The 144,179-nt window shown below is 35.6% G+C and overlaps 3 protein-coding genes and 3 long non-coding RNA genes across 9 annotated transcripts; 3 read left to right on the top strand and 3 right to left on the bottom strand.

Moving 5' to 3' along the window:
• Positions 1-3,707: 3,707 nt before the first annotated feature.
• On the top strand, positions 3,708-7,528 carry LOC133524156 (uncharacterized). Its single transcript, XR_009800334.1, has 4 exons — positions 3,708-3,719; positions 4,488-4,565; positions 6,523-6,612; positions 7,338-7,528. It is a non-coding gene; the product is annotated as an uncharacterized LOC133524156 (long non-coding RNA).
• Positions 7,529-27,056: 19,528 nt separating this feature from the next.
• LOC133524146 (uncharacterized) lies at positions 27,057-33,804 on the top strand. Its single transcript, XR_009800332.1, has 7 exons — positions 27,057-27,154; positions 28,251-28,319; positions 29,106-29,134; positions 30,055-30,099; positions 30,936-30,997; positions 32,714-32,753; positions 33,725-33,804. It is a non-coding gene; the product is annotated as an uncharacterized LOC133524146 (long non-coding RNA).
• A 12,694-nt stretch (positions 33,805-46,498) lies between these two features.
• On the bottom strand, positions 46,499-53,554 carry LOC133524144 (uncharacterized). Of its 2 annotated transcripts, XM_061860000.1 has the most exons (16): positions 53,447-53,553; positions 52,836-52,901; positions 52,507-52,547; positions 52,353-52,421; positions 51,712-51,783; positions 51,399-51,473; positions 51,064-51,141; positions 50,739-50,819; positions 50,212-50,289; positions 49,424-49,504; positions 48,806-48,883; positions 48,272-48,379; positions 47,785-47,841; positions 47,426-47,527; positions 46,878-46,937; positions 46,499-46,591 (listed from the first exon to the last, which is right to left on the bottom strand). In XM_061860000.1, the coding sequence occupies exons 2-14, from the start codon at positions 52,893-52,895 to the stop codon at positions 47,428-47,430; spliced, it is 978 nt and encodes a 325-aa protein (XP_061715984.1). In that variant the 5' UTR covers positions 52,896-52,901; positions 53,447-53,553; the 3' UTR covers positions 46,499-46,591; positions 46,878-46,937; positions 47,426-47,427. The 2 variants fall into 2 exon arrangements, with proteins under 2 accessions (XP_061715984.1, XP_061715985.1); XM_061860001.1 differs by lacking the exon at positions 47,785-47,841 and having other exon boundaries at positions 53,447-53,554.
• Positions 53,555-66,237: 12,683 nt separating this feature from the next.
• LOC133524147 (uncharacterized) lies at positions 66,238-68,942 on the top strand. The gene is made up of 2 exons (XR_009800333.1): positions 66,238-66,333; positions 67,655-68,942. It is a non-coding gene; the product is annotated as an uncharacterized LOC133524147 (long non-coding RNA).
• Positions 68,943-78,065: 9,123 nt separating this feature from the next.
• LOC133524141 (orcokinin peptides-like) lies at positions 78,066-98,769 on the bottom strand. 2 transcript variants are annotated; one of them, XM_061859998.1, is made up of 7 exons: positions 98,577-98,701; positions 91,432-91,515; positions 89,241-89,289; positions 87,579-87,675; positions 83,824-83,913; positions 81,395-81,514; positions 78,066-78,769 (listed from the first exon to the last, which is right to left on the bottom strand). In XM_061859998.1, exons 2-7 carry the CDS (start codon positions 91,513-91,515, stop codon positions 78,643-78,645), a joined length of 567 nt encoding a protein of 188 aa, XP_061715982.1. In that variant the 5' UTR covers positions 98,577-98,701; the 3' UTR covers positions 78,066-78,642. The 2 variants fall into 2 exon arrangements, with proteins under 2 accessions (XP_061715982.1, XP_061715981.1); XM_061859997.1 differs by lacking the exons at positions 78,066-78,769; positions 81,395-81,514; positions 83,824-83,913; positions 87,579-87,675 and adding an exon at positions 87,850-88,572 and having other exon boundaries at positions 98,577-98,769.
• A 28,294-nt stretch (positions 98,770-127,063) lies between these two features.
• On the bottom strand, positions 127,064-143,658 carry LOC133524140 (gustatory and odorant receptor 22-like). 2 transcript variants are annotated; one of them, XM_061859996.1, is made up of 10 exons: positions 143,227-143,658; positions 142,900-143,020; positions 141,944-142,082; positions 140,912-141,162; positions 139,308-139,568; positions 137,754-137,881; positions 137,097-137,256; positions 135,222-135,293; positions 134,584-134,673; positions 127,064-128,347 (listed from the first exon to the last, which is right to left on the bottom strand). In XM_061859996.1, exons 2-10 carry the CDS (start codon positions 143,008-143,010, stop codon positions 128,273-128,275), a joined length of 1,287 nt encoding a protein of 428 aa, XP_061715980.1. In that variant the 5' UTR covers positions 143,011-143,020; positions 143,227-143,658; the 3' UTR covers positions 127,064-128,272. The 2 variants fall into 2 exon arrangements, with proteins under 2 accessions (XP_061715980.1, XP_061715979.1); XM_061859995.1 differs by having other exon boundaries at positions 142,900-143,069; positions 143,227-143,655.
• Between the last annotated feature and the right edge of the window lie 521 nt (positions 143,659-144,179).

The following is a 144,179-nucleotide window of genomic DNA, read 5'->3' as shown; positions in this document are numbered from 1 at the left end:
AGGATTATGAGTGAAAAATCGGTGGAATAAAAACGTCGTTTTGAGCAAGTGTGTTGAAAAATTTCTTAAAACGCGAAAGTTTTAAATGTTAAGGTTATACCTTAAGTCTCCTACAAAGAGTTTCTAATTTATTCTGAGCACAATTCTACTTTGTTATTTGTTATCTTCAATTATAAATAATAAAATAAATAGATTTCGTAACTTATTTACAGGCCGATTTCCAATTATTTCTTGACGTAGGTATTTGTTGTACGATTTTGTGCTAATTCTAGTGGAGACTGCGGGACCCTGAGGAACGACTGTTAAAAAAATTGTAAAGGAACTTGGTTGCCGGCTTAGAGATAGGGGCGATGGAATGCTCCGGATCGTATCTGGTGCAGGGAATTTCGTTGGCTATACAGCGTGATAAGGCTGCTAGTGCGTTGAGAACTTTTGGGCCGGATTAAATTCGGTTTTGTCTTTTTTTAATGATGTCGTGTCAGAATAATTAGCATAAGGGACAATGACGAAGCTTGTCGCGGATAGCTTTATTTTTTGTGTGTAGGTAATGATGACACCTGTTGCTGATTTATGGTTGTACCCACCTGACGAAGTCTACCTACGTTGCGGATTCAAATTTGTCAACCTATTGTAATGTAACCTATTGTACTTGTAATGTTGTCATAAACTTAATAAAATTCATTTCTGAGTTACATGATAATATCTTACTCGTACTCTTTATGTGTGTAGAATTAATTGTAGTTAAAGGCGATTATCACATGTTTGTTAAGTGGTCTTATACCTACGCGCCAGACACTATCACGAATGACATTACTATTAAGAAAGACTTTACTAGTGACAATCATTCTAGACTTCTACATAAGCTGAAATTATACGATGTGAGAGGAATAATACTTACCTACCTGGATCAAAAGCTACTTGGAAAACAGAAGGCAATGCACAGTAAGCTGCGAAATTGCATGGAGAAATCAAATTTACGGCTGATGGTACAGAAAAAAGCCAAATAAAAGAGACTAGACATACAATACAAAAGCAATCATAGAGGTCACATTTCAAAACCGTTAATAAAAGTATTTCGCAAGGTACTATTCTTAGGCCTTTGCTATTCGTTCTCTACATCAATTATCTACCGAAAGCCACTCTGAATAAAAGTATGTTTGCTGACGACACTTCTTTGATACTAAAATGTGATAAAAAAAATTGTACTTGACATAAATAATTCATTTAAGGACATAATTTACTTAGTGCAAGTAAATTAATATTAGGAATACTAAATTCATGCTATTTTCTTTATGTAACTCAAGCAATATTAATATACGTTTAATCAATAATAATGAAGAAGTTGAGAAAGTTGGCGGATTTTTTTTTTAGGCATAGACGAGCACAGGAACTGGAAAAAACATATTGAACAAGATTGTAAAAACCTTGATTACTGTATCAGTTGAAACTGTGCTTACAGCCTATTACAGATATGTATCGTCGTTCTTCTTTACGGACGGATAGTGTGGGGAAATGAATGGGGATAGAGCCTTCAGATTCTAGAAAAAGTGTATCAGGGCTATGTGCAACACATTGACGACTATTGCGTCCCACTATTAAAAATCTGCATATTTTACCCTTGCCCTGCCTCTAGGTATATACGCGAAGTAAGTGTGTCACCTGAAATCCACATTACTTTAAAATGAAAGGGCATGGAAAGGAAAACAAGAGTGAAAGTATTAAATGGACTAGTTAAAAGTATAAGTTAAAGTATTGGAGTAATGAAAAAGTAATGACACAGTCTTGATTTGCAGTATTGACAGCTGTGAAATGATTGCAACGGTAGAATGACGAATGAGAGAAAGAGTGACGGAAGATGATGAATATATTAAATGGATAATTTCAATAATTTGCAATTCCAGTAAAAATAAAACCAAGACCAGCATGCATCCGGCTTGCCCTTAAGCAATACGCATTAAAATAAGTAGCATTCGACGTGCTGTCGTGTTCACTGTGGTGCCACTTTGTATATAAAACGCACGTGGAAATATTATTGCCATTTTGCTGCAAGCCACGTACTACGCCACGGCTCTGGGTATATATATATATATATATTTAAAGTTTTATTTGAATGACAGTGAAACGTTTTACAAGCTTTTATTTAACTTGCCCTGTTAGTTAGTGTGGGTCAAATATTGGAAGCTAAATTTGACCCACTTCCAAATTTTGCATGCATATGTAAATCGGATGACAAGTCAATATTATGATAACGTCCATGTTATCATCACATCATGTTCAGCTCCAGCTGTACTGATGATGGAGACAGGAGGTAGCTATGGGATCTCTGTGATAAAACAACACAAACTAATTTTGTTTGGAGTACGAGTAGTTAGAATTGTCTCGATGAGTATTAGTTGCCTGCGAAAAGAAAAGTACAGTCAGCGATAAAAGCTTGTACCATTTTTTTTCCAAAAACTTTTGTTTTACAGTAGAATTTTAAGAAGGCGAGTAAACCTAGGAAATTACAAAGGAACAAAAATTATGGCGCGCCACGCGAAACTTGTGACGAAAAATTTACAGTCGCGCGGGTTTTGACGTTTTTCCTCAATAACTCTGAAAGCGATTACGACCTACTTCTGATCAAAATTTCGTTAGTCAAATCCCTCGGCTATACCACCAGGTATTTTATACTAAAATTAGTCTGCTATGGTATGCAGGGTAACGGTATACAATTGACAATAAATGAAAATTAGATATGTTTACGTTATTATTTTCTATTGAGATAACTTTAACCTTTTAAGGTTTTTCTTCAAGTTTGCCCTCGGAAATATAGCTTAGTTTCCGTGTGTATCATTAAAAATACGTTTGCCTTTCAACTTTTCTTAAAAACTGCAATTTTGCGGGAGCCGTGTAACGCGCGTAGCATGGTGGAATAATGTATAGCCGAAAAATTATCGTAGTAATTTTGGTTTATCGGCCATTATTTAGATATTTGTGAATTTGTACACGTATAATTTTATCATCACTTTTTTGTTTAAAAATACATGATCCTCATGGGAGCCTGGGGTCCGCTTGGCAACTAATCCCAAGAATTGGCGTAGGCACTAGTTTTTACGAAAGCGACTGCCATCTGACCTTCCAATTCAGTGGGTAAACTAGGCGGTATTGGGAGCCTATCAATCAATCAATCATAATTTATTCACAAGAACATATGGTACATGGGATGTTACAATAAAGATATAGAACCTTAATACGTTCGGCCGTTAGGCATGTGAAAATTAGTTTATCCTGTCTATAGTTTATGTCATCCACGATAAAGCGCAGATTTGTCAAATCTAACCTTTAATAACATTACATTACGAGTCAAGGCACGCGTATTCGTGAATGACACGATCTATATAATATGTATTCAACCGGCAACCCCTTACTTCCCGGCCTCTGTAGTAATGTACTATTTTGACTAGGTGACAATGGTTCGAGTAACGCTGGTCGTGATCGTTGTGGTGCTGATGGCTGCCTTCGCCAGTGTACAAGTATGTTTATTTAAAAAAAATACTGGTAATGCCACTATATTCATATTTTTATTGTAATTTCACTCTTGGCAAAAAACTGTCATTAATTCAGCATTTAGCTTTCTTGGGGTCTATATATTTTTTATATTAAAGGAGGTTTTTTTCCAAGGCTTGTTTTCATTGGATTGCTATTGATGAATAAAAATTTTATTCTCAGTGTGATGACTGGTAAGTATAAATTAAAATACTTATACAAATAAAATTTTATTATACTTATTTTATATATTTGGCAGTAAAGTCAACCTGCCTGTCTGCCCTAGTGGGTAGTGAGCCTGCCTATGAAGCCGATGGTTCCGGGTTCAAATCCTGGTAAGGGCATTTATTTGTGTGATGAGCATGATTATTTGTTCCTGAGTCATGGATGTTTTCTATATATTTAAGTATTTATATATTATATATGTTGTTGTCTAAGGACCCACAACACAAGCCTTATTGAACTTACTGTGGGATTTAGTCAATTTGTGTAAGAATATCCTATAATATTTATTTATCATAATTATTGTTGCTACAGAAATGCGGATTCAATAATACACTTTATTTATTTAAAGTAAGTAATGTCTCAGATCACATGTTTCTCGATTACATGCTATCTTGTTTATTTTTGGGCCGAGGTATGTATATTTTTCTGCTCGACGGATACGAAAAGTAGCAACTTCGTTTAGCGCAGCTGGCAGAAAACATTAAGACGGGTCACTCACGGTTTTTAAATTAATTTTCGACTTGAAAAACGTGAGTGTAATCGACGTCAATATATTCAATATCCCTGAGCCTCGCGGAAGTTTTCCCATGTGAGCAATTTTTAAATTAGAAACCACAATATTTAGTTTGATACTACTATCGATAAGGCAAAATTTAAGAGATTTTCTCGACTAATGTATTTGTATTTAGGTAAACTAGCATTGAGATGAATATTATGCTTATATATTCGGTTCACAGGCCACACCGGGTGATAGACTTATTATCAAAGGATGAGGCCGGAAAGGATTATATTTCTCGTTCCAAAGATGATGTACAGTAAGTTATCTATCTTAATCATAAATACATATCAAGTAAGGATGCTAAGCACGAAGAATATCGTACATTGACACACCATTTCCTATCTGTGTCGCACGCGCACAGTTCTGTCTCGATTGCACAGCGGCATCGGCATGCTTGTAGTTCTGTCCCTGTCCCGATTGATCGGCGACCCTGTGCGAGCGGGACAGCAATTTAATTATGCGCGTTACCGTATGAAATTCTTCGTGCTTTAGCTAAAATATCTTGCTGACTTAGCAGCAATAGTAGACGAAAACTTTTTTTTATCCTTTTTTAGGGTGCCTAATAATAAATACGTAATAAAAAGATAGCCGGATCCTCTCTAACTATGCTCCAGTGAAAATTACCTCGATTTAGTCACAGATTTTTCTATTTAAGATTTGTATGACGGAGCTGTTCGGCCGAATCGTCATCGCCTTACTCATAAAAACAGGTTAGGAGGAAGCCGGCTTGTAAACAATGACGATAAAGTGTCGTACGTACAGAAAGTGGAGTTTTGAAAAATCGTACCGCTTTTTAGGGTTCCGTAGCCAAATGGCAAAAAACGGAACCCTTATAGATTCGTCATGTCCGTCTGTCTGTCCGATTCTGTCACAGCCACTTTTTTTCCGAAACTATAAAAGCTATACTGTTCAAACTTGGTAAGTAGATGTATTCTATGAACCGCATTATTATATTTACACAAAAATAGAAAAAAAAAAACAATAAATTTTGGGGGTTCCCCATACTTAGAACTGAAACTCAAAAAATCTTTTTTCATCAAACCCATACGCGTGGGGTATCTATGGATAGGTCTTTTAAATCATATTTAAGTTTCTAATATCATTTTTTTCTAAACTGAATAGTTTGCGCGAGAGACACTTCCAAAGTGAAAAAATGTGTCCCCCCCCCCTTTGTAATTTCTAAAATAACAGAATGAAAAATCTAAAAAAAATATATGATATACATTACCATGCAAACTTCCACCGAAAATTGGTTTGAACCAGATCTAGTAAGTAGTTTTTTTAATACGTCATAAATGGTACGGAACCCTTCATGGGCGAGTCCGACTCGCACTTGGCCGCTTTTTAGATTACAATACGGTTGCCAAAAATTTAATTAGTAATCATGAGCATTTTTTTCTAGGGACTAGGACTAGGGGCTTCAGTGACTCGAATCCTGATTTTTGACTTTGAAAAAAACCACGAACATAGGTCTAAAACGTACTTTGAAAATTTGTAACAATTTATGCACAAAAGCTAAAAATATGAAAAGTACTACTAAAAACGCGTAATTTTATATATGAGGGAACTCAGCGTTTACTTCTTTCTTTTTTTAAACTTACATTAAAATTTAAAACATGATATCCGCGGTTCTGAGCACGCACATCCGTCTCGCTCACGCTTAAAACTCTCAGTAAGAGTGAGAGAAAAACATGCACCTACTAGGCCATAACTAAATAAATATGCACTACGAAACAGAATAATACTCTTCTTTTATTGACATTCAATTTAAACTTGATCCCTGATCCCCGCTCTGGGTCTTGGTTGGTCCGGCAAGTTTCCATCGCCATACAGCGTGGGAATGCTGCCGGCATAATGGGAACTTTCGGGCCGGGCTAGTTGCAAGGTGGGGATGGGCGTTAGATTATAGATAATTTGGACGAAGCTTGTTGCAGAAATGATGGGATGTTTTATTATATTAATGTAGATTTCAACTTTACTCTTAATTTTAAGAGCCTTCATGGTATTTTAATAGATATCAAAACTACTAAAGTTAATCATACCCTATTAAATAGGCATTATAAATCCACTTGAAGATGACTCCCGCTAGAACGACGCGGGCGAGGGGTCCGACACTGTTACTCGGATCGGACCCGAACCGTTCTAGTGAGTCATCTTTAACTCGGGCTTCGGTTCTTTCTATTTTGTTTCACTCACAGATTACTTCTGCACAGTTTGAATGACGGAGCTGCTCGCCCGAGTCATCATCGCCTTTCTCATGAAAATAGCAAGTTGGGAAGCTGGCTTGTTATCAATGATAGGCGGTAAATATATCATTTTTTTTTCATTACATATTATGCAGATAAACCTAGTCCCAAACTAAGCAAAGCTTGTATTATGGTTACTAGACGACGATATACATTCTAGTATAAATAAATACATACTTATAGACATAGAAAACACACATCACTCAGGAACAAATCTCTGTGTTCATCACACAAATAAATGCCCTTACCGGGATTCGAACCCAGGACCATCGGGTCACTACCCACTAGGCTAGGCCAGACTAGGCTAGGCTAGGTCGTCAAATATTCACTATGACTACCAACGCGATTGAAGTGAGAGTGTGAAGCGTCAGTCAGTGTGTCAGCATATGAGCTGTTATTTTATTACTCTTATTTTATGGATAAAAATTTGGGTGCACACATCTTACTCCAAAATATGTCCCATAGCTCCTTTGTTGGCGAATTAAGAATTATGGGACATATTTTTAAGTAGGTAAGTTGTATGCACCCATATTTTTACACTTGCCTGTACCCTTTAAGTATTTTAAACCTACCTGTCCCAGCCTAAGAACGTTCATGGTATTCGTTTCGGATGGACACCTTTAGTATTGGTAATGTTGGTATCCATTCAAATCGAACAAAAAATCGAGCAAACTTAATCTTACTCTATTAGCTCCTTTAGTAGGCATCAAACCCATCTACTAAATAACCCTGGATTCCGTTCTTTCTATTTGGCTTATCTAATAGATGATTTCTATTCACAGTGGCTCTGAATACGACGGAGTTGCCCGCTCGAGTCATCATCGCCTTTCTCATAAGACCAAGTTGCGAGGCTGGCTTGTAATCAATGATCGATAAGCTATTAATAAACATGGCGACGTGATTTAGGTTCTCACCTACCACTCACGTGTGTGCTTCACTCTCGTGTGAAGCGTTAGCCAGTGAATCAGCGTAATAGATGTTGTTTTATTTTCATACTATGGCTCCTAACCCCATTGAGCAATGCGGAAGCAGATCAGTGTGAAATCTTCGCTTAGATGCATGCAGATGTTAGGATATAAAAGATAAGTTTTCTAAGTAGGGACATAGTGCTTATCCCAGGAAAAATGCTTCCCTTTGTTATCTTGGAGTCAAAAAGGCGTAGAGGACTTATTTAAACAAAAAAAGGTTTTGGGTAGTATTTATAGTAAGAACGTTTCCATAATACCATAAACTTCTTTGACTTTTCTATTTCTGTGACTTAATATAACATTTTTGTACCATAGAATACTTTTCCTTAAAATCAAATAATGTAAAAAGGTGGAGCCCAAAATTTTGCTGAGACTCATGCAAGGTGCACCTGGAGGGTTCCTTACTCAAAACTAGACGACCACGAGGCCAATTTTTGGGTTAAATCTAAGGGGAGTTTTATTCATCATCCTATGTGGGGAAGTCACAGCCCAAGTGCTTAAGAAAATCGATGGTCTCCTTTAGGGATGGATGTCATACAGGTATATTATATAGGTACCTGTATAATATAGTTATGAATTATCGCAGTCATAAAAAGGAAAATTCAATATTATCTTCTTCCTGTAATAATATTTCCAATCTCTAACTTCACAAACTCTACACCATAGTCAAAACGGCCAAGCCACATATTTTGACTATAGTGTAGAGTTTGTGAAGCTGGGGCTTATAGAGTTAGAAGTTTGGCTCTACAAGAGATCTGATAACTTTTTGTCAGTGCGAATCTTATGGTTTCGTCTTAGCAATATTTTACATGAAAATGTTTTTGATGGGATTTCACTTCTCTTTGTGAGTTGCTTATGTCAGTCTTCCATCCCCTCATATAAAGGGTCAGGGGTGATTTCTATTAAAAATGCCGAAATACGTATCTCGGGGCATCTTTTATACAACCTGCTTTTTTTACTAATTCCCCATACAAACTTCAACCCCTTTTTCCCCCTAAGAACTTTTTCCTCCTCGTTTTCATCCTTACGGGGTGAATTTGGGATTGATAATTATTCTAAATCCATCCCCATTACAAAAAGTATGTACATACCAAATTTCAACTCAATCGGTTCAGCGGTTATTGATTTTCCATACAAAATTTCACCCCCTTACGGGCTACCAATTTTAAGGTTTTTTTTTTTGTTGTTTGTGTACTAATACTATCCTACATACCAAATTTCAGCTTCCTAGGACTTCAGGAAGTACCCTAAGGGTTTTGATGATCATCACTGAGTGAGTGAGTCAATGAAGTATCGGTTTTTTTAGATATGAATAAAATCTAAAGTATGAGAGCTATGCAATTGATTTTTTTATGCTTAATAAATCCACTATTGACACTATATATATCCCGATAATTTTGTTTATCTGGTTGCTTCATTGTTTGTGTGTAGGTAATGATGACCCCTGTTGCTGATTTATGGTTGTACTCATCTGACGAAGCCTACCTACGTTGCGGATTTAAATTTGTCAACCTATTGAATTAATTGTTATGTTGTCATATACTTGATAAAATGTATGCATCTGTCCGAGTAGGGCCACCAAGCACGTAGAATTTCGTACCAAGATACCGGCGGACAATGTCACTGTGCCGAGTAAGACAGCTATATAATTATGCGCGTGCGATAGATATACGAATAGGTGGGTCAATGTACAAAATTCTTCGTGTTTAGCGTCCTTATTTTAAAATTGTTTTAATCTTATTAAACTTACGAATTTACAAGTGGGTACGATATTATATATTATGTTTTCACTATCTACATGTGTTACAAAACCGCCTGTTGTGCCCCATGGAGAAGGATTGAAACCGGCCTTCCCTTTTCAGTTTTCATTTTACAAGCTTTTATTTAACTTGCCCTGTTAGTATGTAATGTAGGGATGTATGTTTGTGTGGGCCAAATGTTGGAAGCTAAATTTGACCCACTTCCCTGTTTCCGATTGAGCTAAAGTTTTGATACATATGTAAGTCGGGTGACAATGCAATATTATGGTACCATCAAGCTAATCTGATGATGGAGACAGCAGGTAGCCATAGGAACTATTTGATAAAACAGAGCGACCTAATTGTGTTTGGGGTTTTAGAATTGTCTCGATGAGTATTAGTTGCCTGTGGGGAAAAAAGTACAGTCAGCGATAAAAGCTTGTACCAAAAATGAAATTTGTGCCAAAAAATATTTATCCATATCCATAGAACTTGATTTATTTCGGCATACTTAGGGGAGACGGAGGAATTGGAGCCTACTAAGGAAAAAGTTAAATTAAAGGCAAATTTATGGATACTTCAGAAACTTTTTATTAGAAACTAAACCTTTACTTATTTGAGTATCATTTAATCACAGCGTCAACGTTATATTATTAGGCTTTTGGCCACAAATAAACTTTCTTCAAAAAAACAGAATCTCTCCCATTACCCGACTTTGCGGGAAATGAGAGCCTATAAATTCCCATATGTGTAATGGGAGCTTATACCTTGTATATGAATGTACCGCCATGTCGAAGTTTTTTGACAGCATTTTCCAAGGTTTCATAGTCCAAGACGCTTTTGTAGTAGTGCGTTCTCTTTTTCTTGGCATTTTATCTATCTTAGGTATCTAAAAATATACATATTAAAATGCATATGGGGTAATTGGAGCTACAAGGGGTAATCAGAGCCTAATAGGCTCTGATTACCCGAATACCACCATCTTGACATTAAATTTAGATTTAGATTTATAAAATGGTATCCTGAATTTAGCTTGTCATTTAATTATACTCACAGATTATTGAAATTTCGTATAATTTCAATTTCGGAGCGAAAAATGGACAAGCATCCTTGGTCACATAATGCGTGGCACTGGCGAGCCGAGCGCGGCAGGGGAACATGGCCGCAGTATGCCCAAAGCGCCCGAGTCGCAACCGAGCGAATACGAGCTATAGTTTTGTCTCTAGTCGCACCGCTCCCATTACCCGCTGGCTCCCATTACCCCCCGCTCCCCTATTTTGAACCAACTTAGAGCCGTACAAAGAAAAGTAAGCCTAATCAGCTGATGTGGCACCCCGTTATTGATATTTTATCACATTTTATGCTTGAGCAGTGAGGGTATTAAAGAGTATGTATTCGTACCTCGGAAATATATTTGTGCCTAGACCAGGCACTTGGACATCTCACTATACTCAGAATTCCACGATAGGATCCTTCGTTGCGTTTAGGATGCTATTTAGGAGTCATTTACGAAAAATTGCGTTTTGCTTCTTTGCAACGGAAATTAATTTTTAAGTTGATCGATAAACATTTTTAGTATCGCAAATTTAATTAGTCACAGTCACAGATGAAGTACTTATTATCCATTATTGGTACAGATTTGAAACATTATCACAACATAATTTTATGGCGTTACCAAAAGGACAATAATTAAATACAAGTCATCTAACTGTTCTCATTATCTAATTAACTATGCAGCTTGTAAAATTAATTTCAATTTCAGAAAACTTGTTCAACATAAATTTGCACTTGATGTGGCATGAAATTGTCTTGTCCCTTTATTTATAGGCAAGTTTGGGAACTTCGATATCATTCTTCTGCTAGTTGCTACAACTTACAGGTCTGTATAAAGAAGAGACGACCCAAAAAACGCTGGTGGCCTAGCGGTAAGAGCATGCGACTTGCAATCCAGAGGCCGCGGGTTCAAATCCCGGCTCGTACCAATGAATTTTTAGGAGCTTATGTATGAAATATCATTTGATATTTCCCAGTCACTTTTCGGTGAAGGGAAACATCGTGAGGAAACCGGACTAATCCCAATAAGGCCTAGTTTACCCTTTGGGTTTAAAGGTCAGATGGCACTCGTTTAATAAACACCAGTGCATACGCCAATTTACGGGAATAGTTGTAAAGCGGACCTAGCCTAGGCTCCCATCAGCCGTGGCAAAATGCCGCGATAAAGGAAGAAAAAAAGAAAAAAGAAGAGACGCTTAGCACAAGGAATATCGTACATTGACCCGCCTGTTCCTGTCTCTATCGCACGCGTATAATTATATTGCTGTCCCGCTCTTGATGCCGACTGTCAATGTCACTGTGGGATCGTGCTAACCGTTTCTTCTTTAGTAAGATTTTTTTGGATTTTTAATTGTAGGATTATAAAGACGTTTTTATAAACTAGGTCAAAATGGTTCGCGGAGTGCTGATCATAATCGGCGTGATGATGGTAGCCGCCGTCACAACAGTACAGGTATGTTTAGAAATTAGAATTGTACAAAAACAATACTAAAACATTATAATATAGACACATTTCTCTTGATACATTTTTTATTCAATTCTCATGTGTTCTTTGCAGTGTGACAAAATTGACTCACTACTCAGAGCCAATCAGTAAGCATAAATCAATGTACATATGTATTTTAATTGTGTATTTGGTACGATTATTTTTCACCAGTTCACCACACCTGCTCTCGTACTAGCAATCGGAGGCTTTATATGTCTGATGATAAATAATCCCTAGCGAAAATCATTTAGATTGCAATATTTTGATTGTGAGGTGTGATTTAGATTGTGTATTTTCACATATATTAGCAAACTGGGAATCATAAAATGATTTGTTCATTAAAAGTGTACGTATGAATATTAAATCAGGGGGATTGCCTCTTATTTTTTTCATTCTAAAACTGCCAATAGTGAACGCAATTTTCACTTATATTTTATTTTATTTACACGAATAGTGTCAAATAACTATAAAAACTTATTTAATGTTTAAAAAAGTTTAAGTGTGGCTGTCTAAGATTCTGCCATTGCTTACTTAAGTACTTAAAAAAACCTTTTTGGTGTATTCCTTTTGATTCCCGCTTTATGAAATCTCATGCAATCTAACGTACATACAATTTTTTTTTATTTGTTTTACAAGGGGGCAAAGTTGTTGTTTAACCGCGCGTGCTAATATTGGTAACCGGGCAAGCGAAATATTCCAGAATTGAACCACGACCGTAGCGAGTGGTTCGAATAGTGGAACTTGAGCATTGCGAGGGTTTCAAAGATCGAGCTTCGAGGATTAAACACCAAAACAAAAAATTTCACCATACCAACCCGAAGAAAATATTAACTGTAAGCTTTCAAACTGAATCAAATCCAAATGAACGTCATTAAATATGTATCATTCAACATCATAATTTAAGTGTCAATTCCTCCAGCTAACGCTAGGAAACAACTCAAAATTTGCATCCGATTACTTTGCCCACATGTGGATAAAATGCAACTTCTTATCAATTTTTAAACAATCAAGAGAGCCTTTAGAGCCGAGAGAACCAGTTGGTATGATGGAAAAAATTTTATTTGAACAATTTACTTAAGTACATCACTTGGATAAAAAAAAATTAGTAGTATTTTTGTCTATTTTCTGTCAGGAGGGTAATGGACTTATTGTCGAGGCTTAACGAGCATGTGGCAGATTCCCGTGCCCGTACCTTAGCAGATGGGTAAGTTTTTTTATTATTCTTCAAGAATGTGTATCGTCTTAAGCTCTGATTGTGGTTAGAATGATCTCTGTGATATTGTCCCCAAAATAGTTTATATAAACCTATCTTAGAAGCCGTAAAGGTTTCTGGTTAGGTTAAGCTAGTTCTCGATTATGTTTTGATATTTACAATGAAAATGTACTTAATAATACTGTGGTTCTCAGTTGTACCTTTTTAGAGGTTTTGTAATAGGTATAACAGGTACCTGTGTACTTATTATTATATTTATTGACCCGCGTGGCATGAGTAGGTACCTATATCAGGCCATGTACTTTTCACTATATATTAAGTCAGGGTATTTACAAAAAGTGTAATGTAGCTTTGCTTCTCTGTGCAACTTCCCTTCCCGCAACCTAGGTGATGAACAGGGGTCGGACAAAAAGTGCGGATGACGTAAAAATGACGTAATCTTGCACACAGAATGATGTTTGAGTTTGTATTTAAACTTCCGTGTGACATGTAGTAACAAAGTAGTATTAATGAAGTAACAAAATAATCGTAAATAAATCCACAGGTGGTAGGGTGATGTAGTGAATAAAATAAATTTCACGAAACTTGTTACCATAAGGTATAATTATTTGAAATTAGTTAGAACAAGTCTGTGGGATTGCCACAATATTCGAGTAAAGATGACATTTTAGAGCGTTTTCGTATACATTAGTAAATATAAATTTTAGCTAAATATAATCGTGAAGATACAATAGCTAAACAATAACGAAGTCAATTTATTGTTCATCTGATTGACAATGTGTCAGTCAAAAACGTACTTACTCATTTCAAGTGGCGATATCGTTTAATAAAGAGGTTGATAAATGATAAGTGATAATTATTTATGAAAATCAAAAATACTATTTGAAATCATCCTATAAGTGGTTTGACGTCATCCGCACTTTTTGTGCGTCCGACCCCTGGTGATGAATTATGTTACACACCGTGGGCTGGACTAACCCGATAGATTTTAAAGGTTTTAGATTTTAACCGCATTTAGATACTGAAATGTGTGTATGACTCTAACATTTCTGAAATCGGTCTTATTTTAGAGATAATGATAATTCTAGTGAAAATTTGTTTCTGTAATTACTCAATGAAAAACGCCTTTTTGGCTGGAACGCTGCCTCTACATTAAACTTAAATTATTCATTGCAATGTTCTTTTTTCGCCAAGACGTTAAAAGAAATGACGTGTCGTGTGCAGAAAACACACACACATAAAAGTTTTTTCACGTCAGCAGCTCGAACAAGGGTAATTTGCTACTTAAAAACAGTGAGCAAAAATAACATTCAAGTGACCTTTATATTTAAATGTCATTTCAACGTGCGAGACCTAATACAAGCTCGAAGTATTTGGATTCTAATGTCTTTGTTCCTTTCACGTCATTAGCAAAAAGAAAGAGACAAAGAAGTGCATACGTAATTCAACGGTATATTGACGGTTTATAATAAACCCCCGAAATAAGTCAGACCGCATCGGTCCAATAATAATTACTTAATGAAATAAAAGTTTAAAATTTTATAAAAAACACCATATTTTACGTATTTTATTATAAAATCAAAACAATGAAGTTCTACAAATTTACGCAATTGTTACGCAGTAAATAATTCTACTTAACTATTTTTAACGATCTCTACTATAGTTGACAAATAGTATTCGTAGCATCCGCAATTCGGACCGTATCTTACAAAGTTTTTTTTACAAAAAAAAAGTTGTCGATTGAACTGTCAATTGATGTTCGTTAATTCATTATTTTCGGATTATTTTATTGAAATTTCTTTCGCAAAACATGAGTGAAATAGTGATGAAGACGGATTACATTTTTTCAGGTTGTATTTTTTGATGGCTGACTGACGTGAAAATTTTTGTGTACTATACGAGATCAAAGTTATTTACATCTCGTGCGCTTTTGAGTCCCTTACTACGCTCAAGATTCTAAATTAGATTCACAAGCGTAGCGAGTATTATAGAATATTTCGCTTGCACGGGACTCAAAACAAACACTCGAAGAAATATCAAACTTTGCTCTCTTGTTGTACAAATAACTATTTTTTGCCTGTTTTGTTCCTTTTGACCTCAGGAATACGTGGTTAAAATCTGTCACGTTACTCGAACCCACGGTGTATAAAAAATACTAGTGTCCAAATTGTCTAGCTTTGAAGGTATTTATAGAGAGAAAAACAATATTAGCATAGAAGCGTTACCTATTACATTAGTACTGCCGGCCTAGCGAAGGTGACAGTCGCTGTCGCTACGACAACGAAACGCTTTGTGTCTCTCTATAGGGCCCTCCACACTCGTGCGCGAAGCCGCGAACGCGAGTGTGGATGGACCTCGCGTCGATTTCGCAAATTGTTCACGCCTTCGCGCCTTATTCCCCGTTTTTTGTCGGTATTTGGCCCGCGTCTTGGGTGCGAACTTGATCAACGAAAAATCAATTTGACAGTTCCCAGTTTGAATCAGTGCCTTGCCGCAAACTAAATCCGATCAGCTGACGCTTCGGCGCCATCTTGCCGCGAACCAAACTGCGAAATCGCCGTGAAGTTGTGCGAGTGTGGAGTCTACGTCAACGTCGCGGTATGTTTGCTCCGCGAAGTCGCACCGCGATTTACGCGCATCGTCTGGAGGGGGCTTATCACTCTTCGACAGTGATAGTTGCGTTTCGATCGCTACGGAGCATAAGCGATTTGCATGTTGGATACGCGGCCTGATTCCTCTTTTCTTTTTATCAACAGGCTATTAACAGAAGAGCAAGCCGATGTTCACGATGTATCTCCCACTGGTCATAAACCAAGCTTGAGGTGGCTTGTACTTAACAACGATGGACGCGGATAAACCAATAACAAACTTGGTAAATAAATATGCACTCAATGGCGAGGAAGGAGAGGTGTGGTGGTGAAGCAGGGGAACCGCCGCGTCAGCCATAGTGTCAGCATACCACTGTTGTTTTATTGCCATTTACTCAACCTTATTAAGTTATTACCCACGGACAGTGGGGCGACACTCCTGACGGCTTTTCTCGGCTCAGTTCGGCTCAGCATTGTTCCGAGCAATTATTTGGTTTGGTACAACGTGACGTCCCTATGACAACCCTAAATGGCCGAAAGGGATAGTGCCATACATTAAAAAGGACAGCATAATTCATCTCTGAATCGCTGTCAAACTTCGGTTTTGTAGGCAGTGACATTTCTGTACGGTAGTACTTATTTATTCTGTTCCACTATTTAGCTTTTTATTCGGCAAGGCAGGTGTTATGGCGGACGCTGACAAAGCAACCTTCACACTTTCGAGTAAGGTTTACATTAGCTCACTTGCGCCCGGGAGCTTGGCGTTGGAGTGAAGTTTGTGTTTATGACAAAGCGTTCCAAGGGGTAACGAAAAACATTTTTATATAGCTAACATCTGATAGAACAAATTATTTATGGCCAACGATGCCATGGAGGCAGAACATCTTCGTCAAATATAATATAATATTATAATAACGTATTTATTGTACTAATTACGTCATAAATTGAAACAAAAAACTGTTTTACAATGTTAAAAGAAACAGTTCTCATACGCTATCCATCACAGTCGCTGAGAACTAAAAGACCCAGTAATTTCGTGTTCTTCTCTCACTCTCACTGAGCGTAAGCGTGAGCGAGATGGAAGCGCATACCCGGGAGCGCGGATGTCGTCTTTTTAATTTTAATTTATTGTGTGTTTTAAAATAGTACATTGTGCAACGGGGGGTAAGTGAAATTTTGGATACGAGGGTGATTATTCCCGACAGCCGCAAGGAATTACAGACCCGAGTTTGCAATATTCTTACCCCCAGAGTTACACACAATGTTTTTCATCACACTTGCAAAGAAAAAACTAAATTTTAAACAAAATAATTCTTAAATACGGTGACATATCAAACATTCCTCCGCCATTTTGTAATTTCTTGACAGGTTAGCATCGAGGGCACAGTTCAAGGCCTGTCGACTTCCTTAGAAAGATATGACGCTTCATAATTGCGCATGTGTGGTCTGACGCTCTGGAAATAGATACCAGTTATTAATATAAAAATATTTTGCTACAGCAACATTGCTCCTATCTGACTTTGTCTATTCAACTTTGGGAACAAATAAAATCATTTTTATCAAATATTTTGATTTATGTCACACTACCATATGTAAATTATTATTATTTTATATAAATTATTACCTATTTCAGTTTGTCTTTGTCTATGTTCATAAAATCTATGGAGGTCAGAGGCACATATACCCTCCATAAAGCCTTGCACTTGGGTCTGGCCGGTTAGAACATAGACAAAAGTCTGCAATGTCAATGCTGTCAAAGTCATTGACGCAAAACTATTTTCATTTTCAAAACTATCAGTTTTTATATAAAATGATTAAATAACGATTTATGTTGTTGAAATAGATTTATTGATTAATTTTTAAAATTAAAAATCCACCGCACAGTATCTCCGCTCAAACTCGGTTAAAGTTTAATCCATTGTACTAAACTAAGAAACAACAATTATTTCAAGGTAAGAAATATTTTAATCTATAAATAAAATAAGTGTACTATTGCCAAATTCAAATATATAAATTTAATCTTACCACCCTCTTAAGTCGCACGGCCGCCCTATTGCGTCCAAAATTACAATCTAAATTCATCATAGATGTAAATTCTAACATTGCTTTAGCTGGCAATTTAGAACTCTGGTAGCTATTAGCAAGGTTAGTAATTAGGGACATAGGTTATAGCAGGGGTACCCAAAGTGTGCGCCGCGGCGCCCTGGTGCGCCGTAGAAAGTAAAGAGGGGCGCCGTGAGTTCTATCATTATCCGAAACCACAAATATTCGCGGGTACCTATTTGAGCGCTCGCATCGGTAAATAATATAGCGTCGTGTCACTCTTTTTCGACCGTGATTTTAAATTTACAAGGGCGCCGTTGCAAAATACTAAACTTGTAACTGCGCCGCATGGTGAAAAAGATTGGGAACCCCTGGGTTATAGTATTGTTTAAAATGTGACTGTTTTGTTTTAGAGGGTGAACGTGAACAAAAAATCCTTGGGCGTCATATCCATCATTTCCTTGGAAAGGCTCAAAATCAAAAGGCACGGATCCGCCACATAATTGTGACTAGTTGTAGTTTCCCGGTGACCATCAACAAGACCGCTGCACTGAGCTGTGGAGCAGAAAGTGTCCGACAATCGGATAGATGTAATAACAACTTTGTCTGTCATATATTCATGTAATTTTTAGTTTTTTGGGCTGATATATGTGATAGGATTACAAGTTACACTAATTGCAATTGTGGAGTAAAATCAGATGTGCCAAAGATCATGTTTTAGATATATAAAAATCTATATTAAATGCAATAAATAGTATATGTATATATATAAAATTGTTTTTATCATGAAAATTTTAATGACTTCTATTTATTGTTATGAAGGTGATCTGGGAATTAAAACATGCGCTAAAAATAGACGACCTAAACAAAAATAACTCCTTAAAAAAATCAAAAGATAATCACACGCACAGGATAGGTTAACTATTTGGTACCCACATCAATAATGAACCGAAATTACCGACCTGTGGTCTCATTGAATAAAATTCATATAGGTATGTAGATATTATATGGAAGTGTCACAGTTAGTTCAACAAGCCCCGTCCGATACATAAATTTGTATAAAAAATGACTTTTTTCCTGCCTATTGTATGTTTTTCGAACGAATTAAGCTCTTTTGATCCTAATATATAGGAATAAAAATATTTATAACTTGATAATAAACTGTATTGTTACCTTTTATATTGAATAAACTTTAAAATATAGATATCATTATCTCTTAGGACAAAAGATGCCTGTGATTTTGATTAATATGTAACATAATATTTTTTTATTTGATAAATACTAATTTAAAAACCTCACCCCAACAAAAACAAAAAATGAAAAAAATACAAAAAGAAATTCCGTCGCCGGGATTCGAACCCAGAACCACTAGCTAGAACTGGATCACTCCTACCTACCAAAACCCGCCAGGCTAAACCGGTTGTCAATTTTAGTACTGAGATACAAAGAGAGCGCCACTAGTATAAACGAACTTATGAAAGGGGCATTTTTTTGTATGGAGTTAGCGTTCTTCTCCTAGTGAGTATTATATTCTTTGGCACAGTTCTATTCGGCATTCAGCCACGATTGAAAATTATGTAAAAATATATTAAACAGCTGTTAAATCAATCAAATTATTTAATTTTAAACATAAACAATAATATTAAATTATAAACGTCAGTATTTTAAAAGTAAAAGTCATTTATGCTACTTGGTTTGTATGAATAAGTGATATAATTTTAAGTAAAAGCTGTAACTCCCTAGGGAGTTTGTTATGAAAAAAGTGTTTTTTTAGACAATGTTTAAAAAAATAAGTACTCATTTCTATCAAAATCCGGCAGACAAGAATGGAGATAAAAGATTGAAGAACTGATCGCCGTTTGTATTATAATTCTATCTATACTGCAATTGTAAGAGTAACGGCTCAAAACTTGACAAAAATCAATGAAAACCGCGGGGAGCCCCTTAAGAGAATATTACAACTGTGGTAAACAGCCCTGTAATGGCCGGGTATCAAAAATTAGACGTAAATGCAAAATCTTGTAAAATAAGTATAACATCAGTTTTTAAACACTGGTAACATTTTACCATAAACAAGAGTGACAAAATTGTATCAGTTTGACGTTTCTCTTATTATTTTAAAACAAATGATGCCATACTGAGTCCATGATTAATTAATTCATGTTGAAACCGATTGCAGTATCTTTCATTAAGCACAATTGGAAGAGTAAAAACGAATAGAACATTCAACTTCAATTGAATATGAAAAGCGGTAGAATGTTAGGGGTATCAGTGAAATATCAATAATGCTCAAAATGTTCTCTTAATTGTCTCATGATTGGTGCCGTTACTATACGTACTTGTTTCTCATTTCAATGAGTGCATTTGATTCGCATTTTGTTACAAGGTGACATTAATAAATACAAGTTTTCACTTGATTGTGTCAGATTTATAGCTTGTTTATTTTATTAATAATTTCAATAAACGTGTTCTCAGTTTGACAAAAAGCTATTAAAGTTTTTACTATATAAGGAAGGGTTAAAATGTTACGCCATTACATTGTCTGTCTGTTCAGGATTCGTAACAAATTTAGGTAATTTGTGTAACATAAATACGTAAAAATTAAAGCTAACTTTTAGTGTAAAATTTCGTGTCTCTTCTCATTTAGTTTAAAGTAATAGCATAATTGACTTACTTTTCCCTTTATTTTTATAATAGAAGTTCTTTTTAGGTGTAGCAAAGTACGTACACTTTTTATCCCAATCATCATCATCATAAAAATAATAACTACGGTTGGACAACGATTCTAGAACCATTTTCTTAATGCAATTCCCGTGCCCCCACCTAACAATTTCATGCGAGTTTAAATCTCAGGTTACCTCTTAATTGATTTCCGATGATTCATAGGTTTTTGATTTAAGGTACCTAAGGCAAGAAGTAGAAGAAGAAAGAGCTTCAGGAATTGTCCGTTTTTAAAGCAATGTGCTTCAATTGATTGTTGACATAGTCGTCTTTGCTCTCTGATTCGCTCCCAATTGGAGCAGTTCAAACTTATATTTACCGTTCCTATGCTTAGCCCTGATTTAATATTATTTAGATTTAGGTGTATTATCTCTGAATAGTTTATTGATAAAGGTAAGCTTGTAACTCTTGTACAGGCCTACTGAATAAATATATTAATTTTACTTGACTAGTTAGAAGGATGGTTCGCGCCGCACTGGTCATGTTCGCTATGGTGCTGACAGTCGCTGTTACAAAAGTACAGGTACGTTACAGTTATATTAAATATTTAGGAACATTTTACACATAATATGTACCTGTACAACAATTATGTTAGGTTGATTAGAAGCGCTGGTGGCCTAGCGGTAAGAGCGTGTGACTTTCAATCCGGAGATCGCGAGTTCAAACCCCGGCTCGTACCAATGAGTTTTTAAAGGAACGAAATATCATTGATATTTACCAGTCTCTTTTCGGTGAAGGAAAGCATCATGAGGAAACCGGACTAATTCCAATAAGGCCTAGTTTACCCTCTGGGTTGGAAGGTCAGATGGCAGCCGCTTTAGTAAAAACTAGTGCCTACGCTAATTCTGGGGATTAGTTGTCAAGTGGACCCCAGGCTCCCATGAAAAAATGCCGGGACAACGCGAGGAAGAAGAAGAAGAGACTACCAGGTTGATTCTGTTGTGACAATTTGATATACTTTTCATCTCATTTTGACACAATTTTGATAGTGAGCACCAATTGCAATAGCGGCTCATGCTAATTGGTGATTATGAAGTCATCTCATCAGACATCCCGCTCGCACTTATTGCGATATACATATATTAAACAGCACAACATGCAAACATAAAATAGATATTTGAGTACCTAATAATCCTAATTAAACTAGGTACCTAATAATACTTATCTAATTCCACGTTCGTTTTGCAGTGTCAAATGCATTCAGATGCAGGCGTTCTTCCTGAAGTTAGTCAGTAAGCATGTGTCCCTAGTGATTATCTGGGATATTTTTTTATATCTACTTATGTATTTAAGGAACAAAGTTTTATTATGTTAACGTTCGTATTAGCTATCCGCCCTGACTTCGCGCGGGTTAACCTTCCTCAAAAATCACACTACTTATTGATCTTATTGATATTGATAAGTTTAGTAGTAGTAGGGAGTTTTTGAGTTTATCGCGAACATACATCCATACAAATATACAGACGCGGCGAGGGTTTTGTTTTATAAAGTGTTTGTTTACACTGTGTTGGGTTATGATCGTACAAATATAGTTCGTGTCATCCACGATGACATGCGGATTTGTCAAATCTAACCTTTAATGAAATGACAATACGAGTCAAGGCACGTGTTTCGTGAATGACACGATCTATAATGATAATTTTCTGAATAGATGATAAAAATCGTCCTATAATGCTAGGTAGAGAGTAGTATACGTATTTTTTTTAAAATTAAAAGCACTAAAAATATTACCTATGTTAAATCCTTTTTGTCTAAAATGTGATTTTATCTATGTTTCAAAAGGCAGGCAGTCGACGCACTATCGAGAGCGCATGGGAGTTTGCCGAGTGTCTTCGGCCCTAACGAGTAAGATTTAAGAGGACCCGTTAATTATTTCGTCAAGTCCGTCTGTTCGGCCATATTTCACAGGCATTTTACTCCAACACTAATGTACAATTTCTTTTAAAATAATTGGTATACCCAGAAAGCGAGAGAAATGGGATTATTTGACCATATAAATAGTGATGAAGAAATCAAATTATGTGATTATTTATTCAGCTTAATGTTAATCGCACAAAACATTTAGACAAACTATCATTTCTATATACTCCTTGCTACATGCCTCAACTCTCTGAACGCCACACCTACAGTGTTTGAAGCGTCATCGTGAACCTAGTCGAAATGCACGAAGCCTTACTTGGGCTGTAGCCGAGCGTGTTTTTATTTTTATATCACCGTTCCATCTGCAGAACTATCTTCCTTGTTTCATTGATCACTTCACATTGGTCACTTAGGTACTTATCAAATTATTAGCGGCTTATTTTTGTTTACAGTGCCGTTCCAGAAACTCACTACTACCATCGGTTAGCTGGTCATAAAACTCGTCTGGCTGGAAAGGATCCTAAAAAGAAGCTCTTCGGGTTTAAAGACGATTTATATTATCATATTAAAAACAATTAAAACTTTCAAGTTTTGAAAACTAAACATGTGACAGGTCCTCTAAAATAGACTAGGGTAGACCGGGGACAATTGAAACAATTTGCCTTTAACCGCCTGTGATCGTTATATTTTGATGAGTAGAAAGATCGACGCTCAAAATATTTCAAGGTTAGTTATCTGGTTCCTAAATAAAATGTATTTGGATGGTCTATAATCCATAGTTTTTTGACAATAATGTAATAAAGAAAATGGGGCAGTATGGTTCAATTGACCTCACATGAGTGTCAATTGAAACACTATGTGAGGTCAATTGAAACACTCAAATATCTTCGGCACAATGAAAGTACTTATATCTGTTTTAATTTTTTTCATCACTACCTCGGCATACAATGAGCTCATCAAAAGTCCGCAAGCATAACATAAAAATTTCTCAGTTTATGAGCATCTGAACATCTCGACTAAAAAACTTGAGAAAAAAAAAGAAAATACGACTTTTAGTTGTCTTTGTCGCTGCTACCTTTTAAATTTACCTTAACCAAAGTAGTTTCAATGCAATTATAAGATATAACGATATAGAATCGCAGAAAACAAGCATAATTATGTTTCATACAAAAGTGCTTGTTTCAACTATAACAATGTTTCAATCATAACCATTCCCACACACTCTGTGACAACGAGTGTTGCAGACATCGGGATGTAAAATGAAATAATAGACGCAATAAAATAATCAGTATAAATTGTTTTATTACGTAAACAAAAACATGGCGATATGCCTATCAAAAAAAAATCCTTAACTCTCTCTGATATAAATTTTAGCAGTGGCCGACCTGTTTAATCAGCCGGTTGGCAGCAGTCGGTTGTTGCTAAAATGGCAAACATGCTTTTTGAGGTTCTCTCCGTAACATGCTTCCGTTTTCGGGGCATCTAAAAAAAACAGTTAAATAAATGTATTGTACAGAAATAGGATGTAGTAGTATAGTATTATATTTTTAATTAGCATTATTTGCAATATTTTAGTTTAATTTAGATCGCGGAGCTTGTTGGATAAAAAAAAATTACGTAAGGTTTGTCACCGACTTTAAAAGGTGATTCAAATGTAATCTGTATCTACATGGACCCGTTCATTTATTTTTGATTTTATCTAAGTTTCATTCTTTTTTTTTAGTTAAAAAATTTAATCTTTTGCTTTTATCATCAGCTTATCGTCACAATCACTAATTTTTTTTTTCACAAATCAAAATCAAATATTATGTATAAAAAAGACTCGAACGCTGATCAACGACCATTAAAAACATTCGTTTATTCCTAACTTTTATAACTAAATAATTTGATTAGTCAAAATACAAGAGTAAAAGAAGTTATAAGAAAATATACGAGAGCACAAATACTTACTTTTTACCGCGAAAAACTGGTTTGGCTCGTGGACACTCCCGTCTCGCACCGGCGCTCGAGCGCTACTGGCCAAGGATTCAAACATGGCCGACCGCGTGTTCCGAGTGTTACGTCAGACGCGTAGGTATTATAGTTTTCGAGAAATTTGACTTGTTTCAATCATGACGTGTTTCTATTGTCCCCGGTCTACCCTACCTACCTACTGACGTCGCATCAAACGTCAATATCAACACAGATGAACGGATGAATTTTTTCAACTGCCCTAAAAATAAAGGAAAAATATATGGGAAAGACATTTATTTTAAATAAATAAACAGATTCTATTTCGGACTTGTGTATTTGGTCATGTTCTTTCATCCTCTCTTGGCAAATGTAGGTAATACTTACAGCCTGTATTTTTGATACCACCGCCGGTTTTTACCACCGGATAATTAAAGGGTAATTGGTTAAGACTTTAATGAACACACTTTCATAGGTTTTATAAAAAATGACCGACTTTTATTTTTTCCATACAAAATAATTCAGCAAGCAATGTATTTAGCAAACTTTGTTTTAACACATAACGTCGCATTTAATGACGCGACGTCACACCTGTCACAAGTGACCATGATGTACGAAATACATCTAAAATTAATTATGCTCTGGTAGTTAAGACTAAATTTAAAAAAATCTTTAAAAATTGTTTTATAGCACTTAAACCTACGTCTAGTTTACATGCCAGGGGCTGTCTCAATTCAATCATAGACAGAGAGAACTATACCTACTGTATTTCTCTTACGCTAGTACTAGCACCCAAAGAGGGATAAGTTTTGTATTTTTTGTTCTTATTTACTGACAAATTTGGTTTGCCAGACTATATTTTTCATTCAAGCATGAGGAATTTTATAAAAAAGTTTCTTAATCACATAGATCAGATTAGGAAGATAATAAGATTAATAAGCAAGTATTACTTACCTACCTAGTTGGAATACTGGAATAGTTCGAATACTGTTTGTCTACACTGTGATTGATTATCCGTCTCGCTAACGGAAGCGGCTCCTAAAACAAGTGCGATAAGGACAACGCTAGGTTAGGCGAATAATCCTTCGTAAAAATCTCATAAAACGATGTTTCGTACTCGACTGTTTCCTCCTATAAAACTTGATCAAATGTAACGAAATATTGAGATCTGAATTGTAATTAAATTATCTGTATCAGACTGTTTTGCTTTTTAGGCTAATTGATGTCTGTTTTGAATACCATGCTTCTCTTTGCGGCCTAGTAAATTAGACCGTTTTGCGAATATTTGTACTGTACCTTAAGAAATAAAAATATCAAAAAAAGCAAAACAGTCCGACAAAGATATTAATACCTAACAATAATCTGTGTTGAAAAAGTAATTGCTCTAGCTTTAACAACCACGTTTGTATGGAGAAATGACCACTCCTGTTGCCTCTTAATATGTAAATTATAAAGGAACCGTTATATTTTCATCACGTCCGTCTGTCCATCCGTATTTCACAGGAATTTTACTCCGAAACTAAGATATTCCTAATGATGAAAAAGTAGGTGTATTATGTATAGTTTAGTTCATAAAATTCCGAAAATAACAGAGATCCTGATGTCAACATTATCTTTTTTCGATTTTGCACTTTCTATTAAAATAATTTAGCAACATAATCTCATTAAGACTCCCATATAGAGAAATAGGATTATTTGTTCACATAATAATGGAGAAACCAAATGACTTAATTAATATTCACCCTATCTTTACCCCACAAAGCATTTAGTCAAGCTTCATCATTTCTACATGTACCTACATGCCTAATTCAATCAAAGTCGTTTCAGTATTTGGGCAAAGGAAATGTAACCGACGGTTCCTTTCACAATATAATAATTTTAGTCAGTTAAATAATAAACCCTTTCCACATGCGCTGCCTACGTACGATTATCGGAGTCACCTAGAAGGATTGTATGACAAATGGAAGGGTTCTCGACCTTGTCGACTGTTGCAGCATCACTGCCACCCTAAAACATCGAAGGTTCCGGTGACTCGGCCATGTTCTACGAATGGACCCAGATAGACTTCCCCGGGCAGTGATGCTGAGTGAAATTACATACACCAAAAAAGACCAGTCGGGCGCCCTATGCTTCGCTTTAAGGATTCCTGTAAGCGGGACATGTTGTCCTTTGGCGTCGACCCGAACACCTGGGAAACGGAAGCCCTTAATAGAGCGGAATGACGTAACCTTTTACATGATGGCATAGCAAAGCATGACGAAGTCAGGCTCGATGATATAAGCAAAAAGAATTCGGACTTCACAGGAACCATCAACAGGTTCGCGCTTCACCTGCGATCATTGCGGCATGAAGTGCCGTGCTGCGATTGGACTTTACAGCCACAGGAAAAGATGAATAAGTTAGAATACAGGGGGTATTTTGTAGACGCCCGAATCCTGGTACGGATTAGATCCGTTACATATTATTTACTTATTTATCATTGAAAATTTCATATATATATATATATATATCATTCAAAAACCTTTGACTTATTTTATCAAACTCGTTACCAACCTGTAAGAGCATTCTTACGTGTTAACGCAAAGAAAAAATAATTAAAAAAAATCGATAAAACTCTTTTGCACTCTTACGGATAAAACGCGAATTTGCCGTTTTTCAATAATAAAGAGAGCCTTTCCGAGCTGGTGTGGTAATAAAATATTTACCGCAAACTCTGTTATATGGTTGTGTGTTTCGTGTCATTTTATATTTCGCGCACGTGTTTTATTTGCATTTAGCTGCTTAATTGAAAAGTAGAAAGTGACTTTAATTGAATACAAGCCATACAATTATCCACGATGTTGTGTTAACCGCCCAGCATGTTTAATTTGTTTTTAATTCTAAAAATCGTGTACTACTTCCTCATTATAAAAAGATATCACATTATAAGTGAGCGCGCAATTTTACCGCCATTTTATTGCACGGAGCTATAACTACAGGTTCGTAGATAAATAATATCTTGAATCCTAATTGAAAACATTTAAATCTTATAAGCATACAATGATCATAAGTACATACAGTGATATAATCAAGCTTTTCAATCTCTTACCTAACTTAGGCCACTCAGCTTTGTAAAATATTATTTGTATATTACTTCTATATATCTTAACATTATAGTAGATGACCAAGGGATGAAATGGTGACTTTCACTTCAATTAAACACTACTTTTCATTTCGAATACGAGGAAAGTAAAATACGTGTGTATAAACTTTTATAGTATTTCTTAAGGACCCACTTTCAAATAAAAATTGAGTACGTGAGTTATGGAACGGGGAGTTAAATTATAGAATGGGAATTGTAGAACAGTTCCATTTAATATCAAATTTTAAATGCTTATCTTATACCTTTAAACGAGCAATTCTTGTATATATATATATTTCCGGGATCTCGGAAACGGCTCTAACGATTTTGCTGAAATTTGGTATATGGGGGTTTTTGGGGGTAAACAATCGATCTAGATTAGTCTTATGTTTGGGAAAACGCGTGTTTTCGAGTTTTCATGCGTTATTCTTTCGACGCAGAATATGGTCGCTAATTTCGTGTAGCCGGCCACTGTCCGTCTGGTCCAGCGGGTTAAGACGCAGAAGGTTAAGGCTAGAAACGAGTGTTACGGGTTCGAATCTCGCCCGGTGACTGACTTTTGTTTTTTTTTATATGTTCAAGTTTATATATAATTTTTTAATTTTTATTGTTTTTAGACAAGTTTAAAAAAATGTAGTTAATGTTTGAGATAACAATATATACTCCTCAAAAGAAAATAAGGGCCACTGAGTTTTTTGGCTGTATTAAAACATACTTACTTATTTTATGTGATATATTTTTGTACAAAAAAAATGGCATTCTTTTTTTACAATTTAAGTGGATTTCTATCCGAGCTTTGCTCGGTCGCCCAGGTACTAGTAATATAAATGAAAAAAATGTACTGGGAAAGTAAAATGCTTTAGTGCAGAAACGTATCATTTTCTGCACACTTTTTAGAACAACAACTACCCATTTTCACAGCATGAGAAATGAAAATGCATTTTACTTTCCAGGTGATGATGGTTCGCGGAGCGCTTGTCATGGTCGCCTTGGTGCTGTTGATTGGCATCACTGTAGTACAGGTGCGCTCATTTTACACATCTGCAAACTATTCATGCATAAACACCATTAAATTCTACTGTATTATAAACAAAACATCTTTGAAAGTGTAGTTATGTACCGTGGACCTAGAATACTAAGGACGTAGTTTCGCTTAAACACAACTAGGATTCAATCATCCACCAATTTCCTAGTATATTCCTAGTATTTACGCGTAACACACACACATTGACAGTTATCTCTATGTCCTCATCCACCAACCTGCCGCCAGTCAAATTGAGACGTCAGTGCATTAATTGTACGAAGAAAAAAAAATACGCCGGCATGCGTGGTCAAATGTTCCAAAAATTATACCGATCGAAATAAAAAAAGGAGACAGGATACATTTTCATTGATAAGTTAATCAATTACCACGTTACCTAAAGTGGAGGGTGCTCTCACTTTTTTGCCATACTAAATTGAACCTTATCACCGAGCTGGAAGGGTGTTCGTACCAAATTATAGAAAATGTACTTAATCCGCCTAGATCGTGACACGCACACATTGAAACCGTCCGCAATTGCAGTGTCACAGTTGATCATCAGTGGCGCTGGCGCGGCCTCTGTCAAATTGTTCAGAGGAACGGTATGAACGGTGTGGTTGTTAGAGGAATAGTATGTACGAGGTTTGCTACAAAATTGTTAGAATGTTATTCATACCATATGCTGGGGATATAGTATATGTATGTATTGATATAAGTACCTACATGATCATCATTACTAGATTTGGCCTACTTAATGTCCTGGTTTGAATTCCTTTTTTTTCTGCAGTGTGTCGATAACGAAGACGAAGACTATCGGTAAGTATAAATAACCAAGACGAATATGGCATAATTCTTTACTTCACCATTTTTTCATTAATATTAAACCGGGTATGTGTGGCTGGGCTTCACATTGGGGCTGCTTACACATTGATTAGGTACGCAGTGGCTAACGTGAGCGAATAACTCGCGATGCGATGCGGCGCGGCGCGGCGTGGCGCGGCGGCCCAACGAGTTAAATTTGTTAAATATCAAACAATGGCGCCATCTTACCGGTCATCGGCTAAAGGTTGTGGCGCCATCGCTCGACACGATGCTACCATACCTGTGGCCTTTGATCTATGAGATGGCGCCACTTTATTATATTTAACAAATTTAACACATATCAGTGAAATAATAAGGATAAAAGTCAAATGGCGTTCTAAAAGTTTTAATCATGTGTCGAAAGATGGCAGTAAATTTACTGTGGGGACAAAGTTTTCTTTGACAATCCACCTCTATTTCAAATTATCTTTGGTTAAGGGTTCCACAGACCTTGCAATAAATCGGACGTGGTTTTCGATCCTTTGCCAACTAAGTATAGGTGCGTTCAATTGATCTATCTTTTTGGCGAACCGCGAGTTCTAAGTTCAGAGCGAACTACTAGTTAATAAGTTAACGCGTAAATAAATGAAGTGGAATCATTCGACTTACACCTAGAGTCAGACCAAGACAAGTCTGCAGCGATTTTGATAGCTCATGGAGTGCGAGTGATATTTCTACGTCATAATTTCATAGAAGTTTGATGTTTAAAATAACACTTGCACTGCGTGTGCTATCAAAATCGCTGCAGACTTGTCTTGGTCTGAATCTACCTATTTCAGCTATTAAATGTGCAGAAAAGCCTAGAAAATGTTTAAATTCTTGGTTTTAAACGTTGGTTTAGTAATACCTATGTAATGTACATATTTGGTTCACAGCAAATACATATCGCATGGTGCTGATGACATCATCATGAAACCCAGGTTGGTAACTTCTTTTTTTTTGATTGATTGAATTTATATATATACAGATTAGTCCCATTTTTGTCAAAATTCAGTTCTGATGATGGGATCTATGAGGAATCGAGGCAACTCTTCAAATGTGAAAGGCATACGTACAGTGATTTCTGTACTGCGTACATTTAAAAAAGTGACATTTGATGAAGTGGAACTTTTCATCAGAATGCAACTTTTTAACGACGCATAGTTCCCGCTTGGCTATTTTTCGTCTTCGTTATGTTTGTTAGGCAAATTAGGTTTTGAAGACACATTTTTGTCAAGTTCGAGATCTGATGGTAGAATCTATGAGGAATCGAGGAAACTCCTCAAATGTTAAAGGCATACATATAGTGATTTTGTATTGTCTTTAACATATCAAGCATTTACTCTTTAAAAAGTGACATTTTATAAAGTGGAACTGCTGATGATGATGAGAATGGAAATCTTCAACGACGCATAGTTCACGTTTGGCGATTTGACCTCTTCGCTGTGTTTGCTAAGCAAATTAGATTTTGAAGTTTTTTTTTATTTATTTCATTGTATAAAACCCAAAATCAACAATAATCTTACTTTTATTCATTGAAGTCGGTTTTTCTTTCTTAAAAATGATTTATTCTACTTTCATGAACTGGAATGAAAGTAGTGATAAAGATATCATGGTTATCCATTAAATGATAATTATTGATGCTTTAATAGCCTCGTTTAAATTGACTCAAGCATATTGCGTCTAACTATTTACAGTACACAGGCACATTATTTCCTATGATTATAAATTTTTGCCGTAGAGCTCAAAGAAAAATTCAAACACATTGATTCCCCAGTTACCTGTCAGGAAAAAGTCATCGGCATAATGCAAAGAAAAAACTGGGCATCATATTTCTGAGTAAGTCACACCTTTACGCTTCTCCTTGTGATAGTAACTGATGACTGAGGCCATAAAGTGCGCGGTTGTTATAAACGCAGCGTTAAACGGAATGCGTTTGCCGCACACCCATTTTGCATCAGATAATGACCGTAGGTATGTTGTTTTACGTGGTAAACGCAGCGGTAAGCGCATTCTCATTGACGCAGGCGTTCAACGCTGCATTTATCGCATAAAACATCCGCATGCTTAAAATATGTAAAGCTCAGTAAGATCATGGAAAGTACGAAAGACGTATTACTATGCCTTGCGGCTAGATTCGAACTGATACGTCAAACATTTGCTAAATATACGATATGAATTAGGTATGTCAGTGTCAAAAGTGACGTTTCTTCAAACAAAAACTTCACTGACACTGACATATCAGTAGGAAATTTTTGACTTATCTTAAAGTTCGGAACGTGCTTGCTGTTGGTTTAATTAATTCTCAAGCCGAAAGTGGACGACCGCCCCGAAACCGCGTTTCCTTACAAATGTAACAATCCGCATTTTCCTCTCTGGATATCAACATTATTGCAAATATTGTGACATAATTTGATGTACATATATTAACCACAGCTAGGTCCCTTCGTTTGATTTTTCTCGATTTGTTAATTATTATAAGAGTAAGAGTCAGACCAAGACAAGTCTGCAACGATTCTGATATTCTATCATGGTCGCATTTTTATCGCATCTCGCGATATCTGTCACGTTCTAACAAGTGATTAAGTACGAAAGTGACGCATGACGCGACAAGCGATAAAAAGCCAATCATGCTACCGCCCCTGATTATTTACAGATCATGGCACCCATTTCGATTTCTATTATTTTGTCGTTAAAGTTTCAAAATGTATATTCTTAATATATGTTGAACTTGGCTCATTTTTTTATTGACCGAGCGTTAGCAAAGGGCTCCGTTTCAGCTTGGCCAAAAATGCTTTAGTATGTTCAGTTCAGTTCAAATAAACTTTATTCATGTAGGCCTAGCAACAAGCACTTATAAATGGTAATACAGTATTACATAATATTATTATTTATTAGTATTTCTTTCCCATCACGGAACAATGGTGTTCCGGACCTTTGGGAGGCGTGCGCGGAGCCGAAGCCAACACGTAGAGGCCCTTTTGACACTTTAATGAAATGTATATTATTATTATTATTATCTTAAGCTAATTATCAGAGCAATTTATTGATGTAAATGTATATATTCCATATATAATACTAATTAATATAATTCATAGATCAAATTTAATACTAAGAATTTCACAAAATATCGTCAAACAAATAAATAAAAAAATTGTTTAAAAAAAAACTGGTTTAGAATGTTTCTAGAATAAATTATAAATGTCATACAAATAAAATAAAAAAAAACAACAAAGGAAGTACATACATTGGAATATCCATTTTATCATCATTATTCAAATATAGGAAATAATTAATTTCGAATCACAATGAATCCCACGTTGTTTTATCATTATTAGTTTCATTATCAGTTTTATGTCGGGATGTTCACCTCTACAGGTCGCAATTCTCAACCGATTGTAGTGAACATTTGTAAGCAGGTTCGAGGATTAAATAGTTTTTTGTCGATTTATTTTTCAATTTTAAAATGCAGTTTTATGTTACACACAGCCACTATTAGTATATAGTTTGGTCATTATTACATACTTGTACAAAAATGTATTGTATTTTTTACAGATTTCGACTGATAACATTGGAAAATAACTAATTAGAAAAGGTTTGTTCCACGAAACAATAGTATAGAACTTAGATCTGTGGGCCTAGCCAAGATGACAATCGTTTGCGCTACGACTGCCGTCGTGCTACGTGCATCGTGTGCTACGTGGCGTTAACGAATGCCATCTTGGCTACACGTACATTGTACAGTAGAATAAATTAAAACCACAAGGCTTTTTTAATTGTGTGTAATTTTCCTATTACTGTCGCGACATTATTGCTGTTTGGACATCGGCATTGTCACTGTCAATTGTCTAGATAAAATGAGTGACAGATTGAACGTTCGAATCGCGACAGTAATGTGCCGGCATACTTACGTTACTCATTGGTGCAGGCTATGGAAGGCAGAGGCAAGGAATAGAATCTCCATAGGCAGAACTGTTGCAAAAGTGTCCGCCTGTCAGTTATAAATAATAGTTCCAAACCTCTCCAGAGTAGCGCTAGAGTAGCTAAGAACCTAGGCGTTATTGACGGAGTGAAGTGCGCTGTCGAAGATTAGATTTTTTTCTCAAGTATTCTAGGTATTGTAGCGCCACCTATTTATGGTTTGTTTGTCGGACATTTTTTGGTATATGGAGATTCTATTCCTTAACTCTACCTTCCATAGGTGCCGGCGAAGGTAATTGACAGTTACAACGCGGGTGTTCTATTATGGAGTGACATTAGTGAACATCATAGTCACAGCAGTTATGCGACGGCGAACGTGGCTCATTTTATCAAGCAAAGTGACAGATGAAGCGGTGGTATCAACGACTCCGCAACAATGCAGCATCTAAATGTCACCTATAGTCGATTTGACACTTGTCAACGAGAATAGCCATTGTGTCATAATACTGTATAAATAAAACAGCGGCTATAGCACGGTCGCGTTTTTATCACTTGTCACGTTCTAACAAGTATGTAAGTGCGAAAGTAACAGGCATAATGATAACAGCTTGTATTTTACTCTAGTAAACAAATTTATATTTTCAGATATTCATCACCACAGCAGATATTTCCTACTAACTGAAAATCTCATGTTATAATTCCTGCAATATAAATGTTTTCATGGATGTTCTTTGAGTTTTTATTTAAATTGAGATGTTTTAGTGAAACAGATAGGCGTCCCTTGACCAACTAGGATTTAGCATTAAACCAGGTGTAGAATTTATCCGTGTAATCATTAATAAAAAAGTTTTTTCAATTTACACTTTATTATGATCCGTAATAATTTCTTGAAAATTTAACGAGCAGCAATGTACTGCAAATATTACGAGATATAACATGACATAACATTACGAGATACAAGATAATACAAGCTTTTTTTGACAGTTACTTTAAAAAACTCGTATCTCATTACTTGTGCATTTCTTTATATTGCGGGCCGAATTATTTTGTATGGTTAATAATTTCATTGTATTTCTAAGCAAAATATATCTCAATATTACTTCTTAGGTCCTATGCTAACCACCATTTAAATTCGCCCGTATTGAATTTACACACTGTATAAGTACTTACTTATGTAACTATACATATTATCAAACGCGTCTAGAATGAAATTGACGACATATGCCAATTATTGAGTAATTAGGCTTACGTAGTCTTCGTATTTAAGTCCTTTCGTCTATTGGTACCCACCCACCAACCAATGTCCGCGGCTTATGTACCTGTTACATAAATTACTATTGACGACCGGTCTGGCCTAGTAGGTAGTGACTCTGACTATGAAGCCGATGGTCCTGGATTTGAATCCCGGTACGGACTTTTCTTTGTGTGATGAGCGCAGATATTTGTTCCTGAGTCATGGTTGTTTTCTATGTATTTAAGTATTCTTTGTGAACATAACTAGAAGTTTAAGTATTTATATATTAAATATATCGTTGTCTGAGTACCCACAACACAAGCCTTCTTGAGCTTACCGTGGGGCTTAGTCAATTTGCGTAAAATGACCTATAATATTTATTAATTAAATACACTCAAGGAAATCCAAAAGAACGCAAAGGGACACCGATTAGGAGGTCGATTCTGACAATGAGTCAAAGATTTTTATTAAATAGGTTACAGGTTACATAAATATTTCAGTATCAGTATGGCGTGCTTATTGGCATACACATTAAATAAAATACACACTCCTATCAATCTTATCATAGACAAACAATAATAGTTAAAACAGGGTTATATCATGCAGTAAACCTTAATTAGGTAATTAAAAAAATCTTTATATAATATGATATAATAGTGGTTACATTCTAATTAAACAATGTTGTTTTGGTTTAATTTAAACACGACGTTGACCATCGTCTTGGTGATTGTGGCGCGCATCTCCCTCACAACTTTCCATTCATTTCACATGCACCAATATCAGTGCGAGCGATCTTTAATGGTGCTCCCACATTGGCTGTTATAAAATGTTATATAACATCGTGAGACAGAGACATCATTATAAATTACTATCAGTACTATCATGATGTCCCTGTGACAGACGTTGTATAACATTTTATAATAGTCAATGTGGGAGCACCATAAGGTCGTATCAAAATAAAATCAAACCCGAAACAAATTATTAAATCTGGATCGGACTCCAGGTACCTTTTAAATTACGAATTTTATTTCAGTAAGTTACTCCTTGGTGTCCTATTAGGTAATAAGGAAAATTTATGTACGCTATGATTTCGTATATCTTTGTAACCTTTTACTAGTAGGTAGGTAAATGGTGGAGAGAAAAAAATTAAACTAGATATTTCTAATTAATTGTGTAAATCTACAAACTATGACTGTATGAGTGGTATATGGGGAATAGGTATCGATTGATGACGTTTACTTTAAATAAAGTTACAAATTCCATTCAAAAGGAATGCGGTTTAAAGTATTCATAATAAGGTATACGTCACCATTATTCTTACATACCATACCATGCTCTTTATTGCACACCTCACATAGTTTACAATAAATGCAAAGAAACATAAACAAAAACAATTGGATAGAAGTAACAACATGCAGTCTTATCGCTTAAGGGCCTACTAAAGCCGCGAATACCGGTTCGTAAGCCACGCCCGCTAGCTTCCTCACTCCCCGCTAGCACGCACACATGGAAGCGCTCCGCGGAGTCCGCGGCGCACGTGTAGGTGAAAGCTCCATCTAGCGTTACAAAAGTTAACTACGATTATACGTGGTCGGCCAGAAACTTAATTCTTAGAAAATAAAAAAGATGGCGTTATTACTTGCTACTAGAAAATAAAAAAATATATTGTTGTAAATTGTAATAAATCTGAGACTACAATATAGCCAATTTTTATTGTTGATTTTTGGAAGATGTTAATAGTATAGTTAATTGTAAGTATAACACTACCTATCTTTTTAAATTCGGTATCTTACATTGTTAGTTATCATATTTTATTTAGTAATATATTGTTGAGGCAGGAAATACAGGGTGCCGTTTTCCGACGACCAATTTTTCGGATGATAGTGAATCACAGTTGTCAGTGGGAACTACCTACATATAAAAAAAGAAAAAAGTAAGTAATATGGTAACAACGAAAACTACCAAAAAAAAGTGAAGTAAGTATTTTTATTACGCTGAAATATGTAATATTCAACTAATAACTTTTAAACAATTACTCAAACAATCAGGGTGATTCTTAAATTGTGTCCAGAAAAATATTTTTTCATAAAAGCTTTTTATTTTTCACATATTGTTACGTATAAAAAGCATTTTTTGATGCATATGGTCAAGCTTAATACCCTCAGGAAAGGTAAATAAAATGAGTACATAATCACGGTTGTCACAAAGTGTCCCTCAGTCGTGATGTTTCAGCATTTTGGCGGCCAACTCCACTATTTTGAATTATACAATATTTTTAATATAGCCTAAGTATAACTACGACACATCGAATGACAGCTCATACGTTGAAATTCGTCAAACTAGCGCTGTAGAGCGTGACAAAGAACCGGATACACATCATACATCCACATACACGCGGAAACCATTTTTCTGCTTTGGCAGTTGGGCAATAATAACAAATGAACGTATCTAATAAAATCCATTTCTAAAGAGTGACTATGCCTCTAAATTAATCAAACGAATTGAGAATGTCACGACCACGTGTCTATATGTCACGAACATGGATTCAAAAGTCCGTGGTGGGGACAGAATTTTGAGGCCACTGTCGTGACAATTTGAAACATGTTCGGTATTACCTAAAAATTACCTTTGACTTTGCAAATATTAAATAATTAGCTCAATCTCGAATGTAGTAGGTATATCTTATGTTACAAACAATAACGTGAAATGAGTACTGACTTTTAAAACTCAAACACGGCGGTGACGCGTTAAGGTTGACCTTTGTTTTTTCTTTAATTAACACAAATAAATAATTTTCGACAACACTTCTCCCTTCAGCCATTTGCAAATATGACACCAACACAGTATTGCTGTTCTAAAAAAATAGCGTTAAAAAGGCTGCCAGACGTAAAGGTAACTTTCTACCGAGTACTGCATGTTTATGTTACCACGCGCGGCGGTGACACGAAAACTGATCTCGTATGTTATTAAATTTTTTATAAAGTCGTTATATATCCATACAATTTTTAAACCGTATTGTGGAATAGGTGTAAGTGTTAACATTTGATATAAAATTCTTCCAAAATCACTTTCAAAGAAAAATAAGATATCATAAAATCCGAGGAAGTCACACTACACGTTTCGTGACATTTCGAACTTCTTAATATGTTTCTAATAAATGCTCTTAGGATATTAGGTTGACATAAAATACTAAGTATATTGATATTCAGTTAACTTATTTTCTTAAAAATATATGCTGTTCTTACTGTTTTTTTTATTATTTTGTTTGTTATTTTGACTGTTTTTAATTTAAGTTAATTTGTATTGTATTTTCGTTTGTTTGTGATGTAATTATGGGTCTTTCACCTGAAATAAACGATTTCATAATATCGTTCCCCTGGCTTTGGTTCACTGTGATTTTCATTCCCGTGTGTTTTGATATAAAATGTATTCTTCATGGGCATGTACAATGTTAAATCATATGTCAAGTAAATGATTATTTACTTTCATGGATTAAGTAAAATTATCGTAATCATAACAGTTGATCAAAGACATACTTATTTCTTTTCCCCTGGTTCTCATTCCATCCCTTTGGACTGGGGTTTCAACTAAAATCAACGCTTGGCACTTCGTTCTATAGATCTTAAAAATAACATTAAGTTGCTAAGAGCGTTCTATGATTCAGTGTATTATTTTGGAACTAATTGTTCCGAAATTCATTGTCATTATGTCATTCCTTGTCATTCCCTTATCGGTTTTTTTCATTCCCTCGTCGCTTTTAGATTGATGGGCTTATATTGAAATTATATTTAATAATCTGATTTCAAAGAACGACCCTTCAATGCCCGCCATAAGCTAATTGGTTGGCTAATGGTTTCAAGATCATGGACAAATAAAGTATAGACTAACATTATCAACACAGAATCGCGTTCCTCTGAAATGAAAACTTTGATCGGGATATCCATAATTGCACAAAGCCGTCTATTAGGAACTACTTTAATTATCAGACAGTTAGACAAGAGGTTGAAGCAACTGTTAAATGGTGGTATCTACTATAGCAGTTGCCTAAACGTACAGGAGAGCGATTTTGTAAAGACATTGTTAGTAAGCGATTTTGCTAAGTATAAAACTTTAATCGTCTTTGTCAAGACTAAGATATATTAATAAGGTATAAAAGTAGAGCGGTATAATTTTAAAATCTGAAAAAAAAAAGAAATTAAAAACAGTTTAAGTTCTAAGATGTACATTATCAAAAACCATCCTGTATATGTTAACATTTATAGTATTTTTCAAACTCGATGGGTAGGGTGACAGGTGTTATCTCTATATAATTTTAACCTAAAAACGCCAAATCTCGCAAAATCGTATTGAAACAACAGCTGTCAGCATACCCATATAAAAAAAAACTATAGATAGCACCACACACGAGCTGAATTTTCTTTGAATGGCAATTTTAAGAAAAGGACGATTCGGTACGTTTTTCTTATTGCTCCTTGTCAAGTAAAATCAAACTGAAAAGCATACTTACTTTACTCTTTGCTGAAAAGTCATATTAGTCATTGACGTTTTGACAGTATCCTGTTAAATAAATTATGTGAATTTTGTTCTTAAGGCATGCGGATTACAAATCAGAGGTCGCTGGTTCAAACCCCGGCCCGTGCAAACGAGTTTTTTTTTTTCTAATAAATGTGTTGATTTTTTCGTTTTTTTATATAATAAGTAGGTATATTTGTTTTACATAAAGATTACCTAGGCTATACAAAAATTGGTATGAATAAAATAAAATTATTCGTGTCATTAAAATATGTTTTTTATACACATATTTAAAAGAATAACTTTATTTCTGTATAAGACAGACAAGATTTACTTTTACAATAAAATAGAAAATAAGGAATAAAGATATTATATAGGAACAAAAAAAGAAAACGAAAAGTTGCGATTAGATTGGTCTATAGATGTCTCGCATTTTTTCTTTGGTGTCTACACGACCACACAGCTACCGATACATTACAGAAGCTGTCGAAATTTCCTTACCCGTTGTAATTGTTCAAAGAGTATTAGACTTTGACGTAGCTAAGCAAACACGCACACATGCGTAACGTATAGGCCTGTAAAGATAGCTCCATTCGTAGTAGACCTCCGATTCCGTTACTAGTTAATAGAGCTACGACTCAACGTTTATTGGATATGTCGATTTTACGTAATTTGGAGCGCTGCGCGATTTGACATAGGTCTTACCTCTTTGAGGCACCACGGCCATCTAACATTACTGGCATAAAGGACGCATTTATGACTTTGACGCATGACAGAAAGAGAAACCGAACTGCGTAAAATGGGCGTTTTCTGTTGAATTCATAAAATCAAAAACGAGAATAAATCCGTTTGTATAAGATAATAAGTTAATATTTAGTTGAATGATGTTTAAGACGAGATGAAAACCTTTACTTTAAAGTGGATTATGCTGGATGAAGATGTGTTTTCTAGTTGCACTGAGGTAAACACTAAACATGTAGATGTAACTTTGGATTTATATTCTATCGAGAAAATTTTAAGCCTTTTTGTTTCGACTAGTATCATACCTCTTATCATATAGTCAAGATACATATATCCGAAAATCACGCCAGTTTGTTTCCGGGGCTAGCCCCTGCCACGCTTCAAAGATCCCGTTATTTTTCGATGCAGGGCCTTAAGAGCAATCTCTTCCAGACAACCTTAACATAATTAATATTGTACTGTTTGGATTCAAATATCAGAACAAAATAAGATAGTGCAGAATAAAAGGATGTTTAATTGGCAGGATTTAGTTGTTTATGGTTGCTTCGCTGCGGCGGTCGGTGCTATCTCGATCTGTAAGTAATTTAAATGTCAAATAACTAATAATAAACTTAATTTTTATATTCATATTATAATATATAGATCTTTAAAAGATCGATAACTAAACGACATGTCAAAATTGACGTTTATATCGATTCCGCTTTGATCCCAATAAGATCTATCTACGATATTTCTAACGTCAAAGTGGCCTTGGTTGCCTGATTCGAGCTGATTCAGTCAATTATACGACATACAAACGATGTCTAAATGAGAACTTATCTAAACCAGAACTTATTGTTATCGTATTTCATTCTTCGAATCGGGCCGTAACAATAAAACCACTAGCTGAAAATGACAATCTTGCTTTTTAATTATTACGAAATTACTGTCGTGAAATACAATATTAAACCAGTTCTTTCGGGCATTAAGGTGCAGTAGGTTCACAAACAGGATTTTTCATAATTGGATCGCTTTTGTGGCTGCCGTAAATAATATATGTAATATCATGTTTGAGGGATCGTATCAATAACTTTTCAATGTATAAAAAAATAATATTAAAACCATGACATCTGCGCTCCCGGGCACTCACGCTTACGCTTAGTGAGAGTGAGAGAAGAGCACGAACTTACTGCACCTTAAATAAATAATAGGTATTCTTTTAAGCCTATACTTAGTAAATTTTCAACGGTTCTCAATAGGGAGTTTAATGCCGTTAGAATGTTATTAGAAATTATCAATCGCAACGTAGCACGTAGGTATAGTTATAGTTACTTAGGTAAGTACGCAATACTAATCGGCGTGTAATATTTAAAATATTGCCTTTGTGTCTTAATATTACATTTACTCGTAATGATGAGACTTACCTATGTTGATGTCCTAGCCCGTCGACCTATCCTGTAAGCATAAATCAAACAAAAAATAAAAATTTGATTCATCTTTACGATTTTAATGCGATGCGATGCGATTTTAATACTATTTTTAAATACATTATTAATAGTAATATATGGTGAAACCTAAAACACGTTTCTAATTACGATCATGCTCGTTATTTAAAAAGTGCATTATTAAAGAATTAAATATAAAAATCAGGTGGGTATTGAATTGAACCATGATATAAGGATGGTAACTAACGTGGAACGAGACTTAACTGCTATACCGTCTTAAATATTTATTTTTATTTTAAATTAATAAAAATCACATTATATATAAATATACATATACGTAATTAAATTACCTCTTCTTGTAGAAGACCTCTGTGGAACAAATAAAAAGATTTTGAAAACACATTCGCCGCTGAACTACGCTCGTAGCGCTACGTCGTAGACGATAACCTGAGTTTCCCGGTATGTAGCAGAGATGCTTCGTAGAGGCAGAACGTGTCGTGATTAATATGTAGTGTAGCGCTGAATGGGTTAACGACTATATACTAGGAGCTGATTAAATTATTATCCTGTACGAGTAAGGTAAGCGAAGGTATTTATAGCTACTTTTTACAGTTTCCTCATTTAGGAAATTCTACTTTTATTCTACCTACTGCTAAATAGTTTATTTCGTTAATATAAATTTATTATTTAACACACTTTGGAATATTAATAGAATAAAAAAAGTTGTATTGGTATTATTGATTTAATTCACTAGTCTCTCTCTATCTACTTAGATATACTCAGCCACCAAGTATCACGCCGCAACACATTATTTTACTTTATTCGAGATTGAGTATTTAACTTGGCATAAGTTAGTTTCCAAAACTATTTTTTATCTAGCAGATACGTCTTCAACAGTTTTGAATGATTCACGGTTAGTTTCACTAGACTTAAATCGACCGGGATATGAACCGTGATTACATATTTAACACCCACCCGCTATTTCCAGTTACCCGTGAACAAGATGCATGTAACTGCGTCGAAATATCGGGAGCTTCTAAACAATATAAAAGGCAATCACGGTTCATATCATTAAATAGTTTGAATTTGATTTTATCTTAGGGTGATATCAAAAATCGCAGGTCTATACTCGTACTTTGAGGTCCCTTGAGATGACACTTGGACAATGACGTAAGTTTGTTTAGCTTTTTCCGGTGAAGTCAGAATCAGATCTTAAATAAACAACATTGTATGTTTTATTTCTAAAACTTACTTCATCACTTGTTGCGCGCGTTTGTGGATAACTCCATCAGTCTTCTAATAAAAAACACATACAAAAATAAGTTTTTGTCTAACATTTAAATTTTGCCACAAGATTGGCACAGACTTCAAAAATATCAATTGATAGTGCATATATTTTTTTAATGGCTTTATTTACTAAAACTATTAAAAAAATATATGCGCTAAACTTTGATCTTAGCCCGGTAATGTCTTCTTCTTCGAGGCGTGCCCTGTAAATAGATACAAATACTTATCCTTAAATGCTAATTAATGCGTAAATGCCACTGTTTCTCTCTTCTTATTTATACAATTGAGCAAATTTACTTTGAAGAAATTTGGTTTTGAAAATATCTCGAGCCCATATAGGGCCAAAGCAAAAAGCCTTTTAATTTTATTCTTTTAGTGATTCGCATTGATAAACACAGGAAACATTTTCGGGCATGTTCAAGAAAAAACTTTTTTTTAAACCACCATCAGAAAGTACCTACAACAGCAATGTACCATTTTGTACTAAAATATTAGGTTTAAAATATGTAAATAAGTGGACTGGTAAATTAGGGATTCTAACGTTTTTACATAAAAACAACACACACGTACATTTATAATCACACCTATTTCCCGGAGAGGTATTTCCCTTGGATTTTGATTTCCTACGATCCTGACATACCTCTTTCGCTTCCTTCACTTTCATAAAACAACACAAATTATTATTAATTACACAGGTACGTATAAATTCAATAAAACCACAACATGCTTGATGTGAAACCACGTATCTATCTATGTAAATAAACAGAGTGTTTAAGTTTTAGAGCAGGAAGAATGTTACTGCCATACATCAATTTAGGAGTATGGAATGTTCTAAATTAATATCAATTAATTAGTTGATTAAATATATTAAATTATCTACGGCAGAATTACGCATAAATATTAAACGCATTACAAAAACGAAAAAAAAACTAAGCAAGTTTTGAATCGTAGTTCTTACATGCGACACGTAAACGGATCACATAAAAAAAAAACAAAACACATGGAAGTTACTTTTTTCTTGCTTACTCAATCAATCAATCAATCAATCAAATATTTATTGATAAAATATAAGTATTTTACATGTCAACACTTTTCAGCTAATACTCACTTCAGCAACTGGCGCAATAGGCTATGAATCTTTCCGCGCCCGGTCTGTTAACAAAAAATAACATTCTTATTGTGTATTACATTTCCACGTTGTTACATACATATAAAGGTATTACAATATTTATGTTTCAGTACAGTGACATCGACCCTGCATGAGCACAGCAATTCTAATTCTAAAATTATAAATTAATTCTGCATGTTAAAATAACTAAAATAGGCCAAAACTGTAATACAATCTAAATATTTACACACACTATCAAAATTTAAATTTAATTTACAATTTACACGTATCATATCCTTGGATTTCACGGGCATATAAATCCCGATCTTTTGATAGGCTTGCGTGGGGATATAGATACAACGTAGAGGCCCCTTGGAGAGCTTTAATGTCAGGTAGAAACGTCTGCTGGAATCCGTACAGAGGCGCAACAATAGACACCCATGAACCGGTCGCAGCAGGCATTCTATTGTAGAAAAAGTGAACAGTTTAAAGGTCTATGTATGTGTCGTTAAAAAAGTGCTGATCACTTCGAAACGTAACTATATTACAAAAACATTAACAAAAACGAAAAATAATTCGAAAGCTGTTTGGAAATGAATCAAGGAGAATGATTTTTATGATGAGATCAAATTTATAACCTATTGTTACAAACAGAATACGCCTCTAGGCTAGTATAGCAAACTAACTGCCCGGTTCATTGTTCTCGAATTCGAGAACCTTTTTCTGAGGCTGTATAGTTCTCCTTTAAATATTGTGTTCGGTTACCACGATAGTTACTCATGAAATAAAACTATATTAAACGGATTTTATTATAATTAATTAAAAATATTCAACAGTAATGAAACAAAACTATAAATTGTAAGGTTCGTTTTGTTTTTAGTGTTCCATCTATTAGTGAATATATTTTTATTTACCTTGGGCACTAGTTGATCGACAAAAGCACTGTCGACAGCATTCTGTTAGGAAAAAAAAACAAATCATATTATCTTTTGTTACTTACATTTTCCTGAATGTTAAAAGTTAGGGATTTGATAGTCCAGCGTGTTAGTGTTAAGTAAACGTCAGGTAAGGTTGACATTTAAAATACTACTTGCACTATCTGTGCTGTCAAAACCGCTGCCAACTTATCTTGGTCTGACTCTAATTACGAAGATCTTTATAATTTTTAAAATTATCCCGATCCAAAGTTACCCCAATAAAGGAGTATCAGGGTAACTTGGAAAGCTGGATACATACTCACGTTACACTACAGGACAGGTACTTACGTTTTTATTGTGGTCGTCATCCAGTTGAGATCTTAATCAAGCAAAGTTTAAGATTATAAAAACCAGTATTGGTAAATTGAGTATATCTATATATTTAAGTATGAGATTATGACTATAGGTATTAGGTATATTATAAGCTTATGTTAATTTGAACTATTTGCTGATTTATTTACTGCTAATCGGAAGCCGATTCTGATTTACGGTTTTGATCTTATTACAAGTTTTTAAATATTTAGCTTGCAATATATGTATCTAAATTGTACCTATGTAATTATGTTTGTACGGGTTAAATCTTGCATGTTACATTTGACTCACTACCTAGTTTTCAAAGAAACTGAGAACACACATCTGTAAGTTGGGTGACAATACAATATTATGGTACCATGATCTAAAAAGCGGTTCGGTACTCCAAAAACTCCGCTCTCTGTACCTATGGCACCTTAATATCTACAGGGTTTAACAAAAATAGTGAAGAAATTTAATTAAAATACAAGAATAGCAATTTCAAAGTTTTTGAAAAAGAGCTGAAAATAGGGTGGAAAGTTTGAATCAGAAAAAAAAAACAAACTCTTTGAGCGAGGACACTGAAATTCGTAGAAGGTTGCAATAGAATACAATAGAATAACAACAAAAGTGAATTTAGTGTTATTCTAAAATGTGTCCCATAAGATGGTTAAAATGGGTTATGTTTGTATCGAGCACATACTTTTTTTTAGTGAGAGACTTGAAACTATTTAAAGATATTGTGACAGTCGAATATTATGCGTTGTCAAAACAACTGCTATTGCTGCATAATATTGTAAAACATCCACTATAAAAATTCTCTTGAACTAAACCGCTATTTAGTACCTATATATGTATAATCTATCGTTATTTCTTGACGTACTTCTACCTATTACTTGACGTACTTAAAATAATTTACATTGTTATTTTTATTATTATGAAACAAGTAAATATATAAAGGATATTAATTAAACCTAGATATAAACACACGTACTTACTCGTAGCAATGTATCTATCTCATAGTATTAACGTTAATGGTGAGTGTTTGAACTGTTTTACATTATTACGAGTAGTCATTTCAGTTATGTCCTTATAAGTACTCTTAATATTTGTCGCTCTAGTTCCAAAATAGGCATCCTGCTTATCCCTCCCAACTATTGCTGAATATAAAGTGAAGGCGCCAACGAATGGGATAAGGAAATGCTTAGCTCTGGGACATTTAGCTAATAGCGAGGGTGTATAAGGTCGATTATAAGTTTTAAATTGTAACTTGATTTGTTATTGTTATGAGCATGAGACAACTTTGACGCGACTCGCAGTGTACTCTACGCGCACCATCGTAGCACCGCGAGATATCGTATCATATCAATATGAAAACCATGACAGACTTTAAAACCTGAATACCGTTCTAGGTTGTACTGCTGTTTGTCAGTCCTGCAATATTACTATATGAATAGACTGAAGGTGCCAACTTATGGTACAGTCACGCTCACGTCTGAAAATATCGATACGATAAATGTGCCAAAAAAGGTTTCTTTTATTATTATTAATACCACGTCGGTGGCAAACAAGCATACGGCGCGCCCGATGGTAAGCAGTCACCGTAGCCTATGGACGCCTGCAACTCCTAAGGTGCTACATGCGCGTTGCCGACCCTTTAAAAACCTGTACACTCCTTTTTTGAAGAGTATAAGTACACTACCTTAATATATGGGCAATAAAGTCGTGTATACATAATTTTGGCACTTTTTTCGTATCGATATTTTCAGACGTGACCGTACAAAGTCTAGCACTGGGATATTTCCCAAAGTGGATACAGGTTGTGCAGCCAATAAAATAACGTAGTTTGAATTTAGAAAAACGTATAATTTATAAATATCAATAACTAATTGTGATTCGCTCATTCCAGTTGTGGCTACAACACGTCGCAGCACTGATCTGTAAATTAAAGTACACAATTGTATGTAATCATTCGACATTTTAGCAAAATACAATATCAACAAAATGGCTTCGAACATATTATGATTTGAAAATATCCTGTTTTTATTTTATCAACTTTTTTTCATCAGAAAACTCAAAAACGAAACTGCGGACAAACAATACATTATGACTTCAACCTTTATGGGAAGCAATAGAGACCCTAAAATTAAAAAGGTTTCTAGTTGGCTACGGAACCCTTAAAATGTATCTCATCTTATTTCCAAAATATTAATGTAATACTTACTGACAAATAATAAAGCTACATCACGTCTAGTTGCCTTGGTATTGTTTTTGTCAGGGGAACCTGTAACAGACAAATAAAGGCTTATTTAGAAGTAGATACAAAGAATAATATAATATAACGACTCAATTATGAAATAATTTTGAATTTTATTTACTTAAATCAGAATGGCCGATACAGAGGCCGCTGCCTTTGCCTTTGCATGTAATGTAGAAAAGAGTTAAGAAAATGTATGTATATATTTTGTTAATTTGCTATTTTTGATTTAGGCTACAAGGTGGCAGAACATCTAGTGCGTTCGGTGTGCTTGATGTATGCATTTACTGACATACTCGTATTATTTGATGCAATATGATTTAAGGACAAAGGGGCGTGTATCGACCCTCATGTTCACAACTACACTGACAGGTCACAAGAGTATACTGATGTTGAATAACACTTGATGAATCCATTAGTTTGATGGCTGGAGGACGTTGGCTGAGTTAGCTAAGCCACCAGCCGCAAACGTATTTGCATATGTAATAACTTGTTAAAAATATGTAAAAGTTAACCTCTAAATTTGATCGGCCATCGAACGGGACATTGAGGACATTCCAGAGATCGAGGACATTCCAGACGTTCCGGTACGCTGGTCTTGGTCATCTATGTAGTTTCTGTAAATCGGGTATAACATTTATTTTTGTACCATAAATCCCGGTTAATGGAATGTATTCAGTATTTTTTTTTCTTATCGCTTCAGACACCAATTGCAAATAGGGTGAAGTATTTAATGATTGACTCAATATAGCAGAAAAGTCGCCACTGCATTCTTAGCCCTTAATATAAGTTTGAAAGGTCATTAGAAGCAACATGCCCTTATAAAACCAGTTTAAAAATTCAATTTCCCCTACATCATTAGAAAGAAATGTACCTCATAACTTTATCAGCCATAGACAGACCATAGCGTTGTTGATTATCCATCATGGATCTATAAAGAGAACACAATTGTTATAGATAATCTATATAACCTACGTTTTCAAATAATTAACTCTAGAGAAGTTTAGATTTACAATAGTTATTTGTTTTACAAGCCTAGAGAGATATTTGAGAAGTGGAATCTTGCGTTGCGAGGGTTTTAAGGTACGAGGGTTAAACAAACTTTGCCTCCGAGTGAAACAGAAAAATTTTCATCACACCAACGCGAGGAAAGTACTAACTATGAAATACCAAAAAAAAACAAATTAAATCCAAATGTAATAAAAAAAAACATTCAAAATCATCATTTAAAAGTCAATTCTACTATCTACTCGTAACACAAGGAAACAAGTCAGTTGGTGTATTAAATTATAATATTTATCTTGTAACTTCGCGAGTGAAATATTCATCAAATCTTGACTTTGCCTTATTATTAAAACTACCTCAAAAGCTGATCAGTCACGGATTTGTCTACACCAGAGTTTACAGCAGAGTCCATATCGGAACCACTTCTCCATCCACTCGTCCATTTCTTATTATCCAGAGCGCTCCTGTAAAAAAAGAAATCGAACATGGTCATTATGTTTATAGACCAAAAATGTAAATTCTTCTGCGAGCCATATGTCTTTAATAAGGGATGAGAGGACATTCGCAACATAACATTACTTTTGAGAACTCTAAGACTGATCAGATATGTATAGATATTTGTATACAACATCTAGGTAAAATTCTACACCCGTCAAACTTGTAGTAACATTCACAGACACTTGCTCAGCTCATCAATCCAAAACACTCGAATAGAAAGACAATAAGTAGGATATCTGTAGATACGAGTCTAACAACATACCATTGATAATCCTTTGTCCCTTTCTGCCATTTTGACGTTTGTGTTTGTTAGAAAGAAGATAATTTAACAGAGGTTTGCAAAGTTTTAAAGTGAATAAGAGAGATAGTCTGTAAAATAAAATGGTATTTACCTCAAAACCTGATCAGTAACGGTACGGGCAGCAGCAGAAGACATACCGGTGCGTTGTAGCTGGTCTCCCATTGAGGCTCTGTTAACCGAATAAAATCACTAAAATACTGACCGGCAATACTTTAAAATGTACTGTTTGACGTCTGCAAACATATAAGGTGCAGAAAAGTATGTTGCAAATATTTTGTCAGTATATGCATCAATATCTATGATAAAACGAGACGAACTATATTCAACGAAAGTCCCCGATATTGTCCGCTTTCATTAATGTGTTAACCAAAGTATACCCAGATGCAAACGCGTATGGCCATTTCATGAATGAGTTCTATTCATAATGTGTCCAGGCAATATTGCTGTTCGCTGTGCATTATTTGAATAATAAAATAAAAATTACGTTAAATAAATAAAAACCCCGTTGAGTATGATCATTTTTTCGGTTTTCATTTGATCGGATTTTGTATTATGTAAAAAAATACCTAAACTACCAATGATTGGGACTAAAAATTACCATCAGTCATTTTTCACAAATACAGAAAAACCACAGCCTTGAATAAATGAACAATGAAATAGTTCACCCTAAATTAATAAACAACGTCTTAAAACTTAATTGAAAGCTTACCTTAAGACCTGATCAGCGACAGAACGGGATGAAGCGGAAGGCATGCCGATACGCTGTTGCTGGTCATCCATGCTGGCCGTCCTGTGAACCAAACATTGTACCTACATATTAATACCTAACAAACCATGAATTATTCAATTAGTTGCCCATGTAACTTAACTAGTGAGTGATTTATGCAATAACTAATGAACAAAACCATGACGAAACGGTGACGTTGATTAGCAAAACTGAGAGTATTCTTTGATGCACTAAATAATTAATTTACTTGTTAATTTTAATTATTATATAGTATAAAACGCTTTATTATAGCTCTGATAAATGGGTACGTAACGTGGTCGTAGAACCCACCTATTTTTCGAAACGATTTGCCAGTGAATTATGAGTTCTTCATCATCTTTTTCGCGTTGTCCTGGCATTTTTGCCACGGCTAATGGGAGCCTGGGATCTGCTTGGCAACTAATCCCAAGAATTGGTACAGGCACTAGTATTTACGAAAGCGACTGCCTTTTGACCTTCTAACCCAGAGGGTAAACCAGGCCTTATTGTGATTAGTCGTCTCTGTTTTCCTTCACCGAAAAGCGGCTGATAAATATCAAATGATATTTCGTACATAAGTTCCGAAAAACTTATGTACGAAATATCATTTGAAGCCGCGACTTTCGGATTGAGAGTCGCGCGCTCTTACCGCTAGGCCACCAGCGCGCTATCAAACAAGACGTTTTTTCTGTATAAAGAAAAGTTCAACTACAAGAAAGCATGCGTAATGTGTTAAGAAATATAAAAATAACCTCAAAACCTGATCAGCAACAGAACGGGCAGAAGAGTAAGGCATTCCAGAACGCTGCAGGTGGTCTTCAACAGAGGACCTGTAAAATAGAACAATTAAGTATGCAATATGCAATAATGAATCTAGTTTTGCCAAGAATTGATCACCTTTCTGACACCTACTAAATACAATTAGTGTCAAATTTGAAAATTTATATTTACTTATTAAATATAATTACATTGTAGTGTGGACTATATGCCTACTTTACCAAACATAAAACTTGCACAAGAGATCAGACGTGTACAATGAAAGTAGGTCAGAGCCAATCTACCAGAACTAGAACTACAGTAACAGAAATACTAAGGGTCTGATTGCTCCAAACCTCTGGAACCGTAAAATAACGGTCACAAAATTTTAATATATGGGAATGTTCACATTTATTTAATAGGTTATGTTGATCATTCCGTCAGTGGTGGGGGGTACGACCGACTCTTATTTCGCAATTTTTTAGTTATTTTATTTTTATGTCTAATAAAAAGGCATGTTCACCTCAAAACCTGGTCAGCAACAGAGCGGGCGGCAGAGGAAGACATGCCAGTGCGCTGCATTTGGTCTTCAATGGACGCAGCCCTGTAAACAGAACTAAATGTGTATGCCTATAGGTACTGTTGGAGATGAGTTTTCTGATATCGTCTATATTCCATGTACATTTCTCGGTAAATAAAAAATAATTATTCTGTAACTTACCTATAAGGTTATATTATTCGATAAAGATTTATCCTGGTATAGAATTTAAGTAGCTACTCTGTTAGCCACGTAGATATGCTCTCGTAACGAGTAATGGTATTCAAGTTAAGAAACAAAAGCAATTAACCTTAGAACCTGATCGGCGACAGAGCGAGCTATTTGTGAAGGCATGCCAGAATGCTGTAGGTGGTCTTCCACGGAGGCCCTGTTAAAAGAAAAAATAAGGCTTAAATAATACTAAACAGACACTTTAAGACAGTATATAGATACCCTGTGGCTAACAGTAGATAAATATGCGTAGCTGTCATCCTACAGAGAACTGTAAACTGCTCACACAAGCAAATTTTAGTGAACAACGTGGTCGGTGACAGATGGTAAACTTCGACCAAAATGTCTCATGAAACACTGAAGCGTACTGCGTACTGAAGTTATGTATGTCTCATAAAAATAAAGAAAGCTTACTTCAAAACCTGATCAACCATGGAACGGGTCGCAGCAGATGCGACGCCGGAACGCTGTAGGTCTTCCGCTGAGGTCCTAAAACAAAATAAGTCATCTCAGAATCGAACTGATTATGCTTAGTTTTTTAAGAATACTGGTTAACTGTATAAACTCTAAAATAATCGTAGGCAGTTTATATATAATATACTTAGTATCTAACTAGATTGCTAGATGCTCATTATTGTTAGATATTTGAGGAACATGGTCGAATAGTTGGAATAAGAACTTTAGGTATGATATGACAGGACAACATTTAAAAAGAAAGGAAATTTACCTCAAAACCTGATCGGCCATAGCACGGGCTGCGGCAGAAGAGATACCAGAGCGTTGTTGGTCTTCCAGCATCCTGAAAACCCAAAACAGATTACATTTTAAAACCAATTATGCAGAGACTTAAAAAAAATTCTATGACCCAGAAAAACATAATACTATCTCCATTAAAATACGTGTAAGTAGAACAGTATACCTATAGTAGGTGTAAGAAGAACAGGTACAATTAAAATTATACAGGAAAACCTGTAATTACATATATATATATATATATATATATATATAGCAGAAATATATTTGTGATGCAAGCACGATGATATTTCGGTTGAATGCATCAACGAAATATGCGTAACATTTACATCGCACGTATTCGGAAAATAAATTAGCAAAATACGAAAAGTGATACTTCAATTTTAATTGTCTACCGTATTCTCGTGCAATTATTTTTAACTGAAAATTATTTTCCATTCGCTATTATGCGGGATGGGGCAGTAATATAAATAAATAAATAAATATTATAGGACATTATTACACAAATTGACTAAGTCCCACAGTAAGCTCAATAAGGCTTGTGTTGAGGGTACTTAGACAAAAAAAACGTCTATTAACGTCGTTATTAACGTCTTGATAAAAGTTACAACTAACTTTAACTGCACGTCCTTGGAAGAACGAGCGTAAGGACTATCAGCTCGCATTTGATCCTCCATTTGGGATCTGTGAATAAACAAACAGTTTTTAACTTTAGATTCACCAAGGATTTTGACACAATCAAAGTAGAAAACATTTTTTTTTAACTTACCTTAACATATCGCGCATCATTTTTCGCGCTAAATCGCCACGCTGTTAAGTAATATAATTGATCGTTAGTTTTTTTTATATAAGTCAAATTGCTTGGACAGGTATTTTAGCCCTTAATTAAACACAGAAAAGGGAAGATTATGTAGTAGGTAAGTTTAAACTTCCTTGGGACTTTTGATCTTCTTCGGTCGTAATTATTCCAGTTACTTGACTTCAGAATGTACTTTGTACGTTGTCAAATTAAGAATTAAACGTAAAACCAGTAAATGACAGAACAGCAGATAATTTGAAAAATCTCAGATCACATAGGTAGTTTCAGTTTTCACTTACTTGTGCACTGGCACTCGAGAGCACCATGGCGGCGATTATGAAGACAGCTTGGCGGATCATTGTCACCTAGTCAAGCAAAATAAATGTGTAAAACGTTTGTTACTCAGTCTCAACAAACACACCAAAATAATTTAAGTCGTGCAATTTTAACACTCTTTAAGTATCCATCAAAATTTACTAAAAATATGTAATCACAACCACTGGAAAACATCCTCATATCTTCTCTATGTAGTAGGGTAAAAATACATAAAAGGTACCTGCTGACAAATTAAACTCGGCATTTATTGAGCACCCTCTGGGTAAGTAATGTACCCACGTACTAGCTACCTACTAATGCTAATGTTTTCAATATTGTTTATTTATTTTAGACACACGCTCTTATTGCAAACTATAGTTTTCTGAAGGCAGTCATTTAGTAGAACTAGATACAGCAAATATTAAACTTTAACAAAACAAATTTTTAAACAAATGCTGTTAAGCTAAGTAGGTTTGAATAATTAACAAACAAAAAAATTAAAATGAGGTTTTTGCAGGTGATTACAAGTATAGGTGAGGTCTAATTTTTTTTTTACAGATAAAATAATTACTTATAATAACAATATGTAACAAACCTGAATTTGCTGTGAGGTACTCGTATGTGTAAGGATTGGAGCACTGGAGGAATGTAACTTTGAAGTTTTTACATCCGTTTATATACCCATACACTGCACGGTGGATGCGATAATGTTTTGACACATTAATTGCTTTTATTTACACTAAAGGAAATTGATTATTATCGAGCCGTATCGTTTTCTGAGTGACAGATCAGAGTTGAATAACTGAAGTTAAAGAAATTTCATATATACATGTTAACGGCACCAATCATGGAACATTTAAGAGAAAATTTGAAGTGTTTTTGATATTTTACCGACACCTGTAAAATTTCTACCGCTTTACGCTTTAAAAGTCGAATGCCCAATTCGTCCTTTAGTTATGTTTTCTATGTATTTAATGAAAGTTAATGCAATTGGTTTCAATATTAACCAATTAAAACTGTGGTTTTTTGCTTCAGTCATGGAATGTATGGCGCCATTCATTTTCAAAATAACAAATATCAATGAAAAATTAAACTTAAGCAGCTCTTTGGCTCTTGTTTATGGTAAAATGATGCCAGCGATTAAAAACTGATGATAAATACTTGTTTTACAGCATTTGTCTATACCTTTCCATTACTAGTGCCTGTTCCATTATTGGGGTATTAATGCGCTAAAATAACGAAAGAAGTGATCCCAAATATTAAGTATTTTATTCTTCAAGATTGGTATCTATCCCACTATTCCCACTTATCATGAGTCTAAGCATCGACAAGAGGATTTGTCTATCATCCCAACGGTGACTCAATAGGTACCGATTGGGGAATTTCACCACACTTTGTTGGCAGCAGAGTTTCGAAATTCTTGTAAGAAATTTAGTTTGGATGCCGCACGATGCACGATATCCCACGCCAGGGCCACGTAGTAAACAATTTGTATAAATGCAGTTATCAGCACAAAAACAAGTTAACCCTAGTGCACCTACTGCGTACTGGTAATATTTGGATAATATTTCGTTTGGTACGAATGAGGATTGGAACCCACGATCCCCAGATAGAAAATTTCGGAAATCAATCGAGTATCGCCCGCTTAAATATTTGCGCCTAAATCTATACATATTAAGGGACCTCATAAATCATATTCCAAGAATTCTTTAACTCATCACGGTGACACGAAAAATAATCGGTAACCAAAGGATACATAAATCGAAATTTTGCATTCTTTATCGAAATTATTGAACCTAAATAAAAAAAAAAACATATAATAAGTATTTAACGGCTGTCATTTTGATTTAAAGTATATTGCGATTAATCAATTTTAAACAAGTTTCTAATATTTTAATATCGTATAAGTCTATTGTGATGCATTGCGAATTAATTAGGCGTACTTTGAATTGACCTTGAGTCCTAACCTTACTTAATTGCCAACGGAAGAAGTTATTCCACTTGCTTTATGACTTATGACAAATAGTTCGCTATAGACTACGAATTAAGGCATGCGTCTTCGTGAATAACACGATCTACATGAAAAACTGTTATGTCATCAGGAAACAGTCACGAGATTTGAATGAAATATCATTAGGTACTTTTATGATTCTGTACCTGCCTATTTCATAAACACTGCGAGTAAAATCTCATTACTTAATGTGGTGCCCGGTTGTCTTGAATTTGATGTAATGAAATGATAATTCGAAAGCAGACATAATATTTAATAGGTATATTTCTAGATTTGTTAACAATACTGTTTTCAGGGGTCGGTAGTCGACTAGGAACATGTTGTAATAATTTCGCGCTATTCTGTCATGTAAAGAAAGTTTTAATGACAAATTGGACACCGAGCAAGAGGAAATTAATATTTCGTAAAATGATCAATCATTCCTTCTCAATTTGATATTATTTTTCTCTTATATATGAAGATAAACTGGACATAGACAAACGACACCTACGAGTATGTGCTGTCATTGTTAACTGCATCTGCGGGCTAGAAGTGGTGTGCAAACGATCAAGCATAGATACTTGACAAGTACATGAACCTGACAATTTCAAGCCAAGTATCAATATTTTGGCCTCGGCCTAGCCGAAACAAGAAGAGTAGCTTGTCAAGGATATAGCAAAATGATCAATCGATTGCCATCAATCTAAATTTTGTCAAGCGCCTCCAGTCCTCAATAGTTGCACATTGTCTAAATGTTTATAGGTAGGTACTCCGGATATTGGATATTCATCAATTGGGCCTAATTTCACACTTCAGAAACTAAATATGTCCGTCCTTTATAGCCGTCATGTATTATGTCTGTCGGCGGCCGATAGTAAGATCAAGCAGATTGTGAAATTTCTAGTCATATCGTGAAACGTGAAAAACTTTGTCTCGTTCCCTGACAGCTTGCCCTTCGGGCATCTGAAGCAACCTAACGAACCTATCCTACCTATCTATTGGTTTAATGCGACTACCGTCAAACCATTACGATCTGCCTGTTCTTAAGATCGGTCGTCGACATGTCCACGATTTCAAATTGGACAAGTTTACCCTCCAGGACAAATTGATGACTTAAAGGTCATAAGGTTATAGGTTTTTATCAAGGTCAATTAAAAGATATACTCACAGAATATTAAAAGGTACGAGTATATATTTTAATTAACGAATGAATTCATGCAAATACATACATTTTCGCAATATCATAACAATATTTTTTTTCATCACACTGGCTCGTAAACGGTGTTATTGTATGCCAGCATAATGAGATGGAATGAGCTATATTACGCCCACGAGCGGTAATACATTTTTTATTATTTAATTACGCCCATGGGCACATTTTTTAACAATGTCACTAATTCGTACCAACCAAGTAGATATAAATGAGTTATACTTTTAAAATATTGACGTTTTTAATTTAATATTTTTTTATGTTTTAAAATATTCAATTTGTTTAATTTAATGGCCATTAAAAATATTTTTACACAATTTTCTATCGTGGCTGAATGCCAGATGGATCCGTGCCTTCGATGCCTAACCTGTCAAAAATTACTATATGTTTGAAATGACACCGTTTTTAAGAATTACTCCGCTTAAAATTTAGTTTTTTACTCACAAGTATGATGAAAAATATTGTGTGCCACGCCTGCCACGGGCGGTACAAGAAATACGAACTCGTGTTAATTCTTCTTTACCGCCCTTAACACACTATGTAGGTACCACTACTGTTACTTGTAACAAAATTATAATTACTTATAAAATAAAACTACTAAAACTAAACCTACCTAGAATAAACAAAAAATCCTACAACAAACCCAGGCCTCTTGACGAGATGCTCATCACGCAGGCAGCATTCCCGCGATTCATTCAGCACCATTCATATTACAGTAACGATTTACCGGTTGTACAAAAACTAATAAATATTCCAGATAAGTGATTATCACAATCATGTATTTATTGTTTGGTCATGTGTGTCTAATCAATTCAATTGCAAGGTTTATTAATCATATAAATCAGTTACTTACACATAGTAACAGTAAGAGTAACGAATCGATTTTATGACGTTTACTAACCGCTAGTTAAAGATATTAATTTTATACTAGCCATATCGTTTACATTCTTAATTATACCTGCCTACTTTATCTGAAATCCGTCGCGGATGTGCTAAAACAACCTCAATAGTTCGCGTCGGGGCTACAAACTACTCGCAGTTATGGAAACAAATTAAGCTTGTCGCAATCGATGCTTGGCAATACTTAGCCCATGAAGAAGTCGGAGCTCCATACACGAATTGAATTCGGAAGGACTTCAAAAATCAATTTTTAGGTTACAATACAGGTCAAAGAACATAAGTACAGACTTACAGAAATTATGTCAGCTGGATATCACGCTATAGAATCACAAGATGCACATTAGACAAGACAGTCACGCAAATTCGAAATTACCTCCAACATTTCGAATATTCGGATTTTGTTGTGTCTAACGTTTCGGAGAACCGTATTCCGTCTAGATAATGATGTCTCGGCTTTAATGAGCTGCAACGTTAAGCTGCGTAGATACCCCTGTCACTATCCTAATGACTGAGCATGTCCTTCAGCCATGTTTCTATGTCGAATGAGCTGTATTGTCGGATATAATACAAAAGTATTGTAGTCTACTCAAGGCTGGATCTTGGTCCTTCTTAATAGTGAGTCTATATCTTGTAACAACAAAATGTAATTTTTCTTCTTCATTATTAAAAAAGTAAGGCTCGCGTTAGTTCCGAACTCCTACAGCCATCTAGCTAAGGATTAGCGTACTAGCTAACGCGCGATCGAACACTATGGGTCGGAATTGCCAGCTTCAAATCCGGAAGAAACATTGCGTTTCCCCGCTTTCCTGTGTTTTATTCGTAGAACATATTTAATTATAGTGGTTTTTCTTTAACATTATGTTATTTCTGCGCAGTTGTTTAGTTCTTTTTAAATAAAACCGAAGGAACCATAAACGATCGTTTTGTCTGTGGAGTCATGTAGTGTTTGCACGAGCCTAATTCGGACTTGGCAACCCCGTCGGCCTATCTGTCACTCAAGATGTCGGAAAGGAAGGGAGATCTTCTTTTTGTTCGATTCGAGCCGGGATCGGCTATACCCTTTGAGATCGGGCTCCATCGCCCATTTGAGTAAGTGTTATAGTGGTTGCGTGGTTTATTTTGTAAGAATAAAGTGCCTTTTTTAATGTAGGTTGCGTATTTTCAGCCCCGGCATAACATGCTAACCTTAAATTTGTTGCTGCGTTGAAGAGCGATACATCGCGTGCCCCGGGTGTTGACATAAGCTGCATAATTTCCATGCAAGCCTTTTATCCACCAACGGGTAAGTTTTGCATTTTTTTTTAACCTTTAGGTAAGGTTTCGTGTAAATCGAAATTCGTGTCGGGCATTGTTGAATCGTGTTAGTGTTCCAAACTTGAAATCAAGGCGATCTCCGCCCTACAGTATTAATTGGGATTCAATCCCAGCCGTAATCAGGTGACTTGCCCTAACGAGTATACAATAATTTCAGGGTTCACGGCGGGGCGCTAACTACCTGGCTAACTCGCGCGGTCTCCGACCACCTGCCTCATGCACCGGTAACCCCAAATAATACCAGCGGTAGTGAGCTGTCGCTGACCCTTTTGTAACCATCCGTCCAGGCCTACACAGAACGTGGCGGCTGGGGTACAATTCCCGATGTTGGAGGTTAGACCCATCCTTTATTAACTATATGACATTTGGACCAGATCGACTGGCCCTGGCGCCCATATACATCTCCTGTATTTTCTAAATTTAGTTCCTCGGATCGCTGTTTCTACCAAAATCTAAATAAAAGAGTTCGTTAACCCCGATTTGTTCCCTGAAGCTTTAGTTTAAAAAAGAATTAATAAGTACTGTAGAGTCTGTGCAATCTATGCTAGCCGGTTATTATTAAGAAACTTGTCTTACTATTAAGAAACCTTTAGATAGATATATATATAAATATAGGATTACCTCAACTGTGACCTCTTGCAGTATTGATGACGGGTTCTTCCAACCTCAGTGATTTCAATAAAAGCTTAGTTACTGACTATTGTAGTTTACATTTTATATTATTCCTTTAGTTTTTTTTTTACCCCAAAATATTACTTGTAACAGTGGCAGCCCACGTGGGGCATTATTAGCGAACCTCTTTGGTCACATTGTGTTAGCTAAAGGGAGTTTTGGTAGAAACAGTGCAGCTTGTATCCTCATAAATTAATTACATACGTTTTTTAAATTTAAATTTAAAATATTAGTGCATAACTGTGTTAGGTTATACTGTTGACCACATGTGGTATGATTATAGGTTAAGTTATATACATGTGTGGGTTTATTATTGCTTATGTTGTAATGTTTAGCACAGGGTGTTAAAATCCTTAATTAATTTGTTGCTCTGGATATTACATTAATAATATAATTAATTAACAGTTTGCAGTTACTGTATTACTTAAGTTATTTTATAATAGACTAAGTCTATGTAGCATATAAAAATTATTATTGTGGTTACCGGGTTTCAAGTGTATGAGTGTTGAACTAGTTTCAGCGTAACTTAATTACAATTTAAAAATTAAATTGCATGCTTACAGAGTATCACCAACCAAGGTATTTTAATGATAAGGGACAGTCGTGTACCAAAGTGTTAAGACTTGTTTTTTTAAATTTTTATTTAATTTTGCTTTCCTCTGTGGGAGGTTACTGTACCTTTTAGTAGTAAACAATTGTAACATTGTTCATAATGGAGGACCGTCCTATTAATTATAATTTGTTACACAAAGATGAGTTGGAATATGAAGTGTCAGTAAGGGATGTCACTCCCGCTGAAGATGTGAAGGGTTTGAGGGAACAAATTAGGAAGCTAGCAAAAGAGTTACCGTCAGATGATATTGAGGAATTTGTTGGGCAGATCGCCCAGGAACTTACCATTATCCAGGATAAATTGGGCGAACTGGAGAAATTAACCACAGCCGCCAAGACCCCCATAACTTTGAAATCTCTTAACCGGGTACAGGCTTTAGGGCATCATTTGTACCATCGATTAACTCGGATTCATCCAGAGGGGTCCACAGATGTTACCTTACATTCAGGGTTAATGGAGAGACTTATGAGAATCCTTTCTAAATTAGATAATATGTTATCAGTATTTGTGTCGACTCATTCCAATGTTGGCTTTGATGATGCTGTTGAGGGGTCGGTGAACCCTGTTCAACCTGAGACTTCATCGATGGCTTCTGCAACTTCGTGCTTTAATAAATATCAGACCGTTAGCTCTTTAAATCTTAAATTTAATGGTCGGACGTGTGTGAAGGCTTTTTTGCAGCGGGTCGAGGAGTTAGCAGCTTCGCGTCGTATTACGGAAGTTAGGCTTTTCGCTTCAGCGGTAGAATTATTTGATGGCGACGCACTAATGTGGTACCGCGGTATACGCGCAGAGGTGTCTACGTGGGAGCAATTGAAGACCGCCATGATTGATGAATTTTTGCCATTCGATTATGACAGGCGCTTACTTAAAGAAATTAGGAATCGTACTCAGGGTTCTAATGAGAACATTTCTACATACATTAGCATTATGCAGAACTATTTTAGCCGTTTGAATAGTGAATTGTCGGATCAGGAGAAATTTGACATAGTTTCGATTAATGTTCGTCCGGAGTATACGGTACCTTTGGCCATCCAGTCGGTTACTACCTTAAAGGATTTGAAGAGGGTGTGTCGCGTGCTGGAGGACAGCTGGCAGCGGGCCAATGCTTTTGTGGAGCCTCCCAGACCCTCGTCGTCTACCTTGGCCGCAGACTTGAGTTGTAAAACCTCTTCGCGTCCTAAAGTTGAGGCAGCTAATCCTCTGGAGAAGCCGTTCTGTGTTCGTTGTCGTGTAGATACGCACAGTCTAAGGGAGTGTAAGTCTAAACGTGTAGTTTGTTTCAAATGTGGTAGGGCGGGGGTGTCTTACCCGGATTGTCCCAATTGTTTCCCTCGGGCTTCTACTTCTACCTCGCCAGATACAGGCACGATGCCTGGGGTTTCAAAAAACTAATTGTTCCGGACCGCCGTATATCGAGTCCCTACGATTGGGAGCGTGGGAACTCATGTAATCTTGTCGATTTTGGTGAAGATAATCTTGGGGTTAATCCAGACTGTCCTGATTACCCCCTTATAGTAAGTACTTTGATGTCTCTTCCCGTTTCGGTGGTTCGGAGTCGGTATATTATAAATAAAGACGAGCGACCGCACATGTCGGTAGGAATTTTAGGTCGTTCTTTTCGTGGCCTCCTGGATACGGGGGCAGGGATCAGTATCATAGGTTCGAATTCGCATAAGGACTTTTTGTCATTGGGAGCTCAGTTGGTTTCTGCCACGGATAATACCCATATTATAGCTGCGAATAAAACTCGTTCAAGAATAATCGGGTGTATGTACTTGATTGTTAAAGCTAAAAATTTAACACGCGAAATTAAATTTTATGTGATACCGGACGTCGGTGCGCGCATGATTTTCGGTGTTAACTTCTTTAAGGCGTTTAACATCGCACCGGAATTGTTTCGCCGGTATGGGAACCAAACTTCGGACCCTACCGTAGATGAGGTCGTACCCGAAAAACACCTTTGCTCCTTTCAGGAGTTGACCCATGATCAACGTGCTATCGCGGACGGGATTATTCGTAGTTTCGAGGGTATTTCGTTTGAGAGGAAAGGTTTGGGGCGTACGCACTTACTCACCCATACCATAGATACCGGTAATAGTCCTCCAATTAAACAACGTTATTATCCAATCTCGCCACATCGTCTGGTAGAGCTTAACCGTCAATTGGATGAGATGCTAGAGCAGGACGTAGTTGAACCTAGTACTAGTGCTTGGAATAATCCTACCCTTTTTACAGCTAAGTCTAATGGGGAGTTACGCTTTTGCTTGGATAGTCGCAAGTTAAATTCTGTAAGTAAACGCGATGCGTATCCGTTACCGTATATATCACGTATTCTGGATCAGTTGAGGGACGCGAAGTTTCTGTCCTCAATCGACTTAAAGAGCGCGTTTTGGCAAATTCCTTTAGATGAGGCCTCGCGCGAACGAACGGCCTTCACGGTGCCTAAACGCGGCTTGTTTCAATTTAAGGTTATGTGTTTCGGGTTGACTGGAGCACCTGGTACCCAACAGCGTCTAATGGATAAGTTGTTTGGACCCGAATTTAATGATAGGCTTTTTGTGTACTTGGATGACATCATCATTGTTAGTCAGACGTTTGAGGAACATATTTCGTTATTAACTCGTGTATTGGACCGTTTGTCAGCCGCTAACTTAACTATTAATTTTGGCAAGTCCCAGTTCTTCCGGAAGGAACTTAAATACCTCGGCTATGTAGTGGACGAGCGTGGACTACATACCGATCCTTCCAAAATCCAAGCTATCATAGATTACCCGGTTCCTACCAACCGTAAAGAAGTGAAAATGTTTGTAAGTACCGCGTCCTATTATCGTAGATTCATTAAAAATTTCAGTGACCTCGCGGCCCCCTTAAATGCTTTAACAAGTACTCGGAAGAATGCGCCTCCTTTCGCGTGGACGAAGGAAGCTCAATATTCCTTTCAAAAACTCAAGTCGGCCTTAGTTACGGCACCGATATTATCGTGCCCGGATTTTTCGAAGCCTTTCCTTCTACATTGTGATGCGTCTGGGTACGGCGTGGCCGGAACCTTGACCCAACTAATGTCGGACGGGCTGGAGCATCCAATAGCTTACGCGAGCCGCTCGTTAAACCGCGCCGAACGTAATTATTCCGCAACCGAGCGCGAGGCACTAGCCGTCGTTTTCAGCATAGAGCATTTTCGGCCATATCTGGAAGGCGGACCCCGGTTTAAGGTGATTACCGATCATTCCAGTTTAAAGTGGTTCTTTAATTTAACTAATCCGACGGGCAGATTAGCACGTTGGGGTTGTAGGTTATCCCCTTATGACTTTGAAATCATACATCGTAAAGGTAAAGAACATGTAGTACCAGACGCTTTATCCCGTAGTGTACCCGTGATGGAAATTCATACGTGTGAGTGGTATAATAGGATCTTTAAGCGATGTCAGGTTTTCCCAGGCTCTTGTCCGAATTACGCGATTCAAAACAATAAACTTATGCGTTACTGTAAAAGTAAATTTAATCTTTCGGGGGAGTTCGACTGGAAGGTGGTCGTACCATCGAGTCAACGTCAAGATTTAATTAGAACATGTCACAACGAGGAGCTTTCCCATTTGGGAGTTTTTAAAACATACAAGCGATTAACGCTACTCTATTATTGGCCTTCAATGTACCAGGATGTAGCTAAATTCATTCGAGGGTGCGAGGTTTGTGCTACGTATAAAAACTCACAACAGCCTCCTATAGGCACCATGGGACATCCTAAGAACTGTTCGCGTCCATTCGACACACTTAGTATCGATTTAGTGGGTCCACTACCTCGTTCCCGGGCAGGCTATACTTACATTCTGTCGGTATTATGTTGCTTTTCGAAATACGTGATGTTTTTCCCCCTTAGGCGTGCGGTAGGGAAGACTATTGCCCAGCGTCTAGAGGATGAGGTGTTTCTCAAGCACGGCGTGCCGCGCACAGTGATTGCGGATAATGCTACGCAATTCACTGGCAGCGAGCTTAAAGCTTTGTTTCAGAAATATTTTATTCCCCAAATTCACTACACCCCGCGTTATTGCCCTCAGGTTAACGCCGTAGAACGCTACCATAAAACCCTGATGACGTCCGTCTCTATCATGGTCCAGAATGATCATCGAGCTTGGGATGTAGCTTTGCCGAAGGTTCAGTTTGCCATGAATTCCACCACTAGTGAAACAGTTCGTTATCCCCCCTTCTTTCTGGTTCATGGTAGGGAGGCTGTTGCTTGCGGTAAAGTCTATGGAGATTGCCAAACTTCGAAGTTAAACCTATCAATGGACTCTCCAGACCGGTACGCGGAATCTTTAGGCGGCTTGAGAGAAGTTTTCGATCGGGTTAAGTTATTGTTAATTAAAGCTCATGATAGAGGGGCGCGTTATTATAATAGGGGTCGTCAGTCGGTTGAATTTAGTGAGGGTGAGGTTGTTATGAAAAGAACTTTTCCTTTGAGTGACGCTGGTAAATTCTTTATGGCTAAGCTTGCTCCTAAGTATGCGAAGTGCCGAGTAATTCGTAAACTCTCGAATTTAGTATACGAGTTAGAAGATTTTTATACGGGTAAAAATTTGGGGTCCTGGCATGCCCGGAATCTTAAAAAGTTTGTTCCGTGATCAATTTAACTGGCTATAAGCTGTCTATCCACAGCGTGTGTTGGCAGTGCAGGGCGAAGTCCCTGATTTCGCTCTGCAGGGACAGCATTCCTGTGAAGAGTGTCAACCGGTAGTTCTGTGGCTCCTAAGCCGAACTATCGGACACTACTATTAATTATTTTCCCTGGTGATAGACTGTTACCTCACAGTTATTACCGTAGGTTATTCATTTAACCTAACTGGCTATATGCCATATTCCGTCGTATACCCTGGACGCGCAGCCCGCAACTCAGGTCGCTCACTGCGCCGCCAAGATATATAGCGATGCGACGCATTAGGAAGGAAGCTTCGAGCTTCTCCTACCTGCGTTAAGTTTTACTTAGGTTAAGCTCCCTCTTAAGGGAGAGTAGGAGTAATTGTTATAGTTTGTATTTGATAACTGGTTTACAGCCAACTGTGTTTATCATTTTATAGTTTAGTGCGTGGGTTCGATTATGATGGTTGTTTTTCCTTCTGCCTTACATTGTGTAACTGTTCATTTGGGAGCTGTTGAAACCTGCGGTTTGTTTTGCGAGCTGGGGACCAGCTCAAAATTTTGCCGGACTCAAAATTTTCTTCGGGAAGGGGAGCACTGTAACAACAAAATGTAATTTTTCTTCTTCATTATTAAAAAAGTAAGGCTCGCGTTAGTTCCGAACTCCTACAGCCATCTAGCTAAGGATTAGCGTACTAGCTAACGCGCGATCGAACACTATGGGTCGGAATTGCCAGCTTCAAATCCGGAAGAAACATTGCGTTTCCCCGCTTTCCTGTGTTTTATTCGTAGAACATATTTAATTATAGTGGTTTTTCTTTAACATTATGTTATTTCTGCGCAGTTGTTTAGTTCTTTTTAAATAAAACCGAAGGAACCATAAACGATCGTTTTGTCTGTGGAGTCATGTAGTGTTTGCACGAGCCTAATTCGGACTTGGCAACCCCGTCGGCCTATCTGTCACTCAAGATGTCGGAAAGGAAGGGAGATCTTCTTTTTGTTCGATTCGAGCCGGGATCGGCTATACCCTTTGAGATCGGGCTCCATCGCCCATTTGAGTAAGTGTTATAGTGGTTGCGTGGTTTATTTTGTAAGAATAAAGTGCCTTTTTTAATGTAGGTTGCGTATTTTCAGCCCCGGCATAACATGCTAACCTTAAATTTGTTGCTGCGTTGAAGAGCGATACATCGCGTGCCCCGGGTGTTGACATAAGCTGCATAATTTCCATGCAAGCCTTTTATCCACCAACGGGTAAGTTTTGCATTTTTTTTAACCTTTAGGTAAGGTTTCGTGTAAATCGAAATTCGTGTCGGGCATTGTTGAATCGTGTTAGTGTTCCAAACTTGAAATCAAGGCGATCTCCGCCCTACAGTATTAATTGGGATTCAATCCCAGCCGTAATCAGGTGACTTGCCCTAACGAGTATACAATAATTTCAGGGTTCACGGCGGGGCGCTAACTACCTGGCTAACTCGCGCGGTCTCCGACCACCTGCCTCATGCACCGGTAACCCCAAATAATACCAGCGGTAGTGAGCTGTCGCTGACCCTTTTGTAACCATCCGTCCAGGCCTACACAGAACGTGGCGGCTGGGGTACAATTCCCGATGTTGGAGGTTAGACCCATCCTTTATTAACTATATGACATTTGGACCAGATCGACTGGCCCTGGCGCCCATATACATCTCCTGTATTTTCTAAATTTAGTTCCTCGGATCGCTGTTTCTACCAAAATCTAAATAAAAGAGTTCGTTAACCCCGATTTGTTCCCTGAAGCTTTAGTTTAAAAAAGAATTAATAAGTACTGTAGAGTCTGTGCAATCTATGCTAGCCGGTTATTATTAAGAAACTTGTCTTACTATTAAGAAACCTTTAGATAGATATATATATAAATATAGGATTACCTCAACTGTGACCTCTTGCAGTATTGATGACGGGTTCTTCCAACCTCAGTGATTTCAATAAAAGCTTAGTTACTGACTATTGTAGTTTACATTTTATATTATTCCTTTAGTTTTTTTTTTACCCCAAAATATTACTTGTAACAATCTATAACTAAATCAAATCAAAAGTTTCTACACTTCGATCACGCTAAGTTTAGCAGTCAAATGGCATGCATATCCCATAGGAGCACCATACTGACATGAAGGTGTGTAAATGTTTTGTAATAAAATGTATATTGTATACCTTCTAATAAAAATTACCTGACTGACCTGTGTCTTCACATTTATGAGAATAATCATTTATTATTATTTCTTATAAACGTGAAAATTATCTTTTAACAATGGTGATACCTTTATTTGGGTACTATTTGTGAGAAACTTAATGCGACCTTACGTGCTGTCAGGCTTTCAGCCCTCGATTCTTACCGTCCCGTGAGAGTGGAAAGGTAAAGATGTGGATTGGGGACTGACGCCTTATGAATGAATTCCCAGACTTACGCATATTTTCCTTCACAGAAGATTTGGTTCTGGTAATGTGTACCTTTATCGGGAAAATATGTACAAACCGTACATTTCCTCCTATACAGAGTAGAACAATCCAAATGGATGAGTAGATATCCAAATTCCAGTTACTTCTTGTTTAAAAGTAAGATTAAAACATTTACTTACTTAAAGCCTATCTAATTATTCTATTTGGCCTTGGCCATATTGCGTATTTTCAGTGGTAGTAATTTAAAAGTACTGGCAAAAAGTAGTTTTTTTAACAACCGACGTTGAGAGTCATCGAATGTACCGATGTAAGCAAGAAATAGAGTTATCGCAATTATAATCTACCAGCCCCAAATTCGCACGGCACGAAAATATACACCTAAACCTTTCTCAAGAATCATTATACTGATAAGTGAAAACCGCATGAAAATCCGTTCAGTAATTTTCGGCTTTATTGCAAACATACATACACAGAGGCACTCGCGGCGGAGGACTTTGTTTTATAAGGTGTAGTTTTTGTTGCTTTGAAATCAACAATGTTTTGAAATTGGTCGTTCTTATGACCGGTCCTGACACTTTATTTGACTATGCAGTTTTTTGTAGCACTCTCTCATTTACTCAGGATGGGTACTCGTATAGGTTTATGAGTGCAAAATGCGTGCTATTATGTACTTATATTAAACATAAAAAAAATATTTAGTTTGTTCTTAAATTAAAAGTATTAAGTATTTGGAAAGTTTTGTACTTTTATATATAAGACCCCAATACGTCCCGTCGTGAGTTTCAATGGTATTATGTTTTTTTATCATTATTCATGTTTCCCGGTACAGATTATGCTTTCTTTTACATGTTCGGTTCTTTTTTAATCCTATAAATAAATATTGGTTGTCAATGCTTGCCACGTAATCGCCCACATACCGTCCACTTTACGACGTTGCAGTGCAGTTCCGTCGCCGCGGGGGGCGCTCGTACAATCTGCGTCATAAGCATCTGCACACTTTAGTACCTAGTCGCTTTTCAATACGATATCATTTTTAGGATAAAAAAACCGACTTCAACGAGGGAGACCGGTGAAAGAAAGATTATTATTTTATATTAAAATATGTCTTGAAAATCTAATTTACTTAACAAACACAGCAAAGAGGACAAATCGCCAATAGTGAACTATGCGTCGTTGAAGAGTTCTATTCTGATTATCATCAGCAGTCCCATTTCATCAAATGTCACTTTTTTAAATGTAAATGCTTGATTTGTAAAAGAAAATACAAAAATCACTATATGCCTTTAACATTTGAGGAGTTTTTTTCGATTCCTCATGGATTCTACCATCAGATCTCGAGCTTGGCAAAAATGGATCTCGAAAACCTAATTTGCCTAACAAACATAAAGAGGATGACAAGTCGCCAAGCGGGAACTATGCGTCGTTGAAGAGTTCCATTCTGATCAGCATCAGCAGTTCCACTTCATCGAATGTCACTTTTTAAATGTAAATGCTTGATTTGGTGATGAAAATATAAAAATTACAATATCTCAACTCGATTCCTCATGGATCCCATCATCAGAACTAAGTTTTGACAAAAACGCGACCAATCTGTATATAGATTATAATATATAGATTCAATGAAAAAAATAATTTTCGAAATCGGTCCAGAAATGACGGAGTTATGAAGTAACAAACATTAAAAACAAAAAATAAAACATACCTACACCCGAATTGATAACCTCCTCCTTTTGAAATCTTGAAGTCGGTTAAAAATACAAATAGTTTATTAAAAAATATATACTGTTCTATATTTTAATGTGACTCGCTGCCACTGCCTGCCTTTGAATTTTGTATTTTGAATATATTAACGCATCCACTGCCAACATTTTCGTAGCGCTACACGCGTAGATGATTCTAGCGTTTTTCCGCTTTGTAGACGAAAGCGACTACGAACAGAGCGCCCGCCGAGCGGGTTCTCGGCACTCAATGTGTTAATAAATAAATAATTTACAAATACCTTTTGTAGGACATCCATACATAAATTGACTACGACCCACAGTATACTCAAGGTTTGTGTTGTGGGTATTCAGACAACGCTTTATATATTATATAGATACTTAAAATATACCTACAGAAACACCCATGACACAGAAACGAATATATGTGCTCATCACACAAATAAATGCCCTTACCGGAGTTCGAATCCGGGACCATCGGCTTCATTGGCAGGTCATTACCGTCTAAGACATTTCTTAATATACATAGTTGTGTTTATAACTTGCAATTGGTTTATTGTATCCAATATAATTATCATGTGTGGAATAAATGTTATTTTGTATTAATCTTGGTTGTTTATTTATTACAGTATAATTTTGTTACAAAGTGTTGTTAAGTTTACAAATAAATGTTGGTGTAATGAAAATACTGATACCTATTCATAAAATAAAACATTCAAGTGGGAAGTCAAGTTTTACATAATATAAAGATTATGGATAAAATATATTATTTTGATATGTCCTTTAAGTAGGTAGGTAAATTGTATTATATGAATAAATAAATTAAGAATAAATGTACCTATTAAGAAGTATCATCAAAATTTTACAATTTTTAGGATACAAGTTGATTCAACGTAGAATTGTATGTTAGTTACTAAAACATTTTAAATGAATCAAATAATTGTAATTCAACTTCAACTTCAACTTCAACATTTATTCAGCAAATAGGCCACAAGGGCACTTTTACACGTCAACATGGAATTTACATACAAACAAAAACAAGCACATCAACAATTAAGTATAAAATACACTTACAAAAAAATAACTAAAATAATAATAATAAAAAAAAAAAAATCTAAAAATTCAAATTGTTATACCATACTTTTTTTACCCTACTTCGCGTTAACTGTACCGCGTACTGTGGTGCAAGTCGCGTTGTCCCGGCATTTTGCCACGGCTCATGGGAGCCTGGGGTCTTGGAGGGGGATGTTTTCCTTCACCGAAAAGCGACTGGTAAATATCAAATGATATTTCGTACATTAAGTTACGAAAAACTCATTGGTACGAGCCGGGGTTTGAACCCGCGACCTCCGGATTGCAAGTCGCACGCACTTACCGTTGAGCCACCAGCGCTTCCCTCAGTATAAAATGTTCGAGTATAGTGACCGTGCGCGTTGGAAGGTCTGCCGTCTTGTGGCCTGAATCGGAACAATAAACATGTATATGTACACGTCACGTGTTTTCTTGTACATAGTAGGTTCTGCCATCTTGTGGGCTACATCAGAACAAAAAACATCACATTTACGCCTCGCGCCCAAAATCTGACGGCTTCTGTGCTGCCTCCTACAGTTCATGCACGCTCCCTATATAAAATGATGTTAGTTACATTCTTATGACGTTACTTTATTTCCAAAACTAATACGAAATTCAGCATGAAAATTCAATTAAAGGTATAAAACTATATGTATTTTAAAAACCGTAAAATCATAAAATTGTCACTTGCCTCAGTATACTTGGAGGTATCGAAATGTTCTTTATCAAAATATTTCAAAAAAGGTAAGTATCTGGAAACGTGACCAAACCCGGGAACGTGACCAACTACCGTGAGTTGCGATTCCTATTTCACTGTTTACTTTTCTTTAAACACCAAAGTACTTCTGAAATTTTAAACTTTATTTCTGATCAAGACCAAAGCTGTAGGTATACTTACTGTAGATTTAAAATACTGAGATGTTATACTGAAAGTTCCTATAATCTCAAAAACTGTAGTAGGTATGCACCATTTTTTTTAATCGCTTTTCTGAAGTCTTTCTTACAATGCGTACAAATTTTCTTTACAATAAGATTAACCTGAAAATACACACCTCATTTTTACTCAGGCACTCTTTGTATGAAAATTTGGATCCTCAATGGTTTTGTACAGTATATTTGTATATGTAAGTAAGTATGTATAAAATACCGATACGAAAAATTTCTCGGGTTAAAAGGGTTAAAATTATAAAAAGGTTCGACATAAAATTTTCAAACAGTCTGCATTCCTAAAATCTCAAGTCACTTTCTTTCATTTTCCCGTGTCGAACACGGTCCCTATTTCGGATAATGCATTTCCATTTCCATTAAAACTATGTACTCGATTTAATTTTGTAGGTAAAACTATTCCTATTGTGTAACATGTGGTAAATCATGTGCCCTTATGTCCCATAGCCAAAGCGTTAAAGTGTCATGTGATAATGATAGTACCTACCCGCATCTAACTGATAAGACTGCTGATTAGGGTAGTGTTGCCCCGCCGCCAACGTGGCGGAGGTGGCATCGTTTCGTCGTATATGCTTGTTTATTGTCGGATTGGTATTCTCTACATCTAACCGGTCCTGGCTAGGGTCCTAGAGGATCCCAGCTTGACGTTGGCGAAATCATCAACAGAATCGATGGAGCCATTATACTCAAACTTTGATTGATTGATTCATCTTTTGTAGTGTTAGAAACTAAATTTACAATGTTTATTTTAAATAAATAGGTACTTGGTTAATTTTCTTTACGTAATGTAGAATAGACGTGTAATTTCAACTCAGTGTATTCTGATAGATTTTGGCGTCCACAAAAGGGTCGACTTTGTGAAACAATTCGAATGTACCGATCTAATTAGACAATTTAGCAGATGACAGTTATATCCACTTTCAATATGCAAATGCTGTATAGGTAAGTCTATTTTAAAATGCTAGTTGGTACGTCACTCAGCTTACGGTCAGGGTATGGAACAGTGATCGTAGTAAAGATAATAGGCTAGATGACAAGTTTTTATAAATGGTATCAGTTGTACTGTTCAACAACTTTGACAATCGTACTCTACTCACAAAACTACTAAGCGGTACGTGAAATTGACGTCACGATCACTGAAAAACCGTCATAATTCCTATTTTAATTGTGATACCCAGCTAAGAGTAACGCTTAGATTGATTACATTCTTTATTTCGTTTCATTGGGCTCGCTGTTGCACGATCTCGATATACTACATGATCTTATTAAAATTATCTGTTTTTAACTTCTGACACATTTTTAAAGATGACTCACATTAGAGAGAGCTTCCGGTGCTTACTTTTCTATGACAGATGACCGGTGATCACGTGACGCTTTCCATAGAAAACGAAGCGCCGGCCCGCACTCGGCCCGGTCTAACGTTAGTCATCCTTTAGTGTATTTTCTTTTATCAGCCAATTATTATTTTTTTATCAAAAAAATAAGCTTCCCAATAAAAAAATTCATTTTTAATTCAAAAATCGGTAACCCGATTCAGGATTAATGTAGGTATTTAGTTGGTTTAAGCATTTCCGGCAAATCGACAACCTTTGTGCTTATTTTGCGTGATACTACGTACTTACTAAGTTAAGCTAATTACGGTTTACTCATTTATTATAAGTCACTTGTGCAACATGTGAAACAAATTTCATTGAAAGACTTCAGCTTATATTACTTAAAATAATTTAATTCTCGTCCAATATGTATCGATACATTAAACATGAAAATTCGACAATCAATAGTGAAAATCATCAGCGCAACTTTTTTAAAACATCGAAATTGGCGCCAAAGCAAACCTTTAAAAGAAACTAAAGGAGTTCTCGCTGGCAAATAAATTGCCTAAATAAATAACAAACTTATAATAAAATTTAAATCTTCTGTAATAATATTATTAACAATATTTTGAACATTCTGATATTTATATCAATCTTATTTATATCAATCAATTAAATATTTTCCATTGTAACTTTTTAAAAATAAACCATCATTTACCTATGCCAGGATATTGAGATTTGGCTAAGAAAACATTGATCTCTATTTCTATGACATTAAGGTTGTTTTCACATTGGTAACAATAATGCTGTAATAAGTTGGTTGTTACTCGAATATAATATTAGTAATATACAATTGATTTACAAAACATGCAAGATTCATACTTTTAGACAAGAAATTCCACGAACTTTTAACAATGAATCTTACACATGTGTCGGAGAGCCTAGGTCTCCAATTTCAAGTAACTAACAGAGCATGAGTAACGTTCACGATAGCCGCACGCCGCGTACTTATAGTATTTTTTCAAACAGGAAGGGTAGGCTGATAGATCTCATCTCAGGACATTTTTGGCGTGATTTGGCATTTTAAAGTTATACATTATATGAAGATGGCACGTGTCTGTACCCTTCATGTTTAAAAAATGCTATACAAGGCATTTAAACAAGTCGTGAAGTAATTACATTATGAAGTTCTAGTTCGTTCAAAGTGATGGAAAGATGTCCTTATAAAAGACAAATTGTTTCCAGATAAAGTGATGTTTAAGCTTTGGAAGGGGCCTATTTATGTTGTTAAATTGGCCGGTGTGGCCCACGGCGACTCATTACGCGCCCAAATGTCACTCCTTACACTTCCTTCGCAATAATTTTTAAAGAAAGATAAACGATGAAACATAATATTCAATTTCATCTTACACACCTACTCGCTGTGGCGACGTGCTTTAGAAATAATTATGAATTTAAACTTTAACGAGTTTTGGACATCACTAATATAATTTTTAACTTTTTTAGGGCAAAATGCAGCTAGCTGTGTTGTTAGTTGTTAGCTCAGATTATAGTTGTTAGTCAATCTTCTTACGAAGCTATAAATTTCGAAGAAGTAGACCAAGCATTTATTAAAGTTACATAGGTATAGTAGGCGTAACAATTCTAATATTATTTAAATTTACAATAAATGCCACGCTGGTTGTAAATGCAACATTGTGCTTCATTCATTCCATGTGTATGAGATAGTTTTATATTACGAGTACAATACTTTACGAGAATTTGCATAGACCACAAGCTTTATTGCTATGTCTCTCAAGACGAACAAAAACGGCCCGTTTAAATTGCACTAGAGCATATTCATTCTACACAAAATTTCATGGCGTTTCGTAATCGTAGGTGATTGTGGGAATGTGGATTAAAAATTTTAACCGCGAGGGCGCGACACTTTTAATGGTAGGTACTTTTATTTAGCCTACTTATGTTTTTGTTTTAATTTATACCCTTTTTAATTTTTACTCAAACTGATATAAACAAATACTCATACAGAGGCAAAATTCGCAACGCCCAAAATTCTACTTCTCGAACCACTCGCTACGCTCTTAGTTAAATTTTGGAATCTTTTGCCTGCTTGAGTATAACTATTAGCACGAGCAGGTAAACAACAACTTTGCTCTCTTGTAAAACATATAACTATTTCACGTCAGCAGCTCGAAGAAGGGTAATTTGCTGCTTAAAAACAGTGAGAAAAATCGCATTTTTCTCACTGAGTGAGACAAAATAACATTCAAATTACCTTTAGATCACAAAGTATTTCAACGTGCGGGGCCTAATACAAGTTCGAAATATTTGAGTTCTATCTTTGTCCCTTTCACGTCATTAGCAAAAAGAAAGAGACAAAAAAAGTGCATACGTAATTCAACGGTATATTGACGGTTTTTCAATTCAATTCAAAATATACTTTATTCATGTAGGCCTAGCAACAAGCACTTATGAATAGTAACACAGTATTACATATAATTATCTTAATCTAATTATCAGAGCAATTTATTGATGTTGTAAATATTATTCCATATATAATACTAATGAATATAATTCATAGATCAAATTTAATACTAAAACTTTCACAAAATATAGTCATACAAAAAAAATGTATAAAAAATACTAGTCTAGATTGTTTCTAGAATAAATTCTAAATGTCAAACAAATATAATAAAAACAACAAAGGAAATACATGCATTGGAATATCCATTTCATCATCATTATTCAAATATAATAAATAATTAATCATTTCGAATCACAATTAATCCCACGTTGTTTTATCATTCATGTAGTCTTGTGTGGTATAATAAGCTTTAGAAATAAGTTTACGCTTTACATGATTCTTAAATTTATTAATTGGTAACTCAGTAATATGGTTTGGAAGTTTATTATAAAATCTCACACAATTACCCATGAATGATTTTTTAATTTTATGGAGCCGAGTGAAGGGCACGGCGAGCTTATGTTTATTTCTAGTATTAATATTATGAATGTCACAATTTTTCTTAAAATCGGCAATATTTTTATGCACATACAGAATATTCTCATAAATGTATTGACAGTGCACTGTCATGATGTCAATTTCCTTAAATTTATCTCTCAGTGAGTCTCTATGGTTCATTTTATATATTGCTCGAATAGCCCTCTTCTGCAGAACAAAAATGGTATTTATCTCTGAAGCACCACCCCACAGTAAAATACCATACGACATAATGCTATGGAAGTAACTAAAATATACTAATCGAGCTGTTTTGACATCAGTTAACTGACGGATTTTGCTTACTGCAAAAGCTGCAGAACTCAGTCTATTCGAAAGAGTAGCAATATGGGGACCCCACTGGAGTTTAGAATCTAAAGTTATACCAAGAAAAACTGTACTATCAACTAATTCCAATTCCTCATCCTTCACAATGACACTTGTTTGTACATGCCTTACATTACTAGTGACAAACTTAATACATTTAGTCTTATTCTCATTTAACAATAAATTATTAACATTGAACCAATTTACTACTTTAGAAATAGCATCGTTTACATCATTGTAAGCTTGTTGCTGTCGTTTGACTTTGAAAATAAGTGAAGTGTCGTCTGCAAACAGTACTATATCATGGTGGGTCTTTACAAGGAATGGCAAGTCATTTATGTAGATAAGGAACAGGAAAGGTCCCAATATTGACCCCTGTGGTACACCCATAGAGACCAATGACCCCGGTGATCGCTGTCCATTCACATCGACCCTTTGTATTCTACCATTTAAGTAGGACTTAAGTAAATCCAGTGCCGCTCCTCTAACTCCATAATAGTGTAGTTTCCTGATTAATGTTTCATGAGAAACGCAGTCGAAGGCCTTAGACAAATCACAGAAGATACCTATAGCATCTCGTGACTCCTCCCAGGCATCGAAGATATGCTTAATTAGCTCAACACCAGCATCGGTTGTCGAGCGACCCCGTGTAAAACCAAACTGCTTATTATGCATTAAATTATTGACGTTAAAATGTCGTACTAATTGAGAAAGAATTAATTTTTCAAAAATCTTACTGAACGTTGGTAGCACAGATATCGGTCTAAAGTTAGTGGGGTCAGAGTTGCTACCCGATTTAAATAAAGGAGTTATTTTACTATGTTTCATTAAATCAGGAAACTCGCCGCAATCAACACTGTTGTTAAATATAATTACTAAGTCAGGCGCTATAATTTCTACTAAGGATTTGACAGCATGGACAGAGACTCCCCAGAGGTCATTCGTTTTTTTGACATTAACCGAATTAAACGCCTTTACTACATCGGAGGTACAAACACGTTCAAAATGAAAATCTCCACAACACTCTGGAGCGTTATCTTTTAATAGAGTAACAGCAGATGAGGGTGATGAATTTAAATCCTTAGTTGTGAAAACTGGTACGTCAGTGAAAAAAAATTCAAATTCTGTAGCTACTTCTAAATTGGAATCTATAATTTTGTTATCAATATTTAGTTTAAAATCATTCACTGTGTGTTTCGAGCGACCAGTCTCCACATTGATTACTTTCCAGGTTGCTTTAATAATGTTGGGACTATTTTTTATTCTTTGACTTAGATAATTTCGCTTAGCTATATGACAATCTTAGATATAGACAATTTATAATAGACCCCCGAAATAAGTCAGACCGCATCGTTCCAAAACACCCTACGAATCTTCATTCGTAATAATTAATTAATGAAATAAAAGTTTATAATTTCATAAAAACACCATATTTACGTATTTTATTATACAATCAAAACAATGAACTTATACAAATTTACGCCAAAGTCAAAGTCAAAATATTCTTTATTCAAATAGGCCTAGCAATAAGCACTTTTAAATCGTCAAATTTTACAAATATCATCTTAATCTAAATATCAGAGCAATTTATTGATGCAGTTATTATTGTTCTAAAAAAACATTGAACTATTATAGATATGGTAAACTTAATATAAAGAATTTCACAAAAGGATCGTCAAACATCAAAATTGTATAAAAAGACTAGTCTAGAACCTTTCTAGAATAAAATCTAAATGTCAATAAATACGGTATATATATACATTGAATTATCAATTTCATCATTAATAACAACAATAAATAATTCATTCTTTACACTCACACTTAATCCCACGGTCTTGTGTGCTATAATAGGCTTTAGAGATAAGATTACGTTTTACATAATTTTTAAATTTACTAACAGACAATTCAGTTATAATATTAGGAAGTTTATTGTAAAATCTTACACAATTACCCATGAATGATTTCTTAATTTTATGGAGCCTAGTGAAGGGCACTGCGAGCTTATGCTTATTTCTAGTATTAATATTATGTATTTCACAGTTTTTCTTAAAACTGGCAATGTTTTTATGTACATACAGAATATTCTCATAAATATATTGACAGTGCACTGTCATTATGTTAATGTCCTTAAACTTATCTCTAAGTGTGTCTCTATGGTACATTTTATATATTGCACGAATAGCCCTCTTCTGCAGAACAAAACTGGTATTTATCTCTGAAGCACTGCCCCATATTAAAATACCATATGACATAATGCTATGAAAGTAACTAAAGTAAACTAATCGAGCTGTTTTCACGTCTGTTAACTGACGGATCTTGCTCACTGCAAAAGCTGCAGAACTCAGTCTATTCGAGAGATTAGCAATATGGGGGAAATTTATACCAAGAAAAACTGTACTATCTACTAGTTCCAATTCCTCATCCTTGACAATGACACTTGTTTGCTCATTCCTTATGTGACTTGTAACAAACTTAATGCACTTAGTCTTTTTCTCATTTAACAATAAATTATTAACATTAAACCAATTTACTACTTTAGAAATTTTGTGTACTACACGAGATCAAAGTTATTTACATCTCGTGCGCTTTTGAGTCCCTTACTACGCTCAAGATACTAAATTAGATTCACGAGCGTAGCGATTATAGAATCTTTCGCTTGCACGGGACTCAAAACAAGCACTCGAAGAAATATCAAACTTTGCTCTCTTGTTGTACAAATAACTATTCTTCCACTCCGTCTCGGTTTTCTCTGCTATAGATGTGGTGGCAAATTAATATCACAAAATATATCTATGTTTAGCAGACTTCGGGTATGCAGGGATTTGTTAAAAAGCTGATGTAATGGGACAATTATACTAGTTCTGCTACCGCGTGCAAACAATATTGACTGTCTGACAACCTCATAATTAGCATTCGGCGACCGCCTTAGGTGGACGACCAGTCTAATTAAACCTGTTTTGCTACATAGTGTGAAGAGTGTAGGAACCTATATGTGTCCGTGGCAGTGCTGCTGTTCTTTTTAATTCTCGCCTTGTAAATGTTGTATTGAAAGGATTAATATAATTAAAACATAAGAGACTTTTCAATCAATATATTTATAGTAAAAATAAATTAATTAAAAGTATTACATGCCATGCATCTTACGTAAACATGAGAAAAATAATTTACAGGTACATCTTTTAGGTATTCATAATAATAATCTTTGCATAATATCGATATAACATCTAGAGAATTGAAACCTCCCTCTCCTTAACAATAGTTAAAGTTATTTATGATAATTTAATAATTTTGTAACTAACGTCCATTTAAACACTTGAATTTTTATTACATTTATCTTAGTTCTATTTAATAAGTTCACAAATTTATTGGTACGCTATGTTTTCTTTGCTATATATATAATAACTAGTAGGGATACTAAATGATAAAACTAAGACAGTATGTATTCTATGGATGGACGTAACATTAATAAAAGGATATCAAAGGCTCAGCTCAGTCCAAAACGTAAGCGACATGCATCGGAATATTACTTAACATAGGTTAACTCCAGGAAGTGAATTTCAAACTTCAGTTTAAGTATTCCTTAATTACAATTCCCGTTCGATGGAGGGTGAAAAAAATGCACATCACAGAATAAGGGCAAAGTGTTCGTCAGTTTAGCGCCGGGCGCGGGGGGAGAGGGGAAAGGAGTCCATAGAGCGCTTGGAGCCGATGGGGAAGTGGGAGAGGTCGATCTCGTCCATGGGGTAGTCCGGTCGGTTCCTCTTCTTGTCGTAGATCGAGCTGCAATATGATACAAACATTAGCAGAGCTTCAAGGCCCAATATGACACTTCAAGGCTCAACAAGGCATTAATATGAAAAGTAGCACGAACATTAGCATTTGGGGTGCGTAGAATTCAACATGCCATTCTTATATGGTCCGTAGCGAACGAAACGCAACTCTCACTGTCGTACTAATAATTATGAAAGAGAGATAGAGATTTAATTATTCTATGTTTAACTTAAACTTAACCTGGGTTAATACTAAATAGGCACTGAAGGATACCATAAGTATAGTCACTTTGATATATACCTACCTACCTACTTAGCTGAGATATTTAACTAGGGATTTTGAAGTACATAAATCAATATCAGTGAAATAGAAAAAGTTCATACAAGTTTTTTTTTTGTAAAACAATCTAACGTATTCCTATTCGTAGTTTTGTTTACCAACGTTAGAGGAACGTTATACGTTAAACGATGAAACCACCGGGCAGAAAACGAAATTGAGGAAACCAAGTTAAACAAAAAGTGACTGAGTAGTTGAATCAAACATTTACTTTACTAGCGGCGTACGGCCAAATAGTTTTATCAAAGTACTGGTTCTTTGGCTAAAAAATATGTAAAATTTAATACGTTTTTAGCAAAAAAATAATTATTGGTACAAGCAATTAAAACTCATAGAAACAAATCTAAAAACCCCAAATACAATTAGGCTGCGTTGTTTCATCACAGAGTTCCTATAGCCACCTCCTGTCATCAGATCAGCTCGATAGTACCATAATATTGGATTGTCACCCAACTTATATATGCAAAGGTTTAACTCAATCGGAAATCTGGAAGTGGGTGAAATTTAGATTTCAAGATTTGACCCACACAAACAAACTTAAATACTAACAGGGCAAGTTAAATAAAATACTAACAGGGCAAGTTAAATAAAAGCTTGTGAAAAACACGTGTCAATATTCGACTGAACTTTACCCTTAAAGTTTTGGAATTGTTGGAACGAATATAAGTCCAGGTTTTACTAGTAGCTACTGAAATATTCTACTATAAACCTTAGTTCGATAGAACCAAATTGAAATGTCATCTGGAATATTTATACCTATGTATAAATATGTATCTTTTTTTCTAAGGTTCAGTCCTACTAAGTAAAAAAATTGGCAATTAGTACAATTAGGTAAACATTAAATATAAATTAAAGCGAGAAAACATAATAAACATGGTACTTTGATGCATTTAGTAGTCTCTTTGACTTGCACGAGGAAAATAATATGTCTAACGAGCGAAAGTTGGGAGATTTTCAATTGCCATTTTGGGTTCACTGAAGCAAGTAATGCGCTAGTTTCAGTTATATGGTGCACCTGCGTTCTATTAAGGTTTATTACTGCTACTAAAAGGTATCAAATAGGTAATAAGGTTTCAAGTTATTTAACATACAAATGGCAGATATTCTAGAAACGGGCCGTGTTTCCATTGACTGTGCGAGAGGGACAGGAGCTTTGGGAGAGCCAATTAGGGTGTGCTCCCAGTACTAGTTTTCTATACGAACTCAGTCCCGGCACCGGGAATTCCCGGTTCTCGCCATACAGATTTAGTCCCGGGAGCATTTCTTAGAGTCAATATAACGAGACCTCGAGGTTTAAACTTATACTGGTTGACCTGCTTGCGTCCGTGCATGGTTAACAAATGGTATATTACTCAAGATCATATAGATAAAGCAATTAAAATGAATCGCGCTCACCCACTTTGGTGCTCTTAAATGAACTTTACTTTTGTAATGAACACGTTTACGAATTGTAATTTTTTTTATTATTAGAAATTGCAATATTGAGTTTCAGGGGTTAACATGGCTTGTTTTAGTATAACTGTTTAGTAGCACTGTTTTACAAGTAAAAACTTTTTCAAACGGACTTTCTATGCGGTAGTCTAAAATTACTTCAAAATGGTATAAAATGCAAATATGTTTAAAATTTGTCAAGCGTTTAAAGATTTTAACGAAGATTCCCATGTACGATGCGTACAAGAAAAGCCAGACAATGCAGGGTAATGGTTGCGTTAACACCATAAGGAATGCACTCGTATCTTCGTGACTAGTATTAATGAATAGAATACGCTTTTTGCATGCGAGAGTGATACTGATAGATGTTTTGTCGTCATTATATACAATAAATGTAGGTATGAACATGCAATTTGAATGTGAATTAAATCTAAATCAAATCGTATCCAAACAAATTGCATGAGCCCCGCGAACCTAAGGCGCAGCAACACACAACGTTGAAATGACTCATTCAACGCACTTCACTTCTACGGCGTAGGCTCGTAGCGCATATACTTCGGCTATAGGTAGGTAGGTGATTGTATTTTTACCTAGTATGAAGGGGTAACATGGGATTAATGACCTCTCAGGTACTTTGGCCCAAAACGGAGTACCGGAAGACGCAGCTAGGGAAGTTTCCAAATCTCTTAATAAAGTTAACTGTCGATTTCCTTAAGATCAGAGAAAACTGTTGGATGAGCGCAGTGTTGTGGAAATCCTGGGGCTCTTAATTCCATCGTTATCCCATACAAAATAGGTTTTTTTTAATGGTTTGATACTTTTGGCTGATGTGATAGTAAATGATGATATTAAGTTGTAGTAACTTACACAGGTGTGTCGAGGTAGTTGGGGCCGAACATGTGGTAGAACCGCTTGGCGTAGGGGAAGGGCATCGACGTCTGGTCGATTTCGTCGAAGTTGCGCTTCCTCATGAAACCCAGCTCGGATCTGTCGAGAAAAGACGATTCATGACCATGAAAGTAGCATAATATATATAGATCGTGTCATTCACGACGACGCGTGCCGTAACTCGTATTGGCATGGTATTAAAGTTTATATTTGACAAATCTGCGCATCATCGTGGATGACACGAACTATGTACCTATAATAAAATAAATAAAAGTAAAAAGACAAATGTTAAATTAATAGGAAAGTTACAGATCTGTAATTTCTAGATAAAATATACATAGAGTCCGCCTTAGTTTGTCATACAAACGTAATATTTTCATAGAATTTTGATATCTATGGCATTCCATACTTATCATTGCTAATGTCATGTTATTTTTAACAAATGACATAATTTTAAAACAGACCCAATTGAAAAAAAAATGAATGCTGAAACTCGCGGAACATGAATGCGCACCTGCAAGGCCCGTGATCGTAATAATCACCGTATCCTTATGTATTTATCAACCGAACACCCGATCGTTAAGGCTCGCCTTATGAAACGTGAGATAATAAGGTAAAAATGGCAGGTACAAATCAGGCACTTTGACGGGAAAATCGGCGTTGTGATATTTATGTTCATACTAAGGACGTATGAAAAATCTTGCTGGTGAAGAGAGGTATTACATTATTGGTCTTGGAATCATTGATGCCGAGACACAGATTGAATTGCACATATTTGTTTTTACGCGTGAAAATATTACTTTTGTTTCGACTCTAAAATCGCATCTTCACACCAGCTAGCAACGAATACGTTTCATGCCAACGTGTCAGTATTGGCCCGATTCGAAGAATGATTAAGACACGTTTAAGATCTTTAAAAGATCGATAACTAAACGGCATGTCAAAATTGACGTTTATTTCGATTCCGCTGTGATCCCAATAAGATCTATCTACGATATTTCTAACGTCAAAGTGACATTGGTTGCCCGAATCGAGCTGCTTCTGTCAATTATCTGACATAGAAACGATATCTAAATGAGAACTTATCTAAACCAGAACTTATCGTTATTGTATCTCATTCTTCGAATCGAGCCGTATAACGCGATAACTTACCCAATGACAATCTTAATCTATAGGTATACATACATCGTTTGCCAAAAAATGTCGCACTAGAATTTCGGACGGTACCTACAATTTGAAAAGTACGAGTATTATGGATTCAAGCCACGGGTTCCGAATCAACAAGTATAATTACTCCTTTAGCCTTTTCCACGTAGCGTTATGGAAATCTGCATTAGCCGACCTAATTAATGAGATAGTGTGACGCATCACTTCAGTTAATTAAAAAGTGTATCTTGCTGATGATACCCAAGCAATTTTTTTGTTCGCGACATACACTGGTTCTTTGCATTTATTATCATTTATTTAAAATGACATTATAACTATGTATATTTTAAAATACTATGGGGAAATGTTTTACGAGGTACTTAATTATGTTTGCAAATGCGCAATAATTTAATTAACTACACGTTTTAATATTTTCTTTGTAAGGTTAGCATTCTAGTGATTGACATCCTAATGGCAATATTGTTTTCGTGTGTTTGTCACCTTTATTGTAAGTGATAATATAAGCACTTCACATGAAATAGTGCGATTAGTGTGTTCTATAAATAATATAGGTAATGAAAAATCGATATGCAAATGAGTCGAAACCTAATAAAACCACCAAATTTACGATGGTACAATTTACCACTATCTCTGTAATTAATTAACCCGTCACGTTTTACTTCAAATATTTCTATCCTTGTTTGACAAACTTTCACCCGATTTAAAGTCAATTTACATTTAGTAAACACGTAGGATGTAAATTTATAATTCTCTTTTGAAGGACAAATTGAATTAAGTATGTTACATAACAATGCCAAAAAGTTAGTAATTATTCAAGCACTGTTATTCAGATAATTATTCCTAAAAACACAATTGCAACAGAATTGAAGACAATATGATTTAAAATAACTGGAGATAAGAAAATATGATTGAACTTGTTGTTTCAAAATTGAACGAATCAAAATAAATGCAACTCTGTTCGAATTAAAAATGGTTTTAATTACATTGAAGTAATCAGTACTATGGATAGAACCGTGGGCCTTACGAGATTAATAAATTAAATAAAATTTCGATTGGCGTTTTCATAAGTGATTAGCTATCCCCTTGGGGGCCTAGCCAAGTTAACAATCATACTAATATGTAAAAATCGCACTAAAGTAACAAAATGACAGATACCATCGATAAGTCTGCCATCAAACATTAACGAATAGAAAAATGTTAGCCAACATACTATAATTCCAGGTCAGATAATCCGCACTTACCGGTCGATCTCGTCGAAATTGCGCTTGGGGGGCTCTCCGTAATATCCGTAGCCGCCTGCCAGCGCCCACATCTGCTTGTCGCTGTATGGACTACAAATGAATCGGACATGAGTATGGAACCAGTTGGACGATTAGACAGCTTCCATTTTATATAGTCTCTACTGCTAGGCTTATTTCGCTGTGATACCACATTGTCTTTCATTCATGGATGGATATAATTGAGAGTTTCCATTTTGTTTCCTTTACTTGCCCGTTGTTATTTTTGCCTAATTGGACCATATAACAAAAAAGTTAAAGAAATAAATAAAAATGGTTGGTGAATAATTTTTTTTAAGAAAAACAGCATTTAAACGAAAACTAAGGACCAAAAATTATATATTTTGTACATGTAACGTGAGATTCGATTGATAAGTTTTTATCAATGGTGTCGATTGTCTAATAACTTAAAATTTCGTACGCTATTTTCATAATTTACTTGTCTCATTTAAAAACAAATTAAAACTTCACCTTTTCACTCCTAGTCGCCTGTGTCTATTGTGGTTTGAAGTTTATGTTGCATAATTAAATTTCCCATTCATCTCTTGTTCAAATTATGTGCTTTTAGAATATTGCAATTTTTTTTCTGGCTATTATTATTAAGACTCCACATTGTTTTTTATTATTCTTATGTTGTAACTTATTTTATTTGTTAATGTAAGGTTAAGGTTGTCGCTGCCCTATGCGTGCCGACACATGCTGAGTGGTATCCTCTTTGAGACTACAAGTTAGAAAAATATGTCACATATTTAATATCTGTTAATTTTTAGATTGTGTTGTTTTAAATTAATTATTTTCATTTTCATTATGTCATTTAATTTTCATTAATTAATTTCATCTTCAAAATGCTTTTGATTAAATGATTTCATTGATTTTATATTTTCTGACGAAAACGTCATACATAAGGCATACACAGTCTATACTTAAATAAATCGTCCAAATTGTTCGGAGACATCATTCCACTTGCTCTGTGTTTCAACAATTTATTTGTTCAACTAGTTGACTCCTATCCCTCAAACACATGGAACTCTCCGGTGGAACACTTTGTTATCTTAGCGCGGAACAAAGGAATCCGAGGGTCAATTATCAGGGACGCCATTAAATGAGCAGTTGGCGCTAGCAAATGACTGTTAAAGATAATAACGTGAGAAATAACAACAGAGTTCCTGACCGGCTTTGTAAAATTGAATCTTTTAATTAATTTAAAGTGTTAATACTGTTTCATTATAATGCACAACAGGTACTTGTTTTCAGTTTACGTTCAATGCCCATGTATAAAATCCATTATTAAAAAAAAACCTTGATGACGGAGTCCTAAGCAATTTCGCCACGACAATTGAACGTTGCATAAATATTTTTATAAAATTTAATTTAATTACATGTTATGTTAGGTATGTTGAAGTGTAGCTGCTCCTCTCTCGATTGCACCCCTTAAATGACTTGAGGACTCATTTTGTTAACAATGGTACGAGTTTACTTTGGACATGTTATCATACTGCCAACATAATTGTGTGTGTTGGCTGCCGCTGGACTGGCCTTGGTAGGTGCTGAGTGGGTACCTTCGATAGCTTTGTAATCAAGTCAATTTTCATTTCTATTTGGTAAAATATTTATGATAGACGATATTGCCGTATTTGTGAAACCATTTACTATATTTTTGTTGACGACCGGTCTGGACTAGTGGGTAGTGAACAGTGACCCTGCCTATGAAACCGATGGTCCCGGGTTCAAGTCCTGGTAAGTCCAAATCATGGTAAGGGCATTTATTTGTGTGATGAACACAGATATTTGTTCCTGAGTCATGGGTGTTTTCTATGTATTTAAGTATTTATAAATATAAATTATATTTTACATATATCGTTGTCTAAGTACCCACAATACAAGCCTTAATGAGCTTACTGTTGAACTTAGTCAATTTGTGTAATAATGTCCTATAATATTTATTTATTTATTTATAATCTAGACCGGGCCGGGGCCACCATGTCGTTATATACAATAAAATGACGTGTCAGACGCCTCGGCCCGGGCACGGGTCGGTCTAACGTGAGTCATCCTTTAGCAAAAAAGCAGTTAGGGACAGACATGGACGTGCCGAAGAATGTTCATATGAAATTACAACATTTGTACTTGTGAGACTTTTATATCTTCGTAAGCTTCTGGTTTTGTTAGTACCTACGGTTAGGAATCATAAGTGTAAGACGAAAATATTGATATTAGTTCGCGTGATTTGTTCCAATGTATCAATACTTTGAGAAACTAAATTTTCTAGAGTCAGTTGTATCTAATAGTAAAGTTTTAGGTCTAACTCAATAACCGTGCAAAGCCACTTGATTGAACGCTATCAATCTATGTTACGACTACTTTTGTAACATTGTAACTTGTAGCTTAAATAACACAAAGCCGCACGGTCGCATTTTTATTGCCTGTCACTTTCTAACAAGTACGAAAGTGCGAAAGTGACAGACATATTACGGCGTAAAAAATTAAACCATGTTGCCACCGCGATTGATGTTCTTACTAATGTATACATTTTGAAAGCTGAAAACTGTCACAAAAAGTGAAGTATTGCGAGTTGCGATCTTGTATGGACATATTGTGATTGAATTCATTCAAAAAGTTCACATACACATCAATCTTAAAAGCGCTATGGTATCATACATTAGGAAAACTCAATCTTAACACATCCGTATTTTGTTTACAGTTTAAATTAATATAAATGGCCTGCGAAGCAAGTTATTTTCGCAAGATATTCTTATAGCACGCTGGCGCAACGTATGTCATTTATTTACTCCATTCCAAACTTTAATATTAAAAGGAAACTCTCATGTTCGAGTTGTTGAAACCAAGTCATTATATTCGTTTGCTGGATCCAAATATCTACCTATACTGAAAACCACATTCGAGTTCGCGAATGTGGAGCCTAAGCGGCTACAATTTTAAGCGGATGATACACATACATGCAAAAATATATGAGATCAAATAATAGGTAGGTATTATGCGAGATATGCGCACATTATTCTGCCTTTACAACTATAGCTTAATATAATTAGGGTATTCGTTCCTAAGGAATTCCTTTCTATTGTTTAAGACATCGAATGAAGGTAATATTTCTTTATTATTGCTTAAGGGCAATACTGACTGTTACGCTGCTAAAGCAGTTAATGTGCACTTTATTGGACCATTGTATGCATCGCAGCGGGGCCTCGACCACTTTCTCTGAATAATCTACCCCCCGCACGGAGAAAATACCCTTGAAAGCAAACTCCGATACATTTCAGACAAATAGAGGTGCAATCTATCTCAATAATTTGACCCACTAGCGTTTTGTTATGTCCCTAATGAAATGAATTGACAAGCAGCTAGTAATCGGGAATCTGTATATGCTTATCGATTTATTGGCGTTACCGAGAAATATGACAATGCAACGCGATTGCAAATTGGTTTAATAGGCGCATGCCATTGATTCGTTACGTCGTGTCTTCTGAATAAGAAAAAAATAACTGTCGGCGATGATACTGGTGAGCGTTATTGGATAAAAGCGGTATAAGGCAAGCGACAAAAAAATTGCAACGTGATATAACATAGTCAAGAAGATGTCACTCGGCTCATTATGATGCCGCGTAAGTCAGATTATTCATTACGTTACGTTGCAACGTGACGTTTTCCTTCCCTGTCAAACCAGATAAAATTAGAAAAACACATTAATTGGTGAGACTTACTTGCTGTCGTATCGCCGAGCCAAGTAAGGTAGACCGGAGTGGTGAGTTTCACGAACTTGCCTCACGAGACTACCCTCCGCACTTGGAGCCTTGTGACCTAGTTGTACCACGTCATTGAGATTAAGATTAGTCACACAGACATATTGGCACGGCAGCTGGAGGCAACGGTTACACTACCGCCAGCAGCCATTAAAAATTATGTAATATCAATCAAAAATATAAATCTTACCTCCAAAGGAACTGTTATACAAAAGGGAATGAAAGGCGAATGTGGCTGCAATAACTTTATTTCTATGACATGTAGATCAAATCTAACATTGACATTTAAACAAAAATTATTTCAAGGTATCACATGTTGCGTTGCACGATGAGGAATGATAGGTATACGTATGTTACAGGAGATAAATTTAAACTGTAATAAGTATTAATTTGGCCGATTATACAAAGTTAGCGCCACCGAGCGCGTCTAGCTGGCGGACGAAGTTGCTGCCTCCAAGCGAGTCTAAGTTTCTAAGCAAGTTGTTGCCTCCCAGAGCGTCAATGTGTCTCTTGACGAAGTTAGGCCCACCGAGCTGATCGAGGTTCTTCTTCACAAAGCTATTGCCGCCTAAGGAATCAAGGTTTCTTACGAAGTTTCCTCCACCGAGAGAATCTATGAACCTTGTCTGCCTCTGGGGGTAAACGTCTCTCCCAACAAGAGTAGAACCTCCTACGCCGTTAAGATTCCTTCCGAGCATAGATGAACCTCCAACGCCATTAAGATTCCTCCCAAGCAGACTTGAACCTCCAACGCCATTCAAGTTTCTGCCAAGCATACTGGATCCTCCGATACCGTCTAGATTTCTGCCAAGCATTGTTGAGCCTCCCACTCCGTTCAAGTTTCTACCGACCAACCCAGTTCCTCCTATACCTGCCAAATTACGATCTCCAAATGCGTTGTCGTATTGCATAAGGAATCGCATGAAATCCTCGAGTTCTTCTTTTTGTTTATACCCTGTAACAAACCGTCAAATCTAAATGTGTACAGATTAAGTTCAAACATGATTCATAGTATAAATATAAAGTGCATAACAGGAAATAGTACTTACCACTCTAAATAGAAAACGGATGCACAGTGCACAAAAGCGTTGTGAGACTGTGATTAATCGTTGTGCGAAGGATCAGTGAATGATTGGTGCGCAGATCCATCACCGGAAGAAACACAGGTGTCAGGTCACAGGTGGGTGTATTTACAAAACAAAACGTGTCAAATGAGGACCCTTCAAAACTCGTATCTACTCGTGGCTACTAAATAGAGTATTTATTTTATTGCTTTCACGTTAATAAATTTCATAATTCATTGAAAAGCTATACGAGGTTCGAAAAGCTACAAACTTTGTGCAAAAATGAAATATTGGTGTTTTTTTAAGTTGGTGCGAATAGGGGTAATGGTATACAAACAAAATCACCATTCGGTATGCGATTGGCGTTAACTTGGAAACAAAACTCGTGATAAGATTTTTATACTTCGTGTTGTTGAGTGGGTAAAAGTGTAGGGTAAGTGTAAAAGTTGTGGAGGTGTGTTAGGAAAATCCCATTGGCATACCCAGTGTGCGAAAAGAAGTAAAATCACACTTTATGTGAAAACATACTGTGATCATTGAAAGTTGTGTCGGATCTTACCGGAGTCGAAGCGATCGGAGTTGTGCTCGGCGGCGCTGACGTCCTGTTCCTGGTTAACATTAAATAGAAGCAGCTTGAATAATTAATTCAAATTAAACTTTTTCATAACATTTTCAATATGACGAGAGTAGACTGTGCAATAAATTACACAACAAAGAGTGAGTATTATTTATTAGCAGATATTGTTTTTGGAGTATGTGGTTGATAAAAAAGCTCTTGTGGGATTTATTAAGCTTGGTTTGTTTGCGGGGAAATTCTGGAAAAGCCGTCATAAGCTCGTCAGTCCGAGTTGTTATTTGAGTATGAAGCCCTAAGATTAAATATCTGATTGGGGCTTAACTAGTTATTATACGCGTCGGGACAGAGCGCCCGCAAAGCTCTTGATGACTTGAGGAGTCCACAAGTTATAATTATTATGTTACGACCTTCTTTAGACCGAGTGGAACAGAGGGCAACAACTCGGGTATCAGCGATGTACCACTTAGCATAAACGTCACAAGTAATAGGTATTAAATTAGGGTTAATTTACATCTCAAATATATACCTTACCTTTTAACTTCTATTTACATAAAATTTGTATTATTATAGTATAAGATGTTTACTTTAGAATTGCGAACGCTATTAGATGATGCTTTGATAAATTAGCATCGGAAACATTTTTCATTGCGGAAGACAAATATATGCCAAAAATATTCGATGTATATTTCTTTTCGTATTTCTGGATTATTTACCTGGTAAGTATAGGTATTAAAATATTGAGAGAATTATACATATTAAACTTATCCAAACAATATTATATTAACGATCTTTTAAGTTATTTTATTAAAAACACAGATATTTTTATTTTATTTCAGACAAGCAAGTCTAGATTACGTATACTGGGAACTATTCTGAAAGCTCACAAAAATAGAGAAATATACGCTTATATAGGTGATTCAGGAGACGTCAGCAGGATCAAGCCTGCGTATTCAGTAAGTTATAAGCAACTGTTTCGTACCAGTATTCGTGAGATTAAAGCTTATTTATTTTTACCTTTCGGAAAAGACGCCTTTTATGGTCACTCTTTTTGTTTTATCCATAACAAGTAACAAATTTAATGTCATCGGAGTCTGGTTACTGCTTTTGAAAAATCGTATCTCACTCAAATGTGACTTTTTATCTTTTTCATAATCAAAGTACTGCTAGAGGGTTATAACGGTTAGAGGTTTTGTCTTTGTTAATTAAGTATTGTAGGGTGTGCATGATTGTAGATACTCAAATTCGTTCCTACCAAAAACTTATTTAACTAAATGTGATGGTGAAGGATTCATTAACATTTACTGATTGTGTAGGCATTGTCCTGTTCACGTCTAATGAATCATCCTGTATAGTATCTTGTAAGTTGTATAAAGTCCGCTTGTAATACGCAATGGACTGGGCATCATTATAACGAGACATAATAATAATTAGCACGTTACAAGTAGCGCTACTTCAGTAACAAGAGACCCTAGAGTAAAGCAACAGTAGAACCCGCAACATCGTCTTGGGTCTCGACTAATTTGCAGCACATTTTACACAAACAACTCGAGATTTATGTATAACCTAGCTAATACTAATTTATGTTAAATTCTCGCGGGGTTTTCTTTGATGTTCAGTTTTTAGAACCTTATAAGCAATATGAAAGCTGCAGTCCATTAATTAGTTTGATTTGGTCTTTATGGTAAAATCATGTAGGTACCAATGCATTTTATTTAAGTGCAAATTTAAAACCAGTACTTATGATTAATAAGGAAAGTGAATATATTTAAATAACTCTCTTCAATATAAAATGGCCCCAGTTATTGTAATGATTTTCTATTTCTGCAGTATAAAATATTAAAAAACTATGTCAGCATCCTAAGCTTTTTAATAGAAGTTCTCAAAACGGAATTCCCTTAAAACTCCATAGAATTGTAGTTCTCACGCAACAACAATAAGTAAATTTAAATGGGATTTACAGTGGTAACGACATATGAAATTTCTGGATAGGGAGTTAAGAGAAAATTATAGCACGCCCTCGTCCATACAAAAAGAGAAAATGTACTTCTAAATATTTCCCATAGTTAGTGAAAACAGTTTTCTCCTGAAATCGAATTTCATAGAAAACGTACCGTTATTTCGTTAGGATCGCAAAGCTATTCTTCTCTCTTGAAGTTCATAATTGTTTGAGTACCTGATGAGCGTCAGCATTGCAGCAGACCAGGAGAGCCGCGAGGGTCACGGCCAGCGCTCCGCCGGCAACACGCATCATGGTCATCTGAGCAAATAAACATAATAAATGTATGCTACATGTAAACCATGCCTTTGATGATTACTATCCGAATAAGGGAAGACTCATGCTCCGGGTCCGATTTGTGACACGACACACTATCAGTTAATTTTTCGACACAAAGCATCACGTGATCATCGGTCACCTGTCACGGAAAACGAAGTGTTGGAGCTATCGGATCGGATTCGAGCCGTTCTAGCGTGAGTCACCCTTAATCACTAGATCATTATTGTACTTATTGACAAGTTTACATAATTTGGGACTATCATAGCTATAATTTTTGGGTAACCAGTCTTTGTACAGTTGATCACATGAATATCTCCTAAAAGAGCATACTGTAAAGTAAAGTAAAGGGGAGTGTCCCATTAATGTATACTGTTGGTACATATATTCATTGTAGTAATTTATTATATGGCGCTAACCTTAGATAATTACAACAGTAGAAAATAATCTAAAATATTGCAAGGTCTATTTTACTACTGATACTGGTTGCATAAATATAACCCGTGATATCTTACAATAAATCGTAACATACGGGAACATCAACCAATAAATATTTTGAAGGAACCGACCACACGTACATAGCATTTTTAACATAATATTTTTATTTGTCAGTTTTGTTTTGTCTGTTTTATGTTAACCTGTTTATGTGCAATAAAGTGACATACATACATATACGTTGGACGTCAATTTATAATTTTTTTTTTAATTACTTTTACACTAGCTTCTTCCCGCGACTGCGTCTGTTGGTGATGATTAAGTAATAAAAGCTATCTTGTCACCTTTTTCGCGCATCAAACTCTCTCCATACCAAACTTCACCTGAATCATTTTAAACGTGAAGTGGTAACAGACAGACAGGCAGAGAGACAGTCAGAGTTACTTTCAAATTTATAATATTACTAGAGACCCGACCCAGTTTGGCACGGATTACATAAAACTTATATCTTCCTCAAGAACCACTTTATTGACAACTGAAAACCGCATGAAAATCCGTTCAGTAGTTTTTGAGATTATCGCGAACATACAGACAAACGCGGCGGGGAACTTTGTTTTATAAGGTGTAGTGAAGTAGGGATTTGATCTTGGCGTTCTTTTCTCGCAATTCAAATACATTTGAACAAAAAGTCGTTAAGTCGTTATCCACCAAAATCCACGTCTAGTTCCGGTTTTATTTGACTACTAAAACCAACAGCATCTGTTTTGATTGCAGCTTTAATCTTGTCCTCTTTTAAAGTTATTTTGCCTTAGTTCGTCCTGTTTCCTTTTATTTCACGCGGCGCTCATTAAGAATGCATACTTGCATGTTTTAAGTTGAGAGAATTTTTATAAAGGCGTTATTTCAGTCTCATGAGAACCTGAAGCATACACTAAAGCCTTAAAAATAGAAGTAAACTTTAATAAAAATACACATAACGCGGCCTCAGGGTTTGCTCTAAAGTGCTTTAATTATTTTAGTCGTTATTTATTAAAAACAGCGGAATAAAAGAGTAGATTTAGACTTTGTACTGCTAGTTGTAATACCTAATAAAAGTAAATATTATCGCCTAGAGACTAGCGGCCTGATTCGTACTTTAAGATACGTCAAACATTTAATAAAGATAGAATATAATAATATATGTCTTCAAACGAAAACGTCACTTTTGACCCTGACATATCCAATCCATATAGTATCTTTAGGACATTTTTGACGTATCCTATAGTTCGAATCTGGCCCTAGTTGTGTATGTCGATGTAGTCGCAAAAAAATACAAGCAAATGAGTACAGATATTTATTTAAAAAAGTCATTGATATCGGTTGATCTCCATTTTCCAATGTATTTTCCAGTGACTTCATATTACTTATAAAAATTAAAAACTATTTATTTTCATATTAGGACTGTGGGACGCTAACTATATGTTAAATAAAAAATAGGTTATTAAGTTATGCTCGCTTTTAGATGGATTTGTTAGTATGGTCATAATTTAAATTTTATCGCGACTTTTGATGTCCGCAGAATGAATAAACCATCTCATAAAGCTGTATAAATTGCATTCCTTCACTGTGAGTGTGAATAATAATATACTGCTACTAATAGTCCTCGCTGCCGTCTCAATGTTAGTTTTCACGCTTAATAAACCTTTCTAATTATTTTGTTTGCTATCTAATGTGATAAACCTTTAAATTATTTCTTCTACCTAAGAACCTCTTTTACCTAATACTTATCTGGCCAATTCAGGTTGATAAATTAAATGATACGTTGATGATGAATGACATTTAAGACAAACAATTGTTAACATGACAGAAAGTGTTAAACATCTTGTCAGTTAAATACACATTCTGTTCGAATAATAAAAATAATACTTATGAAAAGTTTTCTCAATTTACATTTAAAGTTGCTTGTTTTAATGTAAAGTACGATCTCTTGAAATATCTGGTAGTTAATTTGTTAGTAATTTATGTATATCATTTGATTACATACAGAAAGGAAATTAAACTATTAAGGTAATTTTGCCCTTCCTTCTTTAAATTATGCGACATCTGCAGCAGGCGTATAGACTCTGACCATGCTAATTTTGCACAAACTTGGTAGTAAGAACGCGTACATACATATATACAAATCTACAAAATCTCTATAAGCTCTACACTTGGCATGAAAACTTAGTATGGTCCGACTTTAATAGTGTTCGTAATATTCGATGTAGATAATTTAATTATTTTTAGAATGAATAGAGTCATAATCAGATACCTACATTTGCACAAAAATAAATGAAAGATGTTTTTTAAACAGTTAATGAAAGAAATAACGGTCTTAATTATTAATGTTGACTTTAATGATGAGTCACACTTATTATTATGATTTAGAAATGGTTTGGTATAGATATTGATGACACTTGAGTCGATTACTGGTACGTTTTTGCTCCCGAAAAACCGGGCTATCTATGGTTCTGAGTTATTCTGAGAAAAAAGATCAATTCAAAACGTTGGGAGGTCGAAAACTAGAGGTATAGTTAAATAATCGCATTCGCTAGTTGTCGGCATTTTGGCATAAGCATTTTGTTTGTAATTTTTTTATAACCTCATAACATTTTATGGGCAGTTAACTATAGGTACCTACTCTATTAAATAAGGGAGCTACTATTAAAATTAGTAAGGTATAAGCCCTTTAAATCCTACTTTTCCTAAAGTAATTTGCATTCTTGAGTAGCAAAGTGGGAGGTCGTAAGTAGCATAGATGTTTCGTGAAGGTAATTAATTTTTAAAAAGTTGGTAAAAATAACAATTGAAATCATAGAAATATTATATAAACTTTGTTTTACAGATTAGCTAACCGAAATTTCATTATAAGATCTGTCAAGAGCAGCAGATTCTAAGAATACGTTTTCGAAAGAAAAACCTGATTACTGAGACTGGATTAAATAGATAGAGAACTTTTTCTTAGAAAAGCAATATTCGTACGATAATTTTAGTCAATTTATTCGGAATCTACATGGTAGACAACAAATAATTTTTGCCTTGTTTTAAGTAAGCAATTATTGGGAACCACCACCAACCATGTATGTAGGAATATGAAGGGTTATATAGACATGACCCACTTTTTCTTCTGTCTGTAGGATCTTTAAAGAAATGGTTACTTATTAGACTTCTAAGACGTTTGGAAAGACATCAACGCGCATCTTTACTTCGTGGAACGGTATAGCTTCTTATTTTTATTATTTATTGTTTTTATACACTATGAAAACAATTATAAAAGCAAAAAGACGATTTTTAAAATAATTTTGAAATATTAATTAATCATGCTGTATCTTATGCATAGTAGTTTGTGTTTGAAGGACAAAATATAAAAAATCGTAATAGCTGGGATTAAGTAAATTACTGTATTTTTTTGCTATTTTCATTGCTTTTGAATGCTGGCATCTATACACAAATAAGTATCTAGACTCTAAAACAGGCGTTATAATGATAGCCTGATAATAGTAAAGCTTACTTTTAAAGTACACACTCTACCTGAAAAATAACATGACTAATATGTTGCATATCATTGTTATTTGACAGGGGGAACCCCGCTAAGGCGGAACTCATCGACTGAGAACTGTGTCGTAGTAATTTATAGGAAGCGCTCTCCCGAGCCTGTTGGCGTATTTTATCCTTCCCCACACGACTTTATTGACGTGATCGAGTTAAGTATCAGTTACACGTGCAGCCAATCACGTCAATTACCTACATCTCAATAAATGAACCGTAATTTATACAATTGACATATATTTTTCTATTTTTAAACATAGTGAGCTTGTCGAGAGAGGATTAAAATAGATATTCTGTGCCCTTTAATGTTAGATATAATAAAGTCAACGTACAAAGAAGTATTTTAATCGACATGTTGTTATAAACAGAATTTTGGCATATCTCTAAAAGTTGAAAGACTATTATTATATTACTATTAATAATAATATTACAACTAACATTCTATGGATTTTTAAACAAATCTGAAATAAATGATTTTTTTTTTTTTTTTTTATAGGACATTATTACATAAATTGACTTAGTCCCACAGTAAGCTCAATAAGGCTTGTGTTGTAGGTACCTAGACAACGATATATATAATTATAAATACTTAAATACATAGAAAACACCCAAAACTCAGAAACAAATATCCGTGTTCATCACACAAATATATGCTCTTACCAGGATTTGAACCCAGGACCAGCTTCATAGGCAGGGTCACTATCCACTAGACCAGACCGGTACACTGGACCGGATCGGTGCTATTATTGATACAGATACAGTGCGGTAGAATAATATACTTTGATTCAGCTGTTTTGATTGCTCTAGCTGTTTCTGTACTAGAGTTTTGTCTCTGATTAATTTTCATAAATTAAATTGACTAATTTTCCTATTTTGCTATGGTTAAAATTATATAATTATATAAAATTATATAGGTAACTTTGACAATAATGTTGGAGCTATATATAATATTCATAGTTAGTAGGCTTCGAATATGATAACACAACCTTATCGATTATAGATTATTGCAGTTGTCTTGGTGGCGGGTTACCTGTCCAGACTCCAGAGAAACTTTTTTTTTATTAAGAGTTTCTCAAACTAGCAATCTTGCTGACCAAATGTATTAGAATCAGTATTTATAGCAGTCAGGCTTCGTATTAGATTAAAAAGCTACAGGGTTGAGAAGGCGTTTTGTCTTTAGTTTCCCAAGGGACTATTAAATATGACCGCGACAAAATCGGCCTCTCTTAATTAAGATTTACATCCACGATATCCTTTAAATCAGGTTATACGATCCGGAGAAATATGCTTTACAGCGATGCAGTGATATAAAAAGGCAGATTTAATTTAAATTAATCGTATGGCAATAAAGTCAAACAGGCAACATATAAAGGTCATACACATTTTATAGTATGCTTAACTCGTTCTTGTCTTTCCTGTAGGCATTGCAAAGTAAAGGGAATCTAAAGCTAATTTTTACACTAAGCTCTTACAGAGAGGATTCTTAATTCCAGTACTTGAGATACAAATAAGAAAAAACGGGACATATAATATATGTAACAGAGTTGTTAACTTTTATTGTATTGTGTACAAAAATGACATTTTTTTTTAAATGTTTGACCCATAAAACATTTTTTTTACAAGGCCTCGTAATTTTCTGAAACTATGATAAACATTGTAGACTATTGTAATTAAATACAATAGTCATAGCGCTAAATAATAAGTAATATGAGAGAATGTTAATGGACAAATAAAAAAAATATATACGAAATGTCTAAACGACCGTAACAAGAAAATTAATATTATGCAGTTATTCTTACACTCTGTTTGTGACACAATTGTACACAGTATTAGAGTACTCAAATAAAAAAAATTGAATGTACGGCTAATATAAGCAGCATTGTAGGCACTCAACTGATATAAAGCTGGTAATTAAATGGCCGCTTCTCGCCTGAAAGCCGTAAACTGGGCGTTCTGTGTCACAAAATATCACAAAATGTTTCTATTTAAAAGGGATATTATGAAAGAACGATTACATTTTTAAATGACATGAGGTATTTTTATGAGTAGGTTAACTTTTTTAAGCACAGGTATTCAGATTTGAAAAATAATAAAAATTTATTGACAAACTTTAAAACTAATATATCCAAGCACACTAGTGAAATGTAAATAGGTACATGTAAAAAATTTGAGTTCTTAAAACTTTTTTTAAAATAATACACATGTTTTTTTGGAAATTACTTTATCTAATAACAAATTATCCTTTAAAAGAAATATTTTGATTAAAATTGTTTTTTAACGGAAATAGATAAATGAAAATTGGTTCATGCTTTTCACTCTAGCTAGCACGATCTGTACAAGGGAGCAACACCTGTTGAAACTGCCTCCACCACTAGTCTAGTTTAGGCACAGGCAGTCACAGAATATCACTTTCCAGTTCACTTTCTTGGCACATGCTGCATAATATATAAATACTTAGTACTTTTTGACTTATGTGTTTTTTTGGACGTACACATAGTTACTGAAGTTTTTATTTTACATATCAATTTGATATTTTCTGTGCTGCATTGATTTTTTTTAATAAATTTAAGGCAAAATAATTCAAAATTCATTAAAGAATACAATGAATGAGGAATATATCCTTTCTATCGATCAAATTATTTTTAATTTAGAAATTTAATTTATAATGTTTACTTATGCTGAGTTTTAAATTCTGTTTTTCTTTGAATTTTGTCGATTTAACCATTTGATTTTTACTTTTATAAAAAGTTTGTTTTAGAAATTATAACTGTATTTTATTTAGATGTATTGCATGACTATGTAACATAACAAAACTTAATTTTGATTATTAATGTTAAAAACATTGTGAATTCGATAGTATTAACTTGAACAGTTCAACATGTCAAAAATATTAAACTTGAAATTAAGTTTTTGTTAAAAGTTTATAAAAGTTTTCATGTCGCCTAACTTTTTACAAACGATACCGAACATACCAAGCACAAAATAGGTTCAAATGCTTTAGATGTTTATTGTTGGCATAAAATGCGACATACAAAATAGCGTACCTCAGTGGTGTTGGTGGTGGCTGGCTGCGGCGGTGGTTGGTGGCGATGTGCCGTAGAGGCCTCCGCGCACCCTTATATACCGGCTGCTGGGCGGAGCGACGCCCCACGTTGCCTTGCACTGTAAACATTCGCGTCAATTGTTTTATTTCAGTTTATTAAATATCATAGGCACTGAAACACGCCTTTTAACAATTTGCAAATTGATTTACAAGTCGATCTAGTTTCTGGTTATAAGGCTTATTTAAGAAACATTAATAAAAGTTGGAAATTAATCACTCAAGGTTCCCAGTCTGAGCTTTTTGTAAATTTAGAAATTAATTACTACTTTAATTGAGTAAGAAATGACAGTCAAATTTACATTCTACAATGTCTTAAAATAAATGTTGTGATCAACATTTTACTATAAAAATTTGCCCCCACCCGCGACATTGTCTTTGTAGAAGTTGTTAAAAACTTTGAACCTCATTTCAACCTCGGGTGAAATTTCAAAAAATCCTTTGTTAGTTAAGATCTACAACATTTCAAGAATATATGATCCAAAAATGTATATACTACTTTTAATGGTTTAAGCTGTGCATTGTCTGTTATCAGCGATATAAATTACATTTGGAACACTGCTCAAAAATTATATTTCCATACGTAGTATAAGCATTTCTATTACTTTAGATAGTGTTAGAAAACTAAACATCTTTTCTTTGGACATGTACAAAAAAGTTTTGTTTGATCGCTGTGACTTTTAATTGACAGTTAGAGTTATAAGTAACTCAATATACAAAATTTAGTCAATTTCGTAACAAAATATAAATATTGATTGATCGGACTTAGAGATAACTTCAAGTTAAAAGGTAGTGGTGCCTGTGCATATATTTGTGTGTGACCTCTGAAACGTCTTTCAACTTATTTGTATAGCAAGCGTGTGGTCGCCTGATGATACACTACATCGAGAAATAATATTTTTAGAAAAAATTGGAACGTATAAACATTGAGGAGACATTATAAACCATTTTTTCAAATATTTATCGCGAAGTAGATTCACTAGAGAGCCGTTTTACAACGGTTAACTGCGATTATACTTCGAGTGGTATTCGGACGGTAGTAATCAGATATTGTTTGCAGTGTTTATAGCATGCAGCAATATGCGAAGCAAAATAAAGCCGAAAATGGATATTCTACTCCATATTATACCATGTTGCTGTAGTGGGAGTCAAGGAGTTCTCATACTTAGCAGCTTCAGATGGTAAAGTTAAAACACCAGCGGTGGCAGCATGGTTGCATTTTTATCACTGGTCACTATGCCTGTCACTTTTGCACTTACATATTGTTAGAACGTGAACGAGTGAACGAGGGTGCGGAGTATTAGGGTCCTCTAGAGTTGCAGGCGTACATAGGCTACGGAGACTGCTTACCATCAAGCGGGCCGTATGCTTGTTTGCCACCGACGTAGTATAAACAAAAATATAGTGACAGGCGATAAAAATTGAGCGTGCTACAGCCGCAGGGCTGAGCTTTAAAGACAATTTAATTTTTATAATCTCGGCGAATGGTCCCTGGAGGTCGGAACATCTAAGGAAAATTACACTACAATTGTTTAAATACATTAAATTGGCTTTTGTCATAAATTTCAATATCGAATACATTGTCATAAAACTTCTACAATATTTACCCATATTTTTGCTAAATAATATATGCTACGAGCTACGCCGCGGCTTAGAGTTACGTACAACCACAAACGTAGCTTAGTAGTAGTTGACTTTTTGTTTCGCAGCGCTACAGGGTACACAATGAGGCGAGAAGTGAAATACGGCCCTATTCGAAGAATGAGATACGATAACGATAAGTTCTGGTTTAGATAATTTCTCATTTAGATATCGTTTGTATGCCGTAATGACAGAAGCAGCTCGATTCGGGTAACCAATGTAACTTTGACGTTAGAAATATCGTAGATAGATCTTATTGGGATTAAAATGGAATCCAAATAAACGTCAATTTTGACATGTCGTCGTCTTTCCAAGATCTTAGACGTATCTTAATCATTCTTCGAATCGGGCCGATAGCTATTAAAGACACGTCAAGAGTGATTTGATGTTTGACAAGCATATTGTAGTTGACAAGCTTTGTGACCCATGTATAGAAACCGCAAACTATTTGATGCTATAAGCACAAAAACAAGTTGTTCCTGAAGTCTAAGTTTGACGTAGGTATATTTAAGGCCATTCATTCTGTTGTTACATAATAGTATATATATACCATGCCTCACCGGTGCCAATGCGGAGTCATGGTAGACAACCTAGGCCATCACGGCCTCTCATGCAGCCGGAGTGCTGGGAGGATACCTCGGCACGCCAGCATCAATGACGTCATCCGTAAGGCCTTGGTCAGTGCCAAGGTGCCGGCGGTCCCCGAGCCCAACGGCCTGGTCAGGGATGATGGCAAGAGGCCTGACGAAATGACGTTGGTGCCTTGGAGTATGGGACGGCCCCTTGTCTGGGATGCTACTTGCGTAGATACCCTGGCACCGTCCCATATTCCAGGCATCAAAGTTGACGCTGGTGCGGCCGCATCCTTGGCTGAAAGCCTCAAGCGTCGCAAATATGTCAACCTCGGCAGTAGTTACATATTTGCGGCGTTTGGGGTTGAAACCCTAGGGCCGTGGGGGCCCAGCGCGCGCCGTCTCTATAAGGAGATAGCAAAGCGCCTTATAGAGGCTTCGGGTGACCAGAGGGCTGGCCTGTATTTTGCCCAGCGGATAAGCATTGCTATCCAGAGGGGCAATGCAGCCAGCCCTCTGGGTATCCTACCAAACGGTCTCGACTTGTGACATTTTTTTTATTTATAAGTTTTTAATTTTGTGTTTAATTGTCTTTTCACCGATTTGTGTTGAAATAAATAAAATCTTTAAAAAAAGTATATACTAGTAGTTTGCCTCGAACTGAGAACTGGTGGTTCGCCAAAAACTATATTATCTAGGTACAGCCGACTGCATTACTGCCACTGTTTGTATGTTGTCCAGTATAGCCAGACCCCTCACAAATAGCTTTTGGGCGTTCTAGGCTCTTCTAGCTTCATAACCCCTTGATCGAACCTGCTCATAATTTAATGACTACAATATTAGCCCTCAACTAAACGCTTATCTAATTTCATTTAAATTACATTAAATTTACTTAAGTTATTGAGTAGGTAATGAACTATCCTCTGATAGTTCAGTTTAAAAACGTTAAAATTCCGGGACGTGCCCTTGGCCAGCCATGTGTTCCAAGTTGAATGTAAGAACTTCGTCGGAACTCGTCGCTCGTTCGATTTTAACACATCGCATTTATACTACATTCAAGAAATTTCCATATACATCATAAAAGTTTTGTTCATAACCCTCTTATAACTACAGCTACAAAGTTCTGGTCAACTCTGCTACCGTGCTAAGTGCAATAGGGTGTTTAGAGTAAGTTCGGGTTTGCGAGTAACATACCGCGATAAGTTAGGCAAGCGGGCAGTTGTCACCGGCCAATTTAACCGAGCAAGGCTAGTTTTTCAGATCTTTAACTTGGATGTTTGTAAAATTAAACGTTTCTTGTTTCTTTGTAATTAGGTGAAAATAAAACAAGACAAGACAAAGCATTTATTGCAATCATATTACATAATATGTACTCTGCATACCTAATGAAAATGCACTCTTAAAATTACCCTATTTGAGTGAGGAATAATGAAAGCACCGTTTTCATTGCTTATGGGTTACCCATAACTAAACTTAATATTTTGCCTAAACCAGATATTAATGTAACATCATTTGACTGTTATCAACTGATTTTGTTTCACTGGGTTTAATTACACGTAATCCCTGCTCGTGGTACACACGTACTTTAAAATAATTAATTTACTTGAAAATAGCATACACAATTACTGTCAGTATCAAAAGTAACGTACTCGTATCAGACTACGCAGCAAAAGTAGCTCCCATTCTTTAACAGCTAAACAAAAACAGATATGTATCAGATACAGTGTATCTAAATGTAGAACAATTAAACTGTGTCAGATATTTTTGAACGCGAACTGTGCGTTATTTGGAAAAGTATTTCAGGGTGGCAGAGACTTTTGGCGCGATGTTTCATCCGCTAGCTACTATTGGTGCTGACTGACCGTGCCTACTGATACACCTACAAACGGCTTATTTTAGTACAGATTTATGTTGTAGCATTGGTTTGATTTTTGTGACTTACTCGTAATAGCAGGGAGAACAAAACTTTTAACCTTACAAAAGTTTACACGAGATACCTAACTGTGAATGTTTTCAATAGACTTCCGAAAAGTTATCGATGTAACGCTTGTTGTATTACTTAAAAAAACTATGCCGTTATTCATAAACCAGTGTAAAATAAAACAAGTGTTGATAAACGTTTGTTTATATCTGTCACTATGACATAAATTTGTTTTTGTTAGAAAGTTAAATAATGTAACAAAGAATTGCTAAAACCAATTGCGTAAGTCTTAACGGTGTATTCTGGCAGACTTCTTTTTACATCTCCAAACAATTGAAACCGATTTTCTTCGAGCTTATTAGTTCCTAAATCCACGAGTATCGTTTTTTTATGGACCTGCCGGCCCTAGAAAATGACCTCCACTTCAACATTATTTTTTTCTACACGAATGGCTTGGACATGTCGCTGACTGACACCGTCCATATTTCATATAACTTATGGTGAAGATCGATCTTTATTGTCTTGTGCACAAAGCTTTGATATTTTTTTCAAATAATTTAAAAAAAAAATCATTTCCAAAAAAAAAAAAAACGCTACAAGTCACAGCAACCACTTCTCTTCGTCCTTAGTTGAATGTTGGTCTTCCGATATGAAATATGAGTTTATGAATATCTTTTAATGAAAATCTTTTCGTATCGTCTGATGGAATAAAAGGAACAATAGTTCAAGAGGATTACTAACACTGCTAATTAATACTGTTGTTATTTGTTATATTTTTCTTACCCAGGAAAAACCTTACCATTCCATTGACCTTATCCGTCTATTGACTTTTGTTAATATATTCCGTAACAGGTTTGAAGCATTTAACAAATCTCGCGAACGTAATTATGCGAGTAAAATATGGATGGAGTTGGGATAATAAGGATTAGCGTTTATACTCGTACCTTCCCACCTAACATGGTAGGTTACTACGAATTATTCAATGTTTCGCGGAAGATGGAAATTCTGCAATAAATGATGGTGGTTTTTACGTTAAAGTGATATTTTTTAAAATAAAATGTATGAAAAATGCAGTCATAATACGCTAATTTAATACTCTATTACGAATTAATTTTCTTTTATTATAATTTATTTCTTTGTTTTTACTACTTTGTCAACCTCGGGTGTTTTGTCTTCGTATCTAAATTCGTATATACAAACCTCTTGCAAAACTAACCAATACCTAAATAGACTAAGAGCCACTTCATAGAGCTTTCATATATAAAAAATGCATCAATAGGAGATGCACTAATATTCATAATACTCCTTAGTTTGTAGTTAAAATTTAAAATAGGCCTCTAAGCCGCAAGTGTCAAAAGGGGCTCGGTGGTCTTTATTCAATGGATAGAAAAGGTTGGTGCAGTGTTTTTATACTTAGTTTGCGAATCTTTGCCGTAAAGAAAAAGTGTAAGCCGACACATTTCCATTTCTAACACCACGAAATAATAAGGAGACGACAATAGGCTTATCATAATATTTCGGGAACGTAAATCCGGAACTCAGAACCTACCTATCCATGTTATTTAAGTAAGAAACCAATACACCAACAAATTTCCATATTTATGATGTAAGTTGGGATATAGATTTAATATTGTCATGTAGATCAGGGTGCGTGAGCTTCGCAATCCAAATCTTAGATCATAATTGCCTTATATACTCGTTACCCAATCTGCTGATGAAGGAAGGACTTGACTATAATGTCTAGTGTCTACGGAATTGTGTAACAGCTCAATGTTGGACAATAAATTATAGATAAATTTAAGTGATAAATTAGGTAATCTGAGAACGGCTCCTGATCTCAATTCTAGCCTATCAAGATGATGTAACTTTATTGATCATATAAGATTAAGATATAGATAGTTTATTTTCACATTTCAGCAGCTGTATCTGTAGGGAAAAACCTCGTACATTGATGAAAACAAACATTTGACTAAACATAGAGGCTGCAACAACAGGTGGCTTTGGGTTTCTATTGTTTCCCATAAAGTTTTAAGTCCTAATGTATTGTTTGTCCGCATTTTCGTTAGTAATAATTTGGTTTTTCTCAGATATGTGTAATATTTCAGGATTGGCATGAAACAAACCTAACCTAACCTATCTATAGGATAACCTTACGAAAATCCTGAAAAGTTAACGGTTTCAGAATTATGACTAATGATAATCTAACAAATTATGACTTTCAATGATTATATCAAACAAAGGGATTGGTGGTTTTTATTAGCGAATAGCAAACTCTTTCGGACGATTTTTGGGGAAGAGGAATCATGGAATGGAAAACTTAGGACCGATATTAGGCCTTCCTTATTCTATTTCAATATTTCTACTAGTTCTATGTTAGTATACAAAATAAACTCATTAGGTATATAACATAGGTATTAATATCAATAGGACGGCTGCTTTTTGTTTTGTTGATTAACCAACTTTGGAGTTATATACCGTAGAGGTATATTTTGTATATTCTCAGCCGTGACGCGCATATAATTCGCCGTAGCACTAAGTATCGATAAAATATGCTATTGACATTATAAAGTGGATTCTAAATATGAAATAAAAATAAAACGTTTCCGTGGATGGAGACTGCAGCAGACATTGTAAAGTCTGTCTACATAAAGGTACAACATGGAGAGATATGCTTGTATCGAGCAAAAATATAAGGCGGTAATATTGCATACAAACGACATACCTACTCTTTTTCTTCTTTTCGTGTCGAGGTTACTTTTTTATACTTATACCATACGTATAGTTTTTACATGCTAGTTCGCCGCGAACTGTGAACTCGCAATTTTACAAAATCATGCAATTGAAAGAGGTAGTCATTCGAGCACAGATATATACATGATACTGAAAAAACTCGTTTTTAGTGAAAACGAGAAACCTAGTTAAAAATAGTTTTCTATAAGACCTCGTTGAAAACCTGTTTTAACTGTGATTTTGTAGTGGGGTCAACTTTACCGTTTTTTATTTTTTACGATAAGCAATTAAAATATTAAATGGATTTGTTGGGCAATTTTCATTCCGATATTTAACTACCCATTCCATAAATAACGATACTTTTACCCAAATTGTTAATGAAAAGTATCCTTAAGTTTATACTCCTCGTATTCGAAATGAAAAGTAGAGTGTTTAACTCCGGAGAACGGCGCCATTTCAGTCTCGGACTATTTTCGCTTAGTGTTAAAACCCTTATGAAATATGCTACGCCGTAAAATTGGCTACTTTGTGTCCATGTACTTTTGCAGCTTGCTGTACCTCAAAATGCAACATTTAAAACAGTTCATAATGGTCAGACTGCCTCCTTGTCAGGAGTCCTTGAATAACTGTACACCTATTTTGACTTTATCCCTTTTAGATATAACTCAAACCTAGTCACATACCTGGATTGGATGGATTTCGTTTTGCATCGACACACGCTTCACGTTTGTTCTGTACTCCGCGGGATTGTATATTTAGTGTTTATTGGAAATAAGCAAAACGTTGAAACCATTACCTATGTTCATGCTGATTTATAGTGGAACTAACCGCAATTTGAATAGTGCACACAGATATCCATTTAATGAAAATGGTGGCTGTTCATGTTACACATTAGTTTGCAGTGTTTGGTTAAAGTTACTAAATATTCAACTAAAGAATTTCCAAATAACAGTACTTTAGTAAAATGCTTTACTATTCAAGTAATTATAAAATGGTATATACTTAAATTTTACTCAACAGCGGTTTAAATATAAATGTTTTAAAATTGTGATTTTAATGGAGAGATCAACTGAGATCAGTAAACACAAATGGGTGGAAAAACAATTAAAAACTTATAAATAAAAAAATTGTCCCAGATCGAGACCGCTTGGCAGGGTGCCCAGAAGGCTGGCTGCATTGCCCCTCTGGATAGCGATGCTTATCCGCTGGGCGAAGTACAGGCCAGCCCTCTGGTCACCCGAAGCCTCTATAAGGCGTTTTGCTAACTCCTTATAGAGGCGGCGCGCGCTAGGCCCCCACGGCCCTAGGGTTTCAACCCCAAACGCCGCAAATATGTAACTACTGCCGAGGTTGACATACTTGCGACGCTTGAGGCTTTCGGCTGAGGATGCGGCCGCACCAGCGTCAACTTTGGTGCCTGGAATATGGGACGGTGCCAGGGTATACTTAAATTAATTAATTTATTTATTTGTTGCCGGCACCACAATATGAGTTCCGTCGCTGGTGGATAAGTCTAAAATGAAACTGGCGGTAAACAAAACGTTTAAGTTATCAATAAAAAATCATGTATGTTTTCTAGTCATGGATGTTTTCTATGTATTTAAGTATTTCTATATTATATAATCGTTGTCTGAGTACCCACAACACAAGCCTATTTGAGCTTACCGTGGGACTTAGTCAGTTTGTGTAAGAATGTCCCTTTAATATTTATTTATTATTACTGTCTGGTGTTTTTATCACACAGCGCCGCTGTTGTTTCTGCCTTAAACTTCTGCAAGAAGCACTCTTGTTGTGATTGACCTCTACTCTACTGCAAATTAGTTTTGCATAAACTGCATGGTTATTAAATACAGCTTTTGAACTATAATAATAAATACATTTTGTTGACACTAGAGGTATCGGTTTGTAAAAAAACCGGGCAAGTGCGAGTCGGACTCGCGCACGAAGGGTTCCGTACCATTGTTTATAAAAAACGGCAAAAAAATTATGTTTGTTGTATGGGAGCCCCCCTTAAATATTTATTTTATTTTGTTTTTAGTATTTGTTGTTATAGCGGCAACAGAAATACACAATCTGTAGAAATTTCAACTGGCTAACTATCACGGTTCATGAGATACAGCCTGGTGACAGACGGACGGACGGACAGACAGCGAAGTCTCGGTAATAGGGTCCCGTTTGACCGTACCCAAGTACGGAACCCTTAAAACGATAATGATCTAAAAGCACCTCGTGTATGGATATTAAAATAGCAGTGCAGTCTTATACTCTGTATCTATAGATATTTAAATAAAAGTAAACAAACAATTTGTACATTTTCGGGTAGTTATAACATTTACTGGTTGACCAACCAAATACAAAACCGCCTGGATCTGTCACTGAACGACCTGACTTTAACCTTCATTATTTGATCATGTAATGTTTTCATTCACCCTTAACTGGCTTAAGGAGCCATTTGAGGGTATATTTTGTTTACTTTTATTTAAATACCAAAAGATACAGAGTATAGGAGGGAAAAATAGTTTTGCGATCCTAATGAAATAACGGTAGTTTTTCTATGAAATTCCATTTCGCGAGAAAACGGTTTCCACTAACTAAATCTTAGCAAATTACTTTGATTTTGATGTCGATCGCTTCAGCATAATATATTCTAGGTTTATAGGTTTCGCTTCTTTGAAAAAAAAAATCTTGTTCTGTTTTGCAAATTTTGAAAAAAAAGGAAACCTACAAATCTAGTTTTTCATTGTATCAATAACATACCAAAAAATCATTGAGAATCGAAAATATTTGAAAGTAGAAAAACGTTTTCCCTTTTTGTATGGAAGTTCACGAGGTAATACTTCCCTCTTAAATTTAGAATTCTTCCCTCCATATTTTTTTACTTGGGTCGGCTGTGTGTATTTACTTACTTAATCATCTTACGTTATATTTGTCTGTTCCTAAAACGCGAGTCTATAAATATATGTTATATGTGTTTTTAGCTACGCCGTAGCAGCGATGAATCTACGTAGCATATCTCGTAGCGGCATATTGTAGCTTGTAGCGAGTCTACGCTAATACGCTTCTTATACCACGAGGCATGGAGCGGTATTCTAACTTTAAACTGTGTTAATATTTTGATATTGACATGATACAATTGCTCGCACTGTTGATGAGGGAGAGACGTACCTACTACGGATCGTGTCAATGTAATACCATAAGAAGATCAAACTTTAACGAATTTGAATACCGCTCATATTCCTTTCGGCCGCCATCGCAACCGTGTTTCACAACCAGTTGTCTATGAGGGTTTTTTAGTCTTTCATGGCAACCAATTGTGATATAAGAAGATTTATTCCTGTTACACAACCAGTTGTCAATGAAGAAAAAAATCGCCGCCATCGCAACTGTGTTTCACAACCAGTTGTGACAGAAGAATATTTATTCCTGTTACGCAACCAGTACTGTAACGGGTTTAGTATCACGTGTCGTCCATAGCTGTCACGATGCGTACTGACAGAACGGCCGGAGGGGACATATCGCAGTGTTTACTGTACGTTTATAATATAGTACTTATATTAAGGGATCACAATACCTATTTATTACGGAAATCTAGATTTCTCGATTCCAGATCTCAGTTTGTGATAAATATTGTACTCCCTCAATATACTACACTAGTTAGACGATCAAAAGATATAACGATATTTGATAATTAGCAGTAAATCACAGTGTATACCTATTGTACATTAAGGTACTGTAACACATGCTCTTAAATAGCATGCTTTTTGTAAGCCTGAGGCACAAAAGCGGTTGGTGCTCTGAGATTTAAGCAGAAATTACAAAGCTTAAAAATATCTACTATGGTTGTAAACAAAGAAAATTAAGTCTTCTGTAGCAACTAGGCTTTTTGAGATTTTCCTTTTTCGCAACTGGTTGTGTAACAGGAATAAATCTTCTTATATCACAACTGGTTGCCATGAAAGACTTAAAAACCCTCATAGACAACTGGTTGTGAAACACGGTTGCGATGACGGCCGAAAGGCTCATATTCATGTTTTTTTTTGTCTCTCACTCGCATAAATACCACTTTTAGTAATCCGTATAAAACTTTGTTCACGGAACACTTATTAAAATCACTTCGGTTTTGCGAATTGGTTAAATAGGGTTTTCTCAGAGACCGTTTGACGGAGACAGCTAAAATTTGGAACAGTTATAGCAATTACTGCTACTAATATTATCAATAAGTCAAAACCGCTAATTTCTTATTTTAGGGTGAAATTTAGGGAGTTGACATGAGGAATCAATACTTAGTAAGTATCTACTTTACAATGGTTAATTTGTATACCTCTAAATACAAGTTTATTTGAACAGAAATAAGTTCGAAATTGGAACGGGATTTTTCACATGTTTGAGTCATTTAATAAATTGGTTATTAGCATTAATATGAGGATAGAGTTACTAAATCGTAGATAAATTAATTTAATATTTATTTAAAAGTATAGATGATTTCAAATTTTGACTATGACTGATACTTCAGTATCTAGTCAAATTATTTATTTTCTGTTTTGGTGTTTATCGTTCTTTAATCTTCCAGTGGACCCGCAGGTGATGTTAAATAGACTTCGTGATACATCTTCCTTAAAAAAACTTTACCCGTGATAAAATGGCTAGGTAACACAATTTGTAATCGGTCCAAAGCACATATGTTGTGATTGACAGCTTCAAAGAAACCACAGAAGAGACGTTTAAAGTGAATTGTCGAAGTAACTACGTTGTTGGATTTGATTACCAAGCTTAGTTTAGTAACGAGGAAAATCGATTAAAACCTTAGTCATTGAATTAGTAAAGCACTTCTAAAATCAAGCTTTTACAAATTGTAAACACACCTTGTTTGAAAAATACTTATACCTACTAGTTTTAATTATTACTTACTTACTTAATTATATTTTTTAACTACCTATAATGTTTTCAAGCGAATTCTAAATCAAACATTGGGACTACTATACACCGTGTTTTTTTTTTCGTTAACTGCAAGGGTTCCCTGAGCTTAAATTAAGTAACTTTCTCAAAGACACCGGTATTCTAATTAACTCCATTTCTGAAATAATCAATAATTATTTTTTATCTTATAAGGCCCGTACGAACGTGTAAACTTAATTTAGGGCCTATTTACATATTGATTAGTGTTTAGTACGAGTTAATACATTTGTTACTAAACGTACATACTATCGAGATTTAGTACGTACGATGATCCATGTTCGAAATGACATTGAGATGTCACATTTGTTGTTTATCGCCTAACTGTCAACAGTGTCAATCCGAGAGTTGTGACGTCATCAGAATCTTCAAAGACGTTTCGAGTTTGGTCACGTGACGTGTGCCAAAAGATATTTTAAATTAAATATTTACAAAAATATGGTCATTACAGGTCCCCTAAAAGTAGTTTAACATATTCTAATTCTCTTATAATCCAAAAGATTTTATTGGGATACAATTCTGCCCTAAGATTTGTAGATGGAAACAACCCTATTATAAATTATTAATATTAGTGATAAAAATATATAAGTACTTATTGATCTCTTATCAATAAGTGAATGGAACTTTTTCTTTGTATAATTTTTTTTTGGCCCAATAAAGTATTTATATATTTATTACGTTAATTAAATGTGTATTTCGTATGAACCGATAACATGAATACTCTTAAATTCTTTATAGAGTAATAACATATTTTAAGAATCGCTCCAGTGTTCTAGTTAACGCGTGACAAGTTAATAGAGTGACATACTTGCTTACTCACACGTGAGACATGTATTCATGACATGTGTCGAGACGTTTTGAATTCCAACACCTGGAACAGTAAATTTTCCAATAAATATACACTTCCTGTGGGTTATATCTTAAATAAAAATTGTATCTATTTGTATTGGATTGAAAACGTATTGATTCATATGCCATAAAAGGACTGTCTGCAAAGTGCGAGCGCATCACATCTATAATCAGTTTGAAATACGATTTAGATTTGAATTAGATCAAGATCAACGTAATGCAGTATTTATAGGGTGTACGTAACTTTGAGGCAGATGCTTTTTTGCAATGTTTTTCTAACTCAATATCTTCTTATGTACGAGTATATATTAACTATGTGTAATGTGCATGGAGAGTAAATTTAAGCAGCGACAATGCATGGTGTGTTCTAAGCTCGTTAGGTGAGAATAGACACGGACCAAGTGACTAAAAGATAAGGATATAAGATAAGATAAGGTTTTGAGTTGTGAAATAAATTTACGGATATTTTGTATCACGTGAAATTTAATATGTTATTTATTAGGCACCTCTAATGTAACTGATATCGTCTCTTTAAAATAATAAAAGTGTTTTCAATAACTCAAGAATCCGAAATGCGTAGTTAAGGATAAAACATAATAATGCTAAATTAAAAAATGCTTTCAACCCTCGTCAAACAATCGTTTAGATTGATGTTGCATTCTTCTTTTTGCCGTAGTCCATTTAAATAATATTTTTGTAAAAACAAGAAATGTAAAATTCTAAATTAGAGTTTTAAAGTTCTCTACTATGCGGGCTCAAAGTTTAACACTAATATTTTTTTAATGTTAATTGGTTAATTTCGTACGTGCAGACAAACTAAAGTCCACTTTCATTATTTTTGAACACAGTATATAGTGGGTGGTAGAAGAGCAATAAATACTTTTCTCCATTTTAATCCTAGTCTTAACAAAACTGGACCGGGGCTACATGCGGATAAATATAACACATTATTTACACCAACGATGCGGCCTGGTCTCTACGGAACGTTAAAGTAAACGAGAAATATTTACTCAAGTTCACAGTAAACACTCATTTTCTTTCAAATACAGTGAGATTATAAACATAAAATTGTTAATCATACCTAAATACACACCTACATACATATAATCACACCTATTTCCCGTAGGGGTAGGCATATACCACGGATTTTCACTTGCTACGATTCTGACATACCTTCTTCGCTTCCTTTACTTTTATGACAAACCTCATACACGCTCGCCGGTTTAAGGTGCTCTTGACCTGGCCCGTCTTCAGGTTTTCCCCGATTTGATCAGAGAAAGTCCGCCGAGGTCTACCCCATCCAGCTCCCTCTTCTACTTGGCCTACCTTCATAACTCATCATCTCACAACTTAATCATCATCACCTAGCATAACTTAATAAGATAATGTGGCATCATTCAGTTCACTCAAGATCAGTGATCACTTCAATTCAATATGTTTCTATAAAACCGCAATCCATCTGCGTTCTGAATAGTATGTTATATAGACAACGACTGAGGCAATCAAATACATTGTAGCAGCCTATAAGAGGTGCCGTGAGCCTCATGAATGATACGCCTGAATAGGTTTAACTTTAAGCTTTGAAACTGAAACTATTAGCTTTATAGAATTCCCTTCTGTATCGTGGCGTTTTTCATATCCATCACATCATTTCATTCCATATATTTGCATTTTAAAGAATTTGCAATTTCACACCCTAGGACACATCTCGTTAATCAAGTCAGGAATTCTGTGTAAATAACTTATTTCATAACGTATTTTATTAACCTACGGTCCGATTCGAACTTTGAGATACGTCAAACATTTCAAAAACCATTTTAATATCAAACACATCATTTTTTTTAAGTTTCTTAAAGTTTGAATCGGGACATTTATCATCGCCTAGCATAACTTAATAATATAATGTGGTTTCATCCAGTTTACTCAGGATCAGTGATCACTTCAATAAATTTCACAATACTGTTTTATTTTTTTTATGTCATGCAGTCAAGTGAAATTTAAGCAAAGAGTCGAATAACATGCAAATGTATGTAATATACAAAATCCAGGTGTCGCTGTTAAGTAGGATGGATGCAGGGACAAGATGACAGGATCCCAGCTGGCCGGCTATAATTCTTCTCTAGCAATTCGATTCGAGAAAACGATAAAATGTTACATGGCTATTATAGAAGATGAAAGAAAGAAAATGTTTATAATATGAAAACAATAATAATATTTATAATATGAAAATGATTATGCTAAATGAAAAATACTTATTTGACGTTAAACGTTACACTTTACATAATAAATTGACGACATTAACATTGACGACCAGTCTGGCCTTGGTGGGCAGTGACCTTGTCCATAAAGCCGATGCATGGTCCTGGATTCGAATCCCGGCTAAGGGCATTTATTAGTGTGATGAGTACAGTTTATTTGTGTGTTCCTGACTCGTGGATGTTTTCTATGTATTTATTTGTATATTATATACAATTGTAAATCCAATAAGGGCAATAAATCAAACCAGACAGAATTCACCCGTGTAATCATGAATTAAGAAGTTTTGTTTAGTTACACTTACCTAATTACTACCCCGTAATATTTTTTTATTTAAGATTGCGAGATATAACGCTGCTGGCAAGCTGTCAACGCTTGTTGACAGCTTGCCTTCTTGAGCTTATCGTGGGACTTGGTCAATTTGAGTAAGAATGTCCTTATAATATTTATTTATTAAATAGCTAAAACTATAAATAAAACAACTTAAATGATTACGTGTGGCATACCTAAGTAGAAGGCGAAATGGATTCTCCTGACTAACAGACAGTCTAGGTTTGCTACTACCACCAGATCGCTTCTTCTGTGATCAGTAGCAAAACGGCAGCCATGTCACCTTCTGTCAAATTTAGGAGCCAGTTTGGGCTCTCTGGTATCCCCTCTAATCTGTCACGTACAAAATTAAGTCCGACTTTCATCCGGCGCCGGTCACTCGCGGTTATATTTTGTCAACATTTGCAAGTCTTTGAGCTGTTTACGTATGCAAAACACGTTCGTCTCATCTTTATTAACAGCTGGGGGTTTACTTTTAATATCTGAGCACATCAGTGTGCCCCTAATTGTTGCGTTGGCGCCTGGTGCTAATGATTTAGTGGTCGGCGTACAGTGGGAGATACGGCCCAGTAATGAGCTTGTTGAGTAATTAGAACGACATGCATGAGTAGCACTGTTCTATAGATAACCGTTCTTATTGAAATTGAAGTACAGTGAGCCGCCATGCATTTTACGGCTGATGGTACAGCGGAAGGGTAGTTGCTAAGCGGGTGAGGTTTTCAAAGTTGCGTGATCACAACTTAATTATTAAGGGATATGATGAATAAATGTCTTGCATCGCACGGCACGGTGCGCTCTACTCTGTTCTACCTGACACACACCACTTTTAATATACGTAGATTGTATTTCTACTACTTGAGCGGCATGATTATATTTATTATTTTTGCTCACTAATTTAATTGTGTAATTCATTGTTGTGTTTTTTCTCACAGTAAGTGAACAATTGTTATTCTTTTGAGAAATAAAAAAATCTTTAAACGGATATACTAAAGAGATAGTGACAAAGCTTTCCAGTTGCCAAGGCTAGATTATATCGGACAGTAACTAAAATATTAGTATACCATAAACCCAGTAGTCGCTGCGATGATTCACGATCGCGAGCAGCATTGTTGTTTCGAATTACGGCTTAAGCTACTTGATTGTTTCAATTGCCTTGTCAAAGGACATTCCTGTGCGAAATAATACCTGTGCGAAGCCACTAGAAGCTTACGAAAACTCATAGAACCTTATGACTTATTTTCAAATTGGACAATTTATTTTCAAATTAAACAGTAAGTATTAATTACTGTTTACTCAATTGCGTTTTAAAGCAAAATGTTATAATATTTGCATTTAGTGACAAATGATGTTCTCTGGGACAGTTCCTTCAATTGTCTTCAGGTTGGGCTTAATTTAAAAAAAAAAAAACGATAAAATATGTATTCAATAATACGATTTTTATTACTTATATGTTATATTCATAAATAAATGAATATGCTAAACCTCTAAAAAATTAGTACGGATATTTTACGTCACAGCTATTCCATATAAAAAATTAACTGTCTTAGGGACCATCATTCGAAGCGAAATGTATAGGTATATTTTTCTCTACACAAATCGACCTAGCCCCAAACTAAGCAAAGTTTGTACTATGGGTACTATTAGCCGACGATATACGTATATAGATAAATAAATACTTCACTAAATACATATAAAACACCTATGACTCCGGAACAAATATCTGTGTTAATCATACAAATAAATGTCCTTACCGGGATTCGAACCCGGGACCATCGGCTTCATAGGCAGTGTCACTACCTGGGTGGGTAAACACATTAAGTTAAATCAACAAAATTGCTGAATCTGAAGCATCGATTAGGATCAAAAGATTTTGTTCAAAAAAGCGCCATTTTAATTTAATTAGTCAGAATCAGATTGTGAGCCCTCCGGCTGCACAAAAGGTTGGTGTGGTTGAAAGTTGAATCATATTAAATTGTCTCTATTGCCGTGACCTTCCTGAATACCATTATATTAGTTGGAACTACTTAGGAGCATAACATTGGTTAATATAGGCTAATTGTTGAAGCATGATCATGTTGGTAAAACCTCGTAATTTTATTTCATAGAAAGACCAATGTGTCTTTATTTTCCGCCTACATTAATAATGAATTACACAAGCCAACTGTTAATTTACGGCATTGTGATTATACTCCAATTATTTTTATCCGTCGGTTTATTGACGTAACACGAGTAGAATTATGACCGAACTGGGAATAAATCTCCTTTTTTTATTGTTAATTAGGCAAGCTACAATTAGACAGCGATCAAAGAACGCGTTACATCAACCAAAGAGTACAAAGAGCGAACATGGGTTTCCTTATTGAAATATTAACTTACCTTCCTAGAAACAAAGTGAAGATGAAATCCTTTAAAATCCTTAGTGAAACTAGTTGGAGCAGAAAGTCTTAATATTAAGTAGCTTGATACTACAAAGTAATTTGTATTTGCTAGCATCACATTAAATATCTGGTTTATACTGCTTGATCACAATAAAAATAGTCCATTAAAATTGTTAAATTTATTCAATGCAATTGCTAACCTGTTCATTTAGCAGGTTCAGCAGTTTCAAAAAAAGTACAACCACTTTGCGAATTTGGTATGGATACTTACTTTACACATATCTTAAATTAAGTTAATTTTTTGACACAGATATATCACTCGTTATTGCGTGTCAAAATAGTAATCTATACAAACCAAACCTAACTAAACGATGAATAAGAAATCGTTGACAGATCAATTGATAGCACTTTAAATCCTTTTTATTGAGTATCAATTGAAAAGCCGTAGAAAATAGAGCTCAAAGGTATCCCGCTGAGAATTTGATCCGCCTATAAAATGAAATTATATTTTCATAATGTCAGAAAAGTATATTATGTTTCGTCTAGGTCTCATTTAAGTAACTGAGCATGTTTTATTATTAGTTTTATGTACATTACCTGGTTAACTCATGTTTTTAGCATTATTTAGTTACACAGTTTGAAAAGTATCAGGTATTTTGTTAAAAAGGCTTGTTATTGGATTAATTATTTTTTACAAGTTCCATTTTTTAGGGTTCCGTAGCCAAATGGCATAAAACGGAACCCTTATAGTTTCGCCATGTCCGTCTGTCTGTCTGTCTGTCTGTCTGTCTGTCTGTCTGTCTGTCTGTCTGTCCGAGGCTTTGCTCCGTGGTCGTTAGTGCTAGAAAGATGAAATTTGGCATGGATATATAAATCAATAAAGCCGACAAAGTCGTACAATAAAATCTAAAAATTTAATTTTTTTTAGGGTACCTCCCCTACACGTAAAGTGGGGGTGAAATTTTTTTTTCGCTTCAACCCTAGAGTGTGGGGTATCGTTGGAAAGGTCTTTCAAAACTAATAGGGGTTTTTACGAATCATTTTTTGATAAAGTGAATATATTCTGAGATAATCGCTCCGAAAGAAAAAAATAATGTGTCCCCCCCCCTCTAACTTTTGAACCATAGGTCCAAAAAATATGAAAAAAATCGTGTAAGTAGAGCTTAAGAAAGACATTAAATGAAAACTATAGCAGACATGATCAGTTTAGCTGTTTTTGAGTTATCGCAAAAAGTTTTCCCTTCATAGTAAAAAGACTTACTTTAATTAGGTACTGATTATGCAAATTTGCCTATTTGTTTAACTCGGGTGAAAGGTACCGTTTCATCCCTTGGTTAACAATTTACTATACTTTAAGCTCCAGTTTAGCTTATTGTGACGGAAGAGTAACTACGGAACCCTACACTGAGCGTGGCCCGACATGCTCTTGGCCGGTTTTTTTGTCTTATATTAGGCAACTCATTTTTAAATAGGCTTACCTTAAAACGGGTTTAATGGCTAAGTTTACATATGTATATTTCTAGTTATTGGATTTATATGGCATAGGTACAATCAGCATCAAAAGTAGCGGATGAAACATCGCGCCAGAAGTATTTGATATTTTGGATAACTTATCCAAAATATATACATAAATCTCTAAAATTCATGTTCAGAAGTATATCTTTTACAGTAGTAATTGTTCTACATATAGAACCATGACTTTTTTTAAGCTGTTACAGAATGGTACATACTTTTGAAGTGTTGTTAGATCCGGTACGTTTGATGCTGACTATATTAATCAATTACTGGCACAGCAAGTTTAAACAAACAGGCAATTTACTTTAAAACGGAACGGAACGTAACGTAACGTAAACGTTCATCTCTGTAGTGTAATCACCCGTGAAAGTGTCTCAGATGTCTTTCGTAGGTACCTACAGCAACCTTAATACATTACTTTGACCCCATACAAGTCATGTTTTATTATTAGGTACAACTTATGTTTATATACGAAAATAACAGTTGGTTCTATTTCCGTGGTTTGTTTCTTCTTCTTACTCCTCCTCGCGTTTTTCCTGGCATTTTGCCATGGCTCATGTGATTCTGGGGTCCGCTTGGCAAATAATCCCAAGAAGTTTTTACGAAAGCGACTTCCAACTGACCTTCCAACCCAGAGGGTAAACTAGGCCTTATTGGGATTAGTCCGGTGTCCTCACGATGTTTTCCTTCACTGAAAAGCGGCTGATAAATATCAAATGATATTCCGTACATAAGTTCCGAAAAACGAAATTGGTACGAGCCGGGGCGGGGTTTGAACGCGCAACCTCCAGATTGCAAGCCGCATGCTCTTACCGCTAGGCCACCAGCGCTTGTTTGTTTAAATATATTAAAATTTATGACATTATTTTTGCTATTAACTTTGGAAATTCGGCGATATTTAACGTCTAAGAATATTTTACACTTTCCATACAAAATATGAGTTGGTGTGACCGACCTAACAAAGGTCGAATAATATTTATCTCAAAAGTCAATGTAATCAGAAACTAAACGTCGAATTTGACACTTATTATTAGTAGTTGATGTAAATTATAAATGATAGTTTATTATCCAACGGGGAACGCTGGACATGAATTTTCTGAAATAATTTAGGCTCCATTACAGGAACGGTAAATAAAGCAGCGTTGTTTTTTTGTAATCATGGACTCTTAGTAGGTACGCAAACAATGAAATAGTACATTACGATACAAGTGCGAAAAATATGAAATTTGCAACGAGTGGCGATACATTAAAAACCCGAAGGGAGTGTTTTAAATCAACACGAGTTGCGAATTCCTTATTCGCACATGTATCGTACAACGTTTTATAGTACATAAATGACCCTTTGAATTTACGATATAGCTACGTAATGTGCCAATTATCGCACTAGTTGAGTAAAGTACCGTAACATATGTACTGTAAAATCAAGTAACAATTTTTTTTTGTAAAAGTAAAACAAAACTAAGAGTCAAGCCGTTTGCAATCGATATAGGTAGCCGGCCTAATCAAATGAAGGTTCTGTTATCGTTTATCAAGTTATGGACATCTAAATAGAGTGGCTACTGTGTACAATTTATTAATAAAGATATAACGCTTATTAAACTGGTTAGGCTCTATTTATAACCAACTTTAAAAAAGAACTTGTCACTGACTTCAAACATATCCGTTGCTAGACTTGCGCATATAAAAAGAGATAATATTTTTTTTTTATATTTTTTGAAGTAGATTTTGCAAACTCGTTATAAGGAAGTTTAATTAGGGTAAAAATTAACGAAGCATCGCAACCACAAGGGAATTGACGTTATATTACTGTTTTGCAATAACTATAATAATTTTATATGTGATTATATATTGTGCATGCCAGATGTTGGTAAATTGTGTGAAACTGTTATATTTTAATTACTTTTATGTACGACTTTTGATGCAAAATAATTGAATGGAATTTAATTGTAAATCACCGAGCTCAACGGGCGGGGTGGGTTTAGGGTCGGCAACGCGCATGTAACTCCATGAGACTGCTTACCATCAGGCGGGCTGTATGCCTGTTTGCCACCGACGTAGTATTAAAAAAATATATAAATTGTAAAATAAATTATTTAATTTAACTTTATCGTTCAAAACAATTGAACTTTGAAATAAACTGTACCCCTAGTGTAACTTTGATCGACATCATAACGTGACGAACGCGTTTGCGTTAAGTCTCATTTTGTATAGGATTTTGAGTTTCCAAAACGTCCCGCTTGGCGCGCTCTTTCGAAATCCAATACAAAATGAGACTAAACGCAAACGCGTACGTCACGTTTGGAAATCGAATTTATTTACACTAGGGGTACTGTTGTTACTTTAACTTTAATCAATGTAACTAATAAACACAAATATTATCGTTTTAAACCTTTTGCATCAAAACACAGCAGCAACTCAATGATAATATTGATAATGCTGAGCACAAAGCTAACAACATCAACAGGTCAACTATTACACGAGTTACATGAGGGCTTGAATAATGTAAGAGCGTCGCTTGAGGCCGATTCTATTTTAATAATTTGATGTTTCTTTTGTTTTACACGACCTTGACTGTGAGCACCAATTAAGTAACTTTAGAAGCTCACGCCGGTTGGTATTGTCGAAATGCAATCGGTATTCCAATTTGAACTTATATTCCGATATCACAATGATGTCGTTTTGATATCATTATTATTCACCGGTGCGTCTTAATCGCGCCAAAGCTTTGTAATTTAATTACTGGTTGCCCAAGATACAGGCTAACCCTACCTTGGGGACCCCTGTTTATACCTGTTTTATAAAAGTATCGCAGTGTGCATGCAAACTTGTCTTCATGTATGTTCATTGTTCACTACTGTTAAACCCATTTTTATTCATATATTTAATCTTTTTTGCACAGAAGAAAACCTTATCGATTAAAAGGCGAAGGCAGTTTTTGTGTGCAAATTAAATTATTTTTAATTTTCATTAACCATAATGTACAAAAAAGTACGTGCGAAATGTAAATCGGAATTAGCATCCAGGAGTCGCCACATAAGCCGCCTTTCATATTCCTGTTGAAACTACTCAAGGTCTTGTCAAAGCAAGATGAAAACCACATCAAATCGTTAAAGCGAAATCGGCCTCCTTGTGATTTGACCCGCGTCAACTCGCCTCGTGAAAGACACCCTTTGTAAACACTATTCTGACGTATTTTCTCGTGTAATCCCTCATTTGTTACAAGTCTGTCCAAAGTTGACTACAAGGTAATGGAGATGGTAGCCAACGTGTAGTTTTTATGATATCAATAGACTGCTTAACTCTTTCAGAAGGCTGAATGCCACGTTTGCATATTTTCTCCTTCAAAGGTAGGTTCATGAAAATCATCTCGAAAAATCCATCGGTCTTGGACCTGGACCTGGGTTTTAACCTGCGATTTGAAAGCCCCACTTACCGCTACGCTAATAACGCTCTCTATAAGCATTTTCTGCACATCGATCGTTTTTGTGTCGAAACTAAATGCTTTATTTAAAGTCTATACTCTATAAACCTAATTCTCTAACCGGTGATATAAAAGATCAATAAACACATTCCATCAGGTGTCCGGGACAGACGTAGTGGAATGCGTTTTCAGGCAATCCTATTATCTAAAGTGCTCTCCACACTTAATAACCGCACTTGACACGAGTGCAGCTCGATACAAATCTCGAGTTAGATAGCCACCGAATGATGTCACAGTTAGTGAACAAGGTACGAGTATGGGGAGATATGGCGTCAATAGCGTGGGGATTCTACGTCAGAGCATGAATGACCAAATTTGTAGGTCACTGAATAAAGCTAGGGGAGCTTATTGTTTGAGTGGACATAGATCAAATTAATTGACAAACATGATGTTAATAGATACAGCAAGTTGCAAAATTGTATTGAAAAATTATGAATGAAATTCATTCATTAGTTCATCACTACAGTTTGGTATATATTATTAAGTACGAACGCGGTGAAGAAAACCAACTAGGATAAATTTTGTCCGTTTTTTTTACATTGCAATGGTGAGTTCTTGTAGGTGGCCAAGAACACGTCGGGCCATGTGGCTTCCGCGGCAGGACATTGTATAAATTACCTTTCCATTTTCATTAAGGATGACTCACGCTAGACCGGCCCGTGCCCGGGCCGAGGCGTCCAACGGGTCATTTTATATAACGACTGTTCGGCGATCACGTGGTTTCCACAGAAAACGAAGCGCCGGAAGCTCCGGCCCGGCCCCGGCCCAGTCTAGTGTGAGTCATCCTTTAGTCTTTTATGTAGGTAGGTACTTTACCAACAATTTTTGTTGTTTTCATCATACTATGTCAAAATTATGTACAGTCAGATTTATTTGCAAGGGTGCTAAGCTTTGCTGACTATACCATTTACCATTAAAATGTTAATAATAGTAATATCATCAACGTCATCCTCGACCTTATCCCATTTATTTGGGGTCGGCCTTCGCTGTCCTTTTCCTCCATTTAGCACGGTTCTGTGCTAGTGGTCTCCCGCGTCCCCGCGGCGTCGTTGGAATCGCCAATGCTATTTAGACCATGTGATCTGAAGGTCGCCTTTGGACGTGTCCGAACCACTGCAGGCGTTTCTCGACCAGCTTGTCTGTGATCGGTGCGTCTTTGAAAGCGGCTGTCGCTTTAGTTAATAATAGTAACAGTTCTAATAATTTCTTCTTCCACTGAAATAACTATAACCACAGACGAATATGTTCCGATCCACAAGTATGGCATTTCACATATACCTATCCATTTCATCTCATGAATTTGTGTACATAAAATCCAATTTAAGTCGAACTAACTTTCAATCAAACTAAATCCTCGGCCACTCAACTTACAGGGCTTATTCTAAACCATCTGCATAGCCTGAGCAAGACATTCAGGGACCGCTGCAAGGCTCCACTCGCTCGTTTAGAAAGTACACACAAGTTGGAATCGCGGCGCGGCTCGCATCGACTTGACAATCCAACGGGCAGATAACGAGTAGGGGCAGGTCCCTAGTGTGGAGTCTCGATAATGCGAACTTAAGACGAAGGGGACGACCGCTCCGAAACCGCCTTTCCTTGTAAACGTAGTCCCCATTTTCCTCTCTGGATATTAACATTATTTAAAATATTTCTACACAATTTGATGTGTTTTAATCATAGCTATGCCCGACCGCTTGATTGTTTTATCGATATTTTCAATATTATAAGAGTTAAAAAAATATATGATACCTGTTTTTCGCTTCTAACTTTTATAATAATTAAAAAAACGAATTTGATTTAAAGAGAATTCGAAATAGAGTTGGATTGGCAAAGAAAAACTTTGTAGCCAAAGTAAATTTACTGCCATCTTTCAACACATGATGAAAACTTTTAGAACGTCATTTGACTTTGTTCTTTATTCTTTCAGCGATATGTGTTAAATTTGTTTTAATATCTAAAGAGTGGCGCCATCTATTAGATCAAAGGCCAAAGGTATATCGACATCGTTTCGAGCAATGGCGCCATAACCTTTAGGTTGTGCCCAGTAAGATGGCACCACTATTTGATATTTAACAAATTTAACATATCTCTTCAAGTGGCATATGTCGTTTTTGAATTATTGGAATTTTGATTTTATTTCAATTAAACGAATTTGAAATTTGAATGTCACAATCGGTCGGGAGTCGACCGCCTACCATTCCAAGGGATATATCAGTGAAAGAATAAGGATCAAAGTAAAAAGGCGTTCTAAAAGTTTTCATCATAGTCGAAAGAAGACAGTAAATTTACGTGGCTACAAAGTTTTAATTAACAATACACCTCTACTTCAAATTATCTTTGCTATGACTAAGATACATAAAATCCTGTAAAAATATTATCCATAATCAATATCCAGGGAGAAAATGAGGACTACGTTTGTATGGAGAATCCATCGTCCCCTTTCCTCTTAACATCAGCTTCAACTCATTCAGATTTTTTATTATCTATTCTGAAGGATCGCGGTTTCTTTGGAACTTCATTTGATAAATCTGACCGTTTTCCGATGGATTTGAAGAATACTTAAGAATTTTGCCTTGGAATAAAATTTCCCCGCGATGTCAATTTACTATTGGCCGGTAGCAGAGGGCTTGGCAAACAAAAACGATCACAGCGCTTGATGTGGCCAAAGTCGGCGAAAAATTTCGTGGTGTTTCGGTATTTCTGAGTTAATATGTTTGCGATAAACTCAAAAACTACTGAACGGATTTTCATGTGGTTATCACCTATTAATAAAGTGATTCTTGAGGAAGGTTCAGGTGTATAATTTGTTAAGGTTTTGTGTAAATTGGTTAAAATATGACGATGTTTGCTAAAGATGTCGGAAAAGAATCACGTGGTTTAGGAGCTTTAATCGAAAACGCTGCCTAATCCGTTAGAAATATAACAATACAATGTATGGTGGGATTGTCTCTCTTTAATTGGTCTACGAAAAAGTCCGCGATGATATATATCTATCCTTTAAGGGTAACTTACCCATTCTTAATCTCTTAAAATAGATCAGGTATAATCTGGTATTTGCAAAGCTATTTACAAGAATGTAATATTAATCATTAACAAATTAAATACGACATTGAGGTCTTCATTTACCTACATCAATGTTTTCATATATATAGATTATATATATAAATTGGATCGAAATATGTTTAAATAATTTTAATATGTTCCAGTCTTACGGGAATAAAAAAACCTAACGGCTAAATATTTAATCTAGCTTCTATTTAATACTTGGTTGTTAATAAAATAGTATGGCTAATACAGAATACTAACAATATTGTATTAATAGTTATAATGACAGTTGTTGAAAGACTGTCAAAAGCATACTTTTTGCGCGAAGGGCTGATAGAATTAGCGCAAGCTAAGTTGGCAACGATTTTGATAGCACAGGCTGTGCAAGTGTTATTTTTAACGTCTACCTTCTATGAAATTTTGAATTATCTCCTCAACTTCATTCTGTCTGTCGTCTATCAAGTCAAGCGTAAGGCCCAGAGCGATGACAAACGAGATAGCAAAATCGTAATACAGGTGTAGCGTAAGTTGTTGTTTAAAATCCATAAAAAGAACAACGTTTTTATATTTGAAAGCATCATACGTATTCCCTAGAAGACGATCACGAGGTATGTTATCAAAACATTTTTTTTTTGCCATTAATTTGTAACGAAAGATCAACGAAGAATATTGACATAATAATACACGAATAATTCTTACTACCTATTTTCAGTAAAGTTATAAACCAAATGTGTTTAACATGAGAAACGAATAAATTTCGCGCATTAAACTGCATTATACAAAAATGTATTTAAGGAATAATCTTTATTTTGTTGCGCTCATTATTCTTGAGCGCCTAACAAGTTGCCAACGCTAGGTGGCACTGCCATCGTGTACCAGGCCAATAAATATCGATATGATTATAAATTTATAACTACTAAAATACTTTAAACTATTAACAATGTAGTATACAGTCAACAAAACTATTAGCACCCCACCCCCGCATATGTACATCTTTGTATGCATTCCTACGCGTCAAAAAAAGGGGAGTTGCTAAGCTAATAGTTTTGCTGACTGCACTTACTGCCAAATAAACTGAAAAAAAAGTGCTACAAAATTGAGAATGCCTACGAATAGTTTACTTGAAGTATCGATAACTGGCAGGTCGATGCGTTGTGTTTATTTTAACGGTTCTTTGGGTTTTCTCCTTTTTTCCTGCCAGCGGGTATACAAGCATTATTGACAGCATATTGACAGTAAACATTATCCGTCCTTGATTGTGCCCAATCTTCCAACTTGACGTTGACATAAATACAAACACCCTTATTTTATTTGCAAACTCTTTGTTTGACTGGTGGAAAATTCCTTTAGACATTTGAATAAACAACGGAAAAGAGTCATATAATTTATTTACTTTTTAATTTTTGAATTCAGAAGGTTCCGAAGCTCTCTCTTATCTCGTGAATTTTATCATTACGAGTATCATCTATCTACTCCTTAAATATTTACAAGCTCTATTTTATTTTAGACCAACACATTTTATATTGATGATTCTCAGTACGTCAGTGCAGGGATCGGAAACCGGTATTTTTTGTATGGGAACGAAAACGGTATTTTTTCGTTCTTTGTTAATTACTTCATTTCTAATTAGGCAATCTAATAATACGAAGTCGTTATCTGAAAACACAACTGAGTCCTACATTTAGAGTATAAAATAAACCGAAATATATGGTTATTTCGATGTTTTTGCAAAAAACCGGTTCCGATCCCTGCGTCAGTGCCATTAAAACCCCTATAGTATTTTACAAAACAAGTTAATAGGTATTTACGTACGGTGACAGATGCGGTGATATCCACACAACTTATAACCTTAAAACGCAAAATCTCGCAAAATTGTTTTGAAATGACGTTTATCACCGTATCCAAGCTGTTTAATGGCACTGACATCTCAAAACCATACTGAGAATCATTATAAATGTACCTAAAATAAAATGTCATGATGGTCGGTCCTGGCGATATTGATAAACTTAGATACCGAACGGAGCGTTTGTGGAAAATTGGAAAAGTTGATTAATGAAAATCCATTACAGCTGTCAAGGAAGTGATTGCGGGTGACAGACGGTTCAAGAGTACATTATATTAGGTTATGTAATCACTTAAATGTATTAGGTTTAAATAGGTTTATTTAGATTATTATGTGTTCGTTGGTGGCCACTATCTATTTGACGCATTAACTAGGTATTTAATTAGGCACAAGGCCTCATATCTCGGTCATTTTACAATTACAAAAACACAATAGTTGTAGTTGTTTCGTTTTAAATTTGATTTGTATTATGTACCTTTTAAAATGTTCGTCTGTAAATTGTATTTCTGGAAATAAGCATTTTGAAAACTGAATCGAATATCAGTATAATTATCAAACATTAACTGAAGAAATTATTAAGTAGGTAGGTACGTAACCTTTTAGGACATCTAATTAGTTTTGCGTAAAGACTAGCGTTCTACTTGCAAATCACATATTGGTTATCTTTAAAGCTCATCTACCTTTAAAGCCCGCATGACAATCTGAAACTAGAAGTCTGCAAATGACACCACTCCAGGCTAAGGGTCGAGAATATCTATATTCACTCGGATTTTCGAGCGATATGACAGTTTTAAACGCGCGGTTGTTTTATGCGATAAACGCAGCGTTGAACGCATGCGTCAACGAAATGTAGGAAAAATTACGAATAACATTTTGTTGAAATCAAGTTGTAATTTACTTATAAATGAAAACACACATAATTTAGATCCTTTACTTTACAATACAATACAATACACTTTATTGCACACCTCACATAGTTTACAATAAACGTGCAGAAACATACAAAGACAATTTGATAGAGGTAACAACAGGCGGTCTTATCGCTTAAGAGCAATCTCTTCCAGACAACCTTTGGGTATCGGAGACAACGAAAAAAAAATTAAAAGTCAAATAATTACAACTTTACAACTTTTAGAGTTTATGAACTTACACTAATGCCGATGGGATTATAGTTCGTTGCCATCCACGATGACGCGAAGATTTGTAACACCTTGATGTGATTTGTTGTTTTGACCTTTAATAACATGACTCTACGAGTCAAGGCACGCGTTTCGTGAATGACACGATCTTTACTGTATCCCATATTATATTTTTTTACATAACTGTATTTCGTTAGTATCATTTCGTACAATATTTTTTAAACGCGCTATACTTTCTCGCGGCCAGAATGTATAGGGTTGTTAACAGAATAGAAAATGACAGCAGTTTTCAACTTCCTTTATTGTACGAAATTTGCTAAACTAGGTATTTACAATGGTATCGCTAGATTTTATCAAACAAAAAGGGGACGAAAAAATGTCCTATGTAATTGGAAGTTGTTTAAGTGGAAGATTGTTTCAGACACACGGTGAAATTGCGCTTATTATGTACAGAATAGGGAACTCTATGTATGTACCAAATTTTATTGACATCTGAAGGAAAAAATCGGCTAAAACTTATTACCCTATTATTAAAATATCGGTGACAAAATTATTTTAATTATCTACGTCTAACTTATAATTGACTAAATTTACTGTAGCTATGTACAATTACATTTCAACTACTAACATTTCAACTCACGAAATTATAACTTCGTCTATTGCTTTTTGAACTACTTTCTATATGAAAGCTAGGATGCTAAGCATAACTTTCTGTGCTAAACTTTGAACATTAACGTAAGCTAATAACTGTGAACATTAATTAATATTTACTTAATGCTTCATATGGTGAGAATGGGAGGACAAAATAAGAGTAAAGTGGGCGTACACAGTATATTCACTAATACCACTTCCAGTAATAGCAATTTCCCATCTAACTTGTCACAGACTAGCAACATACGGCAATTATTATGGAATAAGTTTGTCTCAGTAAGTGAATAAACTTTGCGCTGCAGGAAAGTTCCAAGTAGATTAGGTGATTTGGGTGTCTTAAGAGTCAGCTTTTGGTAGCGATATCTTGAACTGCAGCAGCACAATTAAATAAATAGCTATCATGCTTATTGCCTGAAACAAAAAAAAACAGGGTTTTAAAAAATACAATACTGATGTGCATAAAATCAACAGTGGATATATTTAAAAAATAATTGAGCTGCCTTTCTGTAAGCTTCACATGAGTGCGCCGCGATAATATCTCGCGCGCGAGATAGACTATCCGTCCCTCCGTCGGCCGTCTAATTAATAGGTTTAGAAAAGATGGATAGTCTATCTCGCACGTGAGACTGTCGCGGTTCACTCATGCTAAGTAAGTTTATTAAATTCGGTTTCGTTCTATATTAAATTATTAAAATTCGTTTAGACTCGGTCCAAGCTAACTCTGCATAGCGTTTACAATGTCATCATTAATGTTAAATTTCTATAAAAATGGGCATTTTCAGAAAATATGTACCCCGTACTTTTTTTAACGAGCTGTATCGATTTTAGCAATAAAAAAAGTATCCCACTTTTAATTGTCAGTTTTGTAACGCAGTTAACCATACATATTGTATGGACCGTTACAAAATTGACTAATAAATTTTGTATAGAAAATAAGGATAATTAAGACAAAACGGGTACATTTTTTTCCGACAGACAAAATATCAAGATATATCAAGAGTCAAAAAGCCAAAACTTCTTACCTTCTTCATATTACACACCTAAATATGTATACTACCCAACTAGCAAAAACACGCTTAGAATAGTCTCAAGACTACAATTTTTTCGCTCTTATATTGATCTTATAGCATCGTATAAGCCCGGATTTGGGCACAAATTATAAGCGTATTTATTTTGATATCGTTCTAATATCAGTCTAATTGAATGCTGCTTGCATTTACAGTAATCTTTCCAAAACTTATTTAAGCTACCTTAGGCTAATATCGCTTTTACGTAAGTATCTTGTAAGCCTACATAGGCTTATATTGGTCCAACGTTAGAATCTTATGAGCCTTAATAAGCTTATTTAGATTTTTTGTAAGATCACACAGAGAGTTGAAACATTCTATTTGTGAAGTATAATACATAATATGTACGTATGCTCGAGCTTGCGTAACTTTGGAAGGAAGTTCCCTGAGTTTCTCGGAAGAACTTTGCATTGCGTCAATTGTAATTTAGAGAGCAAATAGAACTAGTTGATTGTAGCTAACTGTTTCTAATGAGGTGATTATTCCAGTGTGAACCAATTCCAAAGGCTTGCTTCTCGTGTTACTTGGTAACCGAACGCCTTTTCGTACGCCCGCTAGATGTACTAAAGTGATAACATTTTTAATTCCATGCAACACATATTGATGAGACAAAAGTGCTAATAATTGTATACAAACTTAGTACGTATTATGACTTTTACGTGTTCAAATAACAAGACAGATCTTGTTATATAATATCGTCTCGAGCAGAGACAGGGGTCGTGAAACACCTTAAATGTGATAGTAGAAGAACGTATATTCTCTAAAAACCTGCATGTAAATGCATACACGTAAAGTGGCCCACTGATTAACCGCCGGACGGTATCGGCCAGTCAGTTGTTCGGAACTGTCAACTTTTTGTTCTAACTGACAGGCCGATACCGTCCGGCGGACTGTTAATCAGTGGGCCCCTTTAAGTTGCGCTGACACAAGCAATATGCGTTTATGTTGCAGTAATCCAAATGTCACTGCTCAACACTGAAAGTGGCTAATTGCCAGATTACCGTGTACACATCACACTGAAGCATAAATTTAGGTTTTCATTTAATAAGTACCCTAAGGTTGTTGTGAAGAGATCGCTTACCTACATCGATAAGACCGCCTGATGCGCATTATTTATACAGGGCGTCTCAAGACTATGGGACATCAAGGGAAAGTACCTTAAATATCGTAGATAGGATATTATGCTGAAAGAAGACTATGGTATTTCTAAAAGTTAGTAATTCTGCATTTAAAGATTTTCTAAGAATTACTTGCTTCGTCTGAGAACTAACTTCACTAACTTTTAAAAATAACATCTACTATTTAAGGTACTTTCCCTTGATATCCCATAGTCTTGGGAAGCCCTGTACTGTAAATCTGTATTTGAATTTGTTTTCTTTGCGGTGCATATAAAAATATTTACTTACATAACTTGTGGTCTTAACTAGTGTAAAATTTTCGATTAAATTAAGGCTGACTGGTAGAGCATGCTCGGAGTATACCTTTAAGCCGGGGTTTAGTACGAGTTTTTTACTTGTGTGCAGTATATTGAGGAATTAGCCTCTAAATAAAATTACTACAAAAGTGCGCAACGATTGTTTTAAGTTTAAAACGAGCATTAATCTGTTGTTATTTTTAAAAGACTCTAGGTACATCAAAACTTCCTTTTGTCACCAAAATAATATGCGAGTAAAATACTAAATTAAGAATAATATAATTCTCCTTGGCACGAGGAAGTATGTATGATGAATATGATAATTGAAGCAAAACTTCTCAAATTGTTCTTAAATTGTAGCCGAATTTTAATTATGTTCCTTCTCAGAGCTTTAGTATGCAAAAGAGCGAACAGTTTCTTCTTGGGCAGGATTTAGAGGCTCTACTTGTTTTTGTTTCCTGAGGGACACTGAGATTTTAAGACAATTTTGTTGTACTAAAAAAATTACCAAGTGTGAAACAAATTAAATTGTTTTTTTTTTCTTTCAAAGGAACATAATCAATTATAAAGTTACTTGCCAAACCACTCTCGTCACTTAACGAAAATAGCAAGTAGAAAATTTATGAACTGACCTTAGTGACTTTAGCTAATTTCTCATTTGTTTCCCAAAGGAACCCGAAGTCGGCTAAGAATGTCAAAACTCTGAGATCGGCTTAGTCTTGAGTCTGTCGGCCTTTGCCGTTCCAATATTACACCAAGCACGATATAGTCGGAGATTGCCAATCACTGAAAGTTTGTGGTAGCCCTCCTAACTTTTAATTTAGAGGTGGATGGAAAAATGTTTTTCGTTAAATATTATGTTTGAGGGCATGCTACGTGATAAAAGACATTAGTCGCATCGCATACAACTAATTTTACACACCTAACAAACTTTTTTTTATTTGTACAGCAACTCACACAATTGGGTACTTGACACATGTTGAATATTATAACAAAATTTAGATAAATGGATAGAAATTGAGCCATCTATTTAAAAAGACATCCAAAGTGTAAAATATTTTTTTTTACTTTCAAAATGTAAAAAGAAAATGATACCATTCGATTCCTTACATTTTATTGGAAAATAAATTGTATGACAACTATATACATAAACGCAATATTTCAGGGTTAACATAGCAATTCTCTTTATCTGCCATAGATTAAGGACAGACTAATGTGATGTGACGTCACATTACATTAGGTATCATTTTGTTAGAGGCGATTCAATCGTCGAGTGCAAGCGTCTGACTTTAATTCTCATTTCTGACCTTTGTGTTGCTTAAATGCCATGAGCCAAGATCGATAGACATTATTTACAAAAAATTGTCAGGTACCCAATTAATGCAAGCATTGAAATTATTTTGTGATGTCAAACTTTACGTATCACGGGGGCGTTGCCAAATTATTTTATGAAAACTTAACGTAACTAGAACGCCTACCGCGAAGATCGAAAATAGAATTTTCGTTATCTATCTCTCTATCACTCTTGAGCAGCAGGCCGACAAAATTTAGTTTTTTATGTTTTCGCGATAGGCCCTCAGACTACACTAGTCCGTTTAAGCTAACTTTGCACTTGAATATAGTAAAATGAGTGAGTATCATTTTTATTAGGTACATTTTCATAGAAATATCACATTAATGATGACATTGCCACACTTTGTCATTGGAAATTCCATGCAGAATTAAAGCAGTATAATTTAAAGGACACAGAATAGGGGAATTACGCAAAACTTTTCGTGACATCAACAGCAGCCTACTGCGAAACACCAAAAATTTTAATTTCGTTATCTGCCTCTATCAGTCTTGCATATTCGAAGTTTGAGCAAGACAACGTTATGCTTGTATTATAGCGGCATCCCCCTGGCATGTCGGATCGACGTGCGAAACGGACGCAGTGTGCCATGCCCCTAAAGGGGCAGATAACGAAATTTCGATTTTCGCTTGTCGCGGTAGTTATTGCAGTAATAATTAGCTTGGTCCTACTCTAGTAGAAACGGTTGGCATCTACGAGTGTTTACATTTGTACAAGCCTGTAGCTTTTCAGGGGCGGACGTGAACAATGTGGACTGAGCTTACTATAGCTGTCAGATACAGAAATTATAAAGCTTTTGAAATCATATAACGGATTGAGACGGTTGCGAGGTTATGCGCAGAATTAGGTTATTTAATAACCGGAAGGCCATTTGAATAACCTATTTATGACTATGACTACTATTTGTACTATTAATAGTGGGTTAAAAATAACTTTACTATATCACTTTAATCAATTCTAAAGCAAAGATGGACTTCAAGCACATTTTTAGGGTTCCGTACCCAAAGGGTCAAACGGGAGCTTATTACTGAGACTCCGCTGTCCGTCCGTCCGTCCGTCCGTCTGTCACCAGGCTATCTCATGAACCGTGATAGTTAGCCAGTTGAAATTTCTACAGATTATGTATTTCTGTTGCCGCTATAACAACAAATACTTAAAACAGAATAAAATAAATATTTCTTTCCAATCTCGAGGTTCTCATCCAATCCGAAGTTAAGCAACGTCGGGCGGGGTCAGTACCTGGATGGGTGACCGTTTTTATAGATAATGGTACGGAAACGGAACCCTTCCTGTGTGAGTCCGACTGGCACTTGGCCGGTTTTTAATTTTCAACCTCGTGGTCATCAGTAAACGTATTTGCCCTTAAGACAAAAGTGGAGAACCCGTGCGAACTGGCATTTTCATACAAACGTAGTCATCATTTTCCTTAGAGAGGAAAATGGGGACTACGTTTGTATGGGGCAGCGGCCGTCCCCTTTCGTCTTAACTAATAAAATGAGTCAACAGACACTCATGTAAAGTGTTAACGTGAAAATCTTGCTGAAAGTAAATAGTTTTAATAAATGGAGTAAACAGATCTTGCATAAAAATGAGTTTCTTATAAAGAAAAGTCCTAGTTGGTGCTGATAAATATTATTTCTTGTACGGAATGCGTACCCAGGTAGGGATAAATACTAGGTGGTTGCCATGCTCCGTCACACCGACCTACTGAGCAAGTGAGCAATTTGTGTGCATTTCAGGAATAATCATAATTTAAAATTTCAAAGTCTAAATAAAAATTGTGCTTGTTATTTTCAAAATTCTAAAGTATGCTTGTTATAATTGTTAATCGTGCTCGTGTATTATCTTATTTACTAAATGTAACTGTTAAATTCAACTTTAAATTAAAAATACCCAAATATTGTACTTTTTTTCGGAGCAAAGGAATTTTGTATTAGCTGTAAGTGGAAACTGTTTTGGCTTATGTTCTAACTTTATCTTGTACCTTATTGTATTATTATGTGCTGTATGTTTCCCAAATAAATAAATTAAATTAAATTAAAAAAAAAAAAAATTGTTTTGGTACATTACCTCATTGTTACATTGAGCGGAGAAATTAGCATGCATTTCAAAGCGATTTATATGCTGGCGAATGTAATATTATGTCTATTTCCATAGATTATTAAATTTCAATTGGCGTTTTCTATCAACAATCGTCATCTTGGCCCCCTGGTTCATTTCAGCTATGAAAGGAAATCCAACTACTACAGGACAGGGCCTATATCGACAATTGGCGAAACGGCTGGTGGATGGGACCGGGGATAAGAGAGCTGGCAGCTTCCTCGCCCATCGCCTGAGCATAGCGATCCAGCGAGGAAATGCTGCCAGCATCCTCGGCACCATGCCACGTTGGCCCGTTTTTGATTTATATTTTTAGTTTTATAGTAGTTTTAGTTTAGTTAATTGTAGTTTGCAAATTGCAAATTGTATGTCAAGTCTTATTCAAATATAAAACAACACTTTATAAACCTTGACTGTATCTTCATATCAAATCAACAGTGGGACCTAACAGACAGTGTGATGATGTTGAGGATACGATACACGTTGGCGCGTCGCTGGGACAGCCCGGTGCTGGAGGCCTACCGCGAAAACCGAAATTCGCAAATTGCGGGGATCTTTCTCTTTTAATTTACTCTCACTAAGACGTAATTAGAGTGACAGAGAAAAATACCCGCAATTGACGAACTTCGATTTTCGCGGTTATAACCCTGACGCGCTGGATAGCGCTGCATGCCCACTTGGTGCGCACGGTCATATTCTACTATATAATACTCACCGAAGTAAGTAGCTCTCTATTGACGTGCGCGTAGCCTTTAAGGCTCACAACAGCGGGATTCATCTCGATGGCTTGGATGAAGTGGTCGATCTGCAAATGAAACTCTGTTCACGTTTGCTTAAAGACATACCTACGCATAAGTTAATTTTTCGGATTAACTCACATAATAGTACACGAATACTAGTTATTACTAAAGATACGTTAGTTTAAAACGCACAATTAGTTTATGTTAGTATGACTCTGTGTAAATTCGATAAATTTAATTTACTGACTAGAAAAGGTAGGTTAAACGTTAACTTTTTGTATGGCTTTTATAGTTTGATAAATCTGTACCCCTAGTGTAAATAAATTCGAAACGTGACGTACGCGTTTGCGTTTAGTCTCATTTTGTATTGGATTTAGAAAGAGCGCGCCAAGCGGGACGTTTTGGAAACTCAAAATCCTATACAAAATGAGACTTAACGCAAACGCGTTCCTCACGTTATGATGTCGATCAAATTTACACTAGGGGTACTGAATTTAAAATAATAACTTTTTGCCTGTTTACAATGCGATACCAATTAGAGCCTCAAATTAAAGGATATTTTTTTACATCTACTTAGTTTGATTAGTAGTGTAGATTCAAGAGATACTCAAACCTCTTTTTGAGCTGGCCTGTCGATAGCCAACACGTCAATACCCAACAAGGTGTCTTGAACTCCGGCCGCCACCTATATAAAGAACGAGTGTCAATTTCTCTAATATAAATAGATCTATTTAAAGCGTTGCTAATTATAACTCCGTTGTTGTTTCTGCAAGTAATAATTCATTCCATCAACGCTGGTATGTAATTGGAGATTGGAGATATGTCGATATATATTAAGATGCACGCTTCTCTTCAAAACTCTCTAATTATGACGGAAAAGCAAATCATAGTTGTGTATTCATGGATAATATGCACTAAATTATAGGTACTAATGAAAACTTAGGAAGTTCCCTCGCCATGACATCGCCATATAATGTATTTGGATGCATATTGAAATAGACAGACGACAGAAAGACACACGAGTGATCCTCTGATCCTATAAGAATTCCGTTTTCCTTTTGAGATTAGGGTACAAGACCGACAAAGTTGTGTAGTTAGCTATCAATGGCGGCGCATCAAAAAAATTCTACAACAAGCCGGAACTAATCAGGCGTTTATTTTTAGGGTTCCGTACCAAAACGGTACAAAAGAAACCGGGCCGGGGCTGGGCCGGAGCTTCCGGCGCTTCGTTTTCTATGGAATACCACGTGATCACCAATCAGCCGTCATAGAAAATAACGTGTCGGACGCTCCGGCTCGGCCCCGGCCCGGTCTAGCGTGAGTCATCCTTTATGGTGCGACTCTGTCCGTCTGTCCGACTATCAGTCTGTCTGTCACATCGCTAAATATTTCCAGAACCACTTAAGCTATCGATTTGAAATTTGAAATAGTTATGAACAACGCTAACCCAGACATATTTTATTTTATTACCTATGGAAAATGCCCAATATGAAGAGGGGGCAAAATTTCAAAATCGAGTGATTAGGTCAAGTGGAGTATCATTTGAAAGAGCTCAAATTGTAGATTCTAAACATTTTTTTTCATACTGAACAAAAATTGATTTATGAAGGAAAATGTGAAAATAAACATCACTCCTCCATCACCCTTATCTCCGAAGTTTATCGAAGAAAAATTATGAAACTTTTACATAATATCAACATTGCCATAAATTTTAGTACTAATCAGACCTCTATCTTGGTAACTTTTTTTTAAATAAATAAAACAATTCCGAATTCCGTTTGCAATTTAACCAACTTTACGTGTGTTTTATGACACTTGAAATTTCTATGAGATTACATTAAACCCTTATTTAAAAAAAAGATTATTTTTTGAAATAGTTTAACACGATAGAGCCGAATTATCCTCGAAAAACCAATACTCACAAATCAGTTAGACAATTTGCCGATAGATGGCGCTGTACACAATTATACTTAGTATTTATAGGTACTTCTGATCAAGTCTTTCGCTTTTATACTTTTATACACGAGATAATTCAAAAGTGTGTACGGAACCCTCGGTGCGCCAGTAAAACGAACTCGCGGTTTTTTTTTATTTGCTCTAGAAAATTGGTCAGCTGTCAGAAAATTAGGCACTGTAATTTTATGCGCACCCCACACTAATACGTATAAGTACAATTAGAGCAATACATACGTATTTTTTTATATTTTATTATATGGACATTTTCAATTACATTGGTTGCGTTTATCTTATTTTAGCAGAAAAATACAACCTCACCATCTCACCTTGAGCGTGGACTTATGGGAGCAGTTAGGGAAGATGAACAGTAAAGTGGAACAGTAGGTAAGCAGCGTCGACAAAGAGCCCCATCTCCTTGAACCTGAATCCAAAGCCGTGGGCCACGATCTCAGAGAGCGCGTCGTACACCGCGATGGTGATGTTTAATTATTTTCCTTTGTTTTAATTTAGCAAACAACCATACAAATCTTACCTTGAGCGTGGACTTGTGGGAGCAGTCAGCGAAGATGAACAGTAAAGTGGAACAATAAGCGGCGTCGACAAAGAGCCCCATCTCCTTAAAGCTGAATCCGAAGCCGTGGTCCACGATCTCAGACAGTGCGCCGTACACCGCGATCGTTATGTTGAAGAACCTTTACGAGTATTTTTGTTAATTAATCAGCTCACATTTTAAAAGTAAACACACAGTATGGACTGCATCGAAATTAAAATTAACTTTGTGGACCCAGACAAGATTTTATTTGGCGTTCGACATGTTACGGAGTTTCAGCAGGGGTGACTAATTCATTTAATTTTACTGCCAAGGACACTAGTGAAAACGCGTTTTCACTGAGGCAATACGGAAAACAAGTTTTAACTAGGGGAAATGGGTTTTCACCGAAAACGGGGTTTCGAAACATTGTGTTCGAATAGCAAGTTTTATTATTCCTTTAATGAAAACGTGTCGTTCCTTCAGAGAGACCATAAAGAAATTGGCGCTAACATCGCAAATGAAGCGTTGTATTTGTATTGAATTGGAGCATTGATCATGATAGTAAGTATGTAATATAATGGTGATAATAAAAATCCTTTTGATATGCTCTGATGCATGAAAGAGTCCTTACATTTCCATGAAGTATAAAATAGTTACATGAATAAGCAGTATGTGGAGTAAGTACGCGCGTAGGCGTTGCCAAGCGACTGCAGCAGCTCAGAGAGGTTCAGCCACAAGAAGCGGTACCGCGATATCAGCTTCGCCGAGATCTCCACGTTTACGTCCTAGAGAATTAGGTTTAGAGGATTAGGTATATTTATTACATTTATATATTATGATATAAATAAGGTATTAAGCTTCTATAAAATTATGACATCTAAATAACACTTGCACAGTATGTGCTGTCAAAACCGCTGCCATATTAGCTTGGTCTGTCTGACTCTATAAGCGAGCGTTTCGTGGTCGAGGCATTAGTGCACAATGATAAACACTGAGATACAAAAACGAAGACACAAAATAAAGTGCATTTTGTAATTATAATTAATAAAATGATACCAAGTAATTACCACACTTTAAGTATATTATTGGAAGCTATTCTTTATATAAGCTAAAAAGTAAAGTTTTGCTCGAAATAGGCATAGGGAGCTCGCATTTTATTATGGTTGGAAAATGTATTCTATTGTGTGTACTCTATTGTACGAAAACAAACAATGCGGTAGTAAGGCAAAGGTATTTGCGCGTATCTCGTGAGAATAGGAACTAGTTGTACCTACATCTATTGTTGTTTTTAGTGTACAGGAGCTGAGTTACTAAACCAAAATTTAGTGATTTAGGTTCATGCTCAGCTTCTTACCTACTGGCTCGAGAGTTGCGTGCATAATAACCCAGGCAGATTAAGGGTTTCCTAAAAGTCACAAAAAATGTCGTGTGCGCGTCGGAATTCATCAGCTCACGAAATTCAAGGTCAAATGTCATAAAAAGTTTTTCGCGGATCCCAAGGTTTCTATAACTCTAAGGTTTTTTACATCTAGGTAAGAATTGTAGAACTTTGTTTCATACAATCAGCCGTTGGTCTTATATTTGTCTGGGTTATAAAGATGCAAGCGCCAAGGACGGCAATTCTAACTTTATAATCTTGTTATGAAACGGTTAAGGACATGTTCTTCTTTCTGGTTGAAGAAATGTCACTGTTGACAGCTGACAGATCATATCCAGAACCATCTCATAACAAAATTGTGAAGTTCAACTCGCCCTCAAGGAGCATTTTCGTTCAGATTTAAGTTTTTCGTTACAAATCCGTAATGGATATGAGTATGACCTGTTAGCTGTCAACAGTGACATCTGGGCCAGAAATTTAAAAAGGAATTAAAATCTGAATCGGGCTCCAGCTTGCAGGGATGTTCTTTTGTGAAATAAACAATCATATTAGCACTCAAGAGTGATGAAGAAATGAGACCTGTCCGGTTGTCTTTTATTATATGTGTACCTTTCATATTTTCGCTGGTTCCATATTTCCTAATCCTATATATTTTTATTATTACACCAATTTCATAGCTGAGTGCATTCTCCATGAATCGTAAAATAACGAAAATAACCTTTTTATTCCCTATATTACATTAGGGCAATCAATGTTGTGATCCAATATACATCTATTTTACACGGTCACATTCATAAAAATGCGGTATAAAACGGAAATTTAATTTTACGTACCCTGCGAAAACATTCCGAAAGGCTTTGCGAGGCTATCTTGATGCCTTTGCAGTTTATGAACCAGAGAGCGCAGTTCATGTTGATCATGATGATGATGTGGTAGTAGGCTGTTGTGTGGCGGAGGAGGAAGCCGTCCATGAGAGCGCAGAGGCTAAGGAGGAAGCATACGGCCAGGAGAAGGCAGCCCACGCTTATGATGACGATCTGGGTCTGCAGGTTTGGGAATTGCAGGTTTTCGCCAGTCACACGGTAGTATCGAACCTAGAAATCAAATCAGCGTTATTCTAAAGAATTTCATTTTTATAGGATACTTTAACGTAAAATCACGTCACTCACACTTCTAGGAAAGCACAATGCCGCACCGAACGAACACTTATTTCTACTACTTAAGAGGGATTTACACGCATGTAAAGGTTTGGATCTCCCGAAAGCGAACATGGTAACGCGAGACTTACTTGCCCGTAAATAAAACCAGCCAAATACCTGTCGAACTCGCACACCAAGGGTTCCGTAATCACACTTTTTTTTACATGTTTGTTCCATAAGACAACTATCACTTGATTTTTGTGATCAACATCTTAACAAAATCATCTCCCTTACAATAAAATTATAAATTATAATATATTTGAAATCCTCACAATAAGCTTCATTTGTAAAAAGTCACAATCGTTTGATGAATCTGTCACACGACATTATTTGTAAAAAAAATCATCATTATTTTACAATTTACCCTTCAAAAATGTTACTAGTTATTTTTTGGATTATTAAGAGAGACCCCAAACTAGCGTCTCCTGAGCTTAGGCATATAGTCAACTCTATGACTGCTGCTCGACGCAACGTTGGCGCAACTGCGCAGCGACGCCATTTTCCATAGCGCTGACTAGACGCCGACGCTCAAAAGACGCTATTGTGGGGTGGCCCTTAACTGTGACAGACGGACAGACAGACACTCTAGTGATCCTGTAAGTAAGGATGCATAGATGAAGACGTCGAAACTCTGATAGAGCGGAGCATCATGCCTTGAGAACTTCCACAATGGTCACAATATACAACAGAAGTTCCTAAACAATGGAGCTCGATTCCCTAGGATGGAATAGCGAGGTAAACAAGGAGGATGCAATATTGTACTACTACCACATGAAGAGTAGGCTCATGAAAACAATAATATGTTGGCTCTAAGACGGGCTAGACGCAGATAAGTTTGGGAACTTCTGATAACGTTAATGTTGTAATTTCCCCAAGCTCTCCAGAAGTGCTGCACGAGGAACACCACGAACAGGACGGCGTAGATGTAGTCGTCGAACTTGTGGATGGAGCGCAGGATCATGACGCGCTCGTAGCCCACCATGAGGTCTACCATGATGGCTACTATTTATGTAGGTAGGACAGGAGCTCCTAAGCAATGGTGCGAGTTCCCCTAGGGTGAAATAACGACATGGCAAGGAGGATGCCATAATGTAGATATTAGCGTTTGAAAAGTGAAGTCATGAACCATTATTTTGCATCACTATGGGCAAGACGCAGAAAAACCTTGGCATCTTTGGAAAGAGGAAATTATGGTGATGTCTAAAAAAAGGTTTGTCTTAGCGAGTAGGTAAACTTACTTGAAACTTCCCCCAGCTAGTCTTATAAATGGCGACCTGGTGCGCCACGCCCCACCCCACGAAGGGTATCCAGAAGTGCGGCACGAGGAATGCCACGAACAGGACGGCGTAGATGTATTCGTCGAACTTCTTGATGGAGCGGAGGATCATGACGCGCTCGTAGCCCACCATGAGGACCACCACAGTGGCTACTATGTAGAAGGAGATGGCGTACATGGTAGCGCGGGATTTCCAGCTGAAGGTGATTGTACCTGGTAACATGGGATGGGTTCAGTGAATATTACACTTTTTTATTGAAACAAATATAATACCGCGTAGAATCAATATTAGGATATATACAGACAGATAAATACTTATTTTGTAATTAAAAATATAATTCTGTTTTTCTTAAATGTATTAATATATTCCACCTTACAGAAAACCGCACTCAAATAACACTATTAGACCCTACTCATAGTGTTGTGTTCCTGCCAGTGAGTAAGGTTGCCAGAGCTCAGCGAGGACGGGGGGGGGGGTCGGCAACACGCATGTAACTCCTGTGGAGTCTGCTTACCATCAGGCGGGCCGTATACTTGTTTGCCACCGACGTAGTATAAAATATATACAGGGTGATCACTCCAAAATGGTCAGTATGGAGAAGTCCGAAACCGAAACTACCTATGATACGAGTAGATAGCCACATCTGTTCTTAGGAAACATGGCTTCGATTTTAAATTTAATAATAATGGCATTCAATATTTTTATACGTTTCGCTATCGAATAAATTTACACTAGGGGTACAGATGTACGGATGAACTTAAAACTTTAACACAAATTAACACGTGGATGGAACATTAACGAATAGAAGTCGGTTTTCTCCACAGACAGAAAATAAGCGCTAGTTACGCCATTAATTTATGAGAAGAGAGACTTTTTGTTTTTTAGACACTAAAATGCTCGCCTCTCTTTGTTTGCTCTCTCTGTTTTGGTCTCGTTGAAAATTCATAGAATGGGGACAATGGGGCGTCACAGCTTAAACAAAATCTAACAAACCTGGGCGTGACCTGGTAATAGGCATTACGGCTAGAGCCCGAAACAGCACGAGCAGCAGCTTGTGGTCGCGATAGAACTGATCGTGGGTCTCGCAAGTGTCGCCATCTTGTGAAGAGAGCATGTCTCGTTGTTCTTGCTCCTGTATAAGCGGCTAATCTTAATACATGTTAGATTTGACAGAACGACTTTTTTTTGGTCAGATAGTAAGCCATTTAAGTACCTACCTATTGGTATAATAGTATAAGGAATTTACCACATTCAAGTAATGTCTTAATAAAATAGACTTACTCCCGAAAATGTTTACTTACACATTATATGTATCGACACTAGATCAGCACCAAAGTTGAGGTCATGCAACACCAATATGTTATGTGTATGATATGATATGATAGCGGGATTTTGAGATTAGTGTTCTTTTTTCAAACCAATAGCAAAAGCTTAACAGCAGGGCTAAGATGGTCGGCTCTTTATCGTTTGTCACCATGCCTGTCACGTTCTAACAAGTATGTAAGCGCGAAAGTGACGGGCATAGTGACAAGTGATAAAAATGGAACCATGATACCGCCGCAGACAACTTCAAGATTTATCAACAAGTTCCTTCCAGGTATTTGGCTGAAATATTGATTCATTCACTTTTTCGCACTCAATGTATTTAGCTGTATGTATAACCATTAATCTCAACTCTCCTGTCGATATTTAATACTAGCGAATTACACTCTTGAAGTAATTAACTATAGTCTGTATTTTTAAAACTAAGTATAAAGCAGTACGCCATACATTTTCCGTGTCATTCACGATGACGGGCAGATTTCTTGTCTTCGTGTATGACACGATATAGGTATATGCATGAAACAAATAAGCGTTCCATACTACGTAATATTTCCTATGGGCAGTAGGTGCTTAATTGCTGTAAAGTAAAAAAACAGTAATTAAACACAGATTTTTTTCAAACTTACATAATCGGCCTGCGTCTTCTCATAGACTAACTTAACGGTATTAAGTTGCTTCATATCGTCCGGGTACAGTGAGCCGTTCAGACCTTCGTCGAAGTAGTGATCGGGGATCATCTTTTGCGATCTGTAAACTTAGATTCTCAGACCTCGCAAGTTAGGTACATATAAGTATTCTGTAATAGAAAAATAATACACCGTTTGCATAATAAAATCAAAACAGTGAATGAAAAACCAATAAAACCAATAAAAGTCAAGGGAACGCCCCGAGCCCAAGCCAGTTTTTTCCTTCTGCGATGAAAGCGCCATTAAATATTTCCTTGAAGCACTTACCTCTTTTCCTTATTTCTATCGTAAATATACACTGAAAATGAGTGCAACGAGACACTTTGCTAGGAGATTATTATGCGGACGCGATCACTTTTCTCTCAAGGTGACTGTACTTATGCTGAAATCCTACGTCACCTCTTGCCCGTGGTCTCAATGACTATGGTGAATTAATGGTCCGCCATGAAAAGGCCTCGTTACCGACCGAGTAAACAATGAGTGTAAATTTAATTAAATTTTAAAGCCAACGACTTCGCCTTTAGCATTTCAATGCCATGCTAATGATTATTTTGACGGACATGGACAAACAAATTCTTGGGAGATTAACCTTCACCGGTAAATACGCCTACGCTATGGGGTTCCTTAATCGCTAAGAGGACACTATGCCTAATACAGTTTTTACCTCCTAATAAGACAAATTCTATCCTGAACAATACAATAATCCTACCGAAAGTATAATAAAACAGCGAGGGTTTATTTTTTTGTTGATTCGATTCCTGGGTGAGACAATCGAATTTCAGAAAATCTTTGAATGCACTTTTGTTTCTTTTCAAAAATAAAGGTATGTTCCCGTTCAGTAAAATGAGCTAACTAAAGAATTTAAGGTAGTTCCCCTCCAGGGCCCATAATTTTTTTGCACCCTGTATATATGTTAGTTTGTACGGTATGTATCTATATGGACCTTATAGTTGCCTAAAAATAAATAATATTTGATTTGATTTGATTTGACTATATTTGGGTGTTTTAGTGTAACTATAGGTACAAACAAATATAACTCTTATATGTAAACTCCATCTAAAGTTTTTTGTTACCAATTTCGTTAGACTGCACGACTGGCTCGCGTTGGTTGCGCAAAACGCGATTTGACACCAAAGTACTGGCCCACTTCGTACCGCCCGTAAGCCATCTTTACTTTACGAACGAAGTAAGTAATAGATAAGTCAATGATCTTACCCGCT

Source organism: Cydia pomonella, chromosome 13 (genome assembly GCF_033807575.1).
Source record: "Cydia pomonella isolate Wapato2018A chromosome 13, ilCydPomo1, whole genome shotgun sequence".
Classification (NCBI taxonomy): domain Eukaryota; kingdom Metazoa; phylum Arthropoda; class Insecta; order Lepidoptera; family Tortricidae; genus Cydia; species Cydia pomonella.
Note: the sequence above shows the minus strand (reverse complement) of the source record. Positions and strands in the feature narration are given on the sequence as shown.

Bases quoted from the DNA above. Each gene is read 5' to 3' on its own strand.
- LOC133524144 (XM_061860000.1), bottom strand. From the start codon at position 52,895: ATGATCCGCCAAGCTGTCTTCATAATCGCCGCCATGGTGCTCTCGAGT. The intron at 51,474-51,711 runs GTAAATTTCCTT...ATTTTGTTTTAG, and splicing joins ATGGCCGATCAGGTTTTGAG to GACCTCAGCGGAAGACCTAC. The intron at 47,842-48,271 runs GTAGTTTTAATA...TTCTCTTTATAG, and splicing joins GTGACTGATCAGCTTTTGAG to ATCCATGATGGATAATCAAC.
- LOC133524141 (XM_061859997.1), bottom strand. From the start codon at position 91,515: ATGACCATGATGCGTGTTGCCGGCGGAGCGCTGGCCGTGACCCTCGCG. The intron at 89,290-91,431 runs GTACTCAAACAA...AATGTTAACCAG, and splicing joins GCAATGCTGACGCTCATCAG to GAACAGGACGTCAGCGCCGC. The intron at 88,573-89,240 runs GTAAGATCCGAC...GGTTTGTTACAG, and splicing joins CTCCGATCGCTTCGACTCCG to GGTATAAACAAAAAGAAGAA.
- LOC133524140 (XM_061859996.1), bottom strand. From the start codon at position 143,010: ATGATCCCCGATCACTACTTCGACGAAGGTCTGAACGGCTCACTGTAC. The intron at 137,257-137,753 runs GTAACTATTTTA...ATACTCGTAAAG, and splicing joins TCCACATACTGCTTATTCAT to GTTCTTCAACATAACGATCG. The intron at 128,348-134,583 runs GTGAGTATTATA...TTTTTGTTTCAG, and splicing joins ATAGAGAGCTACTTACTTCG to GCAATAAGCATGATAGCTAT.